Source organism: Plecotus auritus (genome assembly GCF_963455305.1).
Source record: "Plecotus auritus genome assembly, chromosome: 7".
Taxonomy (NCBI): Eukaryota; Metazoa; Chordata; class Mammalia; order Chiroptera; family Vespertilionidae; genus Plecotus; species Plecotus auritus.
The window spans coordinates 150,687,310-150,831,488 of NC_137774.1; the positions used below are offsets into that span (position 1 = coordinate 150,687,310).

Below are 144,179 nucleotides of genomic sequence, written 5' to 3' on the forward strand. Positions count from 1 at the left end.
CTAATCCCCAATTCCCCTCTGGCATGCCTTTGAGATTCTTCTGGTTTAGACCCAATCTATAGCTCCTGTTCCACCCACAAATTTCAAATTAGGTGTGTCCAGTACCACATAAGAAGTGTCTAGCATGAGTCCAGAATGCCAGTCTCCTCCACCCCAAAGCAGCAGCCACTACCCTCATCATCCCAAGAATAGCCCCACCTCACATAAATAAACCCCCTGTTCCCAGATCTCACTACCACCAGCCATGGTGGTCTTAGCAGCCACGCCTACCACCAGCTGAGAGGGTCTCTCAATGAATCCAGGGTCCTGGCAGGGCTATGGAACCTGCAGGAAGTGGGTGCTGGGTTACAGGGCTAGGTGACTGGTGTTTATTATGAATGTGTCATGTTTCTAGGAGGATGAGCATGCCTGGAAAGTGGATCCGAGACTAAACTATTGGCTCCACCATGAGGGATGGGCTTAGTGATTCCAGGGCTCTGCCAGCAACACAGCTGTATAGACAAGCCACAGTGACCTAATCTCTCCAACTGTGAGCCGGCCTTGTCCAGCTGCTATGGGGAAGTTCCGGTTGAAGAATGTGAGAGGGAATTTGAGTGGAGGGAAAAGGTATGTGAGTGTTTGTAGAGATGGGAGGGGAGAGGGAGATGGCTGTGTTAAAGAGAAAGAAAAAGAAATATGTATTCTGATTGCAGGGACAGGCTATGTGAGTTGATGGTGAGCATTCCTAGAGTCAGGGAAAAGAGGAAAGGAAGCAGGGAAGACTATATGAACGCTAGCAAAATAAAAAGGAGACAGTGCCCTTGAGAGAAACAAGAAGCAACAGAGAAGGAGATAGACCACTTTTGTTCATAGACAGTGGGTCATGTTTCATTTTCAGATAGGTAGCTAATAAAAAGAAATTGTTGGTAAAATAACTGAGTTTAAAAATATTTGGTTATTTCAAAGAAGAGATTCGTGAGATGTTGAGTCCTCATCATGACAAGGTTTTTCTGGAGGAGAGATGTAGACAAGTTCACATCTTTTCTTCACTCTAAGAGTCCTTGAGATTTAATGAGTCAACAGTCTGGTGGGTATTCCTTCCATTCATTAGTTGACCTATTATGTGCTAAACTCAGTAGTAGATGCAGGGGACACAATGGTGAAGGAGCCATTCCAGCCCAGCCTGGAAGAAGAATAGAGATAGACATGAACATATGAAGACAGGGAAGCAAGGCATGTGCTGTATATGGTATGTGGGTGAAAGTGGGCCATGTCCGTGGGCTATGGGAGCCCAGGAAAACGCAGCTAAAGCACACTGGGAGACCAGGGAACACGCAGCATTAACTAGGACCATGGCATCACTGCAGCATGTACACAGGATGGTGGCATGAGGGCCTGAGGAAATGACTGGGATCCCAGCTAATTCTTAAATGGGTTGTTATGACATCAGGACACAACTATAATGAAAGCCATTCCCTGGTCTGGGATGCTCACCTCAACCCCTTATCCCTGTTGATTCCTCTCTCACCTTTGCAACCAGCTCAAATATGCTCCTCAAAGAAGAGGGACCTACCTTCACACCAGCTCAATCCCCCATGTGCATAATCCAAGAGCACCCACACCTTCTCCTTCTCAGCTATTTCAATTATCGTTAAATCATTCGTTGTGAAATCAGTTGATAGTCTAGTGTTCTCTCCTCTCTTCCTTTCTTCATTCCCTCCTGATAATTTTTTTTTTCAATCTAGTGGGAACAGCAACTAAAAGCAAGGAAGTGTCATCAACTACTTAGTTCATTTTGCCCATCTTTTCTATTTCTTTTTGGATGGTTAGAAAATCATTAAGGTATTATAAAAATCATGTTTTCCCAGTCCTTTTGAACTAAAATTCAAGAACAATATCTCAAGAAAAATAAACAACTGAAACTTTTAGACAACAAACTTAAAACTTTTATATCTGTTTACAGCAAAACTAAACTAAATACTCCAACAAAAATGATAGAGCATGTAAATTCTGTAACTTGTTTATCAATCACTCTAATAATACATACAATTGATTCAATAAAGAGTGGATATTTTAAAAGGAAATAGAATAAATTTTAATAGTTTATTAAGACTTAAATCAACTTGTTCAGGACATCAAAAAATTTATTCCAAAAGCTGGAAAGCAACTCCTGTAAAATTTGGTTCTTTCATGCAATTGAATAAGTCCAGTAAATAATAAGAGGGTTGTGTGTTCTCCCAAAGAACTCAACTTCCCCTTTTACCTTTGTGCCAGTGTTGGATCCATTGTGTTGTTGGGTAAGACACAGAAAAGTCACAGTGGCTTTAACGAGATGTGTGATCTCATTGTCCTCCTGCCCCTGCACATGGTTTCAGAATTCTCCTACAGGTGAGTAGGGTCCTGGTTTAGACTTACTCAAAAGCAACTTGTTGCAAAGAAAAGTGCCAAATTGAGGTGTGCACCTCTCTGCTCTCTGAGGACTTGAATGATAACAGTGTCATAAAAAAAATCCTAGAGTAAAGTAAAACCCAGGACAACTGTTCCAAAGAGCCATTCTTATCAGTAAAAGACACATTCCAGGGCATCTAAGCATGAATATAACCAAAGCAATTTTTTTCAGGAGGTACTAAACCATTACAATAGTCCAAGCACAATATAGGGAGGTAAATCTACTTTATCAAGACTGACTTAATAACCCCGGATTAGCACTGTATCACTTTCTATAGCTGTTCTACCCTGGGCTTGCTCCAAAGTTCCAGGGTTTACATATATTCTCCCAAAACAATTATTTCTCATTTTACACTCAGATGAATAAACTTTTAACAAAGTAAGCTATATTGAAAATTTCCCTTTCAGTCCAAATATTATGGGGTCATATCAGCTAATTGATATGAGTCAGTTGGATTCTGTCTACAGGTTGTGGCTAACCCACGTTTGACAAGAAAGAATATTGTGTTTGCTTGTGCCCACCAATCTGTTAGCAATACATACTATTTCCAAAGCAAGGTCTAAGGAAGTAGTAGGATGGTGGATGCAGGGGCCTGAGGCTCTAATCTTCTGAGAACCTAAGAATTAGCCTAATGAGAGGATTTAGTTCAACAGTCACCCCAACTCTTTACAACATATCATCAAGGCATCCTGTCCTCACTCCAGTGATGTCACAAATACAACTAAGGGGAGGAATCCCAAGAATTGGGATAAAATTATTGTGAAAAAGCATTAAATACCTCCATCTTAGTGAAACCTATTTGAGCATCTGAGTATCCTCTCCAGTTACATTTCTGACCCTTGCAAATTGGGTGCTGATACATAGATTGGCTTCCAGGAAGATGCACTGAATGGAACTTCTACTTAGCATTCAAATTCCAAGGTAGGAATGCTGGGCCCAGGAGCACTCATAGTATTTTGGACAGCCATTCAGGAGAGAGGTCAGGCTTACTCACTGTGACATGCGGTGTCTCCTGGCCTCCAGAATCACCAACTTTGAAATAAAATAAATACCAGTCATCTCTCCTGTTTTAGCCTTCTCAGTAAAGGCAATACCTGGCTTCCTGGTTCAGTTTGCCAAAACCAGAACAATCTGAGGCTTTTTAACAAGCACTGGTGGGGGAAATGCAGAGGGCCAAGCTAACAGCTGTCTGAGGTTGAGGTGGTGAGAGCAAACCCTCTGGGACACATGATGACTTCAGCCACGGCAAGCGCTCTCTCCTGAGTAAGTGACAGCAGCTTGGAAAGACTTTACCTGGATGTATGTATTTAGGCTGTGTAACTTGGTTTTGGCGCGTGATAACTTTCTTCATAGGTGAACTTTTACAAAGCAAAAGGGCAGACTCAGGGAAACAAAAAGATGAAACTGCTTGTCCAGAGTGGGATCAAATCTGCAGCTGGATTCCATCCAGCTGGTATAATTAATTCAAAGGACCCACTGGGTCTGAGACTGTCTCAGATGGCCCTCCTTCCCATTGCCTGCTCTCTGTACACAGTCCAGGGGCTTAGAAAGGAGCCAGATGCAACAGGGACAGGCATTTAAGTAGAAAAATCCATTTTATTTAAAACTTCATTTCATTAAACTCAAGGAATTTAAGGGAGTTGATCTGATGACTCAGAGGTTTTGTGTTGGCCCCCTCTGAGGGCTTGGGGAAGTCTGCGTGCCCACAGAGGATGCAGCTGATAAAACAGAGGCAGCTGCTGACCGGACATCAATGGTACTTTCAGTTGACTCAGATGGGATAGAAATGCCCCATTTGCATGGAGTTCTAGGCTACAACAGTGTCCTGTTTCTTCAGCAGTGCCATCCATGTCTGTTTTCAAATCTGAGAAAACTGACTGGCTGCTGATGTGTGTAGATCTCCTTCTATCTTACCTTCAAGTGATGCCCCATCTGGAGGCAGATGTCACAAAGAAACAGAATGGAAGACCAGCAGAGAATGACCTGCACTAAGAGGTGGTGTGCTTTAGTGCAGAAAAGAGCTTCCTGCCCTGAGGCATGGCCCACCCTCCCCACTACACCTCAGTGGTAAATGGGTGCTTTAGGAGGCGGAGTTGTCAGGCAGCTGAGTGTCGCTAATCAGCAGGAGAAATGCATTCCTCACAACAAGCTCTGAGAAGTGCCAGGATGTATGAAACCACTTTCCTGCCAGGATTGAGGACAGATGTTGACGCTTGTGTGAAATGTCTACAATGGGCTCAATTATTGAGGTTTCCTGTCATCCTTAATCACACGAGCCACCCTTGAAGAATATGTATGCCTTTTCTCAGTCCAGAAATTGCTGAGTGATGCCTGGATTAGAGGGGTGGATGGGACCAGATGCCTCTGTATAATGGGGGGAACAATATGGCTTTCTTCCTAAAATGACCCCACAGGAGTGACTGGAGGTCACTTCATTAGATAGTTTAGTGTGAAACAAGGCAAAACTTATTACCCAACATACATACACATATACCATTCAAATACCCATCTTTAATTATTATAATGACTTAAGAGAGTAGATTTTACTTCAGAGGAGCTTAGTTGAGACATTTGTTTGTAAGAGCATTTCCCCCTCTATGGAGCTAGAAATACTGTGAATGTGGCGATGAACAACCCCTCTATCTCCAGCTCCCAAAGTGTTGACACAGATGTTTGGCCAATCATTCATAGCAAACAGCTATTCCCATAAAGGCTCAGATTAGTTGGAATTGGCACACATTTCTTTCTTCTGTGAGCCTCAGTTGATTATAGATGATGTTTTGTTAGAGTGTATCCATGCAACCTCATAAATGATGTCAAACCCAAGAAAAACAGAAACTCCACGCCAAAACCAAATTAAATACACATCAGAAAAATGCAAGCTTGATTTGGGTTGAGGTACCATGATGCTTGCTTTGGTCTTATTGTTGCTAAAATCTTCAGGAAAACTATAAAAAGCAACCCTGACATTAATATCAATTTAAAGATGATGCGGTTGCCAACATTTATTCAACGTGAAGCTCAGCCGGCTGTATCATCTCCAGCACGACCTATAGTGGCAGCAATTGCAGCCTCCACAAGCGATGAAAAATGGCCAATGCAATCAAGGCAAGAAGAGCCTTCTTCTCAGTGTGAATGTACTGCAACTGCCACTATTTCTCTTGTGGGCATGACAGACATGCCAGGAGTTGGATGCAGAGTTTGCTCTCTGGGCAAAGGGTTTCAAAGTCTCTTGCTGCACTTTCTTCCTTTCTCCTTCCATCTATGGACACCAGAGATGCATTCACTCCTCACACAGATCCCTGGAAATCATGTTGAATTACGTAAGGTTAGTTCAGTAGCTCCTTTGGGATCTGACCTCCTTTGTCTTATTTCCCTGCTCCCCACAATCCTGGGAATGAGGTTCAGGAGAACCAGAGCAAGACCAAAGCCCAGCTGAGCATTGGGTACTCAACCAGGAAGGAGGTCACTCATTTATCATTATAAAAAGCATGCATCCACTTGTAAATGCCTGCTACTGAGAAGAATCTTGCCTGATGCTGGGGAGGGAGAAAGACCAGGATGTGAAATGGTGGCATTATCTTTGCCCATAGACATGGGTGCCAGGAAACAAAGTCACAGCAGGAAAGCAGATCAATAGTTTGGAGAGTTGAAACTCCTGGATATCAGGCAGGCCAATAACCACTTCCCTGGCAAGAAAATAATTGACATCAGGTGAATGGAGAAAAGGCTGAATGTGCTTCCCCCATTGGGGAGGCTAATCCAGCAACACTGTGTGAATAGAGGACCCACCCATTCTATAGCTGTGGTCACTGCTCATCACAGAAGGTGCGACTGTCAACCACCCTCATGGTCTTACGTTGAGAATTTTATCCACATGACAATGTGGCACCTTGCAGAATCTTATGCTACCTCTTCTGTTTCACAAACACTAGTCAAGCTGCTTCCACACAGAGTAATTTGGTCCACTACCCTCAACATTTCTACTGTGATATCTCCATATATGTCACCCTCACCAAGGAACAAGAGTAACATGATCTTTCCTTTTAAACAAAATGCATCAGGAAGTGAAGAGAGGGGAATAGGCGAGCCCGCAGGTATTGAAATGAACTGAGCTTATGAATGAGAACCTGTCTTAGTTCTTGGCTTAAATGGTTAAGTCTTCTGAGATATTAAGGAAGTTATTCATTCATTCATTAATTTTCCAAAAATTTGAGGGACTACCCCAAGCCCACACAGATGCCCCTTCTTGCCTTGGGGACTACTGCCCCACCAAACTTAACCACCTGTGGTGGAGGGAAGCCTCTCAGGAGGAGGCATTTGAACAGAGACCTGTGCACACAAGAGGGCCTGGAGGGGCGTGCTCCAGGTGGGGAGCCAGGACCTGGGAAGGGAAGTGGCATATTCCGTGAACAGAAGGAGAGGAGTGCTCTTGGTGGCCAAAAGTAAGAAGAGGCAGCATCTGCGAATGCAGGTCTACAGTCCGTCATAATATGAATTTTACTTTAAGCAAAATGGGAAGCTTTTGAAGGTGTTTGAGTAGGGGCATAGCATGATATTATTTAGGTTTTGAGGTCATTCCTCAGGCACCTGTGAGGAGACTAGATATTAGATATTAGTGGGGGAAAGGGGAAAGGCAGAAATGCTGGGAGTGCATCTTCTCCCAGTAGTCTGGGGAGAAGAAGTGGCCTGGCCAGAAAGGGGGGGCCAGAGGAGGGGAAGTCCATAGAAACATTCTGCCACTGCATTTGAGCTCTGAGAACATGAGAGACCCACAGCTACCTCTCGAGCAAGGTCTGAGTAGGGCAGAGCTACTGACTGAAGGGCAAGATTTCAGGAATGCTCAGGTAAATGTGGGAAAGACATGTTTGTGACACTCCTGGGACATCTTTGTGGGCATGTTGAAGGCTAAAACAAACAGGGAAGTGCCCGAAATAGCTGACCTCAGAGCCAGCTATTTCTAAATCTGAAGCTGTCAACAGGATGAGACATCGCATTTGAGGTGGACCAGCAAAGTGTCTGCTTTCTCTCTCTCAGAGCATTTCTACAGGTTTTGGTCAGTGACTGAGCACAGGCCTGAACAGCCTGTCATTACAGGGCTGGCACATGTCCTGAAGGGCAAGGGGACCACTGAAGCCCCTGAAAACCATCCCCACGTTCTTTCCCACACACTGAACTGTTGGATAAAGTTGTTGAGAACTGGAATGCCCCCCAGATATTCTACAATTTTACTTCTCACAGTGGACTCTCAGCAGTATGATCAATTTAGAGTCCCTCTTAAACCAAGCCCTAACATGGTAATTGTACTAGTATGATGTTTTCAATTACACATTTATGAGCTGGCGTTTCTCTTCCAACTTACAATTCTTCTCTCTCATCACTCTCCAGTTGTTCCTGATCTGCATCCCTTTCTCCTTCTCACAAGACAATCATTAAACTGCTCCAATCACCAGGAAATGGTGGAAAGAATGAATGAGTTTGGCTTTCAACATGCTTAAGTAGACAGTTGGGAAGTGGCTGAAAATTAAAACCAGGCAGCTTAATGATACTAGCGTGGCCTGCTTGAGAAAATGAGCCCAGCCCCCAGTCCCGGGGTGTTGAATCTATGACATCAGAGCTCAGAGAGAATGGCTGGAGACTGGGTGTCCTTGGTGACAGCCCTGACGCAGAGGGAGCCATGCAGTGGGGCTTGTCTCTCTCGCCTCAAAGGAACCCAGCTTGGTGCCTGGTGGCAGCTCTCTCCAGTGACAGGGAAAGTGGGTGGTTCCTGCAGAGGGGAGTTTGGTGCTAAGATAGAGCAGGATGGTCCTTTAGCATCTGCCCAGGGTTCCCCTCTCTCCCCAACACTGGCTGAAAATGGGGAGCTGCAACCAACCCATAGACAGGGAGTCTAGTTTGGGTAATATTTTTTTCACCTGGTAGATTTCATTGAAAACTTTACAGAGTGACTTTTATAGACTTGTAATCAGGAACTCAAAAAGTGAAGTCAGGTGTAGCTGGGGAAACCATGGCTTGGAGTGCAATGATGTGGCAGTCACATTAAAAAGTTTCAAGCTGGGGGTCTGGTGTTGGTAGTTTCTTTCAATTTATCATCAAGGGCAAACAATGTATTTATAATAACATCTCATAAAGAACATTGTGCCATGATAGTTAGTTATTTTATTGCCCCAAATGTGAGCATTATAGCAACCATGGACAACAAGGAAGCTTAGAATGGACTCTATTTAAAATATTCATTAAAAGGGAACCATGGAGACACCATACAGATTCTTTCCATCACAGGCAACAGCAAGGAAAGCAATTGTCCCAGACATGGGAAGAATTTTGCCTGGTTGTCAGCATCAGCATCTTTGGGATGTCTTTGGGGTTCTTGTGCATTTTACTAACTAAAATCAAATCTCTTATGATTTATTTTTTATTTCAATAAGCACACATGGGCCATCTTAGCAGTACAGAAATTTCTAAAGCCAGTGCAACCCAACACGAGTGACTGTGGGAGCAGAGTTCTAAGATGACCCCCAGATTTCCACCGCTCCCCCAGAGCCCATGGTGTGCACAAATCATCCCCCAGTTATTCAATCACACTAACCTAAGTACTGCTGAGATTGAGTCTTGCAGATGAAAATAGGTTCAAAATAAGTTGGCTTCAAGATAGATTATTCTTGGTGAACCTGACCTAATTAGGTGAGCCACTAAACTTCCTGAAGAAAGCGATTTGAAGCATAAGGAAAATTCAACATGAGGGAGGTTCTCCGTTCCTGGCTTTGAAGATGAGGGGACTACATGGTAAGGAACGTAAACAACCTCCAGCGCCTAAGGTTCTCAGTCTTACAACCATGAAAAGAAATGAATTCTACCAACAACCTGCCTAAGTTGGAAGCAGATTCTTTTCTTGAGTCTCCAGATAGGAAGAAAGCCTGGCCAACACCACAGTTTCACTGTGTGAGACCCTGAGCCGAGAATCCGGCCTCACTGTGCCTGGACTTCTGACCTGGAGGTCTGTGTGGTAATGAATGACTATTGGTTTACACCGCTAAGTTCTCGGTAAGTTTTACACAGCAAAGGAAAGCTAACAAACTCTGTTATGCAATCAATAGATGCAGATTTCCTGAGCAGGCTCCACCATCCCACAGCCCCAGACACCAACATTCTCAGCAAAATGGGTCAATAATGCTGATCCTCCATTCCTCTTCTGGGAATGGTGAGGACTGCTGAGAAAAATGCATAAAATTCACTTGGAAAAATAGAGAGTGCCCTCTAAAGCAGAGTGGATCATGTTCCTGTTGTCAATGATTATATTTAACTAGAGGCCTGGTGGACGAAATTCCTTCACCCTCTCCAATCCGGGACCCCTTGGGGGATGTTTAGGCCCGATTGGGCCTAAACCGGCAGTCAGGCATAACCTCTCACAATCCGGGACCGCTGGCTCCTAACTGCTCGCCTGCCTGCCTGCCTGCCTGATCACCCCTAACTGCTCCACTGCTTGCCTGATCACCCCTAACTGCTCCACTGCCTGCCTGATCACCCCTAACCGCCTCTGCTGCGGCCTCCACCACCACAGCTTTGTCCAGAAGGACGTCCGGAAGGTCATTCAGTCTAATTAGTATATTACTCTTTTACTAGTATAGATTATAGCTGTCTTCATTTTTGCTTTTGGAGATGTTTTGTCCTTTTCACAATTTTGCTTGAAAAATAACAGTATCAGGAAAATAGTCTTTCTGGCTGCAGGGCTTAGGAAGCTGGTGTTCACTGGCTGTTCGTTGTTGTTTCCTGGAGAAGGACTAGTAACCATCACACTCTTGGAGAGTCACAGGGTAGTAGCAGGTTGAAGGCCTGGAGAAGTTCTGCTACAGGGAAACTTGCTTAACCAGGCTTTACCGGGTATTTCCCAACACTGCTGTTCCAAAAACCGCTCTCCTCCATTCTAATAAATCTCATGGGACTCGAGACTGAGAAGACTGGTTCAGAGTTTAATAAAAAACAACAACAAAAAAATACACACAACAAATAAATGAAGATCTGCCCACTCTCCACAGCAATCCAGCCATGCTGTGTCCTGAGCATATGAGAGCCTGTACCATCATGAGTGTGGCAGGTGCTTTTGGCCAACACTTAGATGTCCCTCTCTGACCTTCGGCCTGCCTAAACATTCCCAGACACTCCAGGCACAGCAAAAGTAGGTCTGGTAAGAATAGTTAAGACAAGTAGCTTCACTGCACAGAGGGAAATTTCATACCTTCAAAATGCTCAGTAAGAAAGGAAAATAACTTTTGAATAGGAAACACTTGGCCTGATAGGAGAATGAAAAATCACTGTTCTAAAAAAATGAACACCTTTTCATTTATCTAAATGCTACATAAATAGACTCTCAACCATTTGCACATAAAAGCTGTGACTTTTTAAATGAGATCTGGTCATCCAGATAAAGTGTATTACTTATCAACAGTGATTTACATTTTATGGCCTGCGGCCAAGACAAGAGGCAGATCAAGAGAATAGAACAGACAGTCCAGAAACATGCTCTCCTGTACAGGGACTTCACATCTGAGCCATAAGACTTACAAAGATGACTTATTCAACAGATAGAGTCAAGAAAACTGGCTAGCTCTTTTTTTTGGGGGGGTGGGGGGATGTTATATTTCCAACTCTCCTCTTATTTTAAAATGAACTTTGAATGGAATACAAATTTAAGTATGAAATAATAACCTCTAAATATAGTAGAAGAAAGCATAGATAAATATTTAATCATGGGGTTAGGAAAAAGCTTTCCAGCATAATCGCAGAAGTGAAACCATGAAGAAAAATACTAATGGACCAGATTACATATATATAAACTAGAGGCTCCTAACCGCTCGCCTGCCTGCCTGCCTGCCTGCCTGATCCCTCCTAACCACTCTGCCTGCTTGCCTGATGGCCCCTAACCGCCTCTGCTTCGGCTCCCGCCGCTGGCTTTGTCCAGAATGACGTCCAGAAGGTCATTCGGCTGTCCAGTCTAATTAGCATATTATGCTTTTATTATTATAGATTTCTCTTATAAAGAAAAACTAAATGAAAAAATAACGGGACCTTTAGAAAAATATTTCTAACATTTATAAAAGACAAATGAGTATTCTAAATGGATAAGTGAGTGAGAAAAAGCTGAATTCCCTCAAAGGAAAATGGGCAAAGTGCATGAGTAGGCAAACTAAATTGGGGCAAGAATGGCCAATAAACATGTGAGAACATATTTGACCTCATAGGCAGTGGAATAAGTTGAAACAAAGTAATAAAATACCTGTCTGATAGGACAGAATAAAAAACAGTGAGAATCCTCCATGCTGGTTATGGTGATGGGAGGTGTGTCAATCGAACAGAGTAAATTTTACAAAATTTCAGGAAAACAATGTTAAAAGAAAAAAAAAGTAGAACTCAGACATAGGCAATGGATGACTCTGTCTTTTCAAGGATACTCTGGGTGTTGGCCAACTGTCACTTAATATCTGAATCATTGGAAGTAACCACCTTGGTTTAACAGATTGTTTTCTATTGATGAGGATACTTCACAAGCTGTGAGAGTCCATGTTAACATACAGGAAACTGAGAGCAATGCAAGTGATTCCTGCCGGTGTCAGCGGAAATGAGTGATGTCCTGTAGCCTTGGAAAGGCTTAGAGCCCAAAGGTTAGTGCTCCGTTGTGGGCACCACTGAACACCCTCTTCCCAGTGTGTTTGCAGTACTTTTGGGCCCTGTCTCTACTTTCTAAACCTGCCCTACCATCTTGCTGGTTGTCTCACTCAATGAGACAAGGAAACCTTGGACAGAGGCTTGCTCGATATTTTCATGAGAGTTGTGTTTTAACTTTTAAAAAATGATACTTGGACCGAAATTTGGCAAAACTGAATCAAAGTTCTTGAAGAGATGCCTCTTCTCTGCAACAGTAATTGAACATCTAGGAATGTCCACAGTGTATATGCTTGGAGAGAGGAGGGCAAAAAGCTTAAGGAAGTTTGGGCAGCTCTGTTTAATTTAGTCATAAAAAGTGAGAGAGAGAGAGAGAGAGAGAGAGAGAACAAAAGGAAATGAATTACTGACTCTCAACCTGGAGTGGTTCTGGCCTCAGGGAGAGTTTTGATTGTCCCAACTGGAAAGAGCTTCTACTGTCATCTAGTGGGCAGAGGCCAGGATTGCTGCTCAGCCTCCTACAGGGCACAGGACAGCCCCACCCCCCACCCCCCCACCCCCACACACACAGACACATAGAGAGAATGAACAGCCCAAATGCCAATAGTGCAAGGTTGAGAAACCCTGACCAAAATGTACAAGTACAGGGATTAGGTTGAACAAACTAAAGTGGAAAGTTTTGCAATCCATCAGATAAAACTATGATCTTGTCAGTATAGATTCATTCATATTTATGTTCAGAATTCATTGTTAAGTAAAGAAATTGTTATAAAGGTACATTTACAATGGTCATATAGCTAGAAAAATCAAAACGTATTAATAAAATATACACATATTTATTTTTATGCGTTTTTAATAATGTTTTTATTTATTGATTAAGGTATTACATATGTGTTCTTATTGCCCCCCACCCCCCACTCATGCCCTCACCCCCCTGTTGTCTGTGTCCATTGGTTAGGCTTATATGCATGCATACAAGTCCTTTGGTTGATCTCTCCCCCTTACCCCCACCTTCCCCTACCTTCCCTCTGAGGTTTGACAGTCTAATCAATGCTTCTCTGTCTCTGGATCTGTTTTTGCTCATCAGTTTATGTTGTTCATTATATTCCATAAATGAGTGAGATTATGTGATATTTATCTTTTCTGACTGGCTTATTTCGCTTAGCATAATGGTCTCCAGTTCCATCCATGCTGCTGCAAATGGTAAGAATTCCCTCTTTTTTACCACAGCATAGTATTCCATCGTGTAGATGTACCACAGTTTTTTAATCCACTCATCTGCTGATGGGCACTTAGGCTGTTTCCCAATCTTAGCTATGGTGAATTGTGCTGCTATGAACATAGGGGTGCATATATCCTTTCTGACTGGTGTTTCTAGTTTCATGGGATATATTCCTAGAAGTGGGATCACTGGGTCAAATGGGAGTTCCATTTTTAATTTTTTTTAAATATATTTTATTGATTTTTCACAGAGAGGAAGGCAGAGGGATAGAGAGTTAGAAACATCGATGAGAGAGAAACATCGATCAGCTGCCTCCTGCACACCCCCTACTGGGGATGTGCCCGCAACCAAGGTACATGCCCTTGACCGGAATCGAACCTGGGACCCTTCAGTCCGCAGGCCGACGCTCTATCCACTGAGCCAAACCGGTTAGGGTCCATTTTTAATTTTTTGAGGAAACTCCATACTGTTCTCCACAGTGGCTGCACCAGTCTGCATTCCCACCAGCAGTGCACAAGGGTTCTTTTTTCTCTGTATCCTCGCCAGCACTTGTCATTTGTTGATTTGTTGATGGTAGCCTTCTGACAGGTGTGAGATAGTACTACGTTGTCGTTTTGGTTTGCATCTCTCAGAAGATTAGCGGCTTTGAGGATGTTTTCATATGTCTCTTGGTTTTCCTTATAGGTCTTTCGAAAAGTATCTATATAGGTCCTTTGTCCATTTTTTGATTGGGTTGGTTAGCTTCCTTTTGTTAAGCTGTATGAGTTCCCTGTAAATGTTGGATATTAAACTCTTATCGGTGATAACATTGGCAAATATATTCTCCCATGCAGTGAGCTTTCTTATTGTTTTGTTGATGGTTTCTTTTGCTGTACAAAAGCTTTTTATTTTGATGTAGTCCCATTTGTTTATTTTCTCTTTAGTTTCCATTGCCCTAGGAGCAGTATCGGTGAAGAAATTGCTTTGGCATATGTCTGAGATTTTGCTGCTTCTGGATTCCCCTAGTATTTTTATGGTTTCCAGTCTTATGTTTAAGTCCTTGATCCATTTTGAGTTTATTTTTGTGTCTGGTGAAAGTTGGTGATCTAGTTTCATTTTTTTGCATGTATCTGTCCAATTTTCCCAGCACCATTTATTGAAGATACTGTCTTGACTCCATTGTATGTTCTTGCCTCCTTTGTCAAATATTAATTGAGCATAGTGGTTTGGGTCAATTTCTGGGTTCTCTATTCTATTCCATTGATCTATATGTCTGTTCTTGTGCCAGTACCAGGCAGTTTTAAGAACAGTGGCTTTGTAATACAGCTTGAAATCTGGTATTGAGATCTCACCTACTTTGTTCTTCTTTCTCAGGATTGCTGCAGCTATTCAGGGTCTTTTTTTATTCAAGATGAATTTTTGGAAAGTTGGTTCTAAGTCTGCAAAATATGCTGTTGGTATTTTAATAAGGAGTGCATTGAATCTATTGATTGCTTTGGGTAGTATGGACATTTTAATGATGTTGATTCTACCAATCCATGAATACGGTATGTTCTTCCATCTGTTTATGTCTTCCTCTATCTCTTTTTTCAGTGTCCTGTAGTTTTCCACATATAGGTCTTTTGCCTCCTTAGTTAAGTTTATTCCTATGTATCTTAATCTTTTTGGTACGATGGTAAATTGGATTGTATTTTCAGTCTCTCTTTCTGTAAGTTCACTATTGATGTATAGAAATGCCATAGATTTCTTGGCATTAATTTTGTATCCTGCGACATTGCTGAATTCATTTATTAATTCTACTAATTTTTATGGAGTCTTTAGGGTTTTCTATGTACAGTATCATGTCATCTGTGAATAAGGACAGTTTTACTTCTTCTTTTCCAATTTGGATGCCTTTTATTTCTTCTTGTCTGATCACAATGGCTAGTACTTCCAGTACTATGTTGAACAGGAGTGGTGAGAGTGGGCATCCCTGTCTTGTTCCTGTTCTTAGGGGAAATGGTTTTAGTTTTTGCCCATTGAGTATGATGTTGGCTGTGGGTTTGTCATAGAATATTATATTTCATATTCTCTATAAATATATGCACCCCTATGTTCAAAGCAGTGCAATTTATAATAGCTGAGATCTAGAAACAGCCCAAATGCTCATCAGTAGATGAGTGGATAAAAAAGCTGGAGTACATTTATACCATTAAATACTATGCCACAGTAAAAAAGAATGATCTCTTACCATTTGAGATAGCATGGAGGGACCTGGAGAATATTATGCCAACTGAAATAAGCCAGTCAGAGAAAGACAAGTATCACATGATCTCACTCATATGTGAAATCTAAAGGACAAAATAAACTGATGAACAAAATAGACCCAGAGACATAGAAGCATGGAGCAGATTATCAAATCCCAAGGTGTGGGTGGGTGGGAAGAGATTAACCAAAGAACTTATTTGCATATATGCATAACCCATGGATACAGACAGTAGTGTGGAGAAGGCCTGGGGCAGGAGGTAGTGTGGGCTAGCAGGGTTCAATTGGGGGACAAAAAGGGGACAACTGCAATACTTTCAATAATAAAGATAAATTTTATAAAAAAGAATATATTCATTATGTATCTTTATATAAAGTAACATATGAATGAAATACATATTATATACACACATACTATGGTATTTATTTATTTCTCTATACCTTTCTCAATTTACATATGATATGATATGATATGATATGATATGATATGATATGATAATGACTTATTTATGATGCGTGAGGGTCCATCATTAAATAGTCTTGTGTTTAAGTGAGGACACTGTTAACTCTGTAGTAACAAATTGGTCTTAGGGAGATAGCACACTGAACCCTTATCAGCTGTGTACTCTGTCTATGAAGTGGTTGACCGGGTTGGCTGGCCTGCCTGGTTCTCAGTTCTGCCCTGGAGAGCAGAGAGCTTTGGTAAAGAGCTAGGGCTCCATGTGGGACTGTTCCTACAAGGTCCACCTCTGAGCAGTCCAAGGGAGGTCCTGCTGCTTTCTCTCAGGACTGTTTGTCCACTCCCTGAGTGAGCCTGGGAACAAAAGGCACAGGGAGATGTAGAGACACAGGACTGTCCATCCCAAATCTGGCCTGTACTCAGAATGTGCCGAGACCCCAGGTTCCTGGTCTGTGGAATGAGCGTGTTGAATCAGCAGTCTTAGGGATTTCCAGGGTTCTGACCCTCTGAATTCCTCATCACGTATCTATCCCACGATTTTGCAATGAGCAGACGGTTTCCACCTTCACCACTGTTGCAATCATCCCCATGGCTTGGCAACTTTCTTCTGTTACTTTCAAATCATCACAGGCTCCAGGGAGGAGAATTTAGGTAAACTTCTCTCCAAGTGCTGGGCCCCAGACATCCCCAAAAAACATCTTCCTACAAAGCATTCTTGAGCTCTGGATTGTGTGACCACGGAAATCCAGAGGGTCAGCCAGCCTGCTGCTCCTGGGGGAAAGAGGCAGCAGAGGAGGCTGGCTCTGGTGTGCATTTTCTAATCTTTGATTAATTCCGATCTGTCACTTGATAACATAATTTTCCCTTCATTCCTTAAAGCCCAATAAATCTTCTCCCACTCTCTAGTGCTTTATTTTGGGAGGAATATAAATTCTGCCTGATCTATTACCACATGTAATAGATTGCTAAGTGATTTTTAAAATGTTGAATTCTGTAGATGCTTTGAAACCAGGTGACTTTCGCTCTTTATTTTCATTGGGTTGAACAATGAGGTATGATTGAGAGAGAAACACCTTTATAAATAACCGATATAACCCACAGTCTCTTTAGCTTCCCGTTGTTGTGTAAGGAGTGAGACCAGGGGTTCCCAGCTGTGACAGTGTGGCTATTCAATGCTGACAATTCTGCATGGTGAGGGACTGTGCTGTGTGTCGCAGGATGTTTCCCATAGGCCCTAGGCTTTACCTACTTGATGCCAGTAGCACTTCCTACACCCCGAACAGTGTGACAATCACAAATTTAAAAATGTCGTGTCACAGAGCACACAGGACGCTATTGGCCCACTTGGCCAACGGCCTCCATGTTGTAAGAAATAAAAACAATTTTAACCATTTTAAGTAAAAAATCCTTTAAAATAGAGAGTCCACAGAATTGTTGGACCTTGGATTAGAAAAGTGGTTCCAGGCTGGCCCTCCAAGGATGACTCCAGGACATTGCAGGACAAAGCAGATCAGGGGTGGGGACCCGTGCCATGTCAGGAAGGTGCCGTGTCAGGAGGACCATGTCCACGGGATGCCTTCAGTGACTTTCTTTTCCAGCTGTACAAAGAAGCCCCAGCAGGGGAAGCAACTGATCAATTTCTCTCTCTCTCTCTCTCTCTCTCTCTCTCTCTCTCTCTCTCTCTCTCTCTCTCCCCCTCTCTGTCTCTCTCTCTCCCCCCCTCTCTCTCCTTTCCTTTATCTCTAAAGTTAATAAATATATCCTCAGGTGAGGATTTTTTTTAAAAAGTAGCTCTAGCCATGATGGCTACAAAGGATTCTCGACACCTAAAACATCTAGTGATGCCACACAGGAGCACCTCTGTGGGGAAGAAGTCACATCAGCAGAGATACAACCTCCTGCTTGCTTCTTTCTTCCAATACTTTTGTGAGTGAATCTACTTGGAAGAAGCTTATCCAAGTCCATCATTCTAATGATGAAGACACATGAGCGAAGTGGTGTTAGCTTTCTGCACACTCTAATGTGTAAAAGATGCATGCAAGAAGATGAAAGGAGGCTACTGTTGCCAATCACCTCTACCAACCACAGGAAGCCATGTTTAAACAATGGAAAATTATCTGCTTTAATTTTATGCAATCTGATCCTTTAGATGCGATTTGATTTTATCATACGTGTGGTGTCACTTTCCCCCCAAATATAGATAAAGCTTTGCAAAGTCATCACCACTGGAGAAGTCTGTTGTTTTTGTCTCTGATGTTTTGTCTACACTTTGGTTTAATTGCCATGACTTAAGTTTTCATGTCCTGGTTATAGCTACCAAAGATGAACGATTCATCGTCAGCTTGGCAGGGAACTAGATGAGTGCTAAGCAAACATTCTTGCTCATTCCTTCAAAATGATTGCTTGCATAGGGCCAAACCCATTGTCTTTATATGTTATCCACATAAGGCTCTTAAAATAAGTATTCAGGTATATAACTAAGGCAATTTCCCAGTGATATTTGACCGCTAGGCATTTTAAGGACTTCCTTCTTCCCCTCTTATGACTTCAACAACAGATACTCTTAGCTCCTAACTCTGAGTTACTTGACTCAAAAGGGAACTCCTGGTGACCTGGTGAGCTTCAATCTCCATGTCTTAGTGCAGAGCCCAAGGACTGGCATGGAGAATAGTGGCCCATAAAATATGTCTAATGAATGAACAAATTAAAGAAAAATCTTCCTTTAAAACCACCCTCCCAAATCTGGTTTCATTTTACTGTTGAAGTCTCTAATATAATCAGTCACCTTTGCCATAAAGGGAGCCATTAGCCACTCACAGTGTTGCTCCTCTGAACTTTCCATAAAGCAGGAACCACAAATAGGCAGTATAGTCACAGAGTCCATAGGAATCGCCACTTCTGTGAGAGGGATGCCCAGCATCCAGTCTGCCACCTTGAGTAGAGGTGTCAGATTCCACGTAGGTGTGTCCCTCACACTTATAGCCCATGGGTGCTGCCTGTGCTCCTGGCTGTTGGGGAGGACCTGTGACCCAAATCCAAGCTTCTCCCAACCTCAGAGGCTGGTTCAGGGAGGAGCACCTGACTTAGAGAGGTAGGATTTTGTTTGCTAGGAGCAGGACCAGATGACACTCTTCGCTAGTGGATGAGAACCCATAGAAATGCAGAACAAGGAGCGGCTGTCACCCATCATGTGACTGCACAGAGGGGGCCTGTCCGATCACTGCAGCAGAGTTACAAGGTCAGATCCACAGTCCCTAATCCCACAGGATTCCCTGAATTCCCAACATGTTCCTTTAAAACCAAATGAGGTTGGGTAGCTTAGTTGGAAAGTTGTCCTGATTCACCAAGGTTGTAGGTTCAGTCCCAGGTCAGGGCACATGGAGGAGTCAACCAATGAATGCATAATGGGTGGAGCAGCAGCTCAATCTCTCTCTCTCTCTCTCTCTCTCTCTCTCTCTCTCTCTCTCTCCCCCTCACCAATAAATACATTTATTTTTTTTAATAAAATAAGGTTGGATTCTCTGTTGATTACAATGGAGTCATTTCTAAGTGATGTAACTACCCAGCCTCACTAAACCCTGAATAATTTTGTCTGCTCAAAAGCATAATTGTTTAAATTTTTGCACATACCTCTTCCCTTCCATATATGCTTTGAATTTCTTAGTTCTTGAAAACAAGGATAGACTTGAAAACTGAAATTCATACCTTCAGAGCTTGATGGGGATGTGATATATCTCTGCAAAAGTCCTTCTCAGTGCTTCTGAATTTTCAAAGAGATTTCAACCCATATTTAAATAAATATTTGCATTTTTTTCTCAACATCTGTATAAATCGGCTCTTCTTTGAATAGAAACTCAGAAAATAACAATAACTTAACAAGATACATCCAAGAGATGTTTGGGGTCATACTTTTCTATATTTTTTAAAATAAAAAACATTAACATAAGCTTTTTTTTTTTTTTCATTCAAGTATATGTTGAATGATTGTCCACAAGTCTTAGAGCTTCCACCATGTATCTGGAATGCACTGTTAGAGCTTAGCATCATTTTTATTTATGTCAGGGCTTGAGGAAGAGGCCAAAGGAAAATTTCTGGCCAAAGATGTTTGCTATCATTTTATCTAAACTACAAACAATTGCTAGATATGTATTTTAATTTTAAAAAGTGTGGTTTTGTTTTTTTTTTCCTCCTTGGAAACAATTTTCTGCCTGGACAAATGACCAAATGTGCTATATTCTCATGATCTTATAATAAAACCATCTCAACTCACAATCTGAACCCTCAAATTTCAGAAATAGGGAAGTTTTGAGAATCACGGCTTCTTAAGGTCAGTAAGAAACTCAAAAACATTACTTTTCCGGGTAATTGTATGATTCTTCCTTGGGAAATCCAGAAAGGAAGTAAACAACCTCTTTAAGTTATACACGCCTTTGAAGCAACACATCCTTGATTTCCTACCTCAGGCTGATTCTTTCCCAACTCAGAAAATGTCACCCAGTCTCCCAGCTTACTTCCAAGACAGCAGTAATGAAAAGTTTTAGTGTAAATCAGATAGTGCCACTCCGTTCTTAAAAGTGTTTAATGACTGTCCCTTGAACTTACAATCTAAAACATTTCTTCCCTGGCTTACAAGCTCCTGTAGGATCTGGTCTGTGCCCACCCCCTCACCTCAATTAATCGATACCCAGTGCACGCCAGACGTTGAGCTGGTTTCTGATGCTTTAACCTCCCACATTTACTCCTCAAGTGAAGACTTGCTGCTGTTATTCCCACTGCCTGCAACTTTATGTTCTTGGTGTTTTGTTGTTAATAGGTTTTATTTTTTGTAGAACATTTTTAGGTTCACAGAAAAATAGAGTGGAAAGTACAGAGGTTCCCCTTATACTTTCTGCTTCCATAGGGCATAGCCTCCTTATTATCAACATTCCTCACCAGGTTGTATATTTGTTACAACTGAGGAGCCTGCATTGATACATCATAAGTACTCCTAGTCTGGAGTTTATACTGTGTTTCAATCTTGGCGCTGCACATTGTATAGGTTTGGGCTGACGTATAATAACATGTGTCCACCATAAAAGTATCAGACAGAGTTGTTTCACTGCCCTAAAAAATCCTCTGTGCTTCCTCTATTTATCCCCCCTCTCCCCTAATCCCTGACATCCACTATCTTTTTACTGTCTCTGTAGTTTGCCTTCTGCAGAATGCCATATAGCTGTAATCATACAGTATGTAGCCTTTTCAGACTGGCATCTTTCACTTAGTGATATGCATTTAAGCTTCCTCCATGTCTGGCTGGGAGGTTGGCTCCGGGCTGGGGGCAGGGGAATCCCAGCAGGCAGGAAGGACAGCCACCTGGGTGCTGGGGATGCTGCTTCCCACAGTGCCCTTCCTTCTACAGAGCGGAACAAGAAAGCCCATCTCAAAAGGAGCCCTGCCTTCCTCGCACAGTGTCCATCAGGGACCTCTTTCTTCAGACTTGCCTGAAAGGATTGCATCTGAAGAGTCAACTTCCAGGCAGGACTGGGCTTGGAGGCACCTGTGCTGTGTCTCTCACCATGGGTCCTTTTGGAGGTCTGCCCTGTTGCTGTCACCCTGTGCGGAAACCTGCTCTATCAGCCTGTAGTGGTAACAGTGGATGCTCATATATAAGCCTCTGCTTTGGAAATGCCCTGGTGGATTTCCCAGGGCTGAGCCCCTCTGGGGCAGGCCTTCCCTTCAACTATGGCTGAGCCATGGCTCTGAGAAAGATATCCTCAAACTTGTTTGGGGAGTGAAATCCTTGTTTTAGATGATACCTTGGAGCAGGGGTCCTCAAACTACGGCCCGCGGGCCACATGCGGCCCGCCGAGGACATTTATCCGGCCCACTGGGTGCCGCTGCCTGTCCTGCTTAGCAGCCGACTCGTCCCGGGCCCGCAGTGCGCATAGGAATTTGTTCATAGTTTTTTTTTTTTAAACTATAGTCCGGCCCTCCAATGGTCTGAGGTACAGTGAACTGGCCCCCTGTTTAAAAAGTTTGAGGACCCCTGCCGGCTTGGAGGATCCCCAATAGCAGATCTTCTGGGTTGAAGTGGGGATGGGAGACGAGATTCCCCTGAGAGTAACTGCCTCTCCTCTAAATCCAGTTAGTTCGGTTTAACCAGAATCCCCCTTACCCTTGATGTTTCCTCTTAGAAATGTCCCATCCTGCTCCTCAGCTATAAACTCTCACCTTTCCTTGTTGTATTTGGAACTAAGACAGCCTCTCTGTCTCCCGCTGCAAAACATGCACCTGGCACGATGATCCTTCTCCATGGTGTCACCTCGGTGCACAGCCAGATGCCACTCACATCTGGGTGGCCATGGGCAGGGGCTGAGTAGGAGCAGATGCTAAGCTGAAGCAGCAGCTCCCTGCAGTGGGGGGCTCCTTACAGCACCTCGGGAGGAGCCAGCAGTCTGGGATGGCATGACTGCTGTGGAGGGTGGTGGATGGATGTGAGTAGAGACCTCACCAATGGGACTCCTAGATGCACATTTAACCAGTGGAACTTCGTCTCATATCAGTAGCAAGGGAGCCCGGGGAATTCTTGGGAAAAAGTGACACAGATTTTGGTGAGCAGAGGACAGGATCTGCTGCTTGTGCAGGATTACAGGAGAGGGCCAAGGCAGGCCCTTTCCAGCTGTGGCATCCCCTGAAGCTGTTTTGATGGTGGATATAGTAGCAACAGGTTACTCCAGGCTGCCTGCTTTCACTCAGCCTCAGCCCAGGGCATCTAGAAAACCTGCCCAATCTCTGTCCTCCCTCCTGGCTGTCCTCTCGCATCCCTGGACAGTTCCCCTTGAGAAGCCTATGTATCTACTGCACAGAAAACCCCTAGCTTTGTCCAATGCTGTGAAACTGTGGCTTGCTCCCAGTGGCCCTCTTCCCATAGCCCCAAGAATCTCTCACCCTCTTTGGCTTTCCCAAGGTTCCCTCCAATCACTCCAGGTATATATGGACTTCTGATTCACCCCATGACTCCTCACTGGCCTAAGGTGAAGAGGCACACTTCTCCTCCCTCCCCCACTCGTCTCTGGGGTAGGAGCGACATGCCCGGGCACACCAACTCCCCCTGACAGAATCCTCTCTCCTGCCACCCTCTCTGAGCCCCACCTCCCTTCTCCAAGTCCTGGAGACCCCCAGAAGCTCTCACATGACAAGCTGTTCCAACTTCCCGATATTCACAAAATACCAAACGCATGCAAGGCAGAGTGAGCCTGCACTCCCCTGAAGAAGGCACTGCACCCACGAGAGGCCTTTACAACCGTGCTCCATCTTTAACGATCTTGTCAGCTTTGCATTCTATTCCAACTATGCTTGTTTTAAACAAAAATCAGGATTTTTCTGATTCCTGAATAAACTCAATCTTCCAGAAAGAAGCAATGCTTGCCCTCCTCCCCAGACTTTGCATCCCTTTGAGGGTAAGAGCAAGGGCTGTAAGCAAAGGCACAGGACCTACTGCTGGTTCTGGGGGACAAAGCGAAACGCCAGCATCACCCAGGGCGGGGAGAAACACTGGGGCAAAGTAGCTCAGCAACAATTTGGTGGACCGTGAGAGGCAGATGGTTCCCACAAAATGTCTCCCACCCCGAGACACCCCAAAGGTGGCCTTTCCATCCATACATAAGGGGGCTGATATGGCATAAATACGGCAGGAAATTAAATTTGTGTCTAAACTACAGACAGGGAAAGATAGACATCTTGTGGGCACATGGTAGCATTGCCTCACAGTTCTGAAAATTAATCTAACATCATCAGATAATATCCCTGAATTGGTAGACTGCTAGCATTGCAAACCACTCTATAAAACATCTCTGGGGGAGGGGGTTACAAGAAAGAACATGTAGCTTATTTTTCTTTTTGGTGAATGCATCAAATGAAAGAGTAGCTATTCATAAAGCTAAGAACAAATAGCTATCCATTTTGAATTGTGATAAAAATCCTCCTTGGCTTCTACACATCTATGAACCATTTCAGTGGGTGCATATATTAATAAATTAAATATTAAGTCACCTCTCTATTATGTTATGGCCTAAAGAATTTGTTTCAAGAAGTTACCAACCATCTGGAAGGTGATGATGTGGGTGTGGGGCAAGAACTGAGACTTTTATGGACTCTAGAGGCGCAGGGAAGCCCCAAAATCAGAGTCCAAAATCTACACTTCCCTCCATGTCTTAGGACACTTTGACAAAAAGCACAAAGTTCTTCAGTTTTCCAAAATAGAAGATGCCATAAATAAATTAACAACTACTCTCTGTATAGTAGATCTTAAGGATTCAGCCCCGTATTTGTCACCTTTCACCTAAATTACAGCTAATCCTTCATATGAAAATAAAAGATCAAAGAGATCACTAACTTAAGAATTAATTTAAAGACATAAGTGTGGTTCCAAAGCCATCTTTCACTACTTTCTGCAGTGTAGACATTTGTTTGTTTCCACCACAATGACAAAACAGTGGCCCATGTGGGAATGAGAAACGTGTAACATGCAGCATTCCTCAACTAGTGACCTACATCAGTTTCATTTATTTCCTATAACCATACCTGTTTTTGTATAGCCTGCAAGGTAAGAATATTTACATTTAAAAGGGTTCTTTAAAAAACGAAAAATGACAAAGAGAAACATGCAACAAAGACCTGTATGGCCCCCAAAGCCTGAAATACTTCCTGTGAATCCCTTTACATACAGTGGGCCCACCCTGCATTACACAAACAAGGCTTTTGTTACTTTCTTTAAATGTCTTAAGAACTGATTTTGAGGAAGATAGCCTTCTCAGAAACAAATGCACTTTCATTTGTTAACAGTGTTTATTCTTTTTTTAACCTTTCAATTCGTTGAAACAAATTTGATCCATTCATTGAGCACCTACTATGTACAGCACTTTGCAAGGTTTAAAAGTAAATCTCACCTCTCAGACATAAAAAAATTGCTATACTCAAAGTCAAAACATAGCGTTATAAAAATTAGGGCTAAGGATTGGAAAGGTGGCAGGCATTACTTGGGGATGTGGAAGTAACATGTGGGATCTAGGATAGATGGATCACCACATGTAGAACTGGGAGGAAGGTGTTCCAGGCAAAGGGAAGACAACGGCAGGTGTGCAAAGGCAGGAAGGAAGCCGTAGTCCTGAGTTCTGGCAGTGGTAGGTGTGTAGTGGGTGTAGGTGGAGAGTAGAGGGAGATGAAGCTGTACAGCAAGCTGGTGCTCACCTCACTAAGGTATTCCAGAAAAAGTACTAATTTAAGAAACCTTAAATAAAAAGAGTTACTGTGAAACTTCCTGGGACCAGAGCCAGAAATGTAAAGTCATCGGGATCCACACAGGTCTCCTCTCCCCTTTCTCTGAAGGGTCATGTGAACCCTGAGAAAGAAGGTGCCTACTAAGAAGGCCTCCTGGTAGGTCCACGCTCAACCACTGAGCCTCCACAGCCGGGCTTTCCTTTCCCTTTTAACCCTACTCTTGTTGTCTGCTTTCGGATAAGTGGATCAGTCAGTAGACTTTCTCAGTCAGGTACTGGACTACCTTAGGTGTCAAAGACAGGAAATCCAGCTGTCAGCCAGAATGTGTAAGCGAGGGAAGAAATCCGGGCTGCTTTCTTGGAAGGGGAGTTTCCAGTTGCAATCTCCATACAAAAGACTTAGAAGAAGAAGCTGGCAAAGTCGGCAAGGCTACTTAACACATGCAATGCTTGTATTGAATGCTGAGAATTTAGACTCTGAGTAGACTCGGGAAGCCAGGTTGGTTTCTGATGGTAGGGATGGAAACAAGCTGCGATTCTGGTGGCGGTGGCTAAGGGATTGGAGACACTGAAAACTGCAGTTCAAACAGAAGGATTCCAGCCTGGACTTATCCAGGAATTGCGGCCAGCGGGGAGGATTTTTTGTGTCCCCTCCCAAGATGTATTAAGTGGGACTTGGTAGAGGTTGGCTATGGACCTTGAGCGGTGGCGGGGTCGCAGGGATGGGTCTGGAAAGCAGACCCAGGAGGGGAGCGGGGTGTTGGCCAGCAAGTGGACCACAGCAGGACAGCAGGCAGGGGGAGCTGCCCGGAGAAAAAACATCCCTGGGGGAAGACAGGGCCTAGGCCGTGACTAGGCGATCCAGCACACCGGCGTGGCCAGAGGAACCGAGAGGGCCCTGCCCGCCGCGCGGACCTTCGGGAACTGTAGTCACCCCGCTGCCCCCGGACCTGGCCAGACTCGGACAGCGCGGCTCCTTCTAGTTATAAATCGCACACAGACCCTGGCAGGGTGAGGTCCTTCCAGTATGGGAGGCGCCTTAAATGACGTCATCGAAGGTTTTAGGTGCCCATGGAAAGTCTGTCACGCAGCAGGCCGGCAATACAATATGAACCAGTAAACAGTACAGGGAGGGCACCTCCGATGCCTCTGCTATCCCTGACTTTTCCTTTGTGGGCATGGTCCCCGCCGCATCAGCATGGCTGGGCCCCTTATTTTGCTCAGGCGGAACCTTAGGCAGCTCCACGCCGTGCCGAGGGGCGGGGCGAGCTAGGGCGGGGCGGGTCCTGGCTGTGCTGCGTCGCGTCGGGGGCCGCACCGGGGAGCGTTTCTCTCCAGTGCCCGAGGCAGCTCTAACTGGGAGAGCCTTTGGCCCGCTCCACGGGGACCTCTGTGCACGGATGGACCCGCCCGAACACGGCGGGAAGCGGCCTGGCAGGCGGCGGCCCCGGCGACGTCAGCAGAAGCAGTACAGGGCCAAGGCCGCGGGTCCCTGAGGCGTGCGGGCCCACCGGGCCCGGCGGCGGCACCATGATGCCGGGCGAGACCCACTCGGCGGCGCCTGGGGCGGCGGATCTCTCGCGGTGTCAGGGCTGCGCTTCCCTGCAGCAGGTGCGGCACCTTCCCGGAGCCGAGGACGCGGAGGGGCTCGGTGGGCGCGCCCGGAGGCGCGGGGCTGGGCGGAAGCTTCCCTGCCCCCCTCCCCCACCCACCCCGCCTCCGCCCGTCGGTTCTCCCTGGCCCCCGGTTCTCTCTTCTCTTTTGCTGCAGTTGTTTTGGGAACGGCTTCCTTTGCTTTATGTAGGATTGGAACTCTGGATTCATATACGGGGATGCGGTGGGGGGCGGGGGAGTAAGCGAGTTCTGGAGGGCCCCCTCCACCACTTACCCAGCCTCAGGGCTCCCCAGGGCTTACATTTAGGTCGGTGAGTGATAGGATCAAGGTTAAGATTTTTGCTTGTTCTGGCCCGTCTTTAAATGTTTCTTGCCTGGAGGCAGGATCTTATGCGACGAATGGCATGCAGGTACTGGAAGTCTAACGGCTGCGTGGACGGTCCTGTACAGTGACAGGAGTTGCTAGTGTCTGGCTCCAGGTCCAGTGAAGTAGTGGAAATAGTCCTAAGTACTCGTTTCCAGCTAGAGACCCTCCTAGTTGTCCGATGTCGGGTGGCTTTTTTAACTTCTTACTACCGGTGTCTTTAATAGTAGAGTGGAGCTGTCCACCTTCACCTACGAAATGTAATTAAATCACCACCTATTTTCTGTAGTGTTCTAGGTACGAGGGACGCAAATGGGTAAGATCTGCTCTCATAAGTAAGATATACGTGTGCAAGTAAGACTTTATAAGGTTCTAAGTCTTAGAAAGGAAATAAAGGAGGAGTTGAAATGGTGGTCTTGTCTCTTGGCTGAGGTGGCAGGCAGGGTGTTTTTCAGGAGGTGACATTGGGAGATTTTGATGAGAAGCAGCAGACTAGATAGAATAGGTGTGGGGGGAGCTTTCTAAGTAGAGGGATTAGCAGGTGGAAAGGAGGAGCACAGTGGTTTTGAGGAGTAGAGCGTGTGGGCATGGTGCGGAGGGGAGAATACAGTACTGATGAAATGAGACCAGAAAGGACCGTAGGACTAATAGGCCACTAAGGAAAGGTGTGTGTGTGTGTTATTATGACCTGATCTCAGACGTTTTAATTGTTGAGAGCAGGGGAGGGAGAAAAGGGAGTTCTGCACTGACACTCTGGAATAGGAGAACTAATAATAAAATCACTGAATTGAGTTGTATATAAGGCTTTTGCAACATGGTTTAATTTTTTGCCTGTCAAATCCTGGGAACATGGGTGAAATTATCTTGAATCATTAATAAATTCTATTTATTCAGTTCATTCAAATATTTATTGGTCATGTGCTGTGTTTCAGGCAGAGTGATTACAGCAGTGTGGGGAGGGGCCACGGGGGACAAATACCCTTGCTCTCGGAGCTTCCATTCTAGGAGGTGGGGATAGAAGACATTAATCAAGTTACATGAGAAGGTAATAAATACATTGGAGACAAATTAAGCAGAGAAGAGGGGATGACAAGTGGGGGAGGAAGGGACCAATGGCTGGGATAATTAAGGAGTGTTCAGAAGGCCTCACAGGAAAGGTTATACTTGAGTGGGGTTGGGGCAGGGGTGAGAGAATAAGCTCTGTAGATATCTTGGGAGAAAAGCATCCCAGATCGTGGTAAAGTCTGGTGTGGAGGCCTGACACAGGAGCTTGCTCAGTGTGCTTGAGAATAGCAAGGAGACCAGGTATCTGGGGTGGAGTGAATGTTGGTGTTTTCATCTGTTTGGGGTTGCTATAACAGTACCATAAACTGGTTGGCCTATAAGTAACAGAAATTTATTTCTACAATTCTGGTGGCTGGGAAGTCTAAGACCAAGGCACCAGCAGATTTGGTGCTGGTAAGGTCTGATTCCTGGTTTATGACTGTTTTCTGCCTGTGTCCTCGCATGTCAAAGGGAGAAGAGAGTACTCCGGGGTCTCTTCTATTAGGACATTATTCCATTCATGAGGGCTCTGCCCTCATGACTTAATCACCTCACAAAGGCCCTCAAGTCCAAATTCCATCACATTGGGGATTAAATTTCAACATATTAATTTTTTGTGGGACCCAATCTGTAGCAGTCAGGGAATCTGATGAAGCCAGGAAAAGGAGGGCCTGATTATGCCTTGTTGCTACTGCAAGGATTTTTACTTATACTTTGAAAGAATAGTTTCATTGGAGGCTTTTGTATAGGAAAGCAATTGCTATAAATTATTCTTTGCAGTTGTGGATCTGATCTTCCTTCAGAAATCTGGTCTACTCATAGTCCCATCTTATTTTTTTTAATATGTTTTTATTGATTTCAGAGAGGAAGGGAAAGGGGGAGAGATAGAAACATCAATTATGAGAATCATCAATCAGCTGCCTTCTGCACACCCCCTACTGGGGATGGAGTCCGAAACTCGGGCATGTGCCTTGATGGAATTGAACTTTGACCTCCTGGTTCATGGGTGGATGCTCAACCACTGCGCCACATGGCTGTGCAGTAGTCCCCATTTTGCTTCAATATAGCAACTGTATCCTCCTGGTTGCTTAGGCCAGAAACTAGATGTCATTCTTAGTTCCTCTCTTTCTCTCAAACTTACATCCAATCTTTCAACTGGTTCTATTGGCTCTGCCTTTGTTATCCGTTTCACTTCTCTCAATCCCCACTGCCTCCACACTTGTGTGAACCACTATAACCTATGGCCTGGATGTTTCTTCAGTGGTCTCCTAAGGCAGTGGTCGGCAAACTCATTAGTCAACAGAGCGGCAAACCGCGGCTCGCGAGCCACATGTGGCTCGTGAGCCGCAGTTTGCCGACCACTGTCCTAAGGAGTCTCCCTCCTTCCACTCTTGCCACATTCCCACTGTTGGTTCTCAAAACAGCAATAGGAGTAATTCTGTTAATCCTCTTAACCCAGGTGTTTGCAGACTTTTTCTGTAAGGAGCAGGATCATAAATATTTGGGGGTATGGGTGGTGGGCTTGTTCATGACTATCAGCTGCCATTATAGTGTAAAAGTAGCCACATGCAGTACTAAAGGAATGTGCTGATGTGTTCCATCAAAATATTTACAAAAACAAGCAAAGGGCCTTAGTTTGCAGGCCTTTTTCCTAGATCTGGATACATCTTTGCATTTGGGTTTTCTGTTGCTTGAAATGCCTTTTTAGGGGAAGAGGGTGATTAGAGTGTCTGGAACAAGTCTTTAATATTGCAAAGTACGAATGGAAAAATAGATTCGTGGCAGATTATTGAGGACCTTGAATGTTTACCACCTTAATATTTTGTTCTTATTTCTGTCAGCGTTATGGAGTGGTGAAGGGTTTTGCATAGTTACCATACAATAGTAAAAATAACAGGTGGTGGTATTCAGGGTGGATGGATGGAGGAGGTGCAACTAATTCTGGTAAATTATTTTACTAATGCATACTAGTGATAATAAAAGCCCAGATTAATTGAAATTTCCTGAGCCTGGGCCTGGAGGAGAGAAAGGTTCTGATTACGAGCAACTGCAGAATGGACAGATCTCAAATTAGGGCGTAGACGGTGCTGAGATTTAAAATCTGAGAGACAGGAGAAAGTGAAACTGAGGCACCACAGGTATGGGGAATGTGGGGCTGACGTTTTGTTTTTTTTTGGAATGACGTCAGAACTGGAGAATTTCAACTGTTTTCACATTTGTTTGTGAAGCACAGTGCCTCCAGGGCACCCTAACATATATCCATGAAAGTAGAGAAGAATCTAGGTTAGATGGGCGCTGGGTTCATTGTAAGAATTTTATTTGGGGAGAGATGGGAATGGAAGAATGGAAGAGTATGTTCTGTCACTTAAAAAACAAACAAACTTTGAAAACCTTCGTGGCCATTCATGGGTCTAGAGATGCTATCATGAGCATTCTGTGAAGAAAAAGTAGCTGGGTAATGACAAAGGTGAGCATGGAATGGTGAGAAAAGGAGAAACATAAAGATAGTTCAATAGGAAGTATATAGGAAATCAGTTTTGGAAAGCATGAGAATTGAAAACAGGCAGTTGCATTTGTCAGTGAGAGGTCTGTAACCACCTTAGGAAAGATGTTTCTGCATCTTTACTACAGCAAGTTCTGTGTTCCAGTCAAAGTCATGCAGAGAGAAACTTAAGAGTTCCATACAGAGCGAAGATAACCCCACTGTGTAGTTTTAACACACTGAAACTCTGGATCTTTTAGAAAATGTACAGTATATTACAAGCACCTTCCCTGCAGGAGGCACTTGCCCCAGTGCTGTGACTTCATTCTGAGCTGTAATGGGGACTCAAACTGTTCCTGTCCTGAGTTGAACAGTTGTTACACTGGGAATCTCCTTTCATTTCCTCCCTGTCCTCTTTTTCTTAGTGGTTGAATAGATAGTTCAGAAATGTATAGATGACCACATTTTATGCATCTTTTTTGCTTGTAGTCTCACATATTACCTTATCTTTTTTTCTCACCCTAACTGATTGTAATGGTTCATGAGGGATCTGTAGTTTAATGTCCATATGGGTTGTCAAACTTTGCTAGTTACAAACCAATGTGGACCTTACCCTGATAATATTATGCACAAGTAAAGCAGTCTTAAATTGAGTGGTTTTAAGTCAAGCTGCCATAAGTCTCTATTCTTAGGAAGGAGAAGCACCTCTCCCCCCCCCCCCATTTTTTTTTTTTTTTTTTACCAGTTTCATTCATTGCAGAGCCAAACATTTTAACTCTTGGAGTTCCAGAAGAGAATTTGAAGCACATAGTTATACTGTTTAGCTAATTTAACTAGAATACTGGTAGCTTCAGAATAGATTTGAGCCTGTCATTTACATAAACTTGTGCTGGACTCCCATTGATAGTTGTCAATGGTTGAACTTCATAATTTGGAGCTTCGCACATATGCCCCCATAGACATTGATTTGTAAATGGTTATATTACAGGGGTGCTTACAGAATTATAATTTATTCATTTGGCAAATATTTATTGAGCACACTGCATCTGTGATGCCATGGTATATTTTGGAATACAGTCAGGAACAGAAGAGGCATGGAGCTTGTGTTCTAGGTGAGGTTATAGATGAGTGAGAAAGCAACTAGACTATAAACATAATGCAGTAAGTACTGTGTTGGGTGATGTACAGGGTATGTTGAGCATCTAGGAGGGACAACTGAAGGCTTTGTAAGGAAGTGAACCTAAACAGGTCTGAAAAATGATTTGTAGTTAATTAAGAGGGAAGAGATGTAAGGAAAATATTCTGGATAGGAACATTTCAGGTGCAGAGGCTTGGATGGGAGAAAGTAGTTTGTGATTGATTAGGCACAAAAAGTCAAAGGTAAGAGCAATGGAAGACCAGGCAGAAAGGATGGGGTGGGAACCCTCCAGAATTCCAAGTTCCCAGACTCCAGCCAAGGGCCAGCCTTGCAAGCAGGTTTTTGTAAGGATAGCAGTCATAGGCCTGATGTGGTGACTTTTTCTTGTACACACAACTTGGGGGTGCTCTGGCCAGCTAGTGAGGAGAGGCCAGGAATGCTGCCAAACATCCAAAGTGCACTGAACTGCTCCCACAACTAAGAATTTTCCCACCCCAAATGATAGTGTTAGAGTAGTACTGACGCAGACAATTTACTCTTCCCCAAATTATCTATTTACTGATTTGCTGTGTATCCATAGGTTTTACTTATTTAGTATTATTATTTTGTAAACTACCTCAGCCAGGCCAGCTGGCTTGCTCCTTGCCAGGGCTGTCCTACTGCCTGCTCCCCTCGGCTTCTGTGCTCAGTCACTGTGTTGATTCCACTTCCCCAAGAAGGGAAGGGAAGATAGGAAGCCCAGAAGGGATTTCTTTTTCTCCAGTGTTGCATATTCAGTGACATTCAGGAGGAGATTGTATAGATAAAATTAAAACAGTACACTATAGAAAAGGAATGAATCGGGAACAGAAAGTCTGAGTAATGGGTTCCTCTTGGATTTGTTAGTGGCCCAGTGAGTAAATATAAAGCATTGCTTGAGAAACTCACCCAGAGAGCAAAGAAAAACAAAAGATGGCAATTGTGGAAGGTGAGGAGAGAGAATTGAGACTAAATCTGAGCCTTCCAATAGACATCGGAATAGAAATTCAGAAGAGAGCAGGGCTGCTGGGAGAAAAACAGTAATCAAAGAAACCAACCACCTTCAGTTTTCCTGGAGAGGAAGAGTACCCTGAACCTTGCTTCCTTCCCTGGAGGCAGGGTAATAGGGCACTGCGCATAACACTTGAGAATGAAAGTGGGTCAGGAGGGGGCTCCAAGGGCCCTCCACCTAGATTCAGACGGCTCAGCATTCACAACTCCAAGATTCATTAGTTGGAGACCTTGGCTGCACCCAACATCAGTGACATTTGAATCAGATTGAAGAAAATAGAATGTTTTATTAGGACACTGCTGTATCTGACCAACTTTGAACTGCCACCCAACTAGGCCTTAGGAAAAAAAGTCAGGGACTAGGATGCTGTAGGAAACCAAGAAGTCATGTTCATTTAGTATGTTACATTTTTTCTTATATAATGCTATGTTTTGTGAATTTAGGTTTTTGTTTTTATTAGCTATACATGAACACAGTTTAGAGATACAGCTAGATATATAAGATTTGGTAAGACAGCTGCCACTCCCTAGCTCCCCTAATTCCCACTTTTCAAGAGACTGCACTTTTTTTTTTTAAATAAATCTTTATTGTTCAGATTATTACAGGTGTTCCTCCTTTTTTCCCCCACATAGCTCCCCTCCACCTGATTCCCCACCCCACCCCATGCCCTTACCCCCCCGCCACTGTCTTCATCCATAGGTGTAAGCTTTTTGTCCAGTCTCTTCCCGCACCCCTCACACCCCCTCCCCCCTGAGAATTGTCAGTCCACTCCCTTTCTATGTCCCTGATTCTATTATATTCACCAGTCCATTCTGTTCTTCAGATTTTTTATTCACTTGATTTTTAGATTCACTTGTTGGTAGGTATGTATTTGATGTCATTTTGTTGTTCATAATTTTTATCTTTACCTTTTTCTTCTTCTTCCTCTTCTTAAAGAACACCCTTCAGCATTTCATGTAATCCTGGTTTGGTGGTGATGAACTCCTTTAGCTTTTTCTTGTCTGTGAAGCTCTTTATCTGACCTTCAACTCTGAATGATAGCTTTGCTGGGTAGAGTAATCTTGGTTGTAGGTTCTTGCTGTTCATCACTTTGAATATTTCTTGCCACTCCCTTCTGGCCTGCATAGTTTCTGCCGAGAAATCAGCTGACAGTCATATGGGTGCTCCCTTGTAGGTAACTAACCGTTTTTCTCTTGCTGCTTTCAAGATTCTCTCTTTGTCTTTTGCCCTTGGCATTTTAATTATGATGTGTCTTGGTGTGGTCCTCTTTGGATTCCTCTTGTATGGGGTTCTGTGTGCTTCCTGAACTTGTAAGTCTAGTTCTTTCACCAGGTAGGGAAAGTTTTCTGTCATTATTCTAATAGGTTTTCAATATTTTGCTCTTTCTCTTCTTCTGGCACCCCAAAAATTCGGATGTTGGTACGCTTAAAGTTGTCCCAGAGGCTCCTTACACTATCTTCATATTTTTGGATTTTTTCTTTTTGTTTTTCTGGTTGGGTGTTTTTTGTTTCCTCATATTTCAGATCTTTGGTTTGATTCTTGGGGTACGTTGATCTACAGTTGAGTTTCTGTATATTCTTTATTTCAGACAGTGTATGCTTAATTTCTGACTGGTCCTTTTCCATTTTTTTGGCATTCTCATTAAGGTCCTTGAAGGTCTCACTAAGCTCCTCAGAGGTCTCATCAAGTTTCTCGGTGGTTTTTAGAAGATTCTTGAGTAACCTTATAAATGTGGTTCTGAACTCTATGTCGTCCATTAGTTTGCTTTCCTCCATTTCTCTCATTCGTGACATGTTTCTTTGTCTCCGCATTTTGCTGCTTCCTTATGTTGATGGAGTGGCTTTGTGTGGTAGGTGACCTATAGGGGCCAGTAGCTCAGCCTCCCCAATCACCTGAGGTGGACGACTTTGGTACACCCCTTTGTGGGCTGAGTGCAAAGTCTTGGTGTAGTTAAGCCTTGATTGCTGTTGGTACACTGGGAGGAATTGACCTCCAGGCCAATTGGCTGTGAGGACCCGCTGGGTCTATAATGGAAGAACTGCTGCGCTGGAGATATGCTTATGGTGCAGGACTTGTTTCAGTGGGGCTTTGGTGCTCACTGAGTCTGCCTCTTGAATGTATCACTTATGGATGTGAGGAGTTGAAATCTGGTGTCTCACACTGACCACTAGGTACACTGGCTTCTGGATCTCCAATGGGGTGCAGGTCAGCTACTGTCTGAGGCCACCCAGCAGGAGCTACAGCAAGAACTACAGTTTTCTCCTCTTTGCTTGGGGTTTGGAGGTTTTGGAGCTGTCTGATCGGGGCTGGGGGCTGCAAGTTTGCTAGGTTAAGCTGTGATAGGGCAGGCCATTCATATGCTAAAGCTTGGGTGGGTTTGTAGATTGTGCAGGGCGGGGTCTCAGGGCCAGGGCGTGACTAGGCTAGGGCGTGGCAAACAGTGATGGCTGCCAGTAAGCCTGCTCTGAGGCTCTGCGTCTCCGACCTTGTCCCCGCGTCCCGCGCCCCAGCACAATAAACAATTGTTCCTGTGCGCAGCCCTGCAAGCAAGCCTCCCTCACTTTCCGACCCCACGGCAGACAGTCCAGCTTTCCCCCGCGTCTCCCCAGAAACGAGTTCGGAGTAATAGGGAGCTTATCTCCCTTCGGGTTGAAAACAGCAGCGCTCCCAGTCACCTGTCGCCAGCCTGATTCGCGCGTCTCCGTACCTCAGCTTTTCAGCGCTTGTGCACCCCTCAATGCTGTTTGCTCTTTCCTTCTAGTTGTAGAACTTCCACTCAGCCAGCTTTCCTGTGGTTCTGGGTGATAGACGTTTTGTCTTTTAGTTGTAGTTTTGAAATTGTTGTGCGAGGCAGCAGTTTAGGTGTTTACCTATGCCGCCATCTTGGATCTCCGAGACTACACTTTTATTTTTTTAAAATCTTTATTGTTGCGATTATTACAGATGTTCCTCTTTTTTCCCCCCCATAGCTTCCCTCTACCTGGTTCCCACCCCACTCCAGGCCTTCCCCCCGCCCCTCCACTGCCACTGACCTTGTCCATAGGTGTAAGCTTTTTGTCCAATCTCTTCCTGCACCCCCACAACCCCTTCCCCCTGAGAATTGTCAGTCTGCTCCCTTTCCATGCCCCTGATTCTATTACATTCACCAGTCTGTTCTGTTCATCAGGTTTTATATTTGTTTGATTTTTAGGTTCACTTGTTGATAGATATGTATTTGTTGTCCATAATTTTTTTATCTTTACCTTTTTCTTCTTTTTCCTCTTAGAGAATACCCTTCAGCATTCCATATAATACTGGTTTGGTGGTGATGAACTCCTTTAGCTTTTTCTTGTCTGTGAAGCTCTTCATCTGACTTTCAATTCTAAATGATAGCTTTGCTGGGTAGAGTAATCTTGGTTGTAGGTTCTTGCTATTCATCACTTTGAATATTTCTTGCCACTCCCTTCTGGCCTGCCTAGTTTCTGTTGAGAAATCAGCTGACAGTCGTATGGGTACTCCCTTGTAGGTAACTAACTGTTTTTCTCTTGCTGCTTTTAATATTCTCTGTCTTTTGCCCTTTGCATTTTAATTTTTATGTGTCTTGGTGTGGTCCTCTTTGGATTCCTTGTTTGGGGTTCTCTTCGCTTCCTGGACTTGTAAGTCTATTTCTTTCACCAGGTAGAGGAAGTTTTCTGTCATTATTTCTTCAACTAGGTTTTCAGTATCTTGCTCTCTCTCTTCTTCTGGCACCCCCATTTGGTTGTTGGTATACGCTTGACATTGTCCCAGAGGGTCCTTACACTATCTTCATATTTTTGGATTCTTTTTTCTTTTTGCTTTTCCGGTTGGGTGTTTTTTGCTTCTTTGTATTTCACATCTTTGACTTGATTCTTGGGATCCTCTAGTCTGCTGTTGGATTTCTGTATATTATTCTTTATTTCAATCAGTGTATGCTTAATTTCTGATTGGTCATTTTTCATATCCTTGAGGGTCTCACTAAATTTCTCAGAGGTTTCTAGAAGATTCTTGAGTAACCTTATAACCGTGGTTTTGAACTCTATATCCAGTATTTTGCTTTCATCCATTTCTTTCATTTGTAACTTGTTTCTTTGTCTCCACATTTTGGCTGCTTCCCTGTGTTTGATTCTATGTACTGGGTAGCCGCCAAGTCTCCTTGACTTGATAGAGTGGCATTGTGTGGTAGATGTCCTATAGGGCCCAGCGGCTCAGCCTTCCTAGTCACCTGAGGTGGACACTCTTGGTGCACCCCTTTGTGGGCCCTTTGCACAGTCTTGTTGTAGTTAACCCTTGATTGCTGTTGGTATCCCTGGGAGGAATTGACCTCCAGGCCAATTGGCTGTGATGACCAGCTGTGTCTACACTGGAAGATCTGTTGCGCAGGAAACACCCTTATGGGGCAGGACTTGCTTCAGTGGGGCTTTAGTGCTCACTGAGTCTGCCCCTTGAGTGTGTCTCTTAAGGATGTGAAGAGTTGTAATCTGGTATGGTCTCACTCTGACCACTGGATACACTGGCTCTTGGATCTCCAAGGAGGTGCAAGGTCAGCCACTCTATGGGGCCGTCCAGCAAGAGCAACAGAGACATCTGCAGATTCCTCCTCTTTGTATGGGGTTTGGAGGTGCCCAGATGAGGCCCAGCTGTGAAGCAAGGCAGGCTGCTGCTGCCAGGCCTTGCACCTTCTTTTGGAATCTCTGGGGCTCTCTGACCCAGCTGCAGTTTGACAGGCTTTAGGAGGAGAAAGGACAGGCCATTCATATGCAAAAGCCGACGTGCACAGCTTGGGTGGGATTGTAAATTTGGAGGGGCATGATCTCTGGGAATCACCAGGGTGGAGCAAACAGCCATGGCTGCCAGTCAGCCCTGCAATGGAGCGGTCTGCGGGTCTCCAATTCCTGTGCCCCTGTGCAGGAACAATGATCTCTGAGAGCACCTCTGAGAGAAAGCCTCCCTCGCATTCCTGTTCCGATGCCAGACAGTCCAGTTTCTCCCCGTATGTGTCTGGGTCCCCCAGAGTCTCACCCGGAACTGGAGTTCAGAGCAAGCAGGAGCTTGTATCTCCCTCCTTATTAAAAGAGCAGCACATCCAGGTGCCAACACTTTCTGCACCTCTGCACCTCTTACCAGTCTCACTATGCTTTCTTCACCTCTCTAGTTGTGGAACTTGCACTCAGCCAGCTTTCCCGTGGTTCTGGGTGGTAGTTGTTCTGCCTTTTAGTTGTAATTTTGATGTGGTTGTGAGTGGCAGCAAGTATAGGTGATTACCTATGCCGCTATCTTGGTTCTCAGAGACAGCACTTTTAATTACTTAGTGTGTGTTTCATAATGAACTTTCATATTGTTAAAATAATAGACTTGTGTTGGCTACTTATTGTTTTTCATGTTTAGGCATGTCATTTGATTTCTGACTTTGGAAGGTGAGTATTGAGCTCTCTTTCTGTCCTGTACCCCACCAACCTGAGCACCCCTTCTCCGCTCCCCCGTACCCCCATCCTCAGTGTAGTTATGATTTCAGTTAGGTCACTATGGGAGTTGACCTAACTACATGTTATTCAGAGCTAAGCTCTGGAGTAAATTACGATTACTTTTCCTTTTCTGTGTTTTCTTGTTTCCTCTGGTTAATGATTATATCCTTAATTCAACTTCTTCATCTTAAAATTGTTAAGGAGTGCTTATACTGAGGGCTGGGTTAAACACTTTGGCTCATCCTATTTAATCCTGATAGCAAGCCAGTTTTGTAACCTCCTAGTGTTTGTCTTCTCATCTGTGCAGTTAGAAATGGTTCTGAAGCAGGGAGAAGTCAAGTAAATTTGCCAAAGGTCACTGCGCCAGAAAGTGGAGGAACAGGAATTTGAATCCAGCTATGTGTGACACTAGGTCTGAGGTCTCTGGAATGTCTCTTGCATAGCACTTTACATTACAGATGGCATCTGGAAGCAAGGTGGGGAAAGTGAGATCAACTAGCAAAGAACTTGAAACAAAATGGAAAAAGAGAAAGAATCACTGTTACCAAAAAATTGTAACAACTGCATGAGGAAAAGCAACTATATACATTCACATGCTCTTCTCTGCCTTTTAAAACTTCCATTCAAACAGATAATCGTATCGTTTTCTTATTAGGAGAAAAATTCCCTCCTGAGCCTTCAGCTCTAATCTGGTACTCAGCTGCCTTCCTAGTCTCTTTACTTCTGCTTTGTGCTCCACATTGTTCTCTATGGGTTTGTCCATGATTTTGGTGAAGCATGTTCACATCTTTTAGTACCTCCCTGAGCAAGGATGTCTGGGAAGTAAGTTTATGAAGACTGCAGATTTGAAAATGTCTATTTTACTATCGCTATTGATTGCTAGTTTGTATAGACCAGTGGTTCTCAACCTTTCTAAAGCCGCGACCCTTTAATACAGTTCCTCATGTTGTGGTGACCCCCAACCATAAAATTATTTTCATTGCTACTTCATAACTAATTATGCTGCTGTTATGAATCGTAATGTAAATATCTGTGTTTTCCGATGGTCTTAGGCTCTACAGCAGCGGTTCTCAACTGGGGGTCACCACAGCATGAGGAACTGTATTAAAGGGTCGCGGCATTAGAAAGGTTGAGAACCACTGGTATAGACTTTTATTTAGAATTCATTTGTTTTCAGAAAATTTTGAAGGCTTGCTTTCTAGGTCTCCAGATTTCTTGACTGCTGTTGAAGTCTGAAGCCATTCTGATTCCACATTCTTTGTATATGACTTGTTTTTGTTTTTCTCTCTCAGGATTCCTATAGACTCTGCTTTGTCTCTAATATTCTGAAATTTTATGTTGATGTGTCATGGTTTGTATCCTATTTGTATCAGTGTGTTGGGCCCTTTCAATTTGGGAACTTCTGGCTTCATTTCTGGGATCTTTTTCTTGAACATTAGTATTTCTTTGATTACTTCCCTATCTTTTCTGTTATTCTCCTTGTAGAACTCTTATTGTTGGGCATGTGGACTTCTTACACTGACACTCTCATTGTTTTTCTTTATTCTTTTCCATGTCTGTTGTTCGCTTTATTTTGGGGGACAGTTTTTCAACTTTATTATTAAGTCTATAATTTTGCTTCCCTGTTTTTAATTATAACAGTTTTTTGTTTTGAGATATAATTCATATACCATAAAATTATTCCTTTTAATGTGTACAATTCAATGGTTTTTAGTATGTTCACAGTTATCTAATCTTGTCACCACTATGAAGTGTGAAATAGGTTTATCCACACACCCCTGTATCTCCTCAGGAAACCTCTTCAATACAGGGTGGGGCTAAAGTAGGTTTACAGTTGTGAGTACATGAAACAGGGTTTATTCTTGTATTACTTATTAATTATTGTTTATTTTTTATATGAACAACTGTAAACCTACTCTTGCCCTACCCTGTATTAGCAGTCATTCCCTGTCCTCCCCTAACCTCCTCCACCCCAGCCACTCATCTACTTCCTGCCTGTGGATTTGCCTATTATGAACAATTTATATGAATGGAATCATACAGCAACTAGCCTTTTGTGACTGGCTTCTTTTACTTGGCATAATGTTTTCAAGTCTCATCCATGTTGTAGCCTGTGTCATTCATTCCTTTTCATTGCCAAATGACCACGTTGTATGACTGTATGACATTTTGTTTATCCATTCATCAGTTGATGGACATTGAGCTTATTTTTACTTTCTGGCTAGTGTGAATAATACTGCTATAAATAAGAATGTACAAGTTTGGCTTGAACATGTGTTTTCAATTCTCATGGGTATATACCTAGGAGTGTAATTGCTGGATCATATGCTTAACTCTGTTTAACATTTTGAGGAATTGCCAAACTATTTTCCACAGCAGCTGCACCATTTCATATTCTACCAGCAATGTATGAGGGCTCCAATTTCTCTATATCCTCTCCAACACTTGTTATTGCCTGTCATTTTGATTTTAACCATGCTAGTGGGTGTTTATAGTCTTACTTTTTAAGAGCTTTTTATTTTAATTTCTAAGATCTCTGATTATTTCTTGTTTCATGAATTTAATTTATCTCAGATCATATTAATTTTTTTGAAGTTTTCTTAATTTTTGCTTATTCTAAGTTTCTTTGGCTTGTTTTGGTCTCTCTTTCATGTTACAAGTTTCTGAGTTTCATTGCAATAGGTCTGGATAGGCCATTTATTGACTAAATAATATCTGATGTTAGTACCTTTATCTTATTTCCAGGCTGGTTAGAGTTCCTCCGGTCCTCAGGTAAATTGTTTCAAGTCTCTGCCTGGAGAGCAAAAGGATTGGCTGTTACTGTCTGGGAACTTAATGGGGAGAAGAAGCAGGTGGCAAGTGTGCGTAGGTGTACCTGGTTCCTCTGTTCTTGGTCTAGTCCACCTGTTCCAGGTATTCTCAGTGTCCCAGGAGGAGGCTTTTTTTCAAAAACAAATCTCCTGCTAGATAAGGGAGGACCAGCTGGCTAAGAGGAATCTGGTGTCACTGATTCCCAAGCTTGTTGATGTTTTGCAGTGTAAACAGTACACCACACTGAAATCAAGTACACACAGTCAGAGCATCTGTACAACTAACTACCTTGCTCTTAGAGTTCCATCATTCAGATTAAAGATTCAGAGAGGCAGTGTGGGCTCAGGATCACACTGCATGTTTTTGTGTGTTATGCACAATGGAAATAATAGATTTACATATTTCTGTGTTTATGTAACACAGTAAATAATGTGTTTATGTTTTATAATAAACTAGGGGCCCAGTGTACGAATTCGTGCACCTTGAAAGGAACTGTGGGTTGTGAGGCTGCGGTGGGCACAGGGGCGGGTCTTGGCCCATCCTCTGCGCCCCGCCTGGCCCCTCCCACCATGGCCCCCAGTCCCCTCTCTGCCGGCATTCCCACTCCCGCCACTGCTACTCTCACACGCTGATGGCGCTGGTCCTGCTCGCACCTGCTGATGGCACAGAGCGATTGGGGCTGGCGCCGTCTGTGGGTGCGAGCAGCAGCTGCTGTTCCAATCGCCCCTCAGGAGCAGAGGGAGGTGGCAAAGCCCTCGGGCGATTGGGGCTGGCAGCCGCCTCTCGCACCCGCTGCCAGCGACGGCCCCGCTTGCACCTGCTGCCGATGCCCGGCACTGGTCCCGATCGCTTAGCGCCATCAGTGGGTGCGAGCGGTGGCTGCCAGCCCCTATTGCACCTCAGGAGCAGGTGGAGGTGGAGAAGCCCTGAAGGGTGATCAGGGCCGGCAGCCACTGCTTGCACCCACTGAGAGTGCCAAGCAATCGGGGCTGGCACCAGGCACCCACAGCGGGTGTGAGCAGGGCCGGTGCCAGCAGCAGTTGCAAGCGCTGGGGGGGACCGTGGCACACGGGAGCAAAGAATTTTCAGTAACCACCAGAGGCTTGCCCCGATGACAGTGACCAGCGCCCTGTCTTGGTCTGATGCACCTGCTCACCTACTCCACCATCCCACCATGGCTGATGCCCTTCGTGTTCCGTACACGCTCCCTGGTGGTTAGCGCATGTCATTGCGACCAGTTGTTCAGTTGTTCTGCTGTTCGGTCTATTTGCATATTAAGATTTTATTTATTTATATATATATATATATATATATATATATATATATATATATATATATATATATGAATGACATGCTACCGTAAAATTATATTTAAAGTAAATTATATAAAAACAAGTACCTGACTAGTGTATTTTTTTTTTCTTTCAGAATTTAAATGAATATGTTGAAGCATTAATTACCTTGAAGCAAAAAATTATTAATACAGAGTGAGTATATTTATGTGTTTGGCTGAACTTCATGGACCTGGACAGACAAGCTGAAGTGGAGGCAATGTTAGACCCCTGAGCCTAAAAGGTGAACTGGAGTTTCTCTTCTGAGGCCTACATGGTGTTGTGCTGATTTTAATGAAACTCCTGTCCTCATCATTAACCTTCTGTTATTGGCCTTTTCAACAAGGCTCATGGCTTAGGAAGTGATTTTTGCTAAACTGGCAATTTTTTTTAAAGCTGTCTTATATCTTTAAAGCCTTCTTAGTTTTAGGAGAGGGCCTCAAATTTCCTCACAGTATTTCATAGCTGTGGTGTGAGATATAATTTTTTTTTAATTCTAATGAAGGCACATAATTTATAGACTAAGATGTTAATTAGATCAAAGGGCTTTTTAAATGAAATCTCATATATCAATACAGTGTTTTAAGGATTTTAAGATAATATGTACATGTTTGCATATATATAATTAAACTAATTTATTGTGGGGGAAGAAAGGTGCCTTGCATATTTTGAAACATAGTTTTAACATAGTATAACAATTCTTTTCTTTGTTGCAGTAATTTGTTAACAGAGTACCAGAAGAAATGTGATGATATCCTTTTATTGGCTTTTTTCTTTGAATTTTTAAATTTACTTATATATAATTTTTTTAAAGAAATGTGAGATTTTCATAGTTATCTTTTGGAGGGCACTATTTACAGACTTAAAATAGGGAGTATTTCTAACAAGCACAGTAAACAGTTGGTCTTTTATTGTTAATACATGTTTCCTGATAAAGACTGCAGGTCTTACTTTAGAATTTTTTTTGTCATTGATTTTGATATTCTTACGTTTCATAAGCTTTTTAGTGAGTAGGTCTTTTTCTTTATGTGTATTTCAGAGAGAAAGTCAGAGGGAGAGACAGAGAGACATCAGTGATGAGAGAGAATCATTGATTGGCTGCTTCCTGTACGCCCCCTAATGGGGATTGAGCCTGCAACCTGAACATGTGCTTTGACTGGAAATCGAACCATGATCTGGTTCATAGGTTGATACTCAATCACTGAACTGGACAAAGTAGGTCTTTTTCATTTGTTCCAAGGACGTGCTATATGTTTTTTAGGCTCAGAAATTATGTGAAGCTGGATATCAGAATATTTGGGCATTTCTGCAAGAAGGGCCCTGTAGGAATATTCAGAATGTTAGAAAACCGACTTGTGTTAATCAGTGTTGTGACTTGTAGAGATTAATGTATACCTTGAGCTCATAGTCACCATTTGTTCAACAGCCATGAAGGGCACTTGTGTTATATTTGGCCTCTGGTTAAATAATTTCTTGGCAGAGTGAAAATAGTGTGTATAATTGATCCTTTCTCATCTTGTGATGATGACACCCTGAATTATTTCTCTCCCATAAAATAAAATTTCTCTCATAAAAATACATGTATATTTTCAGGGAGTCACTGAAGTACAGCTTCAGTTTAAATATTGGGACAGATTCCGCTGGTCACCTTTGGCAGTTACTCGAAGCCTGCTGCATTCAGTATTATGTCTGACATCCTGGACTTACTTGTTCCTGTTGGTACCATCATATCTAATTTGTTATTAGAGTGATAAAATCAAGGTATAACATTGAGATTTACTTTTCATATCTGGTTTTTTACATTAAAAAATATAAGTCATTGAAATTTCTTGTGCCTTATTTGTTGAAACTATCATTCTACTTAACTATAAATGTGTATTATTGCAAGAGTAATTTGTTTGCTTATAAAAACTACAGAAAAAGTTATTGCAATACTTCTAATTAACTATACAGAAAAATAGGTAGGCAATCAATTCTAGTATTAGGAGAGTATGTGTTCATCCTTTTTGGAAGAAATGGTATAACCTTTTTGAGATAATTACACAAGCAGGAAAATTACTCACTTTTCTAAAATTTGCAGAATTTAAAAATTTGTTAGGATAAATTATTAAAAATTGATAAAACTTTCTATTATTATTGAATTTCCATTCATGATATAGTAATATGCTTCTGTCTCAAACCCACAACCTACATATGTGCCCTGACCAGGAATTGAACCCCCAACCTTTTGGTGTACTGGGATGATGTTCCAACCAACTGAGTCACACTGGGCAGGGCTAAATATAGATTTTTTTAAAAAAATACATTTGCCATTTGCCCCAAATATGTATTTGCTATACCTCAAGTATGTAGTAATTTGCTCTATAACTTGAGGTACCAATGTTAAAAGGTTTGTATGGCTTTCTTAATATAATTTGCTTTCTTACTTTTTTTGTAATTCTGACCATTTTGTTGTTTATTAGTTCCTCTTTCTAAAGGGAAGAGCAACTTTATTTCAGCAGATGTTTTTTGAACTTTTCTTGCAAAGACTGCAGTAATTTAGGTTGGATAAAATATATTACTTAATCTTGAGAAGTTTATATTCTAATAGAGGAGGATACAGACTTGTTACAAATAAACATTTGCTATATTGTGATATGATTAGAAATTTATAGGAGATGAAATTTAAAGGAATTATTATTTGCTATCTTTATAACATTACTGGCAGCTTGAGATGGGGAATGAAGTTATCAAATTGTGTAAATTATAAAAATGAAGGAATATCTAGATTTTATGTTCTCCCTGTCTTTCCTCATTACTCATTGAATATAGTTATGCATAGTTTTAGTAAGAACATATTCTTGTTTGATGGAATTATTCTCTGTATCATTTGAGAAGTGGTGGACAAGTTATTTGGGTATTCTGATATATATAGGATTTGAGGTATTATCCATTAGTTTCATATTGTCTTTATTCTTGGAATTTAATATTGATCATTTATTTAATCAGATGCCTTTTTAATTTAGAGAAGTGGATATTTTTACTTTTAGTACATGTTATAAATAGGAATAACTCAGTAAAAATCTTCTCACTATGTTATATGTATGTTATATATGGAACTTTGAATATTGTTTTCTAGGAATTATGATCTTACCTACATATACACTGCAATGTTATTTTTAAGTGAGTTTTGTCTTCTGACAGGTATCAGTAGATAAAATTCTCAGAGTTTTCTTTAACAAGTTTTACAGCTGCAGTTTGCCAGAAGGTAAGCTATCTGTTCTTATATTTGATTTAAGAGAGTCATTTCTCAGCCTAGATTTTTAAATGGATGGATTTGAAAAAAGAGCCATTTATGTTTGACCCATTATTTAGAATATTGCTTTGATACTCATAATAAAAGAAGATTCATGTTTCCCAAATGAATACCTTATTAAGGTATTAAATTATGGCCTAGTTTGACTTTTCAATAATTTTTACTGACTATGTTGCCATTGCGATGAAGCTTATTGCCATATAATTGTTGTTTTCTATGTGAATTGGATTGTTTAATGGGGTTATTTATTTTGTATGTTTGAAGCAATTTTAGATAAACTTATGTAAAAATTTAACAATATTCTAAACGCTGATTACATTTATCACTTAGAAGAAGGCAAAAAAAACATGGTTGTAAACTGAATCACAAAATTGTCTATCATTTAATTTGAATAAATGGTGATGAGTTCAGATTGGAAGAGCCAACTTACTTGGCAGATTGCCCTTTGATGTTTTCTCCAGCAGATTAAGAATCTGCTGTATCTGCTTCTCAAGTGGCTTTTTAAAAAATATATTTTATTGATTTTTTACAGAGAGGAAGGGAAAGGGATAGAGAGTTAGAAACATCAATGAGAGAGAAACATTGATCAGCTGCCTCCTGCACACCCCCTACTGGGGATGTGCCCGTAACCAAGGTACATGCCCTTGACCAGAATCGAACCTGGGACCCTTCAGTCCGCAGGCCGACGCTCTATCCACTGAGCCAAACCGGTTAGGGCTCAAGTGGCTTTTTTATATACTTTTATTAGAAATAGACTATAATGCCAAAGAAATAAAAAGCAACGTGAAGGTCATGTTGGTATAAATAGAGAAGGTATTTAAAAATAGAAATTCTTTCATTCCTTTTTGTTTCCATTTAGAAAATAATCAAAAGTCACCAATAGATATATTTAATAATTCACTGTATAATGTTAATGCATTGTCCATTTTCAGGGAGAATAGTACTCTGCATCATCAAGTGGAACAGATGCTTCAAAAAATTTCTCCTCTGCAGAAATGTCAGGAAGAACTGGGATCTTTGAAAGCTGAGCTAGAAGAGAAAAAGGTACCTAAAATAATTTTCCTCCAAAACTGTATCTTCAATTAATTAAGAGCTGCTAATTCACTGTAATTGGGATAACGAGACATTGTATATGTTAACAAAGGAAATTAATACTCATCAAAACTCTTAAGTGTGTTAATATACTTAGTGAACATAGAACTAGTTGATTTATGGCTTGATCCTTACAGTGATCGTTTGATCTGTAAATCTGTATGCTTTATGAAAGGTTCAGTAGTAGAGGATTCTTCTATTTGTGAATTTTTATGGCTCCATGTATCCTGCATTGATTGCCTTTTCACATTCTTTTTGTTGTTTGTTCGTTTTTTTGCTTTAAGTGTAAAATAACATGCAAAAATTTAAACTTAAAAGTAGCAAAATCATATTCTCTATATCAAGATCAAGTTGTAATAAAACAGTTTATTTAAAATAGTATAAGCTTGTTTTTCTATATAAATTTTGGTTTACTCTTTATAGGAGTCTTAGAAGAGAATTCCTGGCTTTTCAGATAAGAAATATCTGAAGCCAATAAAGAGAAGTGATTTGCATAAGACAAGTTATAGACAAGCTGGGATGATTCTTGGCTTCTTTACCTGTTCTTTAAGCTCTTCTCAGTATCATTATGCCTCTCAGTCTTCAAATTGTGGCATCTTAATAATGCCATGCTCCTATCTGAGGTCGTACATACTTTAACAGTGATTGAGTTTCCTATTTCTGTAGAAATTCTATTTTACTATTCAATAAAAGTTAAAGAAAAACAACCAAGACATTGAATTTTGTCTACCTCTGATCTATCCTATATAATAAAAGGCCAGAGACCATAACAGCATCACAACCATAATGACTGTTAGACCAGAACCACCACGGCCCCTTGCTGGGCTGGCCCCACCCCCAAGCAAGCAGTTAGGGGTGATCAGGCAGGCAGAGTGGTTAGTGGCGATCAGGCAGGCAGAGTGGTTAGGGGCAATCAGGCAGGCAGGGGAGCAGTTAGGGGCATCAGGCAGGCAGGCAGGCAGGCATGTGAGCGGTTAGGAGCCAGCAGTCCCGGATTGTGAGAGGGATGTCTGACTGCTGGTTTAGGCCAGATCCGGATCGGGCCTAAACAGGCAGTTGGCCATCCCCCGAGGGGTCCTGGGTTGGAGAGGGTGCAGGTCAGGCTGAGGACACCCTCCCACCGTGCATGAATTTCGTGCACTGGGCCTTTAGTCCTATCTAATAAAAGAGTAATATGCAAATTGACCATCACTCCAACAAACAAGATGGCTGCCCCCATGTGGTCAAAGATGGCTTTCCCCATGTGGACACAAGATGGCCCGCAGGGGAGGACAGTTGGGAGGGACCAGGCCTTCAAGGGAGGGCAGTTGTGGGCAATCAGGCCAGCAGGGGAGGGCAGTTGGGAGGGACCAGGACTGCAAGGGAGGGCAGTTGGGGGCGATCAAGCCTACAGGGGAGGGCAGTTAAGCATCAATCAGGCTGGCAGGGGAGTGATTAGGGTGTGATCAGGCTGGCAGGCAGAAGCGGTTAGGGGCAATCAAGAAGACAAGCAGGCGAGCAGTTGGGAGCCAGCAGTCCTGGATTGTGAGAGGGATGTCCAACTGCCTGTTTAGGCCCGATCCCGGTAGGACCGGGCCTAAACAGGCAGTTGGACATCCTTTGAGGGGTCCCAGATTGGAGAGGGTGCAGGCTGGGCTGAGGGACACACCCCCCCTGCACGAATTTCGTGCACCGGGCCTCTATTATATAAAAACCTAAGCGACCGTATGACCTGTCAACCGAACAACTGGTCTACTGTTCACTTTGATGCACACTGACCACCAGGAGGAAGATGCTCAGCAGGAATTGCCCCCTGGTGATCAGTGTGCTCCCACAGCCAACCTCCCATGGCTGGCCAACCTCCCATGGTTCCTCCCCCTGGTCGGTTGGCATATAGTACCCTTTAGCGTATATGTATTGATTGGTGTTAACACATTTTCTCCAGTTATTGTTAGGTATAATGACTTGTTTTATATTTTTGTATACTAGTAACAATAGCTTATATTAAACTTTAAAATTTATTTAGGTTTTGTTGAATTTTAATAGGTTGAGACAAAAATATTAGTGATTTACTATTATGAAGATTTGTACTTGCCTTAAAATTAATACATTTTCACTTTATAGCTTTGATTGGACTATTAATCATATTATCATATTATAAAAGGCTATGTGACCAACCACACGTCCGACAGACTGACCAACCGGTTGGTATATATAATGCACACTGGCAATTTAAAAATAAATGTTGACTCGCGCACGCGTGATACATGTAAAGCTTTTGCTGGTGCCAATTGTATGTGTGTGTTTCGGTCATTGTCGATTGTGAATTTGATTGTTTTTGTTGACATTCAACGTAAACCACATCGCGATTTATTCATCGACCGTTCAACTGACCAGCAAGTACATATAATGCCCACTGGCAATTTAAAAGTAAACATTGACTCGCGCATGCGTGATACATATAAAACTCTCGCTGGTGCCAATCGCATGCACGTTTTAATTTTAAAATACTATATTATATATACTATTTTGATGTAATTTTTTGCAGTATTGTAGTTACCGCACAAATCTTTCTTCTAATTAATTTCAATGTGCACGAACCTGTGCACCGGGCCACTAGTGTTTAATAAGGATCTAGTTATAGATTTTACAATGTTCAGTGAATTGTACTTTGGTTTCCTGCCTAACATATCTATTCAGTTAATTTCATACAGGTAAATGTTAATAATTTAGCTTTTGTAGGTCAAAGTAAGTTATTACTGATGGTCATGACTTTCAGATTGATAGTATTTATCTGTTTTTTAAGAGTTCTCTAAAGTTATATCAGGAAACTCATCAGGAATATGCTCGTATAAAAGAAGAATGCTTGAAAACTGATGCTCAGTAAGTAATTTTAAAATTACTTTGGAAATAGGGTTTTCATCTTAAAAAATTCTTAAATCAACAGTGTTTCTTTTTTCTCTGTCTTTGAGTTTGTTGGCCGTAATTAACTGCAATCTTGAATGTTTTTCAACCTTGGTGTTCACACCTGTAAAGTGGAAATTATAGCTACCTTGAAGGGTTATAAGGAGGGTTAAATAAGCCATCACATGTCAAAGGACTATGCAAAGAGAAGACTCTGTAAACATATTAATATTTATATGTCATGCATGCTTGTGTATCTCTGTGTGAAAATATTATTTACTCCTTTCTTTGTACCAGTACTTTAACAGCTACCATTCAGAAGTTGTCTTTGTTGCCATTCATAAAAAGGGCTGTTCAGAAGCATCTAGTTGATTATTTTGAAGTTTCAATCCTGTATTCACATTATTCAAAAAACTTGTAAACTTCAAAAATAGTAGTAACTCAGAGACTCTCTCAGAGAGTACCTCTCTTCTCTGACTCAAATCCATCCATAAACAAGTGCACATCTTCAGTCACAGCCTCTCTTAATAGTGGTGTTGTGAGCACTCCCGCCATCCGTGCTCCTCAAAGTAGCATTGCCTAGTTAGAGGCTACACTGAATCTAGGAGACCATCCAGACATATCAGCTTGATTCATAGTTGAAGCCACTGCAGTTCAGAGAGAGAAGTACACATTTCTTCAGTCCATTTTACAACTATTACATACTAAACTGCATAATATTTTTCTTGTTCTACCGTTAGAACAATTGTTGGTAATTTTAATGGTTGATGTGTGATGCTCATTGTGACTGACATTTACTTTGTTATGTGAACATCAGTAATTAAAAATAAATGTACCACAAGCTAATGTATATTTTTTGTAACATATACATATATATATATACATATATATATATGTTTTTTCTTTACCATTTTAACATGTAAAATTTTTATTTTTAGGAAGAAGAAACTGGAAGCCAAGGTGAAGAAGCTGGAAGGTATTGGCAATATTGTTATCTAGCTACTTACTGGTAACTGTAACAGGTTGTAGTACTGGATCAAGTAGTTGAGTAGTCATGGTTTTGATGGCATATCCCTGGGTGATTACTTTAAGGATACCATTAGGAAGAAGTCTGGATGCTGTATTCCTTTCAGTTACAAGATAGTAGCATGAAAATGAATGTGGCAAATCCTTAAAATGTTGTTTCACTGAAAGTAATAGCAGCCTATACTTTTTCTGTAAAAAAACAATTAATAAAAGGTTTTAATTTTGAAAGTTGAATCTCAGAGCTTTCTCATTTCTTTTTTTTTTTTTTTTTTCTAATGAAATCAATGGTTAGAAGAGAAAGTTACTACTTTTAGTACCAAGAAACTTGATGCATTTAGATAGTTATGACTATACCCATGGAGGGATTTCCGTGAAATTCTCTACTTTGGGGATTGTCACTTTGTCCATGGTCCTTCCCACACCCCACTGTTTGGTTAGGGGCTTCTAGTCCACGCTGAGTAGGCAGAGTACAGAGGGGCCACTGGGAGGATCTGGTCAGTCCTTAGGGAGCAGCTATTAACCCTTTCAGGAACTGAATGCAAGATCTTTCCTTCTGTTTTCTTTTACTTTCATTGAGTGTTTGGGATGTGGAAATAACATCCAGTAGAGACCAGCAGGGCTCTGCCAGAACCATCCCTGGTACATGTTTCTCTCATTCCTGCTGTGCTTACTGACCCTGCTGTTTGATATTTCATCATACTTGCAGTGCTCTGCTTCAGAGAATGGCGTATTTTTTATTTAGAGTGTGAAGCAAGATTTAAATTAAGTTGAATCAGGACATACAGATAAAGGAAAATGTTTCTAGTCATCAGTTTACCTAGATAGAGCCTGAGTTTTTTAGACCATAACTCTTAAATATTTTAGTAACAATTTTTTCCTTGATTTGGTTGTTGCACAGACATCAATAATATGGCAATAAGTACAACAGCACTGTGTATCTATTCAAGGAAATGCTTTTAAAGGGGCCTGAAATGCCTGTAAAGCTATATGTAGCTTTTAGAACAATTCCTTTGAAGCAAAAATTTTTCCTGTGACAAAATTTTTTTCCCCAGTAAATGGTAGAGCATAATAATCCATTAAAGAAGTACATAGGTTAAAGAAATACTTAGGCTTATTAAAAGGAATCGGGACAGGATTATTATTCTGGTATTTTATAGGATTTTACTCTTCATAGCGATTGTGAATGAACGTATATAGTACTACTCAGATTCCTAAAGTATACTTGGATTATACAGTGCTTCGAACCAAAAACAGAAATTAATAATTGGCTGAAGATTCAGAGAACAGCTATAAAAATGCCTTAACAGTACAGTTGATCCTTGAACAACTCAAGTTTTAACTGCATGGGTCTATTTACACATGGAATTTTTTCAATAAATATTATAAATTGTATTTTTCATATGATTTTCTTTTCTCTAGCTTTATTGTAAGAATACAGTATATAATACACATAACATACAAAATGTGTGTTAAGTGACTGTTCATGATATTGGTAATGCCCCTGATCAACAGTAGCCTATTAGTAGTTACTTTTTTGGGGATTCAAAAGTTATATGTGGATTTTCAACTACTTGGTGGTCGGCTCCCCTAGCCCCAAGGTTGTTCAAGGGTCAACTGTAGATCATAATAAAGGTATTAGCAGTCATGATTATTAACTTATTGAAGGGAATTCCAGAAAGGAGTAATAATATAGTAAGCATAGTAAAGATTGTCCCTTCCCCCAAATAAAGAGAATGATATTAACTGTATTCTAAGATAAAACCACAGTTCTACAATCTATAAACCTTAAATGTTGCTGATAGTTGAAAAACAAGGAGGGAGACCACGGCCTCCTTTTCTTTAAAGGTTACATGTGTTGGAATCTTCCCTATCTAGAGGGGTTTGGGTTGGCTTGTGCTGGGATTGTAAAGGTTCCTAAGGGCCTGTGCCAATTCTATGGTTTTGTGGGTGATAGAAATAATTTTTTAAGCTAAACGTTTTTCTGCATTTATCCCTGATTGATAAAATGCTGAAGGCATAGTAATCTTTTACAAAATTTTTTTAAAAGTTTTAAGAAATGAAAAAAACGCAGTAAATTAGATTTTGAATATTTTATTACTGGTACTTGTAAAGTTGGTAAATTATGTTTATTATTTCCTTGCACTTTTTAAATAAAGAGGCTGCTGTCAAGCAAACTCAGGACTTCAAGCAACTAAGAAATGAAAAGAAAATACTTGAAAAGGAATTTAAGAAGACACAGGTAAAAGATAACAGCACACACATGTTAACTTTCTGGCTTCAGGGCTCCTTAGTGTCCTAGTAAAAATGCAATGAACTGCTCATGCAGGAGTCAGGAATGAGGCCCCCGGTGGAAACAGCCAGCAGTGCTGTCAGGCTGCCCCTGGACATTGGGTCTAGAGTGGCTGCACTCCTGTACATTTAAACACTGTTAGTGTTTTGTTTCCACAGGAAAAGCTTGATGAATTTTCTAAACAGAAAGCTGAAAAGGGTGAGTATTCGGTTAATGGCTTACATAAAAATTACGTTTGGTACACAAAATTATTCTTTTAACTGTTTTTCCCTCCATATTTTTAGAGTTGAGAAATGTTGGAACACAAATTTCAAGTGATACTTATGGAAGCATAGATAGAAGTGAGTATATCCCAAGTTCTGTTTTTATTTCTGTGCATTACTTTTAGTGTTTTGGAAGGTTGCTTTTACCTATAATTGTGAAAGTTGCAGGGCTTAGTAGATGTTTCATGGAAGAAGAAGCCATATCCTATTTCATGTCTTCATTAGATCCCTGTGCATTATCACTATACTATGTGATAAAATAACATACTGAAAGTAAGTATAAAAAAGAAGTATTGTTTAGGAAGTGAAAACTAGTTAGAAATGTAATTTCCAACTTTTCCATGAATAGGTATAGTTTTCTTACTAGTTTACAATTTATTGAGTTAATTTCTTAGGTGCCAAATATATAAAAACTAGAGGCCTGGTGCACAAAATACGTGCACTGGAGGGGGTGTCCCCTCAGCCCAGTCTGCACCCTCTCAGAGTCTTGGACCCCTCGGGGGATGTCCGACTGCCGGCTTAGGCCCTATTCCCCCCCCCCCCCCCCCCCCCGCACATCCCTTTCTCAATCTGGGATCCCTCACTCCTTACCGCCCGGGTGCTCGTTCCTTATCGCTCGGCTCGCTGCTCCTTAGCAGCAGGCTCCTTACCGCTCGGCTTACTGCTCCTTAGCACTGCTGTGGAGGCAGGAGAGACTCCCACCACCACCTCTCCGCTTGCCAGCCGTGAGCCCGGCTTCTGGCTGAGCAGTTCTCCCTCTGTGGGAGCACACTGACCACCAGGAGACAGCTCCTGTGTTGAGCGTCTGCACCCTGGTAGTCAATGCATATCATAGCCACCAGTTGTTCTGGTTGTTCCGCCGTAAAGGTCGCTTAGGCTTTTATTATATAGACTAGCGGCCCGGTGCACAAAATTTGTGTGTGGGGGGGGGTCCCCTCAGCCTAGCCTGCACCCTCTTCAATCTGGGACTCCTCGGGATGTCCAACTGCCGGTTTAGGCCCGATCCCTGGGATTGGGCCGAAACTGGCAGTTAGACATCCCTCTCACAATCCAGGACTGCTGGCTCCTAACTGCTCACCTGCCTGCCTGCCTGATCACCCCTAACTTCCCCCTCCTGCTGGCCTGGTCACCCCCAACTGACCCCCCCCCACACACTGGCCTGGTCGCCTCTAACTGACCCCCTGCCGGCCTGGTCACCCCTTATTGCTCCCCCGCCCTGATGGCCTGGTCACCCCTTACTGCCCCCCTTGCCAGCTTGGTTGCCCCCAACTGCCCCTCTGCCCCACTGGCCTGGTCACCTCTCACTGCCCCCCATGCCGGCCTGGTCACCCCCAAATGCCCCCTTCCCTCCCCTGCTGGCTGGGTCGCCAACTGCCCTGCCCTCCCCTCCCCTCCCCCTGCTGGCCTGGTCACCCCACACAGCCTGCTGTTCAGTCGTTTGGTCGCCCCTCACTAACCCCCCTTGCCGGCCTGGTCACCCCATGCAGCCTGCTGTTTGGTCATCTGTCCGGTTGTTTTGGTTGTGACAGCCCCTGGCTTTTTATATATTAGGATTGTTAATGTCAGGTAGGAACTTGAGTACTATAAGTGATTTTGGAAGATAAGAATTTATGGAAGGCCAAAAGTTACCAGGAAACGTAAAGTGGCAGTCACAAAAGTCACAGGGAAATGACAGACATGCATGTGTACCTTTTATCCCTGAATAATGTTGTAGATGAGGAGGCATGACCCTGGAAGTGGAGAAATTTGGGTTTTCACTTTAATATTTCTGTTTATTCATTGTGGGACTATTTCCTTCTTTGTGTTTTCATTCTCTATTTCTAAATTGGAGGTTATGAGTTTCTGCTCTGCTATTTTTCACTTTTTTGGTAGGGATAAATTTAAAGTGTAAATAATGCTGTTTTCATGTCACTGATGTGTTATTTTTTTTCGAAATGGATATTATTAAAAGCATTTATGATGTTTTGTACACTATAGTGTGTATCTTTAGAAGTCTCCTTTACCGTTTTTCTCTTAAATTTTTTTTTTTTAATATTCAGAGCATGAGATTGTGTGTGTGTGTGTGTGTGTGTGTGTGTGTGTGTGTGTGGTTTAAGGCTTTAGCAATTCACACCTTTTAGTTGCCTGCTCATTGACTTTTCATGTCATTGATATATAATTTGTGTGCTTTTCACTGTTCTTCCTGCTCTTATCTATGGAAAGGGAAACTCTTTGTAATAGCTGTTGCTGAGAGAAATAGAAGGTTGGACAATACTTGGCTTTCCCAAGTAACAGTGGACTGTAAAATTTAATGGTAGATTTGACTGGTAGATTTGCTCTAGGATTCAGCTATTCTCAGGCCTTACTATTTGAACCGAACTCTCCCACTCCCTTTCTATAGTTGCTCTCTGTCCCTACATTCTCTTTTATTTTCCTTAAAGAAATTGCTACTATTTCAAGTAAAATTGTTTTGTTTTGTTTTCAGTTTTCCTTACTATAAGGGTAGGGATATTATTTTTTTGTACATTAAGTCTTTAGGAATCTGCTGATTATTAAGCTGTGGACCTTGATGGGTTTAATTTCTAATTCTTAAATGATCTTTAATGCTTTTCTTTATTAGCTAGAGGCCTCATGCATGAATTTGTACATGGGTGGGGTCCCTCGGCCTGGCCCAGGGCTGATCAGGATTGGCGGGCTGGTGGGGGAAGGGACTGTGGGAGCACACTGACCACCAGGGAGCAGCTCCTGCATTGAGCATCTGCCCCCTGGTGGTCAGTGCATGGTCATAGCAACCGATTGGTCGTAATGGTCGCTAAGGCACATATATATATATTCTTGACTTCTCTGAAAGAGATTTAGAAGTTAGGCAGAAAGGGTGTTGATTTCACTTTTAATAAAGGCTGCCTGAGTGCCACATTTGCCTTCCCTTTCAAATTCCAGTAAAAATGGCAGAAAATAAAATATAACCCTTCTTTATAGTTAAAATCTTTAGCACCAGTGATAGAAATTAATGAGGAAATGTAAAGCAGTTGGTATCAATTAGCAATGAAGCCCCAAATTACAGAGAAAATAGCAGTCCTCAAAAAGCAAGCTTTTATGGCAGAAGCTGAGTTTCCTCAAAGCAAAGGTAGGAGGGGAGAAGCAGCAGGACAATAGCATTTTGCCAGATCATTGATTAAGGGATGAAAAATGTGTAACCTTCTGGGTTCAGAAATAGTTTCTGATGTTTGTACAGAGGCTATGGCCCAAAGTTTAGTTGTCTAAAGTGTTAGTTATGCCATGGGTGCGAAGATTGGGTAATTATGGCTGCTCCTAGTCCCAGAAAATGAGATTTCTATATTCCATGTAATTCCACACAACTGTGTTCACTCTCCCTCCCCAGAAAGATCCTATAGGCTTATGAAATCTCCATTTATTGTGAGTATAGGACTAAAAATGTAGGCTGAAGAAACATACTCTGGTTATCAAAGATGTTATGCCAATACCTTCATCCAAAACAGAAAAAACAGTGGCAGCAAAGAAAGGCACCAAAACTCAAGAAGAAGAGCTAGTTCCTGAGGAAACAGTATGAAATTATAAGCCACATAAAATGTTAAAAATTGAATTGTATTCTTAGAGAAAGTCCAAGAACATGCACATAGGCTGCTGCTATGAAATTGGAGTTGAGGTTCTGGAACATTAATAATGTGATTGTAGGAATATACCCACTAGAAAGGCTGTGTTGTTGAATGGACAAATACAGGATAGGTGTCTCTGAGACTTAGTCTGGGTGTCTCTGAGAACATGCTACAAAAGAACAAGGAAATAAGTATTAGGGAAAATACAAGAATCTGGATGATAAAGCTGGATAGCATAATAGTCATCTATTAGGACTTCTCTGGGGAGAACAGAGCCAAGGGAGAAAAGGTGATTAAGAAATATAGGAGGAAACTTCCCAGAGCTGAGCACAGATTGGATATTTATATTAGAAAGGCCTCCTAAGTGTTGAACATGACTTTTGCGTATGATCTTCATCTCTGATGCTTTTTATAGGGAATACATTTAAAATCAAATGAAATAGAAAGACTAATCTATAGAGATGGATAGAGAAATTCCAAACAATAATTCAAGCCTAGATATGAATTTACATGGATAAAAGGAAATATCTAAATTTATTAAAGGTACAACTTACCAAGAAGAGACTGTTGTCGTGGATCAAAGAGCATGAAATTATCTATAATAATAAAAGCTAATTAGACCAGACTACCTTCTGGATGAAGCCGGGGCTGTGAGGGAAGCCCAGGTCCCAGATGCCTGCCAGCGGCCGCAGGGAAGCTTGGGTCCCAGGTGTCTGCCAGCAGCCGTGGGGGAAGCCCAGGTCCCAGGTGCCTGCCAGCGGCCGCAGGGAAACTTGGGTCCCGGATGCCTGCTGGCAGCCAGAGGGAGGGAAGCCGGTGCCGGCAGCCAGGGGAAGGAAGGCCTACTCTTGCACGAATTTCATGCATCGGGCCTCCAGTGTCAAATAAAATGCTTGGAAATTCTAAGGGCAGTAGCCAAACCTGCTTTTATGGGAGACTTTAATATGTTTCTCAGAAATAGAAAAGAGCAGACAAAATAGGAGATATAATTTGAATCATAATTGCAAGATTGATGATTTACATATGATATGACTTTTAAAATCCTAGAATTTAAAGTATTTTAAAATAATTTAAAGCTCACTATTTAATAATATCTAATATGAGATATTAAAATATTGATGTCTAACAAGATACTAGTAAAACTCTCTTACATGCCCCCAAAAAGCCTTTCAAAATCTATCTGGTAACTGAAAACACATAAATCTTGGATAACAGAAGATAAAAATGAAAATACTAAACTTTTGGAAATAATAATAGGGCAATATTTATTACATTTTGAGATTTTGCCAAATGGTATTCAAAGGAATTATTTGTGGTCTTCAGTGATTATTTTAGAAAGCAAGAATAACAGAAAATGAGTGACCAAGAAGATAGGAAAATACAGCAGACATCTCAGGAAAATAGAAGGAAGCCGTTGATGAAGATGAAAACATAAGTTAATGAAATAGTAACTAAACACTTTGAAACCATTCAAAGCAATTGTTGGATCTTTGTAATGCCAGTGAAATGGACAGAGCTTTGCAAGACTGATCAAGAAAGCAATGAACAAACATCCAATAACACCAGGACTGAGAAAGCTATAAAACTATAATTGGAGAATCCTAATTCACAAGTTTATATTCAAATTTGATCATGTTAATGAAATGGACTGTTTTCTAGGAAAACATGCCAAAGTTATCAGAGTAGTTGCAAACCTGAATTGAAAATTAACCCAGAAGAAGTTAAAAAAAAATTAAAGCCCTAGCACCATAGAAGACCAGATGGCTTTACAGGTAAAGCCTTCAGTGAAAACTAATGTCTTCATCATTTTATTTGTTTTAGAACTTAGAAAAATAGTCAGTGCTTTCTGTCTCATTCTCTTACATTAGCATAACCCTGTACCAGAGCCAGTTAAGAATAACATGTACATGCATCCTCAAGACAGAGCTGTCACTTGGGAGTGTAAGTAAAATTTGAAGAACTCAAATCTACTAGTAACTGAGAATATAGACAAATTATGACTTAAGGATTTCTTTGAGAAATACTGCAACAATTGGTTAAGAGAAAAATGATATGATCTCAATTTAGCATGCATTCCTCATTAAAAAAAATTGGTAGGTAATAATAGGAAAAAAAATTGAACTTGAGGAAGGTGAAATGAAACATAAGAGCCATTACTGTCAGGAATAAAGCAAGGCTGCTTCTTGTTACCTCTGATTTGTGAATATGGGAGGCTTCAGGCAGTGCTGCAGAGAAAACACAAAAGACTAGGAGCTGTAAATACTAATAAAGAAGTCAAAATTGTCATAATTTCAAACGATAAGACTGAAAAAATCAAAAAGTCTCAGCTGGAAAATACAAGTATAGGAGCTTGGAAAAGTGGTGATATAAACATTGAACAGGAATGGAACAAGAACAACCCATCCTCAGATGGCAACAGAACCATCAGATGTTTAGGAAAAGACCTAAAAGGAGTGTGCTATGACTCCATGAGGAAAACTATGAAACACTCCTGAAGAGCATTAAAGAAGACCCGAATGCATAAATAAATATCATGTTTCTGGATTGAAAGACTGAAAGGATAAGGATGTGAATTTTCCTCAAATGCATTTATAAACATACTAGAGGCCTGATGCATGAAATTCGTGCAAGAGTAGGCCTTCGCAGCCCCTGCTGCCTCGGGGTCCTGGCTGCCTTGTGGCCCTGCCCCCACCCACTGGTCATTCGGAAGGTTGGTCCACCTTCTGGTCTAATTAGCATATTAGCTCTTTATTATATAGGATGATCTCACTTAGAATACCATTGAAGTTTTGTCTGGGAAAAAGCAGATGGTGAAGCTTTATCTGGAAGAGTAGATGTTCAGAATAATAAAATTTTTGAAAAGGAAAATCTGATCAGATACTAAAACAATTATAAAACTATTATGATTAAAGAAGTGTGGTATTCATGTGGAAAGGACATGTCAGTGGAATAGAAAAGTCCGGAAATATTGACAGATGCCTTAGATTTTGATAAAGGAAGTGCTTTAAAAGATTGGGTTAAGGTGTGTGGTTCAATTTAATGAGGTTTTCTTTTCCCAAACAACTAATGAAGCCACAATGAAGATTGTTTTGTTTTATCTTGCCTGGAATAGATATCTCTTTTATTTGTAGATTAGAAGTAATGAAAAAGTGCTCGATTAGAATAGCTATAGCTCTGGTTAATAGACTCCATAAGAATAGAAAAGTAACTTCTTTTCTTTTTTTTTAAGGTTCCCTGTTTGCTGCTTTGGGTATACCTAATAAGCAGGGATCCTGGTCAGGTCATTTAAGCAAAGGGGATTACATTGTTTGGAAGCAGGCTTTGGGGTAGGTTAAATCACAACATAGATAAGCTGCTTGATCATAGAATTTGGAACTCAAAAATGGATGTGCCTCACACATGGTTACTGTCAGAGTTGACTGGCTCAGGGGAGGTTGAAAATGTCCAACTCTGTCCCAGTCCCTCTGTCTGAACCTCATTATTTGGTGTGATGCAGTTTGCCGGCTTCCGTAGGGCTGACCTATTCAAAATTTGTGATTTCTTGGAGATACTTAGATTTGAAAGGTTGGTTTAGACTGGATTAAAGATTTCAGTATTTTTAATAAGTGCTTCAGGTTAATTTAAGAACTTAAGTTCAAGGAAACTATAATAGAACTTTGAGGTGGCCTGAAATGAAATACAGCTTATTTTTACTTGAATTTTAATTTGTGTGAGCTGTCTTTATATGCAGACTTAATTACAAATTATCGATACTTTTATGAATATTTTTCCTATCAAATTTTTTTGGAATTTCTGTATTTACTAATGTTAAACTCACTTTAAAATCATAATTAATATTCTTAATGTTATATGAATTTTATTGGGCCTGTCTTAGTTACAATTACTATTGGCCTTTCAACTTGAATCAGTGGTTCTTAACCATTTTAGGAATCTAGACAGACCCTTTTAAAAACTTAAAAAAATTCCAAAGTTTTTGCTTTGCTCATAAAAGCATATGCTTCTCTGTGTGATTATCTCTTCCTGTTTATTTGTTTACACACACATCTTTTTGTCTTCCTCATTTTTCATTAAGACTACTAATGGCTTTTCTATGATCCATGAAGCCCCCAGGTTAATTACAGCATGGTCGACTCTGAGGGTTTTCTAATAACCTCATAACTGAAGAGATACTGCTCTCCTATTCTTTGTAGAATACATGAAGCCCAAATCTCTTATATCGGTCATTATATCTGCTTCCTTCCTGATCCCATATCACTCTCTGTAGAAAACTTAACAGGCCAAAGATTTTTTTGTTTCACACATACATAAAGGTGATAAAAGCCATTAACAACAGGTAGATTTGGTCTTTTGACTCAAATACTCCCATTTCCCTCAAACAAAACCCTGTATTCAGCCATCAATATTTGTCTAGAGCAAGCATGTCAAACTCGCAGCCCCCAGTCCGCATGCGGCCCACAACAAATATTTTTGCAGCCCAGTCAATTTAAAGGTATGCAAGAAACATTTTAATAAACATTTCGTAACTTAATTTTTACAATATCCTGTTATACCTAATTATTAATAACAAACTACAACGTTTGCTAATGATTGATTACTATAATCATGTGGCCTTCATTTCCTTTAAGCATCTTACGTGCAGCCCCATCATTTCTCTCCACGAATACTAGTAGCGAATATTTTAGCAGCCAATTGCCACTTCATTAGTCTTGGACTGACTTGTTTGGTGTGCGCAACAGGAAATATTTCGCTTTCGGAGAACAAGAAAAATAGGTTTATTTGCATTACGCTTATTACTTTGTGCAGTTACTCAGTGTCTGGTAAGTTAATACTCAAGAAAAAATATTAATTTTTATTAAAATGTTCTGTTATTTAATGTTAACAATTACTCATTTATTTCAGCCCTTTGTATTCAGTATGTCTCTATCAAAATAAACCTGCGTTACTATGAAATTTGAAGCTTTTGTTATTTGTGGCCCACATAAACTTAAACCTTGTTTATTTGGCCTGTATTAGCCTTTGAGTTTGACATGCTTGGTCTAGAGCATTGCAGACCTTTCTGTCTGTAGCTAACTAACTTATGTGCAGTAGTTGAATTTGGGGAAGATGTTTAAGTTACTTCGTTCTTATATTCCTAATAAGTCCTGATTTCACAGGACTGTCTTTTGTCCGTGCATACATTGAGCCACGTAACATGTCTTTAATACTGTATTCTCTTTCCCAGGAAAAGTAAAACTACTTCTGAAGGAACTCTGGCTCTGTATAAACACAGCACAGAGAGCACCTGGTGAAAGCAGCAGATGTGTCCCAGGTGAGAGAGAAGCTTCCAGAAGTACATATTGTACATGAAAGTAGAAATGTTTATCATGGCTGTTGTGTGTCTTTAGTTTTTAATGTCTCAGGGTAATAAATAATGAAATAGCTAGAATGGGTACTCCTAATTATACCAGATTCCTTTTCTTACATTTTACCAATCTCAGTAAATGCATTTGGGTTTTAATTTTTAATAGTAGCTTTCATCAGAGAACATTCAAAGAAGCTGGCTGGACCCACAGCGGAGGTGTATATGGCAGGTGTGTGCAGAAGACTGAGCACGCACAGCTTTTCTAATCATTTCATGAGTTCTATCCACCTACCAGCAGTTTAGCTTAATTTGATATTATGTAACTTACCTGTCACTTTGATTGAAATTTTAGTTACAGTCTACCCTAAATTTGTAGTCTCCTTTAGGAGGATATTGATATGGTTAGGTAAACTGTCATGTCAGATTATTACTGTACAGCACAGTAAGCTAATATGTTTTCATAGATTGGACTTAATCTGTGTTATGTCTTCTTTCTACCACATTCAGTGGCACTGTATTCAGGATTTAAGATTTGGAAGTAGATGTTAGTCACTTGGAGTGGATGGGGAGAAGATTGCTGTCTTGCATAAGATTAAAGTGCTACTTGCCTGGCTGGTGTGGCGCAGTGATTGAGCATCGACCTGTGAACCAGAGTTCATCATTCGATTCCCAATCACGGCTCATGCTCAGTATCTGGTGGGGGAGTGTAGGAGGCAGCCAATCAATTATTCTCTCTCATCATTGATGTTTCTGTTTCTCTTTCCCTCTCCCTTCCTCTCTGAAATCAATAATAAAAAATATATATATATTTAAAAAATAAAGTGCTTAGCTTTTTTGTTGTTGTGCTAGTTTCTTAGATTAGCTACTATGAATTCACAGATAGTGAAGATGTAAGTCTGCAGAAACATGCACCTAGATTTTCTTCTCAGGCTCTGAACATCACTCAGGTTCCCTAAGGTCATAGGCAACATTTCAGTTTTCTGTATTAGTCAATAGTTGTACTTTATTTTTATTGTAAACACTTTGATTTTATGTTGTTAAATATGTTATTAAAAGGGGCATTTCTTTGTTTAGAAATATTACATGTTTCTTTAAAAATAAAATATTTCAAGGGTTAGGTCTGTTCCTTAATGTTAGCTTTTTCAAGTAGAAGGGAAAACATAGTGTCTTTGCAATATTATAGTATAAAATATATTATTTTTTGTTGTTTTGTTTCCATATGAGAAAAGTTACAAAAATAGTAAAAAATTTCATTATTATTCCTCATTTATATTCCCTGAAGTTTAACATTTTCCTTAACCTATAATCAAAGCCAGCACACTTAGAATAATGCTGTTAACAAAAATGAACCTCATGTGAGTTTCACCTGCTTTTCTACCAATGTCATTTTTCTTTTCCAAGATCCCATGTTGTATTTAGCTGTCATTCTTCTCATCTCCCCCAGTCGGACAGTTCAAACATCTCTCCTTATCTCTCATATTTTTTCTACTTTTGGAGAGTACAGATGATTTTGTAGAAAGCCTATCAGTTTTGGCTTATCTGATGTTTTCTCATATTAGATTGAGGCGTGTATTTATGGCAAGAACTTCACAATGTGATATTGCACTCTGCTTAGGGTGCTGTACCCAGGGAGAAGGGTTGTGGAGATGCATTGTCACTGGGGATGTTAGAACCTTTATCATTTGTTTAAAATGGCGTCTTTCAGGTTTCTTCATTGTAAAGCTATTATTAGTTAATTATCTTTGGGGAGATGCTTTGACACTCTGCAAATATTCTGTTTCTCTCTAACTATAACCCACTGATTTTAGCAGCCATCAATGGATCGTATTTGCTATAGTGGCTACTTTGTCTATAGATTTTATTGTATTTCCCTCATTTCTTTTGCATTTATTAAATGGAATTTTTCTGTAAAAAAAAAAGCTTTCCCTTCATTAATTCACTTATTTCTGTCACTGTAGTCTCATGGGTATTAATTTTATTTTATGCATTATACTTCAGTACTATCTTTATGTATTGTTCAGATTGCCCCAGCTTTGGTTATTGGGATCATCTTCTGGTTGGCTCCTGGGCTCTTTCCGCATAACCCATCCTATTCTGAGTACCTCTTTACTTTCTGACACTGCAAGATGTTTCAGGCCCAGTTTGTATTTCCACTACCCAGCTCTGTTATCAACCACTTTTCCTAGGAGCCCTGAGTCCTCTGTAAAACATTTTTACAGCTTTTAAAGTATGGCAAATAGATGTCTCTAATGATTTCCAGGACACATAGGTCTTGACTAGTAATTAGTACCACTTCACTTAACCAAAATCGAGACCCAAAAATCATTGGCTTTTTGTAGTAATTTTTCTCTTGTTTAGTATAAAAAGTATTCATGTGACCTGATTCCTTCATTTGAACATTGTACAAATATGGTGATGGAGTAGGCTTGATGTCAGTGGATTATAGATCACTTGCCAGAGAAAATTGTGTTCCCTGCCAACTTGCATGCACAAAACTGTTTCTCCCAGGTACTGCTGGTTGTAAGGTTCACCAAGAGAATGGGCACGTCATCAGGGCCCAGGGCCTGTTACACTGCTGTGCTCTGTTGCGGAGGAGCCACGGGAATCCCATTCATCCATCTGCCTGTCTTCTCATCCTGTTTGTTGTGAGCGAAGCATACTTACATGAAGTGTGTTCAGGTTTTATAGGATAGTTTTCAGGAAGGGATCGGTTGTTTTTTAAATACGTTTTATGTGGACATTGCAAACGTTTTGAACTGTTAAGTTTTTCTGATATTGTAAATATTTGATATTTACTTCTTTTCTACAGCAAAACCTGTCCAAGAAAAGCCCATATCTGGAGAGTCCAGGGAAGATGTTGTGCCCACCCGGGTAGGAGGCAGTCCTCCAAGAACCTCTGCTGTGCAGCCATGTCAGGCAGAGCAGTCCATGGAGATAGAGGTTGATGTCTCTGCGTGTAAAAATGTGGGAAAAGAGACACCCAGTGCAGCAGCCCACCGTAATGATGACCAGCATCCTGAGGTTTTACTACAGAGGAATGAGGACAGTGCTGACTTTTCTGATCATGATCGCTCTTTTGATGAAGATCTTCAAGCTGCAGTTGACTTCTTCAAACTTCCCCCTCCTCTTTTGTCTCCAGTACCATCACCCCCTCTGGGGTCTGTACCACACCATGGCACCTTACCTTCTTCTCTTGCACCTGTGAGTTTGCAATTTGAATTTGGGTCACCAAGTGGGCACATCCTATTACGTTAGCCATACTCAAAGAACATTTGTGGTAATCAGACCAGATTTTATTTAAAAAGGCCTGCCAGTGCCCTTAGGATCAACATGTAGTTAATTAAAAAAAGTCTGACTTTTTTCACTTTCTATTATGGTTGAATGTTTGTCTTTATCCACAATCAAATTGTAGGTCTCCTATTGTTTGTTCTTATCTCTCATGCCTGTCACTTAGCAGATATGGAGTGAATGAATTAAATACATGTTTGTAGCCATGGACTTTTTCAGAGATGGTTAAATTCATTTTTATAGCATACATTAACCTAGGTTGCTAAATTTCCCACTTTCATTTTGTGAACTCATCACCTCTTTCTGTGTTTACAGAATGGTTTATCCTAATTTCTTAGGAAGTTAGTTTTGATGAAACAGATTTATGTACTTTTTGGCTTAAGGAGCAGTTAAATAGCTTTGAGTCACTTCCTTCATTCAGGAAACATGCATGTCTGTTGTGTTCCACACATTGTGCTAGGCTCCAGGAATGCTGAAGTGACATAGGGTATGGGATGGTTGCCACTTGGTTGGATCTTGTGTGGCAGTCGGATCTTAAGGAATAGGTAATAACACAGCCTCAGTAGAGCACTTCACTGCTGGGAATTGCACCTTGCTGGAGAGGACCTAGACAGGGCTTGGTCCTGAATGGAAGCCGAGTGGAGGGGTTAGGGTGGGAATTGCTTCAGGAAAGTCAGACCATGGCTCAGTGTTGAAGAGGGAGTGAGGCATTTGGTAGAGATATAGGACTAGGGTGAACTTGACACAGGAACATTCACACAGACCAGGTCCATAAGGGCTGTGTGTGTCCTAAGGACTTTCCATTTTATCCTGAAGGCAGTGGGAGATTCTTGATGGATCCAAAGAAGTGAACCTGATGATAAATTTTCATTTGAAAGGTTTGATTTAGTCACTGTATGAATGGGTAGAGGGTGGGGATAGCCAGGAAAGGGGCAAGATCATAAATAGGGAAATCAGTAAATCAGCAGTTTCCTTAATTCTTGATACCTTAACCCAGTAGTGGCATTGTGGTTAAAGAGGTGGGACCGGTTTGGAAAATGTTATGAGGATGAATGAGCAGCCTTTGGTGAGATTTTCATTGTGGTTGTTAGGAGAGATGGAGGAGTCAAGGATGTTGGAAAATAACAAATGTAAGAAGAAGCCCTACTTGGGCGAGGTAATGTATAAAATGTTAGATATTAGGTGCGTGTGGAATTTCCAAGTGGACATATGCAGTGTGCATTTTAGATCGCTGGGCATGTTACTCGAAGGGAGGCTGGGGTGAATGAGACACAGGCATTCAGGATGCATCAAGATGGAGTCCCAGAGAGACTCTGGGAAACTGTCAATACATATGTGACCAAACAGAAAAGGGGAAGAGGAAAGAAAGATTGAAAACAAGTGCCCAGACAGTGGAGGAAAACCAGATGATGGTACTCCAGCTCGGGGGAAGAAAGGATTCTTTTAGTAAGAGTGTTTCTGTTAGCAGTGTCTAGTCTTCCCCAGACTGCCTTTTTCCTTACAGAACAGGAAGGCCAGGTGTTTAATAAATTTGCTTACTTGGTGGATCACGTGTGATGAAGGCAGTTAGCAAAAGTGGGGGCTATGCCAAAACCGGTTTGGCTCAGTGGATAGAGCGTCGGCCTGCGGACTGAAAGGTCCCGGGTTCGATTCCGGTCAAGGGCACGTAACTTGGTTGTGGGCACATCCCCAGTAGGAGGTGTGCAGGAGGCAGCTGATCGATGTTTCTCTCTCATCGATGTTTCTAACTCTCTATCCCTCTCCTTTCCTCTCTGTAAAAAATCAATAAAATATATTTAAAAAAACAAAAACAAAAGTGAGGGCTAGTTGAGGGTCAAGCAGGGTTTCTGGAGCAGGGGTAGAGATAGGCTGGGTGGAAGGAAGAATTGTCACTGCATACAATGCTGAAGGGGAAGAGGTGGAGCAGGTCTGGGTAATAACAACATCCCAGGTATAGCACTTGTAAGGAAATGTGTGACGAGAGTTGTCCATGAGTTGTTACCCAGAGTGATGGCGCATTTGATGCTCTGGGCTGGAGTCAGACATTTCTGGAGGAGTGACTGGGAAGTGGAAGAAATGAGAGGGTTTTGCAGCCAGACTCTGGCTTTTTGGCCAGAAAAATGGGGAAGGAGTTGAGAAGTAGGAGTGTTTGGAGGTTAGGAGAACAAACTGTACACTAGGCCACGTGTGGACTGGAACTTGGAAGAAACTGTTATGGGAGAAGAGGTGTGAGTGAGGGTAGCTCTGGGGAGAGGTGAGCTTCTTTTAGAAAAGGGCAGAGCAGTGCCATACTTGTGATCGAGACTTTCCCACCTTATAGCTATTACAGCGATTCCAGAGAGTAAACTATCTGTCCTCCTATGTGTTCTAAAAGGTTCTTCAGGAAGGATTTACTTTGTTTTTTTAATGCATTTAATTGATATTTTAGTTGGTTGAATTGGTATTTAATTAACTAACTAGTATAACTCATTTATTTTAAGGAAACTTACTTTGGAGAGTATACAGATTCCAGTGATAGTGACTCAGCCCAACATGAAAGTTCTGAGTATATTTCAGAAGATGATACACCTGAGGCACAGGATTGTTTTGGCTCATCCAGAAAAAATAAAGGAAGTGGTACATGTGAGGAAAAACTCAAATCACATGAAGCCACCCAAGCTCCAAACACATTGGAAGTAAATGAAGTGACAACTGTTGGGTTTGAGGCATTTACAGCATCACTGAGAGAACCTTCAACCACATTCTCCTTAGCTCGTGAAAAACACTGGGCAGTGTCATCTCAATTCATGAGAAGCAGAAAAAGAGACATTTTAGGTGAGGCAAAAAGACCAGGAGAGGTTAGGGAAATAGATATGTCAATGCAAGCTGAGGGAACACTTTGTAAACCCACCGGAAATGTGAGTGTTGAGAAGTCTGGTGGCATAGCACAAGGGAAGGAAGCAGCCCTCGGGAAATCAGACATGTGTTATTCTCCCATTGCCAAGAGACCATTAAGTGAACTCATGAGATCTGAAGGAAAAACCCCATTATCCAGAATGATTGGATCATCCAAATCAAACTTTACTAAGTGGACACCAACTAATGAAACCACTTGTGAATCAGATTGTATATCAGTTTCTGATCATCTTCAGGGACTATCTAAAGAATTGGAAAAGGAAAGAGAAGACATGCCAGGGTTTGCTTTAGGAGAATCATCTGAACCTGAAGAAGATGCAGATGATGTAATGGATGCAACAGAGCTTGATGTTGAAGCCAAATTTTCTTCCTCTTCTACCTCGGGAGCATTATCTGTCCACAGTAATCCTCAGTTTTCCTCTGGGTTGAAGTGTGGTCATGATACTCATGTTCCTACTGAAGTAATTCCTACTGAAGCGCGTCATTCAGAACAGAAGTTAGCTAGAACTTCAAACATGTCAGGTCTGCAGTCTGAGCCATCAGAATGTTCTTCAGGAGCAAACGACCCAGAGGATAGCTTGCATGCTCTGAACACTGAATTGGGAGCATCTGATTTTCATGATCAGAGTAGCAGTGGGGTAGAATGTACAAAAGTTGTGAAAGATATGACCAAAGTGTGTGCCCTTCCTCAGTCAGTATTTATGAAAGCTGTGAAAGGTGGACAGTGTGAAAGCCAAGGTCCAGGAGCTGAGCTCACAAGTCAGTCAGATTTCACAGCATTGGTAGAGTCTCAGTCTGGCTTGAGCAAGAGTGGTTTTGTTAAAAGCACTTCTTGGCACCATAGTAATCTGTTAAGGAGAGGTGGTGAAGAAATGCTGATAGCTAAATCAGAACATCAACAAGAGACCAACAATCAGTTACAAAAGGCAGTGCCATCCATAGAAAATAGAGAGTCAACATCATTGTTGTCTAACCAAGTGTCAGTTATCACCAAGCAAGCCAGGCCTGAAATGATGCAGGGTGCTAGATTGGAACCTTTGAGATTACATAGGAATGAGCCTGCCTCAGCAACAGAAAATGTTGATAATGTGTCATCAGTAGCAAGATGTGCAGAAAGAGAGGAGACAACCCAGAACATCAAGGAGGTGGCTGCTACAAAAGAGACTTCACTAGAAGGTTCCACCTCTTGTAGAAAACTAGATTTTGATTCTTCAAGTGGTTCTTTACCAGTAGAAAATTCTCATTGTTCCAAAAATAGTAAGTTATCTTTCTTTTCTGAAAACATCCCAGTCTCAAACCAAAACATGATGGAACCCTCCTTGCAGGCAGAGCTGCAGGAGCAGTGTCCATGTCAAAATGCCACAGATCTGGACTCATCTGGGTTGGGTGCAGACAAACTTCATCCAGCCACAGAAATGGCAGCGTCAGGAGATTTTCCTATTAAAGAAATATCCTCTGGAGACACAGTCACATCTGGTGGTGAAGCCCTGGTCATTTCAAAGGACTCTCCTAGTGTAGAGCAAAGCCTGGAGGAGCCTCTGGAGCAGCCATCACCAACGCCTGGCTGTGCTTCTGAAGGTCCGGGCACTACAGATAATGCCTTTTTGCCAGCGATTGGCAGAAAAGATGAAGAAACACATGGTGTCCCCCAAAGTAACCTTTCTGGTCCTCTGTACTGTTACACAGGCATTCGGGAGGTTGGGGGTGGTGATACTGAGATGGAGGAAAGTGAGGCCCCTAGCTGCAGTGAGGGTGAAAATGAGCCTGAATCCGTGATGGATAAACAGAAACAGGATGCTGCCGAGGCCTCCAGAGGAGATGAAGGAACTGCAGATGCTTGTTCTGCCGAGACAAGGCCTTCCACAGAGGTGGGCTGTCTGACCTCAGCGCTACAGGACTTCAACATCAGTACTCTTTCTGAGATAGATAGACTTTCTACGTCAGAAGTTGTTATGTTTCTTGAAAGTTGTCAGTTGAAAGATTATAGTTCAGGGGACTCTGTTCCTGAATATTCTAGCAAAGAAACCCTAAATGAAGAAATGAACAAAGAATTAAAGCAAAATGAAATATCAGGAGAAAAATACAGAAAGCAAGTCTGTGAAGAAGAAACACTCAAAACCTGTGAAGAGTGGATTGAATCAGAGGAAGATGATTGTCCTTTAAAGGATGCAAGTCAGCTCACTCAGTGTTCTTTGGAAACGCTGTCTGAGGTGCTTACCAAGATTGGGCAGGAACTTCAATCCAACTGTGAGGACTCAGATGGAAAAGATGCTAGTAATTTACTGCTCTTCAGTATACATGACAGCCTCACAACCGAACCCATAAAAGAACAAGTCTCACCTCAGCAAACAAGTGGCTCCTCGTTGCATCCTTCAGATCCATCCCCATCAACAGCTGGTTTGGATGCTAAGGGCAGTTCTCCCACTAATAGGGAATCTATTGAAAACACTCAAGACAGACCTGACGATAACTCAGATGTGACCAGACTGATGGACAGTGGGGACGAAGTCCTGCCACAACTAGCAGAGCCCCCAACCCAGAGTTCTTACTCAGGCGATGGGCAGACAGCTGAGCACAGTGCTGGTTGTGAGGAGGCAGAAAGGACATTTCAGTGTCAGATATCTACAGTAACTTCCAAAGTTATAAATAAGCTTATAAATGACCAAAATCTAGTCATTGAAAAGGGGGACAACTGGACCATCATAAGTGGGGTACCACTCATGCCAAATGTGGACCAGATTATCCTCTGTGACACCTCTGGAGACATCCCTGCTTCCCCAGATGGAGAAGAGCCGGGAGCTGGTTTCATTTCTGTTATTTCTGCAGAGAAGTCCCCTGAGACCAGCCACCCTGGCTCTCCATTTCAGGAGCCCCCCTGTGATAGTAATCTTCCATGCACCCAAGAGGATATTTCCAGCAGTGGTCAGAGTTCTAACTTTGATAAAAGTCGTTTGCGGAACAGACCTGTGAAACCTAGTGTAAGGATTAGTTCTGAAATTTATGATTTTGAGTCTCAGATTGTTGCATCGGATCACACATATTATAACTCGAAACTGGAGCCATTTGACAAAAACAAGAATCGATCAAAGATTTCAAACAAAGATCAGTCAAATAAACTGGTAAAGACTTCAGCACCAGGCAGAGTTGAAACTAATCCAGGTGAAGTTTCTCAGTCATCTTTGGGGGACAGAGGTAGCACAAAAACCCAGAGACCTCAAACTCAAACCATTCTGGCCAATGCTGACACCTCTACCCCTACAGATTGTTCCGCTGACACTCTGAGTAAAATACGGCAGGAGGTGGGGCCCCCTTTGCCACCCCTGCTTGCTCCTCTGATTGCCACGCCTCCGAGGACTTCACACCCAGTTTCTCCTCTGATATCAAGTTCCAGTCCCTCCTCACCCACCTCTCCTGTTGGCCAGCTTTCTCCATCGTGTGAGATCCCAATGCCACCCATGATGTCTCCTTTGCTGGAAGATCCAGGGAGTGCCTCCCCATCGTGCACATCTATGTCTCCATCTGCTGTACCTGCTGGGGAGAGGATATTATCATCTCCTTTGCAGTTTTGTGCTACCACCCCAAAGCATGCTCTTCCCGTGCCTGGCAGACTGCCCCCCTGTGCATCAGCCCACACTGCTGTGACTGGGCCACAGGAAAATTCTGTTAAAATTCTTGACACCATGTACCCAGAGTTATCTGCCAGGGCCCGCACTCTCAACATCCTTAAAGGGAATATTCAGCTCACACGAGGGCCACCTGGTGACCGTCAGAATTTACCAGGGCCGGTCAGTGCTATAACAGGTTTCAAAGCAATCACTTCCATGTCAACCGCCTTTGTCAAAACGGGGGGCAGCTCTGGTGGTGACTGTAACCAGAACAAATCCAGAGATTTGGGGACCCAACAAAATGCAAGTGGGAAAAGGACATTGTCATCGTGTACACCGAGGAGTGCTAAAAGATTGTGCCTGGACAGTGGGTCCCCAGAACCAGAAACCTCGAGCCCCACTCCAGAAGGAGTCAAACACCCCCCCAGGAACCTCCCTCAAGTTGAAGTCACAGTGACAGATGAGGAATCAAGTTCTGTTCCAGCTGCCAGTACAGTTTCACAGTTGCCTCTGAACCCCAAAGAAACTGTGGAGTCCCATGATAAAGCCATAGCTGATGCTCTGAAGAAGATTGCAGAGTCCTCCTTTGACCTGTTGCCTGTCATTCGGAGTCATGTATATGTGGGGAATATCTCCAAAAAGCCTGTAATGAGAGATCAAGAGAAAGAAGTTGTCTATGATTTCAGCACAACAAAGAAGGTAGGTGGCAGCTGTATCTGAGAGTTTAGGAATTGCTCAACAGGGACAGGCTGTCAAAGTGGCAGATGACCCCAACAGAAGTTTTAGTTCAGAAATGGACAGTTATCTATACAAACAGTGAGGCCTATACTGTATTTCTAGCCAGCATTTTATGCATTTGAGATAAGACACTAGAGATTTGGTCATTTGTGTTTATCAAATAACTTAAAGTAAGTATTCTGTCAGCTAAAATTGCATGTGTCCCATAGAATCTGACATGTTTAAAGGCTCAAAATTATTTGCTTGAAAGCATCAAATGCTTATCACATAATAGAGCCTTTTTTTCTGTAAGTAATCTTACATACACATTTGAGAGTTTGGTAGTCTTTCAGAAAGACGGCCTGTGGGTTTGGTTTCCTCTTCTCGATGTATATTGCAGTCAAACAGCAGGTATTCAGTTTCAGTTCTACTACAGTTTATTAGGAATGTCACAGGCTTACATTTTCTAAATGCCCATATTGACACCTTATGTGGATGACTTCCAGTACCATGCACTCATCCTTTATTGGTTATCTGCACAGTCTCCAATTCATAATGGTATAAATATTTTTCTTAGATTTGTTTACTTCTAGAAAGCATACAGAACACTAAGTAATTTTGAAAAGATGTTTATTTTCAAATAGATATGTCAAATTACTTAATGGCTTCTCTTACTGAGCAAGAAAATGTTACCTCATATTTAAAGATCTGAACAGGATAAATGTGTAGAGTACACTGGAGTTGAGAAAACAAGAAGGGAATAGGATAGATTGGGCTTAATACATGCACACAACAAATTGTAGCCAACACCAAGACACTATAATTGGTGGGAGTGACAAAAGGCAGACAGGTGTGCTCAGATTTGCCTCTAGCGCCTGTAGCACTGCTGACCACAGGCAGCTGACAGGTGTGGACTTAACCTTCCCCCAGAGCCCTTGGCTTCCTGCTAAGCAGGTCGTTACTGGTTAATACCCTCTTCTACGTTCTGACAGTGCATGTGTTATTTTTCCAGTAGATGCTAAATTTTGCAACTTAGCTTTTCTTTCATAGGCTAAAGATAAATATTGTACATTGCCTTTTGATTTTCTTTTCCCCCACTCCAGCATTTAGCAGAGTGCTTGCTTCACTCTATTCTCTCAGAACTAAAAAATCAGAAGATATCTCTGGAGTACAATTACATTCATGCACTCTGCAGAGTGTATGTGGGTATTTGTCGGCAACTTGGAGACTTGGAAAGAGCTCGCTTGTTCTGCTACAGCCTACTTAAGGAAGGTATGTTTACATGGCGGCTTTTTTTTGTATTGAAAATATATTACTGTGTTTTTACCTCATTATATTTGGTTCTATATTTTTAGCTGAGCAATTGCTGTGTTTTTTTTTTTTTTAATTGTGTAATGATTTATACATTTACTAGAGGGCATGTAGAGCCTTAGGTATACCTGTCCATTCCTGGTTTCCAGTAGGAGAATTCCTGTGACTTGAACTTACTTAAATCAGCATTTCACTTGAAATGCTGATTTAAGTAAGTTCATATACAGGATCTCTCATTACTGTGTATTTGTTTCATTCCTTGTGCAGCTACTTTAGAATCAGATCAAGTAGACGCAAAATAAGGGAATGATTTAAAGTCAGTGGTAAACCACATTACTGTGTCATCAGCTGGAAAGGACAGAAATATGAGATGGATTCATAAGCTCATGAAGAGTATCAGAGAAGTGGAAAGGAGGGCTGTCCCTTGATTCTCTTTTCCCTTTACTACTATTTCTTCAGTCTCTACTGATGATCAGATTAGGAGTCATTCTTCATTACATCATATCAGTGGAGACATTATTAAATAGTAAAATGATATACAAATGCAACGTAATATTATATTAGAAAGTCTTACCTAAATTGCAGAGACTTATAATCTTTTATTACCATAATGTATCCATCACTTCTAGACTTATGAGGCTGCTGTGTTTGTTGCCCACATCATTTCTTTGTTTACTCTCTTATTCAACAAATAGTTATTGGCGCATGCTAAGTGTTAAGGCTTCAATGGAGACCAAAACCAGATATCATTCAGTAGGGCCAGTACATGGTAACAGCGCACAAGCACACATCGGGTTTTATCGTGGTGGAAAGCAGAAAGGAGAGGGGCATGGATTCTGCTGAGCACAGCTGGATTTCTGGTTCTTCCTCAAGCACAATGAGCCCATTCTCACCTCAGGCTCTAGTATTACAGGTTTCTCTCTTGGGGAGCTTATTCCACATCTTCGTATGGCTAACTTCGTGACTTAACATAACTCTCTTGGTCATTCTTTATCCTTTCTTCTCCTTCTTTTCCTTCATGGCACTTACCCTACTTACATTGTTTGCTGTATTACTCCTCCTTTAGATTGCATACTCTGTAAGGACGCAATTTTGTTATTCTTGTTTCTACTATATTCCTACCCCAGAAAAATGTATTATGCACAATCATTATCTGTTGAATGAATGGATTGTCCTGTGGTCAGCAGATTTGAGAGCATGTGAGTGGTCAGGGAAGCTTTCCTTACCAAAGTGGCTTTTGAATCTGAGATGTAAAGATGCAAAAGAATACCTAAGAGAAAAGTGAGGGAGAGAATTCCAGGTAGAGGGAACAACACTCAAAGAACTCCTGGGACAGAAGGAAGTTTAACTAGAGGAACACAAGATTTCAGAAGTAACAGATCAAAACAGTGTAGTGTTAGGTACAGTAGAACAGAGAATCAAAAAGATGTGGTTTCACATCAAACAGAATAAAAATCTTCATGTTGACTGGCTACAACCAAATTGCAAAAACACTTGATAGTTTCTTATAAAATTAAATCATTAGTTTATCATATGACCTAGAAATTTCACTCTTAGGTACTTACCCAACAGAAATAGAGACATATCTTCGCGTGGACCACTACACAGATATTCATAGTGCCCTCATTTATAATATCCCATAACTGGAAACATGTCCAGTAGGTGATGAAAAGCAAGCATAATTATGAGCAGTGGAATACTACTCCCCCTGAACAAAAACACGCACTACTGATGCATACAACAGTGTGGATGAATCCCGAAACATTATACTGAGAGGAAGTCAGACAGAAAGGGTACATGTGCTCCATGTAAATTAGGCATACTAATTTAAAGTAACAGCAAGCAGATCTGTGCTGTCTGGATTTGAGGTGAAGTGATTCATTATTGGAAAGGCTCAAACCCTGGAATTTGGCATGATGGCAATGTTCTATATATTGGCTGGGGGAGGTTACATGGATGTATTCATTTATCAAAATTCATCCAACTGTCTGCTTTAAAAGAGTGTATTTTATTGTATTTTAGCTGTACCTCAATTAAGTTAATTGAACAAAGGACAAGCCACAGTGTGGGAAAAGTTATTTACAACAAAGGATTATCATCCATAAATGATAAAAAAAAAATTTTCAAACCAATTGCTCTTTGTGTTCTACAAGGGTGTTCTCTTGTACATGCATACAAAAAATAGCCTGAAATGACACTAGCCAATTAGAAGGGCTCTGGGACTGGGGCAGGCTGGAGAAAAGGTGGTTGCCTTGTCTTCATGTTTTAGAGCAGGCATCCTCAAACTACGGCCTGCGGGCCACATGCGGCCTGCCGAGGACATTTATCCGGCCTGCCGGGTGCCGCTGCCTGTCCTGCTTAGCAGCCGACTTGTCCCGGGCCCGCGCATAGGAATTTGTTCATAGTTTTTTTTTTAAACTAGAGTCCGGCCCTCCAATGGTCTGAGGGACAGTGAACTGGCCCCCTGTTTAAAAAGTTTGAGGACCCCTGTTTTAGAGTGTATTGCTCTTTTCAACAGTGGTATATATTCATGTATAATATTTCAAATTTAAAGAAAGTTTGCCAGGGGGATGAGGGAAAAAGAAGAGAGAAGCAGATTTTTAAATAACTGAGGCTGGGCCTCAGTGGGTAGGAGGCCTTGCAAGGTTCAAGTGAAATTACTAACATTTACTCTTAGTTATTTATTCACTTGATCAGTCATAAGGTTTATCTTATTTTCTTTCTTATAGATTTTCCAGAGTCAGAAAAATTGACTTTGTTCATTGCAAACATGTGGCATGATATATTTATCTCTCAATCAGTGATTAATAAGGCAATGCAGCTAGTTGCCAGGCAACGTGCTAAAGGAGAGGTTCTGAACTGTTTAAGAGCTTTTCTCAACTGGGAAAAGGTGAGGTTTATTTTTACTTCTTGTAATACCATACTTTGTAGATCTCACGTAAATGTTATTATTTGGTGTTCCATTAGGTGATAGTCCTTTTAGAGATAATATATTCTGTGCCTTACATCCTTTAAAATATCATTTTAGCTTAAGCTTTTTTTTAAAAAAAAAATGCTGTTCATTAAGTATGTATGTGACCCTTTGGGAAGAATTGTAGACCTGTATATTATGTTAATTTAACAGTTTATTTTGTGCACTAATTTATGACTGATGAGATTATACATACGTGTAAGGGCTCCAAGGAGAGCTGTAAACAATTTGTTTCTATAGTATGTACTAAGAAAGATGAAAAAAATAACTTTTTCCTGTTAATATTTTTCTGAATCTTATATTCTGTATTTTTCTTTCTAGTTGATGGCATTTCTATTACTTTATTATTTTCTTTAGTAACTAATGTGCTAATATAGTATCTAGGTTGGTGTTTTAGTAATTTTTGATATTAATATTTATTAGATTTCTATTTTCTTAAAAAGAGCAAAGAAAAAGGCCACTCTCCCAGGCTGCCTATAGGGCCACTTGGCTCCTGTGTCATCCTCTGCTTGTGTAAAGGAGCCTTCTCCTTTGGCCAGTTCGGGATGAAGCCAGATGTGATGATTTGATAAGAAGAGACATTATTTATAAAGAAGATAGAATTTTAGTAAATGTAATTACCCTGTATCAGATTAAATACAAATATAAAGTCAAAGCTATAAAATATGAGGAATACTTGTGGGGAAAATACTATTAAAGTACAAGACTTCCAAATTCTCTTACAGATTTCAACAGATCTGATAGACAAAAATCAGTAGAGACATAGTGGAATCCTATATAATAAATAGGTAATAAGCAAATTGACCATCACTCCAACACATAAGATGGCTGCCCCATGTGGTCAAAAATGGCCGCCCCCATGTGGACACAAGATGGCCGGCAGGGGAGGGAAGTTGTGGGCGATCAGGCCAGCAGGGGAAGGCAGTTGGCGGGGGACCAGGCCTGCAAGGGAGGGCAGTTAGGGGCAATCAGGCCTGCAAGGGAGGACAGTTGGGGGGAACCCAGACCTACAGGGGAGGGCAGTTGGGGGGGACCAGGCCTGCAGGGGAGGGCAGTTAGAGGCGACCAGGCTGGCAGGGGAGGGCAATTGGAGGCGACCAGGGGCGGTCAGTTAGGGGTGACCAGGCCAGCAGGGGAGGGCAGTTAGGGGCAATTAGGCTGGCAAGGGAGGGCAGTTAGAGGTGACTAGGCTGGCAAGGGAGGGAAGTTAGGGGTGACCAGGCCAGCAGGGGAGGGCAGTTGGGGGCCACCAGGCCAGCAGGGGAGGGCAGTTAGGGGCAACCAGGCTGGCAAGGGAGGGCAGTTAAGGGTGACCAGGCCATCAGGGGAGGGCAGTTAGGGGCAATAGGGCCGGCAGGGGAGCAGTTAGGCGTTGATCAGGCTGGTAGGGGAGTGGTTAAGGGGTGATCAGGCTGGCAGGCAGAAGCAGTTAGGGGCAATCAGGCAGGCAGGCAGGCAGGCAGGCAGGCAGGCGAACGGTTGGGAGCCAGCAGTCCCGGATTGTGAGAGGGATCCCAGATTCCCAGATTGGAGAGGGTGCAGGTTGGGCTGAGGGACACCCCCCCCCCCCCCGCCGTGCATGAATTTGTGCACCGGGCCTCTAATTCAATAATATTAAAAGTAAACTTGAATGAAGAATCTGCATTTTTTCATATTTTGTAAATGTGGCACTTTTATAAAAACTAGTCATGATTTGGGCCACATGAATACTTTAATATTTAAAAAGTAAAGATTCTACCTACACAATTGTCTGGTAATCAATAAAATTGTACATAATTCAAAGATTTCAGAAAAATTCCACAAAAGTGACTTGGAAATTTAAATATACAGCCCTGGACAATCTGGGAACAAATAGAAACTCAACAGTAAATTCACAATCTTTCAAGTGTCATTGAAAAGGAAAATTTTCATAACAGATCTCTGGTTTTGGAAAACCTGTATTCATTAAAGTAGTTTAAATGTCTTTATTATTAAGCAAATAAAGTTGCTGGTAATCATCTTAAAAATTAAAAGTCTTGACAGAATCTAGAAAAAATATAGTTTAAAAGGTAATACAAGTAATCAAGTAGAGAACAAAAAACACATAAAAGGGAAGTATTGTCTTTAAAAATACTAATAAGATTGATAACTTAGTTCAGATTAATGACAAAAAGAGAAAAGCCAAAAATAGCCAAGAATTTGGCTGAGGATAAAGATATATCTACATTTACAGGATAGTGACCAAGAAGACTACCACCTACCTACAATCTAGAGCAACAGATTTGGAAAGCTAGATTGATTTCTTAGCAAAATAAAACTGACCAAATTGGTTTTAGGGGTAGAACACTTGATTAAACCTGTTGTTTTCAATGATCATAAAAGAGGTTGAGAAGATGATTAAGAATGTACTATACAAAAATTGTGTAGGTTTCACTTGTATTTTGCCTCATCTTTATGGAACCAGATAATCCCAGACTTTTTCAGAAATAAAAGATTGAAAGTGCTCTGTTCATTTTTCATAATAAACCCTAGTAAAAAAAAATTACACAAGAAAACAATTATAAATCCACTTTGGTATTTACCCAAGAGAAGTCAAATTTATGTCTACACAAACACTTGTGTACGAATGCTCATAGCATCATCCTATGTAATAAAAGCCTAATATGCTAAGTGTCTGGTTGTCTGGTCATCCGTTCAACCAATCAAAGCATAATATGCTAATGGTATGCTAAGGCCACTCAACTGCTTGCTATGATGTGCACTGACTACCAGAGAGTAGGTAGTCGACTGGTTGACAATCTCTATGATGTGCACTGACCACCAGGGGGCAGACAGTCGACCAATCGACCAGTCACTATGACATGCACTGACCACCAGGGGTCAGACACTCAATGCAGGAGCTGTCCCCTGGTGGTCAGTGTGCTCCCCAGGGGAAACGCTGCTCAGCCAGAAGCCAGGCTCATGGCTGGCAAGCGCAGCGGCGGTGACGGGAGTCTCTCTCGCCCCCGCGGCTGTTGGACATCCCTCAAGGGTCCCAGACTGCGAGAGGGTGCAGGCCAGGCTGAGGGGACCCCCCTCCCCCCCCGAGTGCACGAATTTCATGCACCAGGTCTCTAACTGTAGTCTAAAGCTATAGGGTACATGGATAAACTGTGCTATACCTATATAGTGGATTACTGCTCAGCAACAAAAAGGAACATTCGGACTACCAATGCATGCAAAAACTTGGATAAATATTAAAAACCATGCACAGGTGTGAAATAGTGGCTAGTACTATCTGATTCAATTTTGTGAATTTCTAGAAAAAGGAAACGAGTCAGAAAAATGACCGAATTTATAGTATTCTTCAAAGCTTAAATGTTTTTATTATAACATAATAACTTTAAATCTCTGATTAGAGTTAATGAAAATTTGCATTACAGTCTGGATTGCAGCTAGTCTCTTTTCTACCTGACTGGATTCTGCATCCTGCTTCGAGCTTTTTATCTGGCCTACCAACCACCATGCTAGCATTATTTTAGAACATGTGCCATAACTGAGGTAAACCTAGTTCCTTATTCAAAATACAACTTTCAGAAGGTGTCTTTTAAAACTAAATGGTCATTTGACGCTTGTTTTACTCTTTGAGGCTACTTATAAGATGTGTTGTTATACTTGAACACTAAATTTTATTTTTTTGTTTGCTAGAATGCGCCTGCAGATGTTGGCTTCATGGTTTCTAAGCTGCTTTTGACCATACAGTTATGTCCAAAAACAGAATTTCAGTCCAGTGAAAAATTTGGTGAAGACCTAAGTGATAACACTTGGGAATATATATTTGCCATTGATCTGCTCTGCTGCCATCAGAAATGGATTTGGACACATGATAACATTATAAGGTACAGGGCTCTTTTCTAACTTACAATAAAATTGAGTAATTCATATATATATATATATAAAAGGCTAATATGCACAGTCTCCACTTGGGTGTTAGACCAGGAGACCGGGAGTTCAATCGCTCACTATGACGTGCACTGATCACCAGGGGGCAGCATGGAATGAAGGAAGGCTCCAGTAGCCGTCAGCTGGGGAAGGAAGGCCCCCACCAGCAGCCAGAAGGCTCCGATCGGCCCTGATCGCTGGCCAGGGCTAGGGACCCTACCCGTGCATGAATTTTGTAAACCAGGCCTCTAGTTTAATTATAGGCTAAATCTATTGAATGATTGCTGAATTACGGTTTGAATAATGTTTGCTGCTTAAGGTGGCTGCAGCATTTACAAGTGACATTTTGATTTGGGTAAGAGTTAATAAAACTACCCTTAAAGTACTTGTATCACTGTCATATCTCCTTGCTTTTATTTTTTTTTGTGCAACTACCTTTCACTACTTTTCATTATAGTCTGTTATTCCTGTCTCTCTCAAGGAAAAATGACACATGACAGAGACCCTTTGGTTCACTGGCATGCTCCAGCATGTAGGATGGTGCCCATGTAAGGGAGGTGCTCAACAAATATTTGTAGAATGGAACATAATGACCATGATTTTAATATAAAAATTCTCTGGAAAACCCCACATGGAACAGAAATATTCAAAATTCTAGGTTAGCAGCTCTTCTCACCTGGGATTTCAGGGGAAAAATAAGTAATGAATTACCTTTTCTCTGTGCATCTAGAATTCTGGCACTAGCTATGTACCATCTTTGGAAGAATGGAGATGATAGTCAAATTTTTGTTCTGTAATTCTTAATTTTCTTGGAACCCTGACTGAGAAAGGCTGGTTTGAAAGAGTTTATGACATTGAAACGGATTCACCAAAGGATTAATAGTCCATATCCTTGAGATACTGGAGGAATTTATTCTTTGGAAATTTGTTCTCTCATTTTTTTCCTCCTTAACCAAGGGGAAGATTATATATTTAAATGTCAGCAATGGGGAATTGAATTATTTAATGAGATACAGCCATATTAAAATAGCTGTAAACGGATTTTTATGCAATGACATGGAAGTATTTCATAGTCTGTTATTAAGAAAGTGACAGAAGTCTATCCACTGCCTTATTTCTTTGTAATGATGTGTGAGTGCCTACCTGGGCCTCATCTTCCTGACTTCATGGGAATGGGAGCCTAAAAGGCAGGTGGCTCCTCTGTCCCCTAGTGACTTGACGAAGGACACCACCAAGGATGATGCCAAACAGAGGTATTTGTTCAAGGTCCTCCCGCAAGTGGTGAAGACACAGTGTTGAATATCAGGTTCTCTGCCTGAGTTACTTCAGACCCTGATTCCTAAGCACTGTAGTCACTTCCCCATGTTTTAAACTTACATGCACATGTAGAAGTGCGTGGAAAGAAAGCCCAAAATCAGAAGAGTAATAATTATCTAAGAATGTATTATTTGGGATGCTGTTGGTTTACATTTCTCTTCTGGTGTCTGCATTTAACTTTTCTAATACTATAAATGCTATGTAAGATGTAAACACATTTTTTTGAAAAGAGAAAGCAGAGAGGAATTGGCACTGTTTTCTGAGATTAGAAATTTTCCTAAATTCGGCTAGTTTTTTTTTTTTTTTCATTCCCATTGTTTTAGTTCTTTTTTACAAAACAGTCTATTTAACCTTTCTCTTCCTATAGAAACTGTTGACATTTAGAACACAGGAGCTGTGTTAATGTCTGGAAGGTTTAAGTGAAAATCCAGTTCCTCCTTTCCTGTTCTGTTACTTGGGAACATTGTTCAGCTTCTCAATGCAAAATCTTATAAGAAGGCTTAAAACAGAGAATAAAGATGTAAAATGGGTGTTTATAACCTCTTTTCAGAGAGGAAGGGAAAGGGATAGAGAAATAGAAACATGAGAAACGTCATTGATTGGTTGCCTCCTGCATGCCCCCTACTGGGGATCAGGAATCAAACAGTGACCTCCTGGTTCATGGGTGATGCTCAACCACATAGCATCACTGGCTGGGTTCTTACAGACCATTTTTAAGGTAATGCATACTCTCATACATATGTGTATTGTTGTTACTTTATAGTAAGGAGCTGTGGCCTGTAATGGATAAGTGGATAAAATACAGAAAAGGACATGCTAACATTGCATATATTCCTGACATTATTATAGCATCGATACTAAGGCTGATTGGTGAGTTGTCTCTCGGATTAAATTTTTTCTTGATCATAGTCATGGTGAGGTAATAAGTGTATAATATATGTTCACTGAAACTTCATCATAACTAATTTTGTAGCTATTAGAGTAGATACTTTTGCACTTAATTCAATCTCTTTACTCACACTCTTTCTTTATAAATTAGTGTTTTTATCCATCTTTGTCAGAGTTTAAGGTTGTTAATGTGAGTACATTTTATTTATAATTGAATAATTAAATTCTTGCTTCTCAGATACTAATATTAATCTACATACATGTACATACTTGCATATATATATATATATATATATATATATATATATATATACACACACACACATATATATATACCAGGATACATACATTTCTATAAATTATACTAAAGTCTCTTTTGGTTCCTAAAATAAGACTATCTCCTATTTTTTACACCCCTATTTTTTCTATACGTGCCCAAGGATCATTTTATGTATTTCCGTAATTGTGAACTAGTTTTGTGTTGTTTTACTCTAATCTGAATATACAGAAATTAAAATCATTGTTTAAATGAGACATAGACTCTTTAATATCATATCTAAGGAAGGACCTCAGTGGACATTTGGTTTTATTCCTCCCTAAAATCACAGATCTTTAAAATTTACCTATTCTTTTTCCTCTTTGCCTCATCTCTGACAAGCTGCTCTCTAGGCTCTGCAGAATTATCAGAAATGACCCCACAGCTCAGGATGGCTGGTGGAAGTTTTTCTACAATTCTGAGCAATAATAAATTTCCTTGCAGAGACAGGCTCACTTTATTCATTTTTAAGAAAATGTCTTCCTCAGTCTGAATAGCTGTAGTTTGTCAGTTTTTCAGTGAAAATTTGGTGTTTCATAGAAAAAGGACCAGTTTCCCTCCCAAATGAAACATCTGCACAGGTGCTTTTCCTGGAGATATGCAGTGTGCCTGGTGTGCAGGGGGAGTGTTTCAGGGGCACTTCCCGCCATCACAAGTTGTGTACCAGGGGAATAGATGTAATAGGAATGACTGTGACTGCTTCTTGAAGGACATTCTTAAGGTAAATTGGCTTTTTTTGACTGCAAGCTTCTGGTGATGAAGAATGACCTTCGTGTAGCATGGCACCACTGCCTTGATTGGGGCTGAGGGTCCTTAACCAACCATTACTTTTCCATTGTCAGTCCGTGTCTCAGCTCTGAAAAGAAGGCACATAACCTTCTTAGCATTGTTGTGAAAATAGTTTTGATCTTGAGGACTCCAGGGGGTCTGAAAACCACACTTGAGAGCTGCTGTTCCACATTGCAAAGGCAGTCCTATTAAACAGCTACATTATAGCAGCAAAGGGTTATACCATAGTGTGTTTGATGGGACCACAGTCTTAGAGTTGGTCTTTTAACATAACAGAAGTTAGCGATTTCACACTGAAACTACTGAAACCACTCATTCTTCTACATTCCCCTATTTATTATAACTTAACTGAAAAAGCAAAGCATTGTATATCATCTGTATATGTAAATAAAAAATGACCAAGCATTTTGGTCACTCCTGAAAGACAAATTGTGCTTTATTGACTTCTGGTCCTTGCCCGTTTAACCTATTTTCACTTAAGAATAAGTACCCATTTTAACTTCAGGATCACTAAAGTTAATGTACATAATATTTTATGAAAGAGAACGAATTTTAAATTCTTATGAAAAGTTAATCAACATTTAACCAAAGATTATATTTTGTTTTATTTTTTTACCCCTAGGTCGTTTAGGCCAATTGGGTTTGAAAGAAGGGTTTCCTTCTGCTGTGAAAAATATTAGTTCGGTCATCGGTATGTTCATACAGCATGCCCAGGATGAAGGTACCCTTCTGTTTATGAAGCACTTGGATTTCTTGTACTAACCCATACTTTGTGCTCACTGGGTCTGGGCATCATGCTCTGCTCCTCTCAGGGCCTGATAGATGAGGAGAGGAGATGAGGATAATTTATAAAGCTGTAGTCTAGCTACAAGTTCAGCATTGACATTTGAACCAGAGCCACAGCTCTTTACCCAGTGCCACACGTATTTGCTTACTAAAATTGTGTTTTAAATCTCTGTTTTACTCTTAGACCTTTTTTTTTTTTTTTTTTTTTAGTGGTTATTATGAGCCCCACTCTGTGCTGCTCTAATTGCCTTGTAGATTAGGGGGGAAATAATTTTAAAGCTGCAGTACTGTTTGTATTTTCAGCATTAACATTAATATGTGGGGGTTTTGTTATATTTTTATTTTAAATAATAGCAGTTTTGTCCCTTTGGACATCACATCACTAAAATAAATCTGAAATATATAGTTAATAATAAATTTTAATTAAATAACTCCTAAATTTTAAAATAAGGTATTTCAGTAAGTACACCTTAATTAAAATTTAATATATTTTAATTAAATAATTCATAAATGAACTTATGCTAAATGAGAACTATAATCTATAATATGTAACCCAGCTATAATCTATAATTATATGCTATAATCTATAATCATATACTGTAATATAGTATGTGAAAGTATGGTACACAAGATAGTTTTTCATTTGTTCTCATTTCATTCTGATTTTCATTTCCAAAGTCCCCTTATAAACACTTCAGTGGATAGTTAATGGAGTCATTTGTTTGACGAATGCTCTGGGATCCACATTTTGTTAAAATGTAAACATGGGAGTGTGATGCTTCCAGAACTGCTTTGGGAAGCTTAGCTAACGCTGGACATGAGAGGGCCAAAGCTCTACGGCCCTGTGCCTCCGGGAACAGGCCTCTGTCGGCACACAGCCAGCACCAGAACCCTGCACAGAATTGTGCTGCGTTTTTTCATTTTCCCCACTTCTAGACAAGTCTTAAATTAATTCTTCTATTGTGGATCTTGTTTTATGTTTTATATTTAGTTTTTAGTGTGGTAGAAAGTGTTCTGAATAGTATTCAGTAGGTTACACCATTAAAAATTTGAATAACGTACACGTTTTTATGTGATGACGAATGTGAAAATTCTTTTCAGATATACCATGGGGTATACAGCTAGCAGCTGTGTATGCCCTTTGTGACTTGAGTCCCAGCAATCCAGCGGAAATATTCAAGATCCTGGAAGCCTGGCGCAAGGAGACCTCTCACAGTGTTCCGTCTGCAGTGGTCAGCTCCCTGGAGGAAGTCAGTGCATTGTGTGCGGAGGAATTCGGCTAAGCCCCGCTGCACTGCGCCTGGAGAAGTGCCTTCACCTATCTTGAGTATGAGCTTTCAGAATACAAACCGAGGTTTCACAAAAAAGACGCAAGAGAGAAAATGCGAAGAGGCTGTCCTCGCTATGGCAAGGAGACAGGAGTAATACAGTGGCACAGCCGTGTTTCCCTAAACCACATACTTAAATCACTTAATGTCTATCGTGACTACATGACAAATGGATTATATTATTGTGTCTTGGTCAAACAACAAAAACTTGAACTTAGCCCTTTTTGCTGCAGAAAGTGCCCTTTTAGTCGCTTTTTAAAATTGACTGGCATTTTATAATGAATTTAATATGAAAGCATTGATTTGGTTCCTGAGTTAATTCTGGCCTTTGCATTCAAATGAGTGACTAGGAGAAACTAAATTGGCTAAAAAAGAACTAGAAGACTCTCCACTGTCTTAGATGGAAACAGGCTACAGAAGTTTTTCTCATGGTATAGTGTGCATCTGATCTGAGGAAAACACGGGGAGCCTCCGCAACTCACCTTTATGCGGTTTCTTCACAGGCGTTCCGTAACTGAAGTCCCTTCAGCTATTTCACTATCTGCCAGGAAAGGAGTCTGAGAAGTCGAGTCCACTGCAGGGTCTGTGTCAGGACGTGTACATACGGATTCAGAGGCACCCAGAGCCCTTCGCCGTGTACATAGGGACAGTGCGATAATGTGTGTCACATTCGATGATGTTCCGCTTTCGGAATTTTAGTATTTGTACAGAGAAAATGGGTTTAATAACTCACCGTGGTTCTGATTTGTCTTATATCCATCATTTCTTAAATCTCTTGTATGTGTTTTTTTATAATAAAAATAAAAGTAAGCCATGTACATTATTGTTCTGATCAGTGAAGACGACGGCCATTTGGAAGGAGACCCGGCTTCTGCATAGACACGTGCTGCTGCACCAGCATTTTGCCGTGAGTTCTCCACGATGCTCAGTGTTAACAGAGACCAGATGCCTAAGTGTTGATTGGCCTCCCGACTAGATATGTTTGTTTACAGTTGCTGCCCTTTACAAATTACATTTGATAAGTGTTTTACTCCTTTGTGTTTTTTAAGTAATTATAACAGAAAACAGATTTATGAACAACTCTGTGTAGCCCTTTGGAAGCTGTTGTTTGGTGCATTCACTTTTCTGCCAGTATTTATTGAGCATGTGCTCTCTGCCGGTTCCTTGCTGGGAGGTCCTGGTGAACAGGCAGTGAGAAACAAGTTTTCAAAGACCTGTGATCTGGTGGTAGAGAAAAACCCTAAGCAGTCGTCACCCTAGTAAGTCAACAGTTGAAAATTTTGTTGAGTTTGGTGAAAAACAAACATGGAGGTTTGCAGTAGAATAGCAGGGTAGAATGTGCTCTTCCTAGGTGCTGGTCAAGGAGGGTCCCTCTGAGGAGGTAACACTTGAGTCAGGACCTGAGAGAAGGGAGCCAGCCAGCCTTGAAAGTAGGACGAGTATATCCCCTGGACAGGTGAGTGTCGCTCTGGGAGGGAAAGCCTCTTGTGTGCAGAAATGAGGCTGATAGAGCCAGACACTCTGTTTAAGGGACAAGTGTCATTTGTCCGGATATACAGGTAACTGCCAGTCCCTGGGACCTAGGCAGCCCTGGGCTTGAGCAGAGATTGAGCATAGATGTCACCTGAGAGTACAGCTCACAGCCTGTTCTGTAGTAAAAGGGTGTGAGAAGGGCAAGAGGTGAAGCAGAGGGACCTTCAGGAGGTAGGGCAGAGATTACCATGGTAGATGGATTCCAGATGTCTTCTGGAGGTCAAATCAATGCTAAGTTCCTGAACTGGGGTAAGGACAGGAAAGAATCAAGATTCCAGTTTACTGAGTTGGGCTCCTGGGGGTGGGGACAGGTGCACAGGTTGGTGGTAGGAATCACAAATCCTGCATGCTGGTTTGGGACATGGGGCTCTTAAGACAACCAAGTGGAAGGGGCAGAAGCCTTTACAGGCAGGCATGGAGTTCAGACAAGATCAGGCATAAGTTAGGAAGCTGATAAGTTTGTGGAGGTTATTTAAAACCCTATGTGTGTGTGTGTGTGTGTGTGTGAGAGAGAGAGAGAGAGAGAGAGAGAGAGAGAGAGAGAGAGAGTGTGTGTGTGTGTGTGTGTGTGTATGGTGTGCGTGCATGCTGCATGCACCAAGGGAGAAAACTTCCCAGAGGGCAGAGGAGGAAACCCCAGAGGGCAGGAGGTGTTGGTGTAGTAGTACCTTGGTTGTTTCCTTGCCAGATCTAAGAAGGCAGGCATGGGCCATCTGTGCTTGAAACTGCAGGGTCGGGTGGTGCGAGCCAACCAGGTGATGGTTTGGGTTTTGCATCCTGTGGGTGTTGTGACCTCAGTGAGCATTTACCACATAACAGTTGGCTTAGAGTGATCAAAGTGAAAGGGAGGTCAGGAAGAGAAGAGCAGGTCTGCAGGCACATTTTTTATTTTGTTGAAAATTTGCCTAGTGGATGAATTTGTTAAAAATGTTCAAAACATTTTTTTAACCTCAGCAATTTTATGTGTTTTTAGTTAGTGGAGAATAAGTAACACCTAACACTTTCTGCTTTTGCCATTCTTCACCAACTAAGAGTTTGTCAGCATCTGCTCTGTGTTGTGACCTGATGATAAATGGGCCTGAACTTGCCTGTGGTGCTGTTTCACCTTCAGAGGGTGAAGCAGTTTAAGCTGTTAATAAATTTAATTTCTGATACTCAAACAGAACGTTGTTGTAGGGTTTTATCATTTGAAAAAAAGTTAAAAAGTGAATAAACATTGGGACCTGGAGTTGGGTGGGGCTTTAGGCTAGCACAGGTTCTGGGCACCCAAGCTGGGCACAACAGGCTGGCGTGCTGCCCTGCAGTGACTCTCGTGCCAGCGGAGTGGTAACAGCCCAGGAGCCTGAGGAGCTGTGCCCAGTGAGGTAGTGGCTGTGAGGGAGAGCGATGGCCAGTGACCAGTGATCTTTATGGACAACTTCACGAAGCACATTCCTAGGGATGGCCCGACATCATTCCAAGCACAAAGTCGGCCTGTAGATGATACTTCAGGCTGTAATTTCTCACCCTGAGACAACTTGGTCAAGTGGCTTACTTTGTTAAGAGAACATGGGACAGGATCTGTACTTGGGGATAGAAAGAGCTGCACTGTGGCCATTAGAGGGCACTGCAGACTTGCCCGTGAACTAGGCTGGCCAGAACACTGGGTGCCTTCCTGGGACAGGCTTAGGTGCAGTTTACACCCTGAGAGCCTTGCTGTCGGGAGACATTTCCATTCACACTGTGGGTGTTGAATGGAATTAGTGCTACCACCTAGGGCCATTATCTACAGAACTAAATGAGAAAAACTGTACAAAGGATAATGTCATTTGAGAGAGAACCTCCCCCCGCCCCCCAATTTGGTCAAATTCTTTCCTGGATATTTTTTGATCCTAAAGCAAAATGTTTTGACTAAAAAACAAAACAAAGCAGTGGCAGGTGGATGAGTGATAATGGGTGGAAGGTTCCGTGAGCACTCTCCTGATAGGCAGGTATAAAAAAAAATAGTTAGGAAATCCTGTCCACAATGAACATATTCAGTTTTTTTTTTCAAATAACATTTCCAACACATTCTCATGTAGAACCACACTGTAAAAAGTCTAGAGTGAATAGAGCTTCAATTTACCTAAGACTAAAGATGCAAGTAAGGGCTCAATGAGGAGTGTTCTAGAAATTGAGGGGAGTTTTGAAGGTAAGAGCCATTAACTTAAACACTCCTCTTCCACTCACCTGACACTTGCTTAGGGAAATTCACTGTTCTCCGTTTTGATAGTGAAACAAAGGCGAAGTTCTTTTTCTAGCCCCTGAAGAGATGTTTAAGATGTGCTTTGTTTTTATGAATTAAAGACCAGTCACTAGATCACAATCAGTTTGTTTAGCACAGTTTCAGTTTGATGGTTCTATGTAAACAAAGACAATTGTGGGTGAAGCGCCATTGAGAAATGCTACAATTCAGTTTTATGAAAATGAAAGCATTTGCTTGCTTTTACAGACTTTGGGGTTTTGTGAGCAGTGTTAGGATCTTGGCAGGCGCTGCTTGGGCCTTCCCTGCCTCCCCATCCCTTGCATGCCAGGGTTTACCTTGGGGCCAGATGGACCTCTGATTCTCCTGCAGAGAGAGTGGTACTGTCCAGCATCCTCTGAGGGGCTCTGTGCATGGGGACAGGACGAGGAGACCTGGCTGGTGGGCCCCCAAACAGTGGTTCTCAAAGGGTATGGCCTCACCCCAGACCCACGAATGCCGAAGTGGGAGTCTGGTGGTATAGTGTATGGAGCCACCCAGCAGTTGGGGAACCTGAGAGCTGCTGCCATCCTGTCCAGCCTGGCACCTGCCCTCTGCTCTGGGCTCTGCCTTCCCAGCCACTTCCTACATCGGATCCCCAATTGTCCCCCTTCTTGGTTCATTTCAGTGGAAATTTGGGAGCAAGTGGAGGACAGCTTGGTAACTGCCTTCATCTTGAACTGAGCCTGGTCCCTTTTGTTTTAAATTGTTTTGTGTGTGGTCTTTAAGGATATTTTTTCTTAACAAATAGTTATTAATTGCTGCTGTGAAGTAATCTCACCCTAAATCATGAGTGTACAACTGACAAAACTTAAGAGAACAGCAGGATGTTGAAATGCCCACCCTGAACCCAGCACACCTTGGCACCCAGAGTAACTGCCTCTTGTGATTGTCATGTTTTTATATGTAAATTTGTATTATTACATATTCATTTGAATAGTATAAATTATAATCCAATGTATTTTATTACTTAATCTTTTCCTGTTATTCATGTGTTGTATGCAAGTAGTAAATTAAATATTAAAACAGGTCACACACTGGAATGTCCGTCTCCCTCTCATCCCTCTCTCCAGGGGCAGCTCTGTCTCCAGCTGTTGGCAGCAGCTTCCCTCCAGAGACCTTCAGGCCCGGGGCATCATGGGGGCGGGGGGAATGGCCATCCCAACTGTCCTGATATAACGGAATGTCAGGACCTCACTGCTCTTCTCCACCCATTTCTTCTAATAATCCCCAAGATTAATAACATAGGAGGTGTCTTGTGCTCATCTCCCTACTCTGCTCCCCCTGCCAGTGTGGAATCAGGTCCTACGTGCCTGCATTTCTGCTTGGAAGTTGTCCCCTAGGGTGGGAGCCATGGTGAAGGGAGGACTTCAGGTTATATGAAGTGAATCATATTTAGCCTTTCAAAGTGAGTTCCCATCAAAAGCCTAGAGTGCTAGTCTGCTGTGGAGGGCTGTCCCTTTGCTCTGGCCCCAGGATTCTGGATTCTGTATGATGGAGGGAGGGAGGGAGGAGAGGGGTGCCTGACCTGGAGTCAGGAGTGCTGTGTGCCTGCCCAGCAGGGCTCTGTCACCCACTGATGGGGCGCACAGTCTGGAGTGAAGGGCTGGCCAGTAGGTAGTGGCCAGTAGGTAGCATGTAATGGGGTCTGAGGCCACTTTCTCTACCCAACTCTCATCCCATGGGGACTCGTATTCCGAACTCCTAACTCAGGCCTGTTTTATGATTCCCTGAAGTCCAAGCCAATATCAGTTAGATTCTTCAAACCAACCCTAATACAAATGCAGGGAAACCTCAAATGAAGCAACTATTCTGATTTTTGAAGAATAATCACATTTAAAGTTTTTTGACAGCTCTGTAAGAGAAATGCACCTAGTAGTGTTTCAGTTGGAATTTAGAGGCAGAACATGTGGTTTATGATGAGGTAACCTTGTGTTAGGGGGTGACTGAGTCACTGTCCATTGTCTGCACTGCTTTGTTTTGCACTACACTTACTGGTAAGGTGACCTTAATTGTGTGGACCAGTGAAAGGGGGCTGGATGTTAGCAAAGCAATGGACAAAAAAAGGTAAGACCACAACCTCAGGGGTCCTCCCCCAGGGCACCTTTCCCATGCAGTAGGGAAGCCCCACCTTGGTCTGCCCATCAACCACTAGAAAATGAGAGACAAGAACTCACTTTGTTTTAATAGAAAACAACAGTCACATTTGCAAATATTTGGACAAACCAAATCTAACCTCCAGAGATTTTCTTCATAGGAAGACTATTGGGAAATACTCTGCGTTTCTGTGGGGAGTGAGGCCTCCTGACTGGTATCCCTATGTATTTTTTGATGCTTCACCTTTGGGGAAAGAAATGTTTCTGGAGAAAGAAGATGGAGTTTTCACAAAAAGGCACTTAGCCTACTGCGGTTTCTTTTGTTAAGTGGAGCCCCTTCCAGCCCCCGCAGCTGACCTGGACACAAGGAAGGTCAATGGGAAGGTGAGGAGGACAGCCCTGTACCTACCAAGCATATGGTCCAAGCCCCACTGCCATTTCGGGAAACTCCCATTAAGAATTCAGCTGCTGGCCCCTGGCCAGAGTGGCTTAGTTGGTTGAGCATTGTCCTTGCACTGGAAGATCAGGCATTCAATTCCCAGTTATGGCACATACCTCTCTCACATCCTTCTCTTTCTCCCTCTCTCCCTCCCCCCTCCCCCCAGCCTCCCTTTCTAAGAAAAGAAAATTCTGTTCCTGGAAAGGTTTGTCTCAAGCTTCTTCTTTTACCTCACCCTGGGGACATTGAGAAGAGGAAAGAGGTTTTGAGGTGGAGAACCTGCCATTTGTAGGGTGTTTACTTCCTCTAAAGTCTCATTAATGTGGAAACATCTAGAAAAGCAGAGTTGGGATCCACTGTGGCAGGAGCTCTAGGGTGAGATCTCTTCCAGAGATGTGGGATCAGCTGAGGGAGAGATGTGGAGAAAAACAAGCACAACCCTGGTCCTCACTTTATAATGAAGTGCATTGTAAAAAAGGTCATGAGCCCCTTTTGCAGGTCAGTTTTCAGGATGCCAATTTCACAGTGACTTGCTTAGGAAGCAGGGAGCACATGCTGTACTGGAGGGCAGGCTTTGTGGAAGGAGTAGCATGACACATGCAGTCTATGCAGGATGCTCACACCACCCCTCTCTGATTTCCTGCCACTGAGGGCCAGCCTTTGCATATTGAAAATCTGTTTGTTCAATCGGCAGTGGAGCAGAAAATAGAATTGGCAAGGCATTCACTCTTGACCTTTCCTAGTTTGTATTTTTATAAGTACCCCGCGCTAACCGATTGCGCCACTGGAGCTCCTCTAGTTTGTATTTTTAAAAGAGAATGGAATTCAACTCCAATCATCTTGGCCATCACCCAAAATAATGTTTTAATGCATCTTCCTGTTTATAAAGACTGTTTGCATGAAGATTTAAGTTTTCTGGATTTGGATGCCATTTTGAAATGCTTGACTAATTTATATATAGAAACACAGGCATTAGAAAAACTAAAGTAAGATAAATACAGTTCCAGAAACTGTCAGTTCCCCTTGCTTTTAAAAATGGCTGTCTTTAGCCAAATATCCCCATTTTATAATGAACTCAAGAAAAAAAATCTCATGAATAGTTTGTTTTTATTCACAGATTGAGCTTTGTATTAGTCCTTTACCTGGCATCCTTTTCACTCAAATTTCACGTAACCCTTATGCTTGAATCCAAGTGTGTTGTTGTTGTTTATTCTGTGTGTTTTTTTAATCCCATGCAAGTGTTTTCAATGGGAAATTAATGCATCCAGAAATGCTGTCAGTTTCCTAGCTCTGCCACTGCAAGATGAGGCCTGCAGTCACTTTACCTACCTTCCCAGTAGGGGGCGCCTGCGCCTTGGTCATGAGCCCTAAACCATCCACCCATCATTCCACACCCATACATAGAAACACAGTTTTAGGAGAGGAAACAAAGTAAAAGACAGCAAGGTGTATTTTTTTCAGGTTAACCCAATGGCCTCTTTTTTCCAAGTGTGCTCCTGGTGTATGTCTTAAAGAACAAACTTTCACAGAAGTAGAAGGTATGTCAGCTGGAGGTAGTAGTGCTTCCAGAGAGCATGGGAACAGATTTCTAGCACAGAACTTCAGAGAAAAGTTGGGAAATTTCTCCCTTCCCTTTTAACATGACAGTGCAACTTACCTGGAATTATTGTGGCAAACACAGGACTACATACATGTCTCTCAGAGGAAGGTTAAGTGGGGAATATCTGTATTCTTTCCTGACTTCGTGTGGCTCTTGGCATTCTGGGACTTGTCTTTGTTTTATGAAGCAGGACACTTATACTACAAGTAACATTTTTCTAAGAGTCAGCTGAGAAATTTTGATGGGGCCAAAAACCTTTTTCTATAGAAAATACAGACAATACCCCATATTCTTTCTTTCCTATATCTCTGTCGCTATACCAGTACCTAAGCTGTATCTATATATATACCCATACTATATATCAAGATGCCTATATTGATATCTATATTGGTATCTATATCTATCCATCCACCCATCATATTAGGGTTCTACAAAGACACAGAAGCAGACATCCCCTGGCTAATATATGTCCTATTGGTCTGTGTCTCTGACACCAGTAGGAATCCCTAATTTGGAGAACCCAGACTAACACATCAATGTATTTCCCTCTGCACCAGCACAGCATCGTGATTCAGAGGAGGCAGGTGGCCCCATGTGAAAGGTCATTTATTTGGAGAAAAACACTCCTGAAGTGATTGATGAGGGAGTCTTCCAGCTGGCATATTTTGGGAAGGAGAATTCATATTTCTGATTCCAGATTCCCTAAAACAGGTGCTGTATTGCTCATCATATCATTCTTCATGATAGACCTGTTCATTATTTCCTTGATGAAAAATGGTAATCAGCTGAAAAATTGTTAAACTGCAATCTCTTCATCTCAAGGTCTGTGGGCATTTTAATAACAACGTACCAATATCAGTTGAAGGCAATATCTTTTTTATTCTTCGGAACTCCGCAGGTGGGTAAAGGTCAGATTCTCACAGTCATTATGAGATTAATAGCTCTATTATGATTGGAACCCCCCAGAGTGAAGGGGTATGGAGATTTTGTCCACCCCATCTGGACCACACCTCCATGGTCACACCTGTGGACCCTGAGAAAGAAGATACCTACTAAGAAGGGCTCTTGGTGGTTAACTGGGTTCAAAATTTTAAAACAGAGCCTAGCAGCCATTTCTGCACAGGGGCCTCTCATGCAAACTGCTCTTTAGGGAGAAGCCTTCACTGAATTACCTGTCTTTTCACTGAACTGCCTGCCTGCACTGTTTCTGCTATCTGAGCCAGCCCTTATAACATTCCTGGAATCCTATTTCAACCAGTAGAATGGAGGCTTTCCCCATCCAATCAAAGCTGCACAGCTATACCTCCATCAGCTTCTTCACTGACCAATCAGACCTGCTCTATTCTGACCAATCAGGACAGTGCCTTTTGGACTGATTCCCTCAGAATTTGGAGCCCTTACTTGAATGAGAACAGAGCAAACAGGGATCAGGGGTGGGGACTTCTGTCTACATAAGTCAGCTCCCCTTTGGCTCTGAGAGCACACTTTCCATTTCCATTGAAGACTGCATTTTCCAGCTGAAGCTGAAACACCCTGTCTTGCTGGAGCAAGAGCGAAGCAGGCCAGTGCAAGGCAGAGCAGAGCTGTCTAGTCAGAGAGGGGCCTGGCCCCCGGGCTACCTCAGCCATGCTGTTTCACAATTGGGCTGTTTTGCACTGAATAAAGTTTCCTTCTTTGCAGTGCCCTAAATTGGGGATTCCTATTGGTGCTAATGACCATCAATTGGCACAACAATACAATGCATGCATGTGGTCTCACTCATCCTCATGGCTGCTCGCACCTCCCTTCCCCTCGGGAGTTATTAGGCCCTTTGCTTCTGCATTCCCAGCTCAGAAGCTCCTTTCAGTGCCTCTGCCTCTGAAAGTCACACCATCCTTGCTCTCACGTGGGTGCACTGCACCAGCCTCAGCCTGCGACCCTCAGTGTATCTGATGATGCGGGGCTGTCACTGGCACATAGTTAAGACAATTACATCCACTAAACAACAGCATGGGGAATATGGTCAATAATGTTGAAATAACTACATATGGCTCTGTTATCGGTAAAATTGGGGTATACTCTTTTCCACTGGGTACTGGGGGTGGAGTCCTTACAATATCTCAAGAAAAATAATTTTCTGAGACTTGCACCAGAGGATGAGCGATTTTTATTTGCATGAAATTACATCCCTGGGTTTCCAAAGTCCCATTCCAGTCATAGAAGACGACGTGTAGCTGGGGTTTCAATAAAGCAAAAAGCAGAGCCAGTAGCTGGGGTTTCAATAAAGCAAAAAGCAGAGCCAGTGTCCAGAGTTTCCATTCCATGTGGCAATGGGGTCCAGTTCAGCATCAAGCTAGTTGCAGTCCATTAGTTCATTGTATGTGGGGGCCCAAGTGGTTGTGGGCCATGTGGACGAATGCCAGAAAGCAGGACTGAGAGAGCCCTGCAAGCTAGGAGTCAAGCACAACACGCCAAAAGAGCTAACTCCTTTGTTCAGGGGATCAAATGGCCCAAATTTCACGCCCTTGCAGTGGCAACGCCCATTCTGTTCAATGACCTGTTCCCAGGTGTGACCTTCCCTATGTCACCCCAACTTTACTGGGCATACATCCATTCTCCTCCCTGCCCAGGCCCTTCTTCCAACAATCTTCAGGGGAGAGACAGGTGGCTCCCTGGGGAATGTAAAGCTTTAGCTTCCTGGTGAAGCTGCTCAAATGATATGCCTATAATATTTGGCCTTTCCCCTTTGTTCCTTTCCTGTTATTAATAACTAGATTAATGATAATGGTATCAGTTCCAGGTGGGCATTTGAAATACCCAGGGCACCACTTTGTAAATTATATGATTATCTAACCACCATGCCATACACTGTGCTGAAAATAATATAAAATAATATTGAAGGTAAATTTTAATTAAAAAAGAAAGACTATTGTATCTGAAATAAGAGAGGCCACAGACTCCAGAGCAGAAGAAAGGTAAAGGCAGCCTTGAGGAGAAAAAATGCAGTAGGAGCTGCTCTTTGACTCCTGGATTCCTCATAAGGAGTTTAAATGATGGTGCTGCAGACCATGATGGACCCCATCCTACCGTCCTCCAGACAGTTTCATATGCTCCTGGCCCTGCCACCTCCTTTGCCTCTTCTCTTTTCTTCCTTTTCAAAGACACATAGATGGAGAGTTCAGGCGGGACTAGAAAGCCTACCCCACTTCCTCACCCTCATCTTGGAGCCTTCAGTATCACCCTAGCCTTGGGTCAGTTTCCTCTGCTGATCTTTAGTATGTTAATTTCACTGTCTCTACAGATCACTGGCCTTAATTTTGCCTGTCTCAGTGGGTTGACCCTTTGGCAGGGCCCATGGGAAGACCACCATCATCATTTTTTCCTGCTTCCTCAGACTTGTCTCCTCCCCCTCCCACACCCACCCCCACCCACCTGCACTGTGCAAGCCCTGCTGGGTGTGCTTCCTGTTATATGCTCTGCTCTTGATCCCCTGAATTTGTTCATGATATTCCATATCCAGGGAGTTCCTTCCCCCTCAGTCTCTTGGGCAAATTCTAAGCTTCTCCAAATGGCCGAAGGCCCACCCCTCTTTGCAGTTGTCCTTGTATCACGTGGTATGTTATATAACTTCTCTCTTCAGCATTGGAACCCCCCAGAGTGAAGGGGTATGGAGATTTTGTCCACCCCATCTGGACCACACAACCAGTCGGCAAGCAGTTACACTTACCTGAGACCGGAGCTTTTGAAAAATGGAGATTATAGCTTTTTGTCAGAATTGCGCTAATGAAGTGGGATAATACACAGGAAATCACCACGCATGTTGTAGGTCAGTGTATAAATTTAAGTGATTTTTGGTGATGAACAACCCATACCTGATATATAAATATCATTTACACTACAAACTAGAATATTTAATTTGCCCATTTCCTGTTCAAGCAGAAGATAGAGTTTTTATCTGTCTGCATATGAGATGCACGTGCCAGGCACTTGAACATGGTCAGGGAGAAGACAGAGTTTCTTCAGGTCCAGCAGCATCTGTCACGTGTGCAAAATTGCATGGGTCCTCGCTGCCAGCCCAGAGCAGACGGCTGACCACACTGGTGATTCCATCAGTTGTTCTCTTCTTGTTTAGACGATTTAATTGGTGGGTTTTCTCATATTGTTCTTGGAAAACTGGGCAGCTGATGATATCAGTTGCAATCGTGGGATGCATCTTAAAGCAGATATTTATTTACATAATGTGCTACTGCTACAAACAAGCTCCCAGAGACCAGATGTTTTTATGGCAAGGCCTCAGTAGCCGGGGAAAAAGCAGGTCAGCACAGCGTGCCAGCCATTAAGCAGTGGGATTTCAAGGAGCACTCTTTGGATTGATGCTTTAAGTATTCTCATAAATGTCTTAGTTCTAGGAGCTACATTCACCTGGAATAAGATTAATTATTAGTTGTTTTGGAAAGTAAGGGCAAGAGTATTTGAATCTATTTGGCCAAATACACTCTCATTTTAAGTATGTTTTTGTACATTTTTTTCTTAACTGCTCTTTCTATAAAGCATGTGTCCTAACCTTTAGCTATCCTCTGAGGAAACTATGGAATGATAACTAATGCGGTAATTGGATCCTGTTGACACCACTGGTCAAGATGTTTTTTCTTATTCTCTTAATGACTCTTGTCTGGGTCTCTGTTATACATTATTCTAATTCTCATTTACTGCTCTACTGAAAACCCCATCTAAAACTCCCGGTACTCGGCCCTCAATGAGCTTGGCCAAGCCTCAGAGTCCTGCTCAGCACAGCCATCCACACAACTGCTGGGAGTTTTTCTCTGTTTCTGGTTCACTCCCTCCTTATGTACCCTGACCTTGCCATGGCCCATGAGTTTCCCTTCCAGTATATTACTCCACATCACTACTTATCTCTCGCACTGTGACTTGACAATCATTCTTTTTGCTTTCCTCTCTTCTTCTAAGTCAGACTTGACCTGTTTTTTATCCTGAGCTGTAATGTGCCTATTATTCTAGCTGTCCTTGTTGTCATTCCACATCTACATATGTTTGTGAGATAAATAAAGCTATGAATTTTATGCTTCAAATTAATATTTCTCTTAATTATAAAATGCAATTTAGCTGGAGAGGGTACAGTGATACAGGCATGCTCATATATTATCGGTGTCACTCTAAATGGTTATAACTCTTTGAAAATAAATTTGACAATATGCCTCCAGAGCCTTGTCATTAATCCTCTTTAACCTAGTAATTAAGCTTCTGAAAACCTATTTTATAAAATTAATCTCAAACTCAAGCATAAAATCACACCCAAAGATATTTAGGATAGCATCAACCATAATTACCCCAAATGGAAAAGAGTCAAAATGTCCCATAATAGTAAAAGGGTTTTACTATTCACAGATTGAGCTTTGTATTGGTCCTTTACCTGACATCCTTTAAAAATAGAGATAAATACACCAAAATAGTATAGTGATAAAAATATCTGATATAAGATTGGATGAGTAGTAAGATGGAAAAGATACTTAAGGACAGAGAATGTGCTGTCAGGGTAGAAAGAGGTTGAGAGGTGGGGCTCTGGACAAGTTTGAGTAAGTAGCCAAAAGTCACACCAGTGTTCTGGTTACTGAGTGCTGCACAGCAAACCACCCAAGCCTAGTTGTGTAAGTCAGGAACCATTTCGCTATATCACAAATCCTAGGGGTCAGGAAATTGTCTGGGGTGCAAAAGGGAGGTCTGAGTTCTTACTTGGAAACACTGGATCGGCTTGCATGACCTGAGGCTGGAGACTGGAACCATCTGGAAGATTCCGCATTCACATCTGGCACATGGGGTTGGATGGCTTGAAGGCTGGGCTCTGCTGGGACGGTTGAGCAGAGAGCCCACACGTGGCCTCACCATGTGGCTTGGGTTTCTCACACATGGGCTGGGTTCTGAGAAGAAGGTTCCAGGAGCAGACTCTCCAAGAGACCACATGGAAGCCCATGACTTGAGACATCACTCCAGAAGCCACATAGTATCATATACGCCACATGGATTGGCTGATGCAGTCACAGCTTGCTTGACTGAAAGGGAGGTGACACAGATGCAATACCTTGAAGGCAGGAGTGGCAAAGACATTGTGATACTTTTTTTTTTTTTTAATACCATAGTGGACAAGGGGTATCATTTAATTTTTTTTCTTACAAGGATGTTAAGCACCAAGGTGTACAAGGTGTAAGTGGATGGAGGAAATGCCACTGTTCAGAGTGTCTGTGGATCAGATCAGAAACTTTAGAACCTGATAAAGCAGGTAGTCTCTCTCCCTCCACCCGGCACCTGTGTTCAGCCTCAAGAGAAGAGCTCACAACACAAAGGAGCTTTAATGCCAAAGGTGTAATGCACAGAGGGTCTCATGGAGTTTATGGGAGAGCTATAGAATAAGGACAGTAGTTCGTGTTGGATGGTGTAAAAACATTTCTATCTAAAGGTTGAAGGAGTTAAGTCACATTCTTGGTTCCTATTATTCATTTGTAGAAAACTTTTTGTTAACCTTTGAAGATTTATAAGCAAAAATTAAAATCCCCACCCTGAGTCCAGAGATGAATTAGTTAATTATCAAGTGCTCATTATCTATAGAAAGATTTTAGGAAATGGACATGCAAACATTATAGACCTGGTATGTTTATCTCTGTCTGACTTCTAGGAAAAATAAAAAAACACAGGAGCAGAGCCAATCCATAAAATTGTCTTACCTATCGGTTGTTTTAGGAAGAAGAGAAAAAATAACCATGTGCCCTGTCATACCATCGCAATTATGGAACAATTGTCATTGGACACAGTTTAATGAGACCATTGGTAGGTAACTAAAAAACACCTGAACTGTTACTCTCCCCACCTCAAACCTATAGCCGGTACCCCTTTTCAGAATGGTATCCTCTGTCGTTGACTTTGATTCAGCCTCAGAATCTTTCTCAACACAATGTCATGTGATTAAATTTGTCACATGAGATAAATTTATTTTAGAGACTATGTTCTCTAAGTGAGCTATCATACGCATTAAGTACAGAGGTAGCAGCCTTCTTTCCTGTACAGGCCACACACACCTGTGGAGCACGTGTCTATTTATTCATATAGAGGCAGTCCCCTTGCCCCGGTCTTCACATTGTACAATGAGCTCCTGTTCTTCACTTCCTCATCCTCCTCCACACCCAGTCCTTGCATGAAGCCTGCTGGAGGGGGGTCCCAGGAGTGGCCAGGCCAAGGGTCAGGGATGGGCACTGATAGATGATGAGTAAAGCTACAACTCAAACTCAACGCGGGCTCTCCTTCTCCAGGCTGCGTTTCCAGCGGAAATGGTTAGTAAGTGAGATTTTGTTAGACTGGTTTGCTTGATTATATTTCTCTGACCTGTCATTTTCTTTCTTAATTAAAGTTTTCTTTTTCCCCCCTGAAAACAGATGATTAAGTTTGAGGTTAGGCTATACATCTCAAAACCCCTTATCCTGCCACAATCTCACATGCTTTCATGAAAGGTGGGCAATTCCTAAGAACATAATGTGATGAAGCCAGAGAGAGATTTCCTAGTTTCATAAAAAAATTAACTCTTTAGGTCCGTTGTGACACAAAAGGAGGCAGCAAAAAATTAAAAAAAGCTTTATTAAATTAAGGAGGTTACTTGAAAGATGTATGTAATGCACAGTACCAAGTCAGGTTGGAGCTGGGACTCTAATGGTCAAGTTTACAGGGTGAGAAAGGAAACATTCCTTGGCAATGTTGAGCATGGGCCCTGATTCCCAATGCTGTGCTGTGGGTGCTCACAGCCCCAGGTGCTAACGAGGACTGATGCGTCCAGTGGCCTGGATGGAAGCTGCTTGCTGTGCTGTGCTGTGCTGTGCTGTGGGATTGGTGCCCTCTGCAGGAGAGACCAATCCTGGGGTGGGGATGAAGGCCTGATGTCTGTTCCTCCTCCCCACTGTGCCTGGCATTGTAGTTGGCCTTGTGACTTCTGCACATGGTTTGCATTTGTCCCCATTTGAGACAAAGCTGGCTTTAGTCTTGATGAAAATTTTATAGTCAAAAGACTAATAGAGCCAGGAAGTCCCTAAATGTAACATAATCTGTCTCTTTATTTTACATACAAGGAAACTGAGGCCCAGTGAGGACCATTAAAAAATGCATGTTAGATGATCAAACTGAAGTAGTTGTCCATGAGTCTGATGAAGAATAAAGGCAGACATCACACGCAGATGACTGACAGAACTCAGGTGGCCTGTGGTGGGAGGAAACAGTGTCTGTCAGAATCCCATGTGTTAGCAGGGTCACTTAGGAGAAGCATGGTTTCATCTACTCCAATAATTTCTTCCCTTCACAGATGTCAAAGGGCATGTAAATGCTCAGTGGTCACCAATTCCTGGAAGGGGGCAGGGCCTGTGGCCTCCATTCTCCCGAAGGCTAAGGAACCTGGTACTCATTTATTAGAGCTGCTGTAACAAAGTACTACAAACTTGATGGTTTAAAACTACAGACATGTATTCTCTCACAGCTCTGGAGACCGGAAGTCTAAAGTCAAGGTGTCTGCAGGGCCATGCTCCCTTAGAAGGCTCCAGGGGAGGGTTCTTCCTGTCTCTTCCAGCTTCCGTTGGTGACCATCAATCCTTGGTGTCCCTGGATTATAGACACATTGCTCCATTCTCTTCCTCTGTCTTCACTCAGTCTCCTTCCCTGTGTGTCGCTGTTTTCTCTTTTTATTAGGACACCAGGCATTGGGTTAGAACCTCACCTAATCCAGAAGGATGTCATCTTAACTAGTTACATCTGAAAAGACCTTTTTTTTTTTTTTTAACTAAAATCATGCCATGAGTTTCAGGGGAGACTTGAGTTTGGGGGAGTCACTCTCCAACCCAGTACAGACTTTATAAGTGCTTATCTTCTCCAGCTCAGACCCAGGTCCACGGCCTCTTATGCTGCTCATCTTGCTTGACTAACTTATTCTTTTTTTGTAATTAAGACCTCCTTAAAGTAGTAATGGATTTGGTGGTAAGAGTCTCTTGAGAACTGTAAAACAACTAATGGGAAGATAAAGTTACATCTGCACTAGCATAAACCAGTTTAAAAAAATAAAGAGTAACTTGGAAATATGATTATATACAGCGTGTCTCAAAAATGTATACACACTTTAACAGCTGGTAGCTCAATTTCGGAAATGAAATATACTTTAATGAACACTGACTTAATAATTATTCAAAGTGTGTGTATGCATTTTTGGGACACCCTATATTTTCTTCTAGTCTAGTTGGGTGAAGAAATCATGTCAGAAATCCATGGAAATATATGTTTTCTATATATAAATCATGAAACCTGATATTTAAGGACTCAAATCTTTTTCCTTAGCAACAACACCCAACAGATCATCTCTCTCCCTGGCTCAGTATGCATCAGCCAGGAATGGGGTTATTCTCTGGGCATTTATCTTTTCAGGATTCTCCTTGACAGCAATTATAGAGGTTGATGTGTTGCTGAATGTTTTTTAAGCATCATTATCCACTTGTCTAGATGGTACTATCCATTGTTGTGTGGGTGATAGCAGGTGGCATCCAACTCACCTTTATTTGTGGGTGTGAAGTCTTTTCTGACAGTCAATGAATCTAGTTTAACCTCCTCAGACACATTGAGTTCTGCTTTTCTATTCATCCTTTTGTGTCCTACTGTTTTAGTCATTGTCTTGACTTCTCATGTTTATACTGTAAAATCAAAATTTCCCCTTAGTAGCCTAAGGCTTGGTGGCCTTGAACTCAGTATTCTCCTGGCATCATCACCTCCAGGGGCTTGTGTGTCACAGCAGGCTTATTCTTTCCCCTTCTTTTCTTTCCTAATTCCAAAAGACAGAACTATTTAAGTATTCTATTATGAAATTGGGAACATATAGGTTACTTTACAAGTGTATTCTCTTTTCAAAGGACTGTAAGCTTAAGGTGCACACATCTGTAGTCTGTAAAAGGCCTTGAGAATACATCTTTTCAATAAAGCGATTGCCTTTTTATTTGCTTTGATTAAAAACAGCAACATTCCCTGCTGCCAAATAACTCACCTGCGTATCATCTCATCACTATAAATAAATGGGACAGGCCTGCATCACAATGAGCTTCATTCAGAACATCAAGGCAAAGGGTCTCAAAAAGGCTTCCTGCAGACCACCAGTCAGTTGCACTTTCAAGTTCACAGGAAGTCAATTTCTTAACATCTTTAATCTCAGTCATCTGGTCATATTGCCTCCTATGACTGGGGTCCTCCTGTCCTGTGTCCATTGAGCTCAAAGCCGTGTGTCCAGGCTTGTCTGCCATGTGATGGGCATGGTTAGGCACATTTAATTCCAGAGGCTTCAGGTGGAGTACTCAGGAATTTGGGAGATTGGAAAAAAAAGAGAAAAAGAAGGCAGAAGTAATCTACCAAAATGATGTTGATAATAGTGGTGGTGAAGAAGATGATGATGGTGATGATAATGATGTTGTTGATGGTAATGTTGAGAATAACAGTGATGGTGATAACTGTGATAATGTTGATGGTGATGATGGTCTTAATGGTAATTATGACAATGATAATGGTTCTGCTGATGGTGCTGATGATGGTCATAGTTATGATGGTGTTGATGGTAATGATGGTGGTGATGTTGATGAGAAAATGATGGTAGTGATGATGACGATAATGACAATGATGATGGTGAGGCCTATGAATTATAGAGCTTACTCTGTTTCAGGTGCTTACCTCTAATTTAATCTAATTTAAGCCTCACACCCTAGGATGCAGTTACTATTATTAGCTTAGGTTGGTTGACCTGGAAACTCTCTGTAATAGAATCTTACTCATCTTGTTTGGGACAATTCTTTTGGAAAATCCATGATATGGGCTCTTGGAAGGACCATCTCAATGTGTTGTGTTGAAGTCATGATGACTTCATATGAATGTCATATGACTCCATGAGGTGTAGAGGGTGGAACAGAAGAAAAAACTGTTTAGAGGAAGGTGAGAGAAGATAAAAGGGGGTTAATACACCAGCCTTCACCAGGAATATCACACTGCTTTATGTCATCAGAGTGAGATGGGCTCTTTCAGAGTTATTGGTGAATGTGGATTGAGACAGGAATATCATTGCTGATCATGATTTTACTGTTTCCTGACCTGGAAAAAGCTTCCACTGGATTTTAGGCATGGTAGGAAAAGGCTGGTCTGCCTCCTTTATCATCTATCACCAGGTTTGTCCAACTTATTCTCTTTAGGGCCAGAGAGTCCATAAGTTTAGACTTTGCAGGCCATACAGTCTCTTTTACAAGACTCACCACCACCATAGCAGTGGGAAAGCAGCCACAGACTATATAAACACATGTGAGTGCCGTGTTCCAATAAAAGTTTATTTACAAAAACAGGAGATGGAATATATTTTGTTCATGGGCCATCATTTGTAGACAGACCCAGATCTATTACCTTGTCTATGAGTATGGTGGGCCTTAGCTGGTGTGCTTTCATCTCATTATTGTATGAACATTCATTATGTATATTTGAACACTGAATAAACTCCAGCATATGGATAAAGACATATTTCTTGCCAAGCCACCACTGTGCTTACAGGTTAGAGCATGAGTCTTTTATTCACTTGTCTTCCATTGAACAAAAGATTTGTTTCCTTTAGTGGAGGTATCCTCAGCCTTGCATTCTACTTCTAGAACATGCAGTGACCTTAGATGGGTTCCAAGCATCATCATGTTATTTTCAGCAGGAATTCTCCAAGCTGGAATTCTCTCACTGGGCATTGTAGCAAGCTGAGTGCCTCCTCATTCTGGCAACCACTGCAGCTGTCATCACAGAGCAGGAGAAGCCTGACTTTAAGTTATAAAAACTGCAGCAAAATGAGACAGGCAACCCAAGGGACATGACTTAGAGGGATGGAAGAGGCCCTGGGATGACCAGGCAGCCAGGATAAAGCATTTGATCCTTGTCAATTCCTGTTTTAAAGAAGTATACTTCAAAGCTGGGTGGAGAAGGAGGAGCAGGGCCACCGCCAGGCTATTGGACTATGAAATGCATGCTTCAAGCACCCCCAAAAAGGTGGTTTTTGAACAACCATAATACAAAGTTACTTGAGTTTAACTATTGTAGGTCTTTGGAGTCAATGAAGAAAGAGATTAAAAGAAGAAAGATGTTATTTTACTCTTTGAGTGTTAACAAAAACAGCAAGCATCTAATGTTAGTTTATCCAGCTCTGATCTAACTAATCTTTGTCTCCCGAGAGTTCTTTTCAGTAGGACAAGATGGATCGCTTCATCCATTGAGCTCATGTGTTTCCATTGTTCTCAGTGACAAAAGGGAGCTCAGAATGGACGTGTGTGTACTGCTGTGCAGAACAGAGAAATTGCCTTTCAAGGCAATCAGCTTTCATCAGAGAATGAGTGTGCCCGATGCTGATGCTGAGGAGGAACGACCTTTCCAGCTGTCTGTAGAGTTCAATTTTGTCCTACTTTGCTCTTTATAGCTGGAATTCTCTGATGTGAGGTGCAGGCTTGTTTCCAGTAGCAGGAGTGACAGTGATAAATCTTTCCTATTCACAAGGCACTCGTTTGAGAGACTTTAAAGCATATTGTAAATCATGGGGGAACATCTACCTCTCAAATGCCTTCATTTTGAGGTGGCCCTCATTGTTGTTAGAAGATCTTTTGGAGATTTCTGTGGAATGGTCACATCAGAAATAAAACAGTAAATAATGTTAGGTGCTAACAATGCTTTGGTGATACAGCACAGAACTGGACTCCAGGATTGTGTCAGTCTGGGTCCAGGCAGAAATTAAAACCAAACTCAGTTAGTTCAGGAGACCTTAAGGAAAGTTATGTTTTCAGAAATGCAAGTTTAAAGGAAACGACAAAGGAAGAAGACTAATTTTAGACCAGGAGGGCCCAGGCAGCAGTGTCTCTCCTTGACCAAACTCTAGTTGGAATTCTCTTCCCTGAACCCTGACATTTGGACTTCCATGTCCATCTTCACATCACCCAATTTTAGCAAAAATTCTGCTAAGTTGATTTAGTCAGAATCCCCCATTCTTCATACCTATTCACCCTGGATATACGACCTGATTTCTGATCACCCTGCCTGTCTTCAGCAAGAATCCTGTTAGGTCAGATCAGCCAGAATTCCTCCTGGGCTATAGATTTCCACTTTTTCTTCTCGTATTCAGAATTAAGCCTAGTTTTTTCGCACTAAAAACCCCATTGTGGTAGTCCTTATAGGTAGTCCCTGAGTAAAGTCAGCCTTATTGTCTTTAACAAGTGTCAGGAATCATTATTTTATTATTAAAGGAAAAGAGAGAGTTTTATCTGAGCTAAGAGAGACTGGGGACTGTGAAGAAGGGACCCCAGTCATTTCAAGAAATGGAGAAGAGACAGCCTGACCTCTCCCTCTGCCTTCCCTCCAATCTCCTGCTGGTGCCCCTCATTGGCTGAACCCAAATGAAAGCCAGCCTACAAGGGAGCCTGTTAAAACAGTTACAGGGTCCAGTGTTCAGAGAGTGAATGGGTAACAACTAGCATAAGGTGTGCATGTTAAGTTTCAAGTAGGCTGGAGACTGGGTAAACTTAGCCTTTCTGTGCTTCCTCTTTGCCACTCTACGGATCTGTTTTTTTGCATGATTTGTGGGAGTTGGAGGGGTTGGGGGCGGGGAGCTGTATGTGTCAGCTCCTACATAGAAGAAATTATCCATAGGCTTTAAAGACTGTTGAAGAATAACATCAGAAATAAAGTAATAAAAACAAGACATTGAGAATGCTTATGGCCATGTCTACCATCTGACAGGACTGTTAGAAACACCGCATACCTATTTTGTCAGCCAGCTTAGAATTACTGACTCTGAGAGACAGAAGGAAAATGGAGGATTAGGCCTCTGGGCTGTTTCTCATTTATCACTGCATCCTCGAGTTTTGAATTATAGCAATAAACAGGAGAAAGTGTCCAAAATCTGACTGCCTGGATAAGCCTGTCCTCTTTTGCAAAGTATGTCTTAGTCATAACAGGTTCCATGTCTTTGCAGTGACTCTGACACTATGAATTCACAAGCAGCTGGAACATTCTGGAAGCTTGAAATATGCCCTTTCTGGCACCGTCAGAAAAGAAGGAGAGATGCTGAAGCATGCAGGCAAAGGTCACGTCCTTCCATAGGATGATGAAGTCTGAGATCAAGGTGGGGCTTGCAGACAGGTAGTACCGAAGAATTGATCTTCAGAGTTCTACCACTTCTATTTAGAAATCACTCCTAGCCTATCTTTACCTTCTTTTGTTTAAAACCACCCCCTTTTTAGAATGGCTGTGTCTTTGCCTTCTTGTCTTCTGTTTGTGCAAGACCTCAGGGCTCCCTGCTTGCTCAGCATTTGTAGGAAGCAGATCATGGTTTAGGTAACTCAGCTGCTGGTCACTGGTCCCATAGGTTGTTCACTTGCTAAGTGTCTTGCAGTCATAACCAGTGACATCTCCCCAGACCCAGATAATTACAGGGTTTTACTACAGGACCCATTGATGCTAGTGGAAGAGATATGCTTGGGGTGGAAGGTCTTAAAGTTCCGATAGTTAGGTAGCCACTTGTTCCAAAGGCTGGCGTTGACCATGATTACACTCAAATCTAAGTCACAATGAAATGAAGCTGCATGGGGGGATTAAGAATGAGAACAACAGAACAATATGCCTGGCTAATGGCCAGGGAGTGGCTTATGTTCAATGATATGTATTCATTCATCTTGTCCCAGAACTGTGCAACCCAGTGCCAAGGAGAATGAGCTATTTAATTTGCAATCCACAAACACCTGGCATATTGATAATGTTTGCTGTTCATTTGGCTTTATTCTTCATAAGTCAATAGACCCTGAATGGTTTTTCATACTTAACTTTCCTCCCATTCAATAGAACTCATTTAATCAGATTGTCTCAAGTAAAGTTTCCCAAAACATGTTTATTTGTAATTGATATAAGATTCATATAAAATAAAAATCACCACTTTAACAGCTTAAGTATACATTTCAGTGACTTTTGGTACATTCACAATGTTGTAAAACCATTACCTCTATCTAGTTCCAGAACATCTCATTGTCCCAAAAGAAAACCCTATACATGTTAGCTGTCACTCTATATTCCCCTCCCATCCAGTCCTGGCCATTACTGAGCTATTTCTGTCCCAATTGATTTTTATATTGTGGGCAATTCTTATAAGAGAAATTACACAATATATGGCCTTGTGTCTGCTTTCTTTCACTTAGTATAATATTTTCAAGGTTCATCTATGCTGGAGCATATTTCAGTTCTTCATTGTTTTTTTTGTGGACAGAGTATATGAATACACTGCATTTTGTTTATTCTTCCATCAGTTGATGAATATTTGGGTTGTTTCCACCTTTTGGCTATTGTGATATGCCTGTTTTTAAGAGTTCTATTTCTTTCTTCTTTTTGTCACAGATTTTAAAAATTACACATCGTCTTCTAGGCTCCTATTAGACTCCACTTCTTGTGGCATCTTGTCTAGTATAAAGATTGGTCTTCATTTTCATAGTATCCCTTTTTGATGATCAGGGCAAGGTAAGGCATTCAGAAGGCAACTGACTTCTACAAATTGTGCAGCAAATGACACAGGTAAGTATGCAGGCTTTGGACATGTGAGATTCAGCTGAAGTTAACCTCTTTGCAAGTCTCTCTCCGAGGTATTCATGAATTCTGGAACTACCCAACCCCTCATTGCTGTGTAACTATGGCCTGGCTTATCTTAGACTTGAAGATGATGCTTCAGCCTGAGATGAAGGCAATGACAGGGTGTCACCCGCTCATCTCCCTGTTTGGAAACTTGGATATTGGAATTCTATGCTTGTGAGAAAGAAGACAGACTCAGGATTTGCATGTGAACTAATTCCTGTGTTCAGGGGGGCAGAGGGTCAGCTCTGATGTATTCATGGCTTTCAATTAGTCATGGTTTCTTGACTTCTGCTCTATTGACATTTTGGTCTGGACTCTTGTCCTATGGGCCATCCTGTGCACTGTAGGACCATGAGCAGCATCCCTGGCCTCTGTCCATCAGATGCTAATAGCACCACTCAGCCCCTCCACAGTCATGAGAGAAAAAATGTATCCAGATGTTGCCAAATGTTCTTGGGGAGGCAGAATATTCTCTGCTTGAGAACCACTGGGTGAGATAAAATAAATTCAGTAGACTCATTACTTTCAAGATGGCTAAGTCTGGTTCTTGGTGGGCAGGAGGGGGCAGATGAAAGCACCAAGAATTTACAGGTGGAAGAGAGTTATCTGGAGAGGGGAAGCCATGCCAGATGGGAAGTATGTTTATTTAGGTTCAGAGGGCTGCCTTATCTGGGGACACTTTTTAACGGAACGGCTGATTACAGACTCAGGGCTCATTACTCCCAAATTGCACGTCTGTCATGGCTCATTAGAAGAGCTTTCATTTGAAATCTGTTTCTGGTTTCTGCCCTCTTTGAAGAGAATAGTGAGTGAGGTCACAGGGACTAATGGCTACTAACAGCTACTCTCTTCTGAGATTTTGCCAACACACACACACACACACACACACACACACACACACACACCAAAAAAACAAACAACAAAAACAAATCCCCATGTTTTCTGAATGCAAACCCCTAAAATAAAAATACTAGAAGTAGCAGGTCATCACCATTCAGATAGTTCTATGTGGAAATCTTTGGGTTAACTTTCATGTTCTTCTCTCAAGACACCTTTGGAAGGTAAATGTCAAACTGGTAAATAAGGCATACCAGCAGACTCTTTTAACCCAGAATACTATGAAGTGTTAATCGGTCTTTGCTATGTAAGTTACCTCTGCCTTGGCTTTTCCCCTGGTGGGTTCCCATTTTGACTTCCTGAGTTCCATTTAGAAGTTTTTCCACCACCTGCCATATTCACTGATCTCCTTTTCACTTTTGGCTTCAGTGCTTTCAACCAACTCATTCTAAATTGTTTCCCTTCACCAGAGTCATTTTTCCCAACATTCACAGAGCCTGAGAGAGCTGTGTCATTAACTTACAGAATCAAGCCCTGTTCTGTCTCAACATTGCTTTTGCTTCCTCCATTCAGAGAGATTCTTTCTAATTTATTTTCTTCTATGATGTTTAAACTTTGATTCTGTTCCAAGTCATTCTACTAAGCCCTTCTGTTCCACTTCAAATGTAGCGTTTTCCTCATGCTTTTGTCTTTTTGTCACCAGCTGAAGAGCCAACAGGAGTTGGGAGACCTGGTTAAAGTATGCTCTTCGGCCACTAATGAGCTCTGTGACCTTGCTTAGACCACTGGATGGGTCTTTCCTCATTGCTTCACCTGAAAAAGAGTGCTGCTGCTTTCTGTCCCTGAGGTATATTTAGGAGATAATGAGTTGATAATTTTCAAAGTGTTTTGTGACGTGAAAGTATAAATGGAAGGTTGTGTCTATATTTATTTCTACTTACCTCGTTTCCTGAGTTCATCATGGACTGCTCTTTCAACCATTCTGTCTAACATATTTTCTTTATGCTATTTGCTCCTAGCTTCTTTTACATTTCTACTTAGTTCCAATTTCTCATTTGTTTTGTGTAATATTCTTAAAAGGGCATGGAAGTAAATGCAAATTCCAGAACCTCTGCCTCTGAAATGTCCCTGGTCCTGACAGCTGAGCTAGAACCAATGCCTCTCAAGCAAAAGTGACCACTTGACTCGAATGTATGGTCCCCCTTCTGGATGGAAAACTTTTCTTCAGACATACCTACTGAGCCCATCCTCACCTCCATTCCCAGTGGGGAAATCATGCCAAGAAAATAGACTAAGGTCTCCAGTCTTGCGTCATCCTCTTCTCTCTAACTCTCATATGTTTCTCTTTGGGAAAGGGATAAGATGTGGAGAGGGCAGTGTCTAGTCTAGACATGGCCACTTAGATTTGTCTCATGTGTACCTTCAGAATGGTGGCAGTGGCTTCTCAGAGCACTGTGGAGAAGAACTGTTTCAGCAAGGTGTCTACTTATCAATTGGTGATGTCTGTGCATGCCTGGGGCTGGGGAGTGGTGGCCAGCCTGCCAGAGTTTAGTCTTCCTGCTCAGACTGACTTCAGTTTTCTTCTTTGAAATTTCTTTTTTGAATTTGTTCATGACTCAGCTTTATACATAGCTTATTGGCCCCTTTACTTTTCTGTACTTTAATGTGGAAAAGCGGAGAGTTGTAAAGTGTTTTTATTCAGTGAAAGGACCTTGGTAAGGAATTTGTTGGAAGTCTCTGAGCTGCACCATACTGGAGATTTTGTCTTTCACATTCTGCAGCTGCCCCCAACCCTGCTTTCCTTTTCCTCCTCGTGCAGTTCAGCAATCATTACTCTGAGTTCATTGGCAAAGGAAGCTGTTTCCGTTTCAGTGAAACTTCACAGCACATGTGACTTTGATGATGCATCAGCCACAGTGGAGGAATTTTCAGAATTGTTTTTCCTCAGTGGTCCAGAGAGGGATGGCTATCTTCTGCATCAAATGAGGCATTCTTTCTCTCTGTTGTGTCATTCCTGCCCAATGGCCTGGAGAGGGCTTTGTTTACCATCATAATTCAGTTGAGACTAGTAACTTTATTTATGCTGGATAGCTTTAACCATCACCTACTAATGCATTGTCTCTTGTAAAGGCAATCACTGAGAGATGACATTGCTTGATTGGGACACAGGGTGTCACCATCATTTTAGTTGTGCTCAGTGGACTCAACAGACACAAGATACTCACAGCCTCTTGCTGGACCATCACATCAGGATCAGGGGTTTCAGGCTTTTTCAAGAAGGCTGGACTTTTAAATCTCTCACTCAACAAAGGAAAAGGGAGAATTACACTTTCTAGTTTGCAATTAAATTTAAAACTCTAAAAAGAAGGGGAGCCCAGGCTGGTGTGGCTCAGTAAGTTGGACATTTCTCCAAAGGGGACATACAAATGGCCAAGAGATATGAAAAAATGCTCAAAGTCCCTAATCATTAGAGAAATGCAAATTAAAACCACAATGAAATATCACCTCACACTGGTCAGAACGGCTACCATAAAAAAAAAAAAAATCAACAAACAAGTGCTGGCAAAGATGCAGGGAATGGGAGGGGAGAAGGGAACAGTAATTCATTGCCTGGGTCCCTGGAACCGACATGCACCTTGGGCTGTGACAGCCTCTTTCTATAACATTTCGGCAGTGCCATGCATGTCAGAATCCCAGAGGTCCACCAGCCCTCCCCACGAGAGAACGTGACCTGACAGCTGCAAACAGTGACTGCTCTTGTAACGGATTTGTTCTGAGCCTCTGCATTTTGTGCGAATGTGGTGTGGTTCAGTTCAGCTAACTAGAAAAAATTGCTTCCGTGGCTGGAATTTTGAAAGGTGATTCTTTACTGTGGAAGTGCATATTATAATTCAAAACAGTCACAACAAAAAGGATGCGTTAGAACATATGAGTCCTGGGCAGTCGCCAGCCCAGGAGGCCCCGTGGTAACTGTGGCAGATGTGACAGCAAATTAAATTTACAGCTCATTTGTGCCCCTTTTCCAGGGGCGAGCTCCCGAAATTGGTGGTTTCCGCCAGTGATTATAAAGTGTGGGGTGTCTTTCCTGGAAATGGTTATGCATAGTTAAGAGTCATTAGGATGTCAAAATACATAGGTGCGAATACCAGGAGGCAAGACTGCTTGCTTCAGGCGAGTCTGCTGCAAACTGATGCCCCTAAAGTGGAAGGAGCAAGATGCAGAGAGGGAGACATGCACAGATGGTGAGGCACCAATATGGGGGCGTCACACAGCATCACAGTGACATTGGCTCAGATGAGTGATAACAGGAGCTCATCTTCATGCTTCACAGCCCAGGCCGCTCGTCCAGCCAAGGTCTCGAGATGTCAGGGGGTGGTGCAGCACTGCCTGGGTCCAGATGGCAGAGAGGGGTGACAACGCTGACCTGGAGTGGGGCCGAACGGTTTCCCCCTCTCCCTCCCAGCTTAGGGCACCGCAGCCTAATGGCCCAGTGGGGGCTCCATTCCAGCGCCTCTGGCATCAACACCATCACTCAAAGGCTACACTTGGAACATTTCTATGCATTCAAAATCAACACTTAAAAAAACCACTTTCCTTGACCTAGTGCCATGTGAGGTAGTGCCTGGGATGTTCCCACTCTGGTGGAAATTTCCTAAGAGGATGTCTTATCAGTGAGATTTAAGGACCAGAAAAGTGAAGGTCAAATGCAGAAGCACGTCCTCTTGCTGGCTCTGAGCCATGGTTGGGCAGCTGCAAGGGAACCAGCAGGGAGTAGTCCCCCCGTGCAGGGCAGCTCGAGGGGTAGTGGCTGCCCAGGACCATCTGGGGGCATCTCCCTACTGAGAGGTGCTCTGCCAGCTCTTTTTCCTGACCTTCTCTCCCCCTCCTCTCACTCCCCGCTCCACACAAGCTCAGTCTCATGCTGCGTCAGCCCCAACTGGCTTTCTCAGCACGGAATTTATAGAGGACACAGGGACATAGTCCTGAGAGTCCCAACCTCAAAGGGCTGCTGTCCACAAAAAGACTGGCTTCGAGGTCTGGCCTGGCATCCAGCTGCAGCTCCACAGCTGGACTTCAGTGTTTGAGGAGCTGCGTGAGGGATTCTGGGACCTTGAAGTTGTTCTCCAAGTAGAGTAGCAAGTTCCTCTGACAATAGTTAAGTGAGTCAGTACCTTCTTTATTCAGATCAATTAAAGGAGAGACCAGCCTTAAGAAGCTGGGCTTTTATTAAAGTTTTCCTTGTAAAACTTGTAGCTGTAATTTTTCAACCTGGACCCTGCGCCACAGTACAGAAGCCCTGGGTGTAGGGGAGACATTGGAGACAGCAGGCAGGAGCCAGACCCTGTGAGGCTTCTGCCTGTGACAAATGCTTAGAGATGACTAGGGAAAAGAGGTTTTCAATCACTTTTGGTAATAATTCTAATACTTTGATTTTTTTTTCTTTAGAAAGTGGAAAATGTCAAAGTCCCCGATGCTGGGACTTTACCTTTTATGAGATTTGGTTATGTTTTGCAGTAAGGCATACAGAAAACAGAATGAGAAGTCAGAAAGTCAGTGGCACTATGGGGAGTGGGACAGAGGAGACAGAGGGGATGGAGGTTTGGTTTGTAAGGATGTTTGCTGGCCTTGAACTGAAGCGCATGCTCTCCCGAGAAGCATCCTGCACCTTCGCTGAGCACAGCTGGGGCTTCCTGCCTCCTATCTCTTCTCAGTCCTACATCAGGTCGAAGCCCGAAAGCCTTACACATTTAGTTAATATTACCTTCACATTAAATTCGTAGGGCAGCTGATTCTCTTTCCTTAAATCTTTACAGAAGCTACCATATGTTTCTAAATCAGATTCTATAACACTTTGTGGTAAGCAACCTTCTGGGGTTACTGAGGACGTGGGCATGAATATGATACTGGGAAGAGTATAATGGTGTGATTTGTAGGAAGGTCACTGGGAGATAGGTAAGAGGTGAATAATGCCCATGGAGGTGGAAAGGAAGTCCAGAGGCTGGATGATCCCTGAGTCAGATTGTGAAGGGGAATAAAGGAGGAAGAGCACCCTGAGGTCTCACTAGGATCGTCCATAGCACAGAAGAGGAAGTGAGTGCTCCAGCCACTCAAGCCCAGTGAATGTCCCTGGTTGAACAGATAGATCAGCTTCCCACGCACCTGTCCAGGGTGAGAAACATGGTGCAGAGTGCTGTTTAGCTTTGATCACATCTCCTTGATAAAGGGATATGTCAACGAACCACATTTTTATTTCTCTTAGGAAATGTTGCTCCTTCTTGCAGTTCTTGAATATTGTTATTGATTTCCATTCAATCACACATAGAACTTTTTAATCTAAACATCATGAGCTACTAAGTAGTCATACAGCATCCCCACCTATGGGTGGTGGGGTATGTACTTTCTGAAAGTGGCAAAGGCCCAGGTGTCCATGCCTTTTTATAAGACTCCCTGGGGAGGGTGGCGTGAAGAAGAGAGGTGGCCATACTCCCTTTGGGCATCTGCGTTATTTGGTGGTGATTACTTTGTGGAAGCTTGGGTTTATCTTCTAACAAGAGAGTGAGGGTCCCAGGGCTTTGAGCAGCTGCCACTGCCCCCCGATGAGATGACTTTTCAGGCATCTTGCAGAGAAGATTAACTGCCCAGGTAATAAAGGCAACTACATTTAATCATTTTCCTAATTAATGCATTTATTGCAGATCCTTGCTGCTTTCCGGGCTGAACGTAATGAGCAAGAAGGAAGTCAGTGTCACAGGTGTCCCGGCATTTTCACCTAAAGGTTAATTAACCTGCATATTATCTGGGAGATGACACTAGCCCAGTGCTGGTGGGGGGCTCACAAAGATGGTGCTAAGCGCACACCAAGCCTGCATGTAGAGCAAGGTCACAGGAAATGAGACTATTGGCTGATGGCTGTTGCCTTTGAAAGAATGTTAATGTAGATATTGATTTAATTCAACACTGAGCACATTATACTTGGAAGCTTCTAGTAAATGAGAAATGAAGGAAAAGACTTGTTGAATAGGACTATAAATTGAAAAGGTGCCTCCACGCCAGAGCTTGAATGAAAAGGGACTTACTGTCCATTCACGTATTGATCTGGATTCATATCTGTCATCTACGGCCATGCTGGGGCAAGGGGGTCTTTACAAATAAAGCCATTGATAGACCTTGATGGTGAGTCCTTTCAACAAGCCAATGGAGCTTCCAAACTGGTGCATTTGCACACGGTTTTGGTGAAGGAATTCAGAGGGCACGGTGCCCCAACTTTATAAAAGCACCCTGAGCTGTTTGCTTATCAGCGATAATGTTGAAGTCAGCTAGGGCCACCCCAATAAACGCAATGCCAGCAGAGAAGTAACCATGTGTCTCTGGGAGAAAGCTCCCGTTTATCTGAAGCTGAGTTTACTGTGGTGCATAATAGGATTAGTAAATGCAGAAATAACAGTATCTCCCCACCAGTCCACAAAATTAAAAAACAGGATGGAGCATAATTTAGGATAGTGAACACCAAAAGCCTTTAACATAAACATATACTTAAGCTCAGCAATTGCCCTTATAAAAATTTTATCCTAGAGCAGCAATCACAGATATGCATGAATATTTGGCCATAGAGATATTTATTATATCATTTTTAGTAAAAAAATGGAGACAGCTATGATTTTTTGATTTTTGGTAGGAAAACCTACCAAATGTGTAGGTTTTCCACACCAAGCAATTATTCCAGTTTTCTGTGGCCATCAACCTTCAATTTAATTCAATTATAACACTAACTTGAGTTAGCACAGACCCCACAGGTAAAGGGCTTGGTCCCACAAGACTGCCCCCACTTCAGGCACCAATCATAGGTCCCAGTTTGTCATCTGTATTCTGACTGACTTGCTATAAATCAGGGTTTCCCCAGTCCTGTCCTCAAGTCTGAGAGTCTGTATAAAAGCTCATAGAACTCAGGGAAACACTACTTTCATTTAACAACTTATTATTTCTCTCTCTATATATAAAAGTGCAGCGACCAGATCAGTGGAACCACCAGAACAACCGGAACGACCAGTGGCTATGATGTGCACTGAGGCAGCCAACCAGCCTGATCCAGGCCCTGATTGCAAACCCTCCCCGCCCCAGCCCAACACCCTGATCAGGGGTGGGGCTGGCTGGCCAACCTCCTGCAACCCCTCCCCCCTGCTGACCTGGCCTGATGGGCCCCCATTGGGGTGGGTCAGCTGAACCCCACCCATGCACGAATTCATGCACCAGGCCTCTAGTAAAGCATAAAATTGAAGATACAAATAAACAGCCAGATGAGGAGGAGCATTGACGAGTTCCACAAGGGTCTGAGCACAGGAGCTCTGTCTCTGTAGGTTTGGGTGCACCACTCTCCCAGCATGAGATGCATTCATCAACCCAGAAGCTCCTTGAATCTAGTCATGTAGGGGTTTTTTAAATGGAGGTTTTATCACGTAGGCATGATCAATTATTAACTCAACCTGCAGTCCCTCTCCTCTCCCTGAGTGGGGCTGAAAGTTCCAAGCAACCAATCAAAGTTTGGTGCTTATGGTGACCAGCCCTCATCCTGAAGCTATCTAGGGGTCCTCCAAGAGTCACCTTCTTGGAACAAAAGATGTTCCTGAAATGACAAGGGCTCTAGGTGCTCGGGGCCAGGAACTGGAGATGAAGGTCAAATATTATACAACAATATCACAATGGTCCTAACACACATTATCTGTGTAATGTTGGACAACTTGCCACTCTGTGCCTTAGCTTTCCCATTTGCAACTTCATAGTGCTGCTTTGAGCTTTAAATGAAATGATGTGTGTGAAGGGCTGATAACAATAACTGCCCCACTGGAAGCCTTCATCACTGTTAGCTGTTTTTATTGCTGTGGATGCTATTGGTTAGAGGGAGGGTGGCACAGTGATGAAAGCTTAAATTACTAAGGTGATGCTGATCCTCTGCTGAATGCAAAAATGCTCACAGTTTAAGTGGAATGAATGTGTAATTTAGTAATAAAACATGATTCTATTTTCAGACAAAAGTGTGTGTGCATATATACATACTATAAAATATAATTATATATACTTACTAGAGGCCCGATGCACAAAATTCATGCAAGAGTAGGTCTTCCTTCCCCCTGCTGCCAGTACCGGCTTCCCTCTGGCACCCGGGACTCAGGTTTCCCTCACAGCCCTGGCTTCGTCGGGAAGGACGTCCAGTCTAATTAGCGTATTACGTTTTTATTATTATAGATGAATCTATACATATATGTTATATGTATATGTATTATGTAAATAAAGAGAACTGCTAACATTTTGTTTTATCTTTATGTATATACTAGAGGCCCAGTGCATGAAATTCATGCAATCGAAGCGTGAGTGTTTGGCATGGAAAGGCAGGTCCCAGATGACCTCTGGTCCCTGGGCCCCCGGGGCCCCTCATGTCCCCTTCCACCTGAGTCACAGTGCCCGAGTCTCCACACAGAGATGTGGTGAGCGCAGCTGGATGCCACAGATCAGGGCACAGCGTGAGCCTCTGGGCTGCCCAGCGGCACTGCATGGAAGCCGGTTGGGCAATACACTCTCTACCAGCTAGCCTCACAGACCAGCTCCTGCATGAACCCACGGGGAGCCCAACCAGCCCCTGCATCCCTGCAGCAACAGCCCGGCTCACCTGGAAGAGGCTGCGTGGGTGCGGTTTCCTTGCAGGTGCCTGGCACCTGAGCATGGGGGCTTCCCTGGGGTGCGAGTCCTGGCATCCCGGGGGTGGGTACAGGGCACTTGAGAGCAAGCTCGGCGGACACCCCACAGTCTCACTGCACCTCCGTCCCTGTCACCCCTGCCCCCAGGTAGCCAGTGAGAGGTTGTAGCCCCCTGCCTGGGCACCGTGGGAGGTTGGTTGCCGCCACCCACCCCCAGTTCCCCATCCCATCCTGGGGCTGGTCCTGATTGGGCGGTCAGGGCCTGCCAGCCACTGGTCACTGTCTGCGGGGCTATAGGTCAGGGCCAGGCCCCCCACCTGGCTCCCTCAGTGCCTGGGAGCTGGGCAGCAGCCCTGCCCCCCACCGCTGCTGCTGGTCACTGTCTGTGGGGCGATCGGCGGTGTTATTGGGCCCCTGCTCGCACCCGTCTTGGCCTGCCGCCACCTGCTCACCTGCTTCACCATTCTGTCACCGTGGACCTGCTCTCATAGGGGTCCATAGGGGCTGCCAGTGCTGTGTCGCTGATGCCCGCCATGTTCCATGCCGCCCCCTGGTGGTCAGCGCACATCATAGTGAGTGGTCAAACTCCCAAATGACAACCAGAGGGGACAATTTGCATATTAGGCTTTTATTATATAAGATAAATATGTATACTATATATTCATTACGTATTTTATGCAGTTGGCTTTCATTTGTGTGAATGTGTCTCAGTTCTTGATTTCTGGTCCCTGTCTTCCTCCCCAACTCTAGGTCTGTGTTTATTTTATCTAGCAAATACCTCCACCTGGTTCTCACCAGTATCTTCAATGTCATCAACCAAAATAAAAACTATTGTCATTCCTCTGATCCCCACTCTTCCTCATTTCTTACCTGTTTATGTCAATGTAATTGTTCTTTGATCCTTCAGAGGGTTACTGGTTACAGTAGTAATTATTATGCACATTTGAATGCTTACTATGATTTATATTATACCATGATGCATATGGATGTCTACTATGACATAAGTACATGGGTTATATGCTGTTCAAGTTTGTGCTTGCAAACACATTATAAAGCTTCATATTTGAGTAGGAGAGACTTATTTCTATCAGATTTCTGATCATGTTAGTTTGTGATTAAAAATCTCCACTTTGCAATATTTACTATTAAATTCCAGATACCTTGGCCTCTGTGCTAGCTACTTTGCCCTCTCCTCTCCTACTCACCTTTTTGCTCTGGCCAATTAAATAGCCTGCTATTCTGTACATTCCATATATGTACAATCTTCTGCTTACAATCTTCTTCCAATTCACCTGCATGTCTAAATCCTTCTTTTTGCAAGTGGTAGGAACTCCTTTTTTACTGCAGCATAGTATTCCATTGTGTAAATATACCACAGTTTTTTAATCCACTCATCTGCTGATGGGCATTTAGGCTGTTTCCAAATCTTAGCTATGGTGAATTGTGCTTCTATGAACATAGGGGTGCATATGTCCTTTCTGATTCGTGTTTCTAGTTTCTTGGGATATATTCCTAAAAGTGGAATCACTGGGTCAAATGGGAGTTCCATTTTTAGTTTTAAACTGATTAACAAAAACAGACCCGGAGACAGGGAAGCATCGATCAGACTGTCAAACCTCAGGGAAGGTAGGGGGGGGTGGGGGTAAGGGAGAGAAATCAACCAAAGGACTTGTATGCATGCATATAAGCCTAACCAGTGATCACGGACAACAGGGGGGTGGGGGCATGCGTGGGGAAGGGTTCGGGAGGGGAATGGGGGGATGAGCACAAACATGTGATACCTTAATCAATAAAGAAATGAAAAAAAATCCTTCTTTTTAATTAACATACCTAAAAAGGCATTTCCAGAAGGTACTCTTTGATTTTCCCAACCATGTCTCATGTTATCTTCCATGCCATATTCTTGGAAGTGTCAAGATGTCTCTCATATTACTGGCCAACATCTCCTTGAAGTCAGGGAGATTCTCTGGTCTGCATAGACGTTAAGTTACTTGAGAGTAGAGTCTGTGACTAACACATGTTTGCATTATTGGAGCAAGGCATCACATCACTCAAGGATTTCCTTGGTGGGTAGCACTGAGAGCAATGATTGTGTCAACATTGTACTTAGATCATTAGGTAGTTAAGTATCTATAGCTTCCAAAGATCAGACACTGAGTTACAGAAAAATGTAAAAGTACAATGAACAGCTTAATGATAAGTATTCTATTCTGAAAAAGTATGTTTGATTAAGATGCGGAGTCCACTTATATCTTTCTACCATGCCTCTCTTGGCATCTAAAATAAGAGAAAACTTAGAAAATAATTGATACTGGTGTTTTCTCTCTGAGAGTCAGCATTCCATCAATGACCTTTGCCTTCTTTGTTGGAATTCTGAGGCTGGTTTCCATCTCTGATTTTTACATTATCTGACAATGTTTAGTGTTGATTGAGACCAAAACTGGGATTGTCCCTTGGCTGGTACCCAATTTAATAAAGAAAATATAAAACTGAAGTTTTCATTATTTTCTGTTACCACATAGTCCCTTTAATGATAGGAAGTGAGGGACTTGAGGGAACTTAATTAGCATTTAAAAGGAGTAAATTTTGACATTGTGATTTAATGAGCTTAGTGACGCTATTGCTTTGAGCATTGTTGCAAATATTATATGAAGTGGAGTAGAAATATTCAGCTAATCTGAATATATTCAATTTACTGAACTCTTGTTCAACCACATACATGAGCTATATGTTTAGTCATGAGGACAAAACTATCGATGACATGGATAATGACATGTATAGTGGTTAAGACTAAAGTTGTGGAATCTGAGATATGAGTCTGCCCCAAGTCCCTTACTTTGCTATGTCTCATTCCCCTCATCTGCATAATAGAACATTGGCATCAAACTTGGCAGGTTGTCGTAATAACTCAACGAAATAGTTAAGTGGCCAGTATGTAGACCTATATCTGTCCCACAGTAGGCACTAAGTTAAATGTGGAAATAAAAAATAATATAACAGGTTGAAAAGTCATAGATGATATCATGTGAATTCAAGCTAAAGAGTTTCACATTATCAACTAGGCAATGAGCAGCCATTTATAGCATGGAGGTGGTCTGTTGTCAGCAGAGGACGACTTGTTCAAAGCAGGGTTTCATGGTGATTAGTTTTGCAATAGTATAAAAAAGTGAACTGGAGAGGAAAAAGAATAGAGACAGGATATAATTGCAAAAATCCATGAATAAATAATGACTATGGCAGTGCAAATAGAAACAAAATGCAGACTGAAGAGACTTTAAAAGAAGAGCTTCAAAAATCAACTAGTAAAAGTATGAGAGAAAGTTATTAAGAAAACTCTTTCAATTAGGAGTCTGAAAAGAGTGGAAAATAGAAAGAGGTAAATTAATTGGGGAAATGCTAAGTTCAACAATCAGCCTATTGAGTTAGACATGATTGTACAATATCAGTGCAGATGAATGTAGAAAGCTGGGCCTGGGGACTAATGATTAGGAGAGACTTCAAGGCAGGATACTCAGATCTAAAGTTTGACTCAAAGGCAGAAACCACCTGAAAGAATGAGAACTATAAGATAGAAGAGTAAAGGAGGGCAGAAGCTAAGAATTCCATGACAGCAGTATAGTAGAGGAGGACCAGTGGGAGAGAATTGCAAGGGGCAATGTGTTGCCTAGTGATGTTAAAGTTGAGAAGTGAATACTAAGGACAGACTTCTGGGTTGGTCAAAGGAGAGAATGAGAGCTGTAGAGACCTTCTCAGTGCAGTCCTGATGAATGAGAAGATGGGAAGTCAGATGGTGCCTGCTGAGGAGAGATAATAGAGGTAAGGAGCTGTCCTTGGTGTTACTCTGGTCTGCAAATGATGACTGTTTATGGGTACTAGAATGCCTTTTGTTGTGGTTATGGTGGCTTTCTTCCCTGAGGTTGAGCTTTGTGACTCTGAATGAGATATCCAAGTTATAAACTTTTATAAAAGTACCTTTAGGAATATTCCTAATATTCTTCTAATTTCCTAAGTAAGAAGATTGGTTGCACTCCATTACCCATTGGGAAAAATTGAGCTCTGAGGAAGTTCTCAGAGTTATGTTTCCCACCTGTGCTGTACTTGGATAATGCTTTATAACTGGACTTTGAAAATGATATGAGGTGTAGATGTGACTTGTGTGTGTGTGTGTGTTTTGAGAACACAGGAATCCCACAAGAACAAATAACAACTTTTAAGAATTTAGTTTCAGTTAAAAATTAATCAGTGTGCTATATTCGGACTTAATCTTTCTCCTTCTCTGAATGTTGAGCATATCTGTCTCCAGAGACAGCACTCTCCTTTCCCGAATCTGGGAAGCCTCCCAAGGCTTTTGCAGCAGTTTAGGTTTCTGTAGGCTTCTCAGACTCTGTGGTTTATCTAAAGTACAAAGCGCTTATATCTGTGAAAACTGGTCAGATACAATCTAGAGTCATAAGCACATGGGCAGTGCGGGAAACTGCAATGCATTGATAGCTCGTCTTCTCTTGATACTTTACTGTAGTAATACTCTCATAGCACTCCTATGTATGAGAAAGCTAAAATGATATAAATACCTGAATGGAGAGCAAAATACATGATTATCTTCCCTTAAACAGAACTGGGACCAAGTACATTTTAATGGTTGATTACATAGTATTGGTGCATATTCACACCCCAAAAGGTTTGAGTAGATTTGGGGGCATTTAGGAGAGCTGGAACTCTGGGAGTGAAAGCATGGAGGTGGTCGGCCCAGTGAAGTTTTGTGTAAAAATCTCATTGTCTATACCACAGTCATGAGCTCCCTTCATGATCTCCCATAGGAAGTGGTGCATCTGGCTTGCTGAAATTAGGGGATAGATTGTTGAAAAAACAAAACCCCAAATAAATATGGCTTTGTGGGGTCTTGTTCACATACGAGGTGATTAGCAACAGTTCTTTACTTGATCTAAGCTATCCAGATAAGAGAGAGGAGGAACTGAATGTATCCCCCATGACAAGCTATGATGGTCAAATCACAAAAACCATTTATGCAAAAATAGAAGAGAGGGCCAGCAGTGAACAAGTGAAATACCATACTCTGGGCTCTGCTGACCTTTTGCTTCATCTCCTATTGGATGTCGAGAGGCATTCTCAGTTTCAAACATCCAAAAACTTGAGGTTTCCTAACAAGGACAGAGCTTACTCCTACTAGCCAGATAGAAATTTCCCAATTTATTGTATTGCCATTGCAAGTGATAAATAGGTCACCAAGCTGTGCCTACATTTATTATGTTTTCATTGTGTACTTCTTATATCCTTCTAATGTAATTACTATGCAAAGATCCAGACAGTGTCTGTGGGAAGCTTACTGTGTCCTCTAAAATTCCTTGTGTTGTACTTGCCAGCCATATGCTAAGAAGCAACACCTTCTGTAAGAAGTGACATTATCCAGTATCACATATTTCACCTTGTCTCTGAAGACACAATGTGGGAAAGATATGCAGGCCACCATGTCCCAACACGTTGCTTACTCCAGGGTGCTTTTGGATGTATGAGGAACATGCAGATGGCTGGGATTTAAGGACCAACCAGGGGCTGTCCAGGTGGTATGTCATCACCATTGGCTGACTCTCAGACTTTTGGTGCTAAGTACAGAGCCACGCTGAAGGCAGACAGGCCAAGCCATCTGTGTGAAGTCTGCTTTCAGCAGCCTGCAAGACAGGGTCGGCTAAGTGTAATCAGGTGTCTTTAATCACAAAGGTCTCATTTTGCTAAGTGAAGGAGAATAGATATTTTGGTTGGTAAAACTGTAAATAAGCAAATATTTACATGGTAGAGAGATAACCAGGTCTAGTGAACTTAGCTGACTTTTCTCCCTGTGGACTCTGCCCTTCACTTGTCTCATGGTCTCCGTTGTTGCATACTTCTTTCTGGTAACTGCCCTGGCTGGCAGGTGGAGCTGAGCAATGCCAGCTGGGTGACAATTTGGACACACAGACTTCTTTCCAGCTGTCCCCTCATGCTCCTAGGCAGATGGGAGATCACAGTTGTCCAAAGCCCAGATTTTGGAAGGCGCAGTCTCAGTTCTGTCCCTTCCTAGCCATGTCAGCCTGGGCAAATTACTTAAACTGTCAAGGTTTCTGTTTCCTTACCTGCCATTTTGAAATAATTCTAGCACCCTTATCTTGTTTGTGGTGTGGGGATAAATAAGATAACCCACAGAGAAAAGTCCATCTATCATTTAACATCAAAGGTATGTTGTGTTCCTTATTGGTCTTTCATCTGTCATTCACTGTCCCATTGTCACTGTCCAGTTGAGTTTTTAAACATATAAATTTAAAATATCTACTATGCGGTTGTTTAACCTTATTATTTCTCGTCATTTTTGGCAGAGAACTACCAAAAGCTAACTACTTCAAGATACAAGAAACAAAAGCTCACTACCTAAAATCCTACTGTGACCTTCTTTTTTTTTTTTTAATATATTTTATTGATTTTTACAGAGAGGAAGGAAGAGGGATAGAGAGTTAGAAACATCGATGAGAGAGAAACATCGATCAGCTGCCTCTTGCACACCTCCTACTGGGGATGTGCCCGCAACCAAGTTACGTGCCCTTGACCGGAATCAAACCTGGGACCTTTCAGTCTGCAGGCTGATGCTCTATCCACTGAGCCAAACCGGTTTTGGCAGTGTGACCTTCTTTATCATGCTGCAATATCCCCAGAACCAACACACACTAAAAAAACTAGAAGTTCTCTGTTTTCATCATATGAATGGCTGATGCCTTCCATTTAGGCTGACCAGGAGAGTGGGGCCTATGGCTTGTGACTTGGGATAGGGGTGGGAGGCAGGAGGAGACCCAGAGAACCATGGGTGCTTCAAGTTCTTCAACCAAGGTCACTTCTTTTGACATATCCTGAAGGGTCTCCAGCCTGGACTCTGAGAATGCCAATGATTGAAAATATTACTAGTTTCCAGGCAAAGAGAGGATCAGGCTCTGGCAGGGGCAGAGCGCTGCACGTTGGATCCATCATACCAGTAGCTGTGCAGGTGACAGGCCAAGGACAGCAACAGAGCTCAGGAGAGTGATTTTCACAAGAAGCATGGGAGGACTGTAAGGCCAGTGTCCAAGGACCAAGGTGGAGTGAGGACCACAAAGGGTCATTAGACACTGGAGGAAAAAAGATGAGATCAGAGGTGCGACAGTTGGGAGAGGCCACATGTAGATAAGTGGTCACGGGCTTGGCCATCCTTCAGGGATTTTAAACATTCAACTGTTCAAGTGGAAAGGTTAATCCTCATTATCTTTTCCTTCCCTCCCTCCCTCCCTCCCTCCCTCCCTACCTCCCTCCCTCCCTCCCTACCTCCCTCCTCCCTCCCTCCCTCCCTTCCTCCCTCCCTCCCTTCCTTCCTTCCTTCCTTTCTTTTTAAGAATTTGATTCTTTTATTAAGATCTTATTAAGTAGAAATGGAAAAAGGGATGATTTAATACAAAAAAGTGGTTGAAAGGAAAGGGCATAAATAATGTACAGTTTGGGGAAAGAGAAGGACAAGGAGAAACATTCCATTATCTGTTTGGTTTTCAATCCCAATCCAAGAATCTATATTCATGTCAGGTTGGCCTGCATCTATGACTACCAGAACAAAGATATCTAGTGCCCATTCAAAGATCAATCATATATTGCCCTGGTCAATGTGGATCAGTTGGTAGGGCATTGTCCTATGTACCAAAAGGTTGCTGGTACAATTCCTAGTCAGGGCACATGCCCTGGTTGTAGGCTTGATCCCCATGGGGAGGAGGGGAGGTTCAGGAGGCAGCCAATAAATGTTCTGCTCTCACATTCATGTTTCTCTTTCTCTCTCTCTCTCTCTCCATCCCTTTTCCTCTCTCTCTCTAAAAAAAAAAAAAACAATAACAACATATTTTTTAAAAAAGATCAGTCATGTCTTTAATGTGCTGTATCCTATTCTGGAAGAAGTGTTGGTAATCAAAGACTGTTTTAAATAAAGTAAAGTGCTGAACAATGGCTAGAATAATTTGAACTAAAAATCAGAGAAGAAGCTCTTTGCTTGGGTAGTTGTTTGATAACCCTCCTGAGTAGTGTGAGTGGGGAAGCTAACTTATTCAAATAACTTCATTCTGACAACAGAGACATAGTCCGGTGTTTGTGCTTGAACAGCCCCTGGTAGTTTTAAGAAGCACATGGAGGTCATGCATAGTGACATGCATTGGAGAGAGTGGGCTTAAAGGAACTGTGGGTTAGTCCCAAAGGGGCCCTGGGTGTTTGGAACTCAGAACAGGTGTTCAGGTGTGGAGATAGTTTAGAGGCAGATTGATCTCTTGGCCAAGGCAGCTTCTCCAAGTGTCCACTCCCTTTGGGAGGTGATTTATCTGTTGTGTCAACCTGGCACCAGAGCCGTTTGCCAGTTCCTGCTGACCAAAGCTGACACCCACCCTTGCTGACACATTTCAGACGAGAAGCTTTGTAGTCTGTGGTTGGGATTGACATGGGAAAGTTAATAATGATTAGTGGTGTTTGTCATTGCTTTGATAGTGAATAGAAAAAAACAATAGTGACTACCTGGAACTCAAAGTCTCCATCACAACTCTCATCCCACCCTTTTGTTTTTGGATTCATTTCTTTGTTTTAGAGAACAGTGTGGCAGTTACTGCCAGAGCCACTGCTGGAAGCCCAAGGTATCCAGAGAGCATGGTAGTCAAAGCTGCACCATGGAGGACACATTTACAACAAACATAGACAGAAAGCAATGTGTGAGTGGTGATTTAATAGTAAACAGAGCCAGACAGGTGGAGGGGCACATGCTTGATAGAATGAGTCCTTCATTATCTGATCGGTCTCCTAGGAAACTCAGATTGAAGGGAAATTAAAACACACTTTCTCACTGCTCTGGCTATCATCCAATAGAAAATATCAGCTGCCTGCCTCCCTCTAAACAATGTACAAACAATGAGTCAGGTATTGATTCAACTGCAATGGATCCCATTAGTTGTCTTGAGATTTGTACATATAAGACAGAGTCTGACACATTCACAATAAGGAAAAAAAAAACTTCCAAGGAAAGTAGAATTCCACAGGAAGACCTGGAAAGGAGGCTTGATTGCAGCCCCTGGTGTACTTGTAGTTGGGGCAGATCATTCCATGGTACCCTGGGGCTTTTCAGAGATGAATGTGGCTGTAGTGACATCAGCTATCTGCTATCAAGAAGGGATAGTATCACTTTCGTCCTGGTCCTCCTTCATTGGATCCTGCTGGTGTCCATCCTCTCCTACCAGGCCAGCTCCCACTAAGTCCAGGTCTGATGCACAGAGATGAAAGTGCACTGGGCACTCTTCGGCAGCCCCTTATATTAAATTATAATTTAAATTTAAAAATTAAAATGTAGATATTTCTAGGAGAGTGTTTCCTCCAAGACACAACCTGCCCTGTGCAATCAAATTTTACAATTTTTAACCTCATCCCATTTTGGATCCACTATTTAATAAACAATAGAGAGAAAGGGTTCTGATAGCTGGCTGAGCGTCCCGAGTACATAGGAGGGACTATGTGAGGGAGGCATGCTGCTGTGCCCAGGAAACTAATAGGAATGCCTGGGCCAGTGGAGTAATAATGTCCTCACCATTCATTGTAAACCTAAGCCTGACTCTTTCCTTCCATGGATTAGATGGTTCTGCTTCTCACATTTTCAGGTCTCATTTTCTTCCCTATGGTAACATCAACTATGTCTCTTGGGAAAGATTCTGGGAATGTTTTTCTCTTCCATGAGGCATCTTATTTGTGCTAAAAATGGGAGAGGAGGACCCCAAAGTTTCTGGGAGGATAGGCCCTATTTTCTAAGACAGCCCTACATTGGCCTGAAATGATCAATGGTATAGATTCCTCCTGACTTTATTATAGACTTTCCCGGCTGGGCATGTGCCCCCCTCTCAGGAGCAGCTGGTCTGTCCACAGGTTCACAGCGGCGCACTGTATGACAAAACATGATAATGACCTAAGGGCTCAGGAAGCTCAGAAAATCCACAGCCCAATTCACATACTGCATGGTTCTGTGGTCAACAGGGTACTTCCTGAATTAACTGGTGAATATTTTATACATTGGACAGAATCTAAAATTTTTAAATTTTGAGATAAATGTTATCTTTGTGGGAATCACATTATAATGAAGTATTTCATTCCAGAATATCTCAGCTGATCTTGAACTAAAAGGACTGCATTAATAATAACTGTTTAAAATGGTTTGCATATAATCTGACATCCTCCTAGTGTGCTCAAGGATGACTAATGTCCCCTGTTTTTGTCCTGTTATGGCTCTAAGTGCCATCTGATGTGACTTGTTCTATCAAAGTTCCATTGATCTTTTAGAAAACTCTGACATTGCTCTGCATTTTTCAAGGTTTTTAAAGATTGATGCTGTGATGATCAATAACCCTGTCATTTTCAGGATATAAAAGCCTTTTTGATATTATAGAAAACACATTCTATAACTTTCTGATTAACATAAAAATCCAAAATCAATAAATACCACTCATATAAAAATAACTATGCATTAGAAATAACTATTTAAATCATTTTTTTTTTTGCATAGCTCATTAGTCAGAAGAGGAATCTTAATGAAACTCAAGAATTTGGAACCAAACTGTAATGGAAATGCTACATATGAAAACATTTCAGGTGCAGCATAAGGAACTCTTATAGGAAACCCGATTGTCCCAAATTCATATATCATAAAAGAAGAGATGTAGAAAATGAATGAGCTAAGTTTGAAATTCAAAGTAGAGAATAAAAACAATGAAACAAACTGAATGGAATAATGAAAGACAGACAAGAAATTAATGAAACATATAAATGCTGATCCTTAGAGAAAGTATGTAACAGGGATTAAAAACTTTATACTATTCTGACTAACCATGAAATAGAATTAGAATAAAATGTACTAACAAACTGATAAAAGGAGCTCACATACTGACAGTTTCCTTACAAGCATTTTGCAGGCATCAGCAGTTCCAGTTCCTGCTTGTACAATAAATGGCCTTGGCACAACTTTGGTTCATGCAGATCACCCAACTACAGGAATTTAGCTGGCACTAACCAGTTCCAGGATGCTGGCATTAAAGATCAATATTGAGACCAGCAAGGACACTTCCTGCACATCCACAACCCTTCCTCCTGATCTGTTTGTTCTGCTTTCTTCTTCCTCCCTGTAAAAACCCCTGCCTGCACTGAAATGCTAAGATGGGCTTTGCAACAAGAGTCCCCCATCTCTTCAGGTGAACAACACTTGAATAAACCTCTTTCCTTTTTCACCAGTGTTTGGCTTCTGTGGCAGCAGGCAGCTGATTTCAAATTCAGTTTCAGGGAGACCCATAGAATGCTGCTGCTTTGCAAAGAATGTTTGAACTCTAATCTTGGCCAAACCAATCAAGACAAGACAGACATAAAAAAAAATTGAGGCCCTAACCGGTTTGGCTCAGTGGATAGAGCGTCGGGCTGCAGACTGAAAGGTCCCAGGTTCGATTCCGGTCAAGGGCATGTACCTTGGTTGCGGGCACATCCCCAGTGGGAGGTGTGCAGGAGGCAGCTGATCGATGTTTCTCTCTCATCGATGTTTCTAACCCTCTATCCCTCTCCCTTCCTCTCTGTAAAAAATCAATAAAATATATTTAAAAAAAATTGAGAATAAAACTTGGAATATAATTAAAGATAGAACAAGACAAAAAAATTATAAGGTAATATCAAGAGAAAATTTAATGCCAGTGATAATTTTTGAAAAACAATTTATCAAAATTGGTATAAGAAATAAATAATAATCTATATAAGCCCTGAATTAATTCTCATAACTACATATAAACATGTACCAGGGACAGATAACTTTACTGGCAATTTTACCAAACATTCAGCCATTAGATAATTCCTTTCATGTACAAACTGTTTAGGTTTTAGAAAACGAAAAGACCAGGGAAGCATCCCTATTCCTTTGAGAAGTTACTAACCAATGGTCATAAAGTTTCAGCTAAGCAGGATGAGTAAATTCTAGAAATCTGCTATACAGCATTGTACCTATTGTTAACAATACTGAATTATACATTTAAACATTTTACCACTTTATAATACAGTCAAAAATAAGAAACACCTGAAGGACATTCAAAACTGTGAAGATGCAGGGGTGGGGCTTAGAGAGTCCTTTTAAAGTGCTCCTCTCTTATATTAAATCTCTGTGTTGTCATTTATTGTTGCATTTCATTGATAATTTCCTGGATGCCCCAATGCAGCCCTCTGATCTTTGATTTGCATAATTTGAAAACTGGAGACTTTCTACAAAGATTTCCATATGTCTAAATCATGAGAAAAACTACATAATTGACAAGTTGTCATAATTATGGTTGACAAGAGAGACATTGTTTTTTGTTTTTTTTAATATGTTTTTTATTGATTTTTTACAGAGAGGAAGGAAGAGGGATAGAGAGTTAGAAACATTGATGAGAGAGAAACATCGATCAGCTGCCTCCTGCACACCTCCTACTGGGGATGTGCCCGCAACCAAGTTACGTGCCCTTGACCGGAATCAAACCTGGGACCTTTCAGTCCGCAGGCTGACGCTCTATCCACTGAGCCAAACCGGTTTTGGCAATTGTTTTAAAAATAGAATAAATTTTTTTCAAATTTTGATGGCAAGTTTCTGAAGACCATGAAGAAAATAATTTTGTCCATTCAGGATAGGAGTCACTTTTCTTTTGAGGAGATGTACCGAAGATCATCTTATGCCTCAAATAGGACAGAATTTTAGCAAGTGACAACATGAACGAATTAAAACCATCCATTTGTACTCTTGGGTAATTAGGAAGCCATTTATTGATAATGACTCAGTGCTCTGTATAGGCAGATATTGATTTTTTGGGGTAAAGCAATTATATCATGCTGGTAACTTTAATTTTGACATCTCAGTTGCCCAGAACATCATTACATCTTTTACTCTTGTGTACCATACATGGCTACATTTCATAATTGAATTAGATCCAGAAAACTTAAGATTAGTTGTAAAAACCAATTGCAAAATATAAAGTTACTTTTGTGTGTTTTTTTGTGGGAATGATGATAACTAAGCATGGATTAATCTAACACCCAGTGGCTTAGGTGGGTTCCTTAAAAGCAGAATTTAAAACAGGGATTTGTTCATGATTTATTGAGGACAGCTCTGCAGGAAAATCTGGAAGGGAGGGAGTGAAACAAGATAGGAAAGGAGGGAGACCACATCAAGTTATGCTCACAGGCAAAGTCAAGCTGTGATCTGATCCTAGAGGGGCACTCTAGAGTGTAGACTAACTGCTGAGTTGCACTTTTTGAGTCTATCAATCACTCATTCATTATGGGCCATCCCCCCAGAAGGGGCTTGTGTAACTTCCCAGAGGAAGCAGTTCTAGTCAGCAGAGGACAATTCTCCAGGGAAGAGGGTAGTTGTGAGCTACCAGTTGACACACACACAACAGCTGGGGGGTCGGGTGCCAGCCTGGTAAAGGGGATCTGGGTGTGACACACATTGCTTATGGCAAACTACCCCATGAAATGCTCAAATCCACTTGTTTCCCACATTAAGTTCACTCCATTCATGATTCTGTGGTCACAAGCCTGGGGAAACCTATAAAAAGGGAAATTACACCCACCACTTTCACAGAGGTCCCTGAGGCCATCACTGAAAATGTTTCCTCCTCTACCACCATCCCTGAATTTTTCTCCCTGTTAACTAGTGCTTTGGGATATTTAGGTGAACTGCCTGGATATTTTTAAGATAGGTGACCCAACCCTTACCTTTGATGGGTCTGAGACGCTGGTGACCAAACCTTTACTAGGCCATTTATTATATTAACCTATTACTTTTTAAACTGTGTATGGGACACCAAGAAACACCTTGTGTATTTCCTTAACACCTTATGTATTGATCTCATGGTGCCCAAGCTAAATTACCCCTGAGGGTGAGGTAGATGCTTTCTTATTTGGAACCCCGGTGATCAGGCAATAGCCTTTCCTTCACATTTAGAAGTTCTCATCGTGTGTCCTGTTAACGTCACCACCTCTCCGTGAAATGACCTCTAGACTTCAAGTTAAGACTGAGCCAAAAATTGCTGAGATGGGCAATACAGTTCCCCCAAGTGGGTAATTGAGAGTGATGATGGGTGGGGCACATTACTTCTCTCCCTTGCTTTCCAAGTGCAATAATTCTACCTTTGAGGACATGGCACTAACTGTCTTAGGTCAGGTTCCCAAGAAGCAGAGTCTGAGACAGATTTAGATGCACATGATCACAGAGGCAGTGTTCCTCAGTAAAAAACTAAAAAGAGAAAGAAATTTAGAACAGCAAAAGAAAGAGCTGAGCAGGGTGTGGTCTCAGGGGAATGTGAAGATTGGGGCAGGGAAGCTGTGGGACCTAAATTACACCATCAAGTGTTAGCCCTTTGAAGCAGGGACAGGCTTTTGTATCTCTTATCAGTAAGCCATTGGCTATCGACCAAGGGATAGGAGGACTTAACATCCTAGGTGAGAGGCTCTTAGCAGCCAACAGTCATGGCAGTTGGTAGGTGGGTACCAACCTGGTAAAGAGGACCTGGCTGAGGCACCATGGTGCTTAGTATACTTGAATCATGTGGCTTCAGATTTTACCTTCATCACTACTTGCTGTGTGAGTTGTACAAATTAATCTCTGTGCCAAATCTATAAAGTGCCATACAAATAAGATCTCAATAATGTTAGCTCTTATTACTGTTATTTGTTTTATTGGCATTATTGCTATTCATTACCTATTTAATGAATTTTTCCCCAAATGCTGAGTATGAACCAATCTTTTGGTTCATTGAAGACTAAAAAATAATGAAATTTGAGATTAAAATATGGTTGAATTTCACTATGTATAGTTGAATATTTAAAGGCATGACTAATAGTTATAAGATCAGTTCTAAAATTTTTATATTCATTTATCTTTATAAGATGAAACAATTACTCAATACTCATGCTGATTAAAATAATTAACAGTTTGTTGAATGGAATTTCTCATTATCTAAACATAACTATCAGCTACACCAAAAGGTCTGTTTTATAGGTCAGAAGAGTTTGGTCCCATGCCCAGATCCATTCCTGACTCACTGTTAGACCATGACAAGATGAAAGCCACCACTCTTCCCCTGTGGCTTTCTTATTAAATGGGGACAGGGAGGAAACTGATGTCCTTAAGTGTTAGCTAAACCTGGAAATGGTTAGCTGGAGCAAACAGGAACCCATTCAAATTAGCTAAAGAATAGGGAGATTATTTTAATTGTATTGGATTAATAAAATCCTGGATTTTACCATCAGGAATGTTGTGGTGGATCTTTACAAATACAATCCACATTCTAACTCTCTCAGTTACTGTGTTTCCTTAATTAAAATTCTCAAGAAACACAATATGATTGGCAGCTGACTAGGTCCAATTAGCTGTAGCTGGGGAAGAGCCCATGTGGTAGAGCCCAGATGCTCTGCTCCAGGCTGTGAATGGGATGTGAACTAGAATGGAAATATAAGCACAGCAAATGAAGTTGATTACAAGCTCTGCTTTGAGAATGTGCCACGTGGCTAGTTATTGTGCTACCTGCTTTTTTTCTTGGTAACCGTGCTGGACAGATGCAGTGAGCTTATTTTATAGTTCTCGAAGCTGTGAGAGATTAGGTTAATTTCATAGCTTTATAGTTGGTAAGGAAAAAGATGGGATAACTTTACCTGATGCCAGTTTTGGAGTATGGTTGAAGGGGGAGCAGTGAGGCCAGGATGTATTACTGAGCAGAACCCATGGCACTTCTTGAGGGGCATGTGGATGTGAATTTGATTCTGAATGAGTGGGAAGTCAGTGGAGGGCAGGAGGACGCACAGCCTGATGCTTGCTACAAGATCCCTCAGCTGTGTACATGATGGGCTGAAGGAGCAAAGGTACAGGCAAAAACCACTTAATGAGCCGGGGTGTGGAGTAGCTGTGGGTTTGGAGGCAGCATGGCAGTGAAGAAGAGGCTCATTTCCTTTTGTGGATCACACACACATTGCCCTATGTAACTAAGAGTAATTTTACCTAGGACCTAATTTCTCTAACTCATACATTCTCCTGGAACAAAATTGACCACTCATCTGGTAACAGGTTAGTTGAGGGTGGGAGGAATGAAAGGGGAGAAAGCACAAAATTCCAGATGCCCATTCATCCTCCAAGGCCCTTCCCCTGGATGAGCTGAAGAGATGCTGAGACTTGTTAGAGCCTCTGTGTTTCCTGTCACTATCAAAGGGAAAGCCAAAGGTCACCGGCCAAGGCTTCACATGTATGTCTAGTGATCCCTCAATCTCATCCATTGTTTTCCAAGTGGGTTTTACAATCTGCTCCATTACTGACAAAAAAAGAGATTTGAAAACAATAGGAATTATTTGGACTTGGAGTCTGGGAATGAATGTGCATAGGACAGTGGAACCAAAGCTGAGTCATCCGGACATAGCTGTCCAGGCTGTCTCACTCCCTGTCACCATGGGCTGCAGCTGGGAATGTCTGGGGCTCCAGTGTGACTTCACTAGAAACAGGACCTTCTAATTGTGGCAATTCGTTTAAAGTGCTTGCATATACTTTGAGGATTATAATTATTTATATATTTTACATCTTATTTCAGGAATGTAATAGCCAATTAAACTGTCTTCAGTGTTGGATTCCTGCAGGAAGAGGTAACAGTGACATTTTCACTTGTGTTTCACAGGTTACTGTGAAAATAATTAGGGTCCAGGAGTGTTAGCAAATAACACATTCATTGGGAATATGAATGCTTTTTTGAGGAATGTCTGTACGAGGAGAATTATATTTTACTTTAAGTTTAAGGCTTACATTTTGTTTCATCATTCTAGATCATTAACACGGTTATGAATAATCTAGATGGGATAAAGCAACCTTGTTGATTAAAAAAAAAAATCCTACTTGCTGAACCTTTCTCTTGTTGAGGAACTAGAACAGTAGCTTCTCTTTCCGAAGGTCCCAGTAAGTGAGGGAGGCAGCAACCAGGTGGATGCCCTGGAACAGAAGAGGGCATCCTCAGTCCAGGCACCCAGACCTTCTGTGGTCAGGGTGCACACCAAGTTTCAGCTTCGAGGCCTTTAGGAAAGCAAAGGTGCATTTGAGAACACGGTCAGCTTGACCAAATCAATCCTCATATCATTTGCCTAGGACACTTTTTCTAAGTGGCACCAATCCTACTGGAGATGGCATACCACTAGCCTTGGTTGACTGCAGCGTCTGTCCTTCAGGCACTGCCCACCGCTGGAACTCACCACAAGAAAAAACCACACCAGCCAACAAACTCCCCAAACACTCTCACTGGCTGTTTGAAAATGATCTACTGAAGAGTGAAAAAATGACACTTGTTTTCAGGACACATTTTCTGCTATCTGAGCCATCTGGTTTGTCCCCCACCTTATCACATATATTGTTTGTGAAATGAACTGGCAAATGAAGCCCAAGCCATTAGAAGTTTTTATTATTTAAATAGTTACTATCCACTGATTCATTCATTGACATATGTAATGTTGTATTTATTGGACTGCTACCAAGTGCAAGGCATTTTGCTTTGTGCTGAGAGTTGGTGGGGCAAAGACACACATTGTTCCAGATACTATTTTTGTAGCCCTTTTGTAGGCTGCAGCATCTGTCCATCAGATGCTGAATATGTTTCATTGGATAATTTCAGTTATTTTCTCTTACTAGACTACTTAATATTAAAAACATCTTTGTTTCATGTTAAGTAATAAAGTTTAACAAACAGTAGGTAAAATACAATTGAATGTTTGCAAAAAAAGTTAATGGAACAAACTTTAGAAAGATGATATTATAACACTAAGTATCCCTACATTATAGCTACAGCTCATCTCCATTGTTTTCCATTTAATCGTCTGTATGTACACCACGCACATATATTATTTTGTAATAAGAGCTAAATTTATGTTTAAAATCAAAAACAAGGAGAAAAATTATTTGTAGCCAGTTTTATTTTTGGAATGAAGCTTCCTGTTACTAACAATTGGTCTCTCCTTTCATTTCTTACAATTAAAATTGTCATCATTCATACCTGCAGTCATGCATAAATGTCATTCTGTAAGAATTCACTAATTAAAAGACTGTTGTTTTGTGTAGTGTTTTTTTTTTTTTTTTTGGTTTTTTTTAGAACTATAAAATAAAAGTCAGAGCCCACACAGCAAGCTCCTTAAACAAGGAAGCAGAACATGTTAAGAAATGAACCAGGAATATCTTTCTTTGCCTTTGCTTCCAGCCAGCAACTCTTGTGGGCATCAGTGATATTGATTTCAAAAGGAATGTGTGGGATTCATTGCCAGCAGCTATTAATCCATGCTATGCTCAACACTCTCAGCTACCACAGTGATTCTCCTCACAGATCTTTTCATGATGTTGCCAAATGTCTCCCTTGACATTTAACTGGGCCCATTACTGAAATCATAAGACTCCTTCTTTACAGCTGCCATCAGCATCTTGGCTCATCTCTCAGACCCAGGAAGGTTAATGACTGTGCCCCAGGCATCCGTGTGACTCACCGTGGCAGCTGGCATGGCAATGTGTTTGGTGGTCCTTGAAATGTGCATTCTTTTCTAAGGTGCATTTTTTTTCCTTGAGAAAGAGGTGCTGGTAGGTTGTCTGAAAGCTGAGTGTAGCTGACGCTTATTGGGAGCTTTACAGTTTAGGTCTAATCCTGAACCAAATAAAAAGCACAGACATGAGTCCCTGACTCTTCACAATGGGACTGCGTTGTTAGAAACACTTCATAGCATCTCCATTTCTATTCCCACAGTATGTGAAAGGAGCTTCCAGGCTTTCTTTGTATTAGTTTGAGCAGCCTCCAATGATAAATAATGACAATGGAACCTTAAACAATGAGTTGCACTTATATGTGATACTGAATGCATACAGTTTCATGAGCATGATGTTATATGTCTGGTTACATTTTGGGAAACCACCCTGTGGGAATCACTCACAACCTTCTGGAAGCCTCTATTCTTCAGAGGCAGTCCTTTCCTCCCCACAACTCCCACCCACAGAGTGCTACAGCTACATGAATATTTTTGACTTTGCATCCTGTGTGGCACATGGAAGCCAGGCGTCTTATGAAGTTTACAATCCTAAGTGTCCTTGTGCTGTTTCGGACACAAGCAGAAAAAATGAGGGCAGGCGTTTTGTGGATGCTGTGCCCCTGAGGGCTCAGATCCCAGCTCATCCCCATGCCTGGTGTTCCGTGAGCCTGAGACCTTCACAGCAGGTGTCTGCCTTCAAGGGAGAGAGGAACTTCTCCCTGCCCCGTGAAGGCATCAACAGATCAGCAGTCATTCCCAAAAGGCATCAGTCCCGGAGGCTTGAAGAGGTCTCCCTGGGCGTGTGTGATGTGCCGCTGCACAGGTGTGTGATATTTCAGGGTGCGATGAGACTAGTGGTTTAGCCAAGCCTATATATCACAAGATCAAAATGTAGTGCTTTGTAGAAATAAAGTAAACATTTGCCTTTAGCCTGAAGGGTGAAGGCAAGGCATCCTATCTGTGGTCCTCATTTAAAACAAATGGGAGCTCATTTCTGGGCCCCATGGCCTCATGTTTGACTCAAGTCCTCTCCCGCTGGAGCACCACAATGGACACATCTGCCATGCTCCCAGACATCCACCGCAGCCCTGACTGGTGGGACATCCAAAGACTGGTGGCCTGAGGCATGGTCTCCCCCAACAACCTCCACATGTGGACGTGGGCGCACGGGCTGGCTCTGAAAGTAGCCACAGACTGGGCTGTGGCAGGTGCAGAAAGGGGACCTGGTTCTCTGTGCTCCCTGGGCAGGCAGCTCCCTTAGGACCTCCAGGACCTGTATGGGGTTTCCAAGGCCCAGATGTCATGAAGAACCAACATCTCTTCTCATCACACCTCTTGGACATTTCTCGGGGATTCACCTCAGAGAATCTGCACAGCGAGTTAAATTCCTGGCTGAGAGTGAATCACTGCTTATGCATAGTGTCCCAAAGTTGCCTCTCAGGGCATGGAATAGCTTTGATAAGGAAAGTCAGTGGACTGGATAATGGCTCAGGGCCTCTGTGAGAGCAGTCACCGCTGGTTTGCTTATTTATTTAAATTGGATTTAGACAATCACTGTGTATATTTCTACATATATGTAGGCATATGTATAAAATTTATTATACATAAAACCTATTATAGCATATTCCAAAGGGGATCTTAATTGAAATTTAATTGTATTGGATTTATCTTAGTAAGTGAACCTGTGATAGGACTTTGCCATTTTTTTTTTGGTTATTAAGATTTTTATTTTTTTAAATTTCTTTATTGATTAAGGTGTTACATATATGTCCTTATTCCCCCATTACCCCCCCATTTCTCCCCCACTCATGCCCTCACACCCCCCCCCCCCCCCGTTGTCTGTGTCCATTGGTTAGGCTTATATACATGCATACAAGTCCTTTGGTTGATCTCTTCCCCTTACCCCCACCCTCCCCTACCTTCCCTCTGAGGTTTGATGGTCTGATAGATGTTTCTCTGTCTCTGGATCTGTTTTTGTTTATAAGTTTATGTTGTTCATTATATTCCATAAATGAGTGAGATCATGTGACTTTTAGGTTTTATAACAAAGGAGAAAGAAGGGACAAGCTTTATGTTCATTGCAGCATTATTTACAATAGCCAAAATTTTGAAGCAGCCCATATGTTCATCAGTAGATGAGTGGGTAAAAAAGATGGGGTACATTTACAAATTGAAAAAATACTGGGCCATAAAAAATAACAAACTCTTACTTTTCAAGACAGCATGGATGGACCTGGAAAGTATTATGCTAAGTGAAATAAGCCAGTCAGAGAAAGACAAGTACCATATGGCTTCACTTATATGTGGAATTTAATAAACAAAATAACCAAATAAAATAGAAAGACTCATTGATACAGAGAACAGACTGACAGCTGTCAGAGGGCTGGGTGAAAAGGATGAAGGAATTAAAAAAAAACACAAAACACCTTATAGACAGAGACAATAGTATGGTGATTACCAGAGGGAAAGGGGGAAGGACGAGTTAGAGAGAGTAAAAATGGTGACAGAAAGAGACTTGAATTTGGGTGATGAACACACAATACAATATACGGATGATGTATTATAGAATTGCACACTTGAAACCTACATAATTTTATTAACCAACTAGAGGCCTGGTGCATGAAATTCATGCACAGGTAGGATCTTTAGGCCTGGCCAGTGGTCAGGGCTGATTGGAGCCTTTTGGCTGCTAGCTGGGGTATTCCTTCGTTCTGCGCCACTCCCTGGTGGTCAGCGCACATCACAGCGAGCAATAGAACTCCCAGTCTCCTGGTTGAACTCCTGAGGGAACAATTTGCATATTAGGCTTTATATATACACCGAGTGGCCAGATTATTATGATCTCTGAATGCATAATAATCTGGCCACTCAGTGTGTGTGTGTGTGTATGTGTATATGTATATATATATATATATATATATATATATATATATATATATATATACACACATATACATACATACATACACATATATACATATATGTGTATATATATATATATATATATATATATATATATATATATATATATATATATATATTAGAGGCCTGGTGCATGAATTCGTGCATGGGTGGGGTCCGGCCAGCCTGGACAGGGGGAGGGGACATGGGTGGTTGGCCGGCCTGCCTGCTGGTTGAACTCCTGGTCAAGGGGACAATTAGCATATTATCCTTTTATTATATAGGATATACACTGAGTGACCAGATTATAATGTGTTCAGAGATCATAATAATCTGGCCACTCAGTGTATGTCACACCAGTAAATTCAATTAAAAAAGAGTTATTGAGATTTATTATTGCTAAGAATTGGTGGGTGCCTTGTATCAAGTGTGTTTTTTAGCCTTGACAAAGGAGGCAGGTGGGAGAAGCTTTTTATTTGAGGTTCAGGAGAGTTTGATCAGGGCCCAGGGTCAAGCAGAGCTATCCATGGTGGAAGAGAAAGTACTTCGTGTGTGGTGGGGTCTTGCAACTCTGGATCCTTATGCCATGCATTCTGCCTGTTTCAGAGGTGCCCCAGGGCCACAGCACTGTCTTCATCTGGGGCTAGCAAGGCAGCAGTCAGCCTTGTTTTGTGTCCAGGAGTGGAGGACTCTTCTCACTTTAAATCAGGATCCTCAGCCCTACAATTCTAGTTCCTGGGAGCTGGAGAGCCCCATGGACAGTGGAGGACATCCCAGGGTTCCATCCTCTTCCCTGGCTGGGTCAGGGCATCTTGTATGGGGACCCTGAGTGTTGAACCTTTTCTATTCAGTTTATTTCAATGAACTTAAATGGACATAATTGAACATTTATAGAGTGCAATGGATGTGAAAGATGCTGTGCCATGCTTGTAGACTTTCTTATCTTCCCTTCCACCTTTTTGGTGGTGGTCGCACCATCATTATTCCTGCTAACAAGAGAGTAACACCAATACCTCATATTAAAGTAGCTTGCAGCCTACTAAATGCTTTCCTGGCTGCTCTCTCTGATGTAAAACTCTTCCTTAGATTCTGATCCAAGTAATCCATGATGATTGGCAACTTTGGCCTAAAAATAAATGATCTGTAAGTAAAAGCTAGACAGAGTTTTAGGGTCAGGAGCATAACTCTCAAAAAAGTGAAAGGTTTTGATTGCTTGTGATCGATAAATGGGGTTTATAGTGCTGAGTTTTGGAAAACAATATTTACCAAATTACCATATTTGCTTTGGAAAATTGGACTTTCTTTTCTTTTGCACAAAAATATTCTGAAAGAACAGGTTTTGAAAGGAGAATGAATCAGCAGATGAAGCATATGCGGCAGAGAGCAGCTTTTACAGCACAGGCTATTCTGGGGATTTGGTGGTTTTCTTTTGTGACGATAATTCATCATTTCTTCATTTTTGTGTGCACAGCGTTTTGTTAAATGGCACTTTGGTAAATTGCTGGCTTTAAATGTGGTTATTACATGATGGAACTGTATTATAACCGGCTGGACGCTGTTATTGTGCAAGAGGCAGGTGAATGGTGGAAAAGCAGAAGTTGTTATGACCAGGAACTGTGGCCCACATTAATTTGCAGGCCTGCCTTGGCTCTTAGCCACTGTCTATCAGGGAGGTGGACGTATTATGCATTTCACCCACCATCTCTGTAGAGTCCCCAGAGCTGAGGAAGGCAGAGCTTAGAGAGAGACAAGCAAGCTAAAGACTTTCCATCTTTTTTGGGGGAGGGAACCAGATTCTGGACTATGCTACCTGAAGCTCTTTATCAGCCCATCAGGACACATACAAAGCCGAGGTTCTGTTAGTCTCACCTAGGAGGCTCAAGGAGGGAAGAAGCTTGACTGCCTCTGGGTGGACAGCGCAGTCAGTTGCTTCTTCTAGCTTCTTTGTAAATGGAAATAGGGCTGCCACTAGTTACTTCGAGATGCCTGTATATGGATGAGAAAAACAATCTTCTCTCGCACCAGAACTGTGTCCTGTGCTGGGCAGACAACCTGTGCACGTGTAGGCAGCAGCCCTGCATGACCATGGCGGATGCTGTGACAATGCCTGGAGCCACCGTCTGGAATGGAAGGTGCTGCATGTGCAGGTCCCAGGGAGAGTTGCCCTGCCCAAGGTCACACCCATTCTGTGGTGACCAGGATTCCAAAGCAAAGGGATGTCTCAACTTTGGGCAACTCTGAAGGTTGTTCTCAACCTCAGGACTCAATACAGGTTATTTTTTGATTTTCACCAAGAGATGGCATCACATCCCAGTTTCTTCCCCAGCCCATTCCTTCCTGTAGGTCAGGTATGTCAAACTCAAAGGCTAACACAGGCCAAATAAACAAGGTTTAAATTTATGTGGGCCACAGAAAAACAAAAGCTTCAATTTTTATAGAAATGTAGGTTTATTTCGATAGAGACATGATGAATACAAAGGGCTGAAATAAATAAGTAATCATTAACATAAAATAATAAAACATTTTAATAAAAATTAATATTTTTTCTTGAACATTAACTTACCAGACACTGAATAACTGCACAAATTAATAAGCGTAACTCAAATAAACCTATTTTCTTTTGTTCTCTGAAAGCAAAATATTTCCTGTTGCGCACACCAAACAAGTCAGTCCAAGACTAATGATGTGGCAATCGGCTGCTAAAATATTCGCTGCTAGTATTAGTGGAGAGAAATGGTGCACCTGTGCGTAAGGCGCTTAAGGGAAATGAACGCAACACGATTATAGTAATCGGTCATTAGAGAACATTGTAGTTCGTTATTAATAATTATGTATAACAGGATATTGTAAAAATTAAGTTACAATTTTTTATTTTCTTTATTGGTTAAAGTATTACATATGTGTCCTTATCCCCCCTTTAACCCCCACCCCCACGCTCATGCCCTTACCCCCCTGGTGTCCATGTCCATTGTTATGCTTATATGCATGCATGCAAGTCCTTTGGTTGATCTCTCCTCCTTACCCCCACCCTCCCCTACCTTCCCTCTGAGGTTTGACGGTCTGATCAATGCTTCTCTGTCTTTGAATCTATTTTTGTTCATCGGTTT

The 144,179-nt window shown here is 41.9% G+C and overlaps 1 protein-coding gene across 1 annotated transcript; it reads left to right on the top strand.

The window, feature by feature from the left end:
• The first annotated feature begins 26,528 nt into the window (after positions 1-26,528).
• ICE1 (interactor of little elongation complex ELL subunit 1) lies at positions 26,529-87,521 on the top strand. The gene is made up of 19 exons (XM_080679853.1): positions 26,529-26,861; positions 42,624-42,682; positions 43,243-43,291; positions 46,754-46,865; positions 49,699-49,775; positions 50,735-50,772; positions 52,979-53,061; positions 53,271-53,310; positions 53,397-53,453; positions 62,193-62,279; positions 65,122-65,513; positions 68,081-72,799; positions 73,921-74,089; positions 76,858-77,018; positions 80,766-80,956; positions 83,080-83,186; positions 84,932-85,030; positions 86,197-86,422; positions 86,927-87,521. Exons 3-18 carry the CDS (start codon positions 43,275-43,277, stop codon positions 86,376-86,378), a joined length of 6,531 nt encoding a protein of 2,176 aa, XP_080535979.1. The 5' UTR covers positions 26,529-26,861; positions 42,624-42,682; positions 43,243-43,274; the 3' UTR covers positions 86,379-86,422; positions 86,927-87,521.
• The last annotated feature ends 56,658 nt before the right edge of the window (positions 87,522-144,179 follow it).

What these genes read in the sequence shown, in the direction of transcription:
- ICE1 (XM_080679853.1), top strand. An exon ending in CTGAGCTAGAAGAGAAAAAG is followed by an intron (nt 46,866 to 49,698) that starts GTACCTAAAATA and finishes CTGTTTTTTAAG; the next exon opens with AGTTCTCTAAAGTTATATCA. An exon ending in AAGCAGCAGATGTGTCCCAG is followed by an intron (nt 62,280 to 65,121) that starts GTGAGAGAGAAG and finishes TCTTTTCTACAG; the next exon opens with CAAAACCTGTCCAAGAAAAG.